Source organism: Carassius carassius, chromosome 9, assembly GCF_963082965.1.
Source record: "Carassius carassius chromosome 9, fCarCar2.1, whole genome shotgun sequence".
NCBI classification, from domain to species: Eukaryota; Metazoa; Chordata; class Actinopteri; order Cypriniformes; family Cyprinidae; genus Carassius; species Carassius carassius.
The window spans coordinates 20,195,702-20,339,575 of NC_081763.1; the positions used below are offsets into that span (position 1 = coordinate 20,195,702).

The 143,874-nt window shown below is 38.4% G+C and overlaps 8 protein-coding genes and 1 non-coding gene across 22 annotated transcripts in view; 6 read left to right on the forward strand and 3 right to left on the reverse strand.

The window, feature by feature from the left end:
• Positions 1-6,665: 6,665 nt before the first annotated feature.
• LOC132149240 (ATP-dependent Clp protease proteolytic subunit, mitochondrial-like) lies at positions 6,666-9,696 on the reverse strand. The gene is made up of 7 exons (XM_059558301.1): positions 9,559-9,696; positions 9,093-9,194; positions 8,930-9,001; positions 8,729-8,825; positions 7,632-7,819; positions 7,450-7,555; positions 6,666-7,332 (listed from the first exon to the last, which is right to left on the reverse strand). Exons 1-7 carry the CDS (start codon positions 9,568-9,570, stop codon positions 7,106-7,108), a joined length of 804 nt encoding a protein of 267 aa, XP_059414284.1. The 5' UTR covers positions 9,571-9,696; the 3' UTR covers positions 6,666-7,105.
• A 411-nt stretch (positions 9,697-10,107) lies between these two features.
• Positions 10,108-12,260, forward strand: LOC132149241 (guanine nucleotide-binding protein G(I)/G(S)/G(O) subunit gamma-5-like). Of its 2 annotated transcripts, XR_009435011.1 has the most exons (4): positions 10,108-10,323; positions 11,048-11,174; positions 11,292-11,417; positions 12,126-12,260. XR_009435011.1 is itself a non-coding variant. In XM_059558302.1 (3 exons), the coding sequence occupies exons 1-2, from the start codon at positions 10,237-10,239 to the stop codon at positions 11,171-11,173; spliced, it is 213 nt and encodes a 70-aa protein (XP_059414285.1). In that variant the 5' UTR covers positions 10,108-10,236; the 3' UTR covers position 11,174; positions 11,292-11,963. The 2 variants fall into 2 exon arrangements, 1 of the variants encoding a protein (XP_059414285.1); XM_059558302.1 differs by lacking the exon at positions 12,126-12,260 and having other exon boundaries at positions 11,292-11,963.
• Positions 12,261-13,114: 854 nt separating this feature from the next.
• LOC132149242 (histone-arginine methyltransferase CARM1) lies at positions 13,115-32,323 on the forward strand. Of its 4 annotated transcripts, none has more exons than XM_059558305.1 (16): positions 13,115-13,338; positions 20,282-20,407; positions 20,801-20,907; positions 21,121-21,225; positions 21,613-21,723; positions 22,397-22,574; positions 23,456-23,546; positions 23,711-23,792; positions 24,348-24,433; positions 24,549-24,638; positions 26,703-26,840; positions 26,928-27,017; positions 27,096-27,208; positions 27,340-27,420; positions 28,473-28,541; positions 31,434-32,323. In XM_059558305.1, exons 1-16 carry the CDS (start codon positions 13,197-13,199, stop codon positions 31,571-31,573), a joined length of 1,749 nt encoding a protein of 582 aa, XP_059414288.1. In that variant the 5' UTR covers positions 13,115-13,196; the 3' UTR covers positions 31,574-32,323. The 4 variants fall into 4 exon arrangements, with proteins under 4 accessions (XP_059414288.1, XP_059414287.1, XP_059414289.1 ...); XM_059558304.1 differs by having other exon boundaries at positions 27,096-27,193; positions 27,340-27,438; XM_059558306.1 differs by having other exon boundaries at positions 27,096-27,193.
• On the forward strand, positions 24,061-24,258 carry LOC132150843 (small nucleolar RNA SNORA74). Its single transcript, XR_009436021.1, has one exon. It is a non-coding gene; the product is annotated as a small nucleolar RNA SNORA74 (small nucleolar RNA).
• A 1,870-nt stretch (positions 32,324-34,193) lies between the features above and the next one.
• LOC132149244 (protein YIPF1-like) lies at positions 34,194-38,354 on the reverse strand. The gene is made up of 9 exons (XM_059558307.1): positions 38,060-38,354; positions 37,899-37,972; positions 37,699-37,823; positions 37,504-37,584; positions 36,607-36,694; positions 36,354-36,470; positions 35,848-36,014; positions 35,594-35,776; positions 34,194-34,948 (listed from the first exon to the last, which is right to left on the reverse strand). Exons 2-9 carry the CDS (start codon positions 37,927-37,929, stop codon positions 34,844-34,846), a joined length of 897 nt encoding a protein of 298 aa, XP_059414290.1. The 5' UTR covers positions 37,930-37,972; positions 38,060-38,354; the 3' UTR covers positions 34,194-34,843.
• A 372-nt stretch (positions 38,355-38,726) lies between these two features.
• LOC132149245 (mitochondrial import inner membrane translocase subunit Tim29-like) lies at positions 38,727-40,271 on the forward strand. Its single transcript, XM_059558308.1, has 2 exons — positions 38,727-39,096; positions 39,367-40,271. Exons 1-2 carry the CDS (start codon positions 39,000-39,002, stop codon positions 40,038-40,040), a joined length of 771 nt encoding a protein of 256 aa, XP_059414291.1. The 5' UTR covers positions 38,727-38,999; the 3' UTR covers positions 40,041-40,271.
• Positions 40,272-56,193: 15,922 nt separating this feature from the next.
• Positions 56,194-68,103, forward strand: LOC132149246 (mitochondrial adenyl nucleotide antiporter SLC25A23-like). 2 transcript variants are annotated; one of them, XM_059558309.1, is made up of 10 exons: positions 56,194-57,052; positions 61,671-61,794; positions 62,515-62,602; positions 62,808-62,919; positions 63,026-63,184; positions 63,309-63,455; positions 63,552-63,665; positions 64,856-65,023; positions 66,014-66,164; positions 66,321-68,103. In XM_059558309.1, the coding sequence occupies exons 1-10, from the start codon at positions 56,852-56,854 to the stop codon at positions 66,500-66,502; spliced, it is 1,446 nt and encodes a 481-aa protein (XP_059414292.1). In that variant the 5' UTR covers positions 56,194-56,851; the 3' UTR covers positions 66,503-68,103. The 2 variants fall into 2 exon arrangements, with proteins under 2 accessions (XP_059414292.1, XP_059414294.1); XM_059558311.1 differs by lacking the exon at positions 56,194-57,052 and having other exon boundaries at positions 61,737-61,794; positions 62,515-62,951.
• A 958-nt stretch (positions 68,104-69,061) lies between these two features.
• Positions 69,062-75,799, forward strand: LOC132149247 (BUB3-interacting and GLEBS motif-containing protein ZNF207-like). Of its 3 annotated transcripts, XR_009435012.1 has the most exons (12): positions 69,062-69,214; positions 70,041-70,167; positions 70,316-70,454; positions 70,546-70,722; positions 70,811-70,886; positions 71,022-71,092; positions 71,205-71,350; positions 73,960-74,181; positions 74,471-74,627; positions 75,118-75,302; positions 75,476-75,549; positions 75,723-75,799. XR_009435012.1 is itself a non-coding variant. In XM_059558313.1 (11 exons), exons 1-10 carry the CDS (start codon positions 69,174-69,176, stop codon positions 75,276-75,278), a joined length of 1,317 nt encoding a protein of 438 aa, XP_059414296.1. In that variant the 5' UTR covers positions 69,062-69,173; the 3' UTR covers positions 75,279-75,302; positions 75,476-75,799. The 3 variants fall into 3 exon arrangements, 2 of the variants coding, with proteins under 2 accessions (XP_059414296.1, XP_059414295.1); XM_059558313.1 differs by having other exon boundaries at positions 75,476-75,799; XM_059558312.1 differs by having other exon boundaries at positions 75,118-75,799.
• A 13,995-nt stretch (positions 75,800-89,794) lies between these two features.
• Positions 89,795-143,874, reverse strand: part of LOC132149255 (trinucleotide repeat-containing gene 6C protein-like) — a 68,106-nt gene continuing 14,026 nt past the window's right edge. For 2 of the 7 annotated variants that reach the window (XM_059558336.1, XM_059558337.1), the window contains exons 2-23: positions 136,655-136,757; positions 136,104-136,125; positions 117,413-117,706; positions 103,288-105,669; positions 102,396-102,581; positions 101,897-102,060; positions 101,728-101,805; positions 101,398-101,455; positions 101,173-101,321; positions 100,923-101,054; positions 100,640-100,783; positions 100,383-100,502; positions 100,200-100,283; positions 99,786-100,041; positions 99,184-99,348; positions 97,520-97,708; positions 96,567-96,716; positions 96,218-96,319; positions 95,521-95,736; positions 91,297-91,370; positions 91,073-91,212; positions 89,795-90,973 (exon numbers count right to left, since the gene is read on the reverse strand). In XM_059558336.1, coding sequence (XP_059414319.1) covers positions 90,595-90,973; positions 91,073-91,212; positions 91,297-91,370; positions 95,521-95,736; positions 96,218-96,319; positions 96,567-96,716; positions 97,520-97,708; positions 99,184-99,348; positions 99,786-100,041; positions 100,200-100,283; positions 100,383-100,502; positions 100,640-100,783; positions 100,923-101,054; positions 101,173-101,321; positions 101,398-101,455; positions 101,728-101,805; positions 101,897-102,060; positions 102,396-102,581; positions 103,288-105,669; positions 117,413-117,706; positions 136,104-136,125; positions 136,655-136,717 — 5,547 coding nt within the window. In that variant the 5' untranslated portion in view covers positions 136,718-136,757 and the 3' untranslated portion in view covers positions 89,795-90,594. Of the gene's footprint in view, positions 90,974-91,072; positions 91,213-91,296; positions 91,371-95,520; positions 95,737-96,217; positions 96,320-96,566; positions 96,717-97,519; positions 97,709-99,183; positions 99,349-99,785; positions 100,042-100,199; positions 100,284-100,382; positions 100,503-100,639; positions 100,784-100,922; positions 101,055-101,172; positions 101,322-101,397; positions 101,456-101,727; positions 101,806-101,896; positions 102,061-102,395; positions 102,582-103,287; positions 105,670-108,533; positions 108,699-117,412; positions 117,707-136,103; positions 136,126-136,654; positions 136,758-143,874 lie in introns of those variants that run through there. The other 5 variants (XM_059558338.1, XM_059558341.1, XM_059558340.1 and 2 more) reach the window with 5 other exon arrangements.

Here is a 143,874-nt window from a genome sequence, read left to right on the forward strand (position 1 = left end):
AAACTAGAATGTTTGTGAAATTAACTTTATCTCATGCCATTTATTTTTTCAAAAGAACCATAGAAATGTATAATGATGTTGATAGAATGTCTGATTAAATGTTTAAAAGGTGTTTAAAAGAAAATATCCTATGATTGTGTGAGTCGCTGTGTAGTGGATGACTTTACTTTTTGGATTCTACTGCAAGCTACTGTCACCGATGGGAACTGCAGTTTGACGCCGCAAGTGTTATACAAACCTATTTTTGTATGTTTGCACACGATTGTGTCACTGTGCTTGTCACACACAGAAATACACAGCTGAGTCCTCTTCTGTGAGTCCAGACAGTCTCACACACCATGTTATTTGAATTGTCTCTAGTAATTTCTACTCGGCCCTCAAAATTTTTGGCATAGTCATGTCCTTTTCCATTATACCAAACACAGTCCATTCACACTTGTGCTTTCCTGGTCTGATCCAGTGCATGAAAATCCTGATCCTCTACAGGAAAGTCTCCTGAAGACTCCAAATTCTGACCTTTCACTCTTATTGAAAAATAAAATAGAAATAAGAAAAACATACATCAGGTACAGTGAATATTAACTGTTACAATTTGAGATGGTGTAAGGTTTCACATTATGACACACACTTGCAAAGGCCAGTAAAAACAGAAGGTAAAGCAGATTCAGTGACGTGACCTCATATGATATCCAGTGGACAAGGACTGATCATATTCACATATATGTATGCCAATTGGAGGGTAATGATGTCATACAGCTTTCAAAAAATCAAGATGTCTGTTGGAGTGGCAATATTGACTATTTCAATAATGCCATTTACATCCTCAATATACGTACATTTATGAATAATAACAATGTGATGGTGTAGTTTTATATACAGTGACTGTTCATAATGATTCATGATCGGTCACTCCATAAGTGGATGCCACTTATTTAAACTGGATTGACAAAACAACAGCCACAATTAGAGACTAAATGAGAAAGAGAATTGGCCTTTACTGAGAGAGCAGCTTCTTGAACATCATTCAAAAGTAGCAAAGGAGTTTTGTATTTTTTGTCAAAGTATTCATTATAACACAATAAATGACTTTTATCTATCTATTTATTTATTTACTTATTAATGTAGACTTAAAAAATAATAATAATTTCAAAATACTAAATCTATCTGGTCTATAAATGTCCAAATGTGATGATGGGATAGGAATTTAAACTTTAATCACATTTGATTTGATAATTTACTCCTTCATCTAATTAACTTATAACATTCAAACTATTAAAGTATGAAAATATCAACATTTATAACTACTTGATGGAGAAGGAGAAGGCACATGATTAAAGGAGAAGGCATATAATTTCTTTAACATCTGTATGATAATGCAAAAATAATTAAAAAAGTGTCAGCCTACACAAAGGAGTCAAAATGAAAATTCCCTGGGGCAGGCCCAGAAACCATTTATACCCAAGAGAATACATGGCCCAAGCTGATCACAACTCACTGAAACACCCCTAAAACTAGTGAACCTTTCAAGTGTTAAACTGCCTTGTTTTGTTAGTCAAAACATTAACAGCTGTGCCATGCACCTGTCCATTACCCCCCCCCCCCCCCTTACCCCCACTCCCCTCAACATTGTATTTTGTTTTTTTAATTAGTACATATTTTCGTGACTTTTAAAATAATATACACTCTGTATAAATAGGGCACAATATACTTTATAATTTGTATAATTTTATATTTTTTTCTGTATTTAATTTTTACAGGTGTTATGGAAATTTTTTGTTTTGTTAATTTGGCATTGATTGCATTAATCTCATTTAGGTATCTTTTTAACATACAATGATCAAGGTAGTATATAGTCCATAGGGACATTGATATCTTTGTGTAACCTGTGCACGTAACTGCTTTAGGCTGAAACACTACTTCTAAAGAGGAACCATGTACCAGGAACAATTAGTTCTGAGACAGTCAATACCAGGGAGAGGTGCATGAGATGTACATGAGTTATGAGGTGATGTGCACTGGGCAACATGATTGGCTCAAAGGTCCTAGTCTGTCCTTCAATGTATCTTTTACATTCTGTAAAAAGTGGACTGTGAGTCTGTGTGTTATCTCTTTGCACACAGACTCGGACGCTGTGTGTAAACCAGATCATTCTCTGCAGAGAATTAAAGCAATACAAATACAAAACTCTGTTTGGTTTTTCATTCTCAGTCTCTACAAATTGTTATTGAATTAGAATTTCCACAACACAGGTTTTAACCAGCATTTAGAATTTTACGTAATTAAATAATGAATAAACCTAAAATAAATACATTTTAACTTTTTAAACTCAGCTTTTTTTTACCCCAGGATATGCTTTTGAATACAATGCAATGCATAATGACATTTCTTAGAGCCACTAAATGGCAAACATTGAGCCATTTAGCTTGTATACCTCAAAACAAACAAGCAAGAAGCACTTGAATTAATATCTGAATAAACTTTCTGATATTTATAAGGTTTGAAAGAATCGAAACTTTCAGGACTACTAAGACTGGCCAGCTATCCAGTGCATTGTGATTGGCCAAATACCTTAGCGTGTGACGGAAATGTTACGCCCCTTCCTATAAGTCTTTAAAAAAATTTAACAAAATTAAATGAGTTTCTGCTAGAAAACAATGGGGTGTTTAAAACTTTTGCACTGAATTTTTTATTTATCTATGGTGGCCGAGAGAGATCAACATGCTGAAACTAAAGAAAACACATGCAAATTGAATGAAGAAAATGAAAGAAAACATCTTATCTTTTCGCATATAGCGAAACGTGCTGCAAATCATCACAACACATGCATATAACGAAACGCGCTGCAAATCATCACAACACATGCATATAACAAAACACGCTGCAAATACTCCGCAACAAATGCAAATTAAGATACGCTGCAAATCCTCACAGCACATGCACATTAAGAAACAATTAATAAAGCATTGCAAATTTATTTTCATTAACCTTGAAATTATATTTAGCCGAGGATATTAAAGTTAGCCATCTTAAGTAACTTTTTACATTTAATCATGTAATTATTCAGCTTATTTAGGCTAATAATATCCAAAAGATTAAGGAATCATGGAAAAAAAACCTCACCTTTCAGTTCACCAACAACTCCACTGACCAGTAGCCACTGCACGATAAGCAAATCAAAGCCGGGTCCGACACTTTTTGAGGTCTCCTTGAAACATTTCCATTGTGGTCAGTGCTATTTGCAGTACTTTTGTTAATTGCATGTTTTGTGAGGATTTGCAGCATTTCTTAATATACGTGTGTTGTGAAGGATTTGCAGCGCGTTTCGTTATATGCATGTGTTGTGATGATTTGCAGTGCGTTTCTTAATATACATGTGTTGTGAGGATTTGCAGCGTTTCTTAATATGAATGTGTTGTGAAGGATTTGCAGCGCATTTCGTTATATGCATGTGTTGTGATGATTTGCAGCACTTGTGTTGTCAAACTGATGAAGATGGGGTTTTTTTATTTGCTGGTGTTTTTTCAATTTGCATATGTTTTCTTAAATTGCAGCGCATTGAGCTCTCTTGGCCACCGTATTTATCCCTTTTTTTGTGAATTTAAAAGTGATGGAGATTATATTTTTAAACTTTGAAGTGTTGCACATACAAATCATTATGTGCTACCTAGACATTTTTATTTAGAGAACATGCTGACATAGCCCGTTTCATTCCCTTCAATTTATTCCTTCAATTTAATTTAATTTTTTTACTTGATCTTAAAAATTCTGAATATATCTTCATGTGAAAGTGACATACAGCCAAGTATGGTGACCCACACTCCGAATTCATGCTCTGCATTTAACCCATCCTAAGTGCACACACACAGCAGTGAACACAAACACACACCACGAACACACACCTGGAGCAGTGGGAAGCCATTTATGCTGTGGCACCCGGGGAGCAGTTGGGGGTTCAGTGCCTTGCTCAAGGGCACCTCAGTCATGGTATTGCCGGCCCAAGACTCGAACCCACAACCTTAGGGTTAGGAGTCAAACTCTCTTACCACTAAGCATGAAATCTGCAGGAACCCTATAAATATGCATGAGCCAGTTATTGCAAGAGTTTCAGTTTTTTGGCCTTGTGTAATATCTTCACCTATCACTGCTTTGCCTCAGAGCCTGATAAGTGCATTATTATGAGCAAATTAAATACAATATAGAAAAATATTTCGTGATATATTAATCAAAATTACATTACTTACAAATTTACTGTAAATGTCTCGTCTTCATATAAAAAAAAAAGTATATACTTTGATATATGGCCGGGTAGACATGAAAGTTGCTGTCAAAAGGCTGGTGTGGGCAAAGTTTTTTAATGCAGGGCAGAATTGTGTGGCTCCAGACTGTTTTATGCACTGCTGAGATGAGAGCCACGCTGTTACCTCATATGAAAGAGGCTCTGGAGAGTTTCCACGGCTCTGAGCCCCAGCAAAGCCAAGACATGGGCCGTATTGTGACAAACAGGCACTGCGACTGACTGGTTGAGCTGCTAAATTTATATAGTCTGTTCAATTTATATAGTCAATACATACACAAATGGTATGACAGTTACCATTAAAAAATTAAGAAGAATAAGTGTTTTCAACACTGATAACAAAAGCAGCAAATCAGCATATTAATATGATTTCTGAAGGATCATGTGACACTGAAGGCTGGAGTAATGATGCTGAACATCCAGCTTTGCATCAGAAGAATAAATTGCGTTAAATTAGCAAAATATACTGTTTTTTTTTTTTTTTGGACAATCTCTTGGTAATGATAAGAGACTTCTTTAATTTAAATAAACTTACCGACCCCACACTTTTGTACCGATTCATTGAATTGTATATATATATATATATATATATATATATATATATATATATATATATATATATATATATATATATATATACAATTCAATGAATCGGTACAAAAGTGTGGGGTCGGTAAGTTTATTTAAATTAAAGAAGTATATATTTAAATTAGTAGGCAGCTAAACTAGTACTCCATTCTGAACTTTTTCTCTTTTGTTTTATCATGGACTATCTCAGCCCCCACTGTGGTCGTGGATGTCAAGGAATCTGATGCTTTAATGCAGGAGGAGATTTTTGGCCCCATTCTAACGATCAAGTCTCTTCAGATAGGAATCAGTTTCATCAATGACAGGGAAAAGCCTCTGGCACGCTACACTTTCTCTGATGAGTCTCAGGTAAGGAGGGAAAAAGCAAAAGTCCTTTGCATGAGTAAAGTTAGAAGTAAGTGATAAAGCAATGCATATCTCTATTTAAGGTTGTGACTGCAGTTCTTGAGAGGAGCAGCAGTGGAGGTTTCTGTTGCAATGATGGAATAGTTCACATGAGCATTTCTGCAGAGGAGTTGGTAAGGCTGAATGCATTTCTTTAATGTAACAACTGAAATGTTTTTGATTGCAACCAGGGAACAACAACAAAAAAGCCTTGTCATTCACTATGGTTGGTTTTGGTCAGAAACACAAGCTTTATCTTTGGATTTTCACTCAAATCACCACCAGAGGTCAGCATCGAGTTGCTTCTTCTGGATGCTTCTATGGCGGGAGAAAGAGGCTATTTTACTGGCAAAAGAATGTTTATTTTATCTACTATTGTTTGCATACACTACTCAACTTTTTATATTCGCATCTGATGATTTAAAAAAAAAACATTCTTTCATAAAACGGATCACCCATATTTGTTATCAAGCATTAGTATAAAGCATTATTTTACTTAAGATAATTTAGCATCTTTACTGTTACATATTTCGCTATATAGCTCATAATAGTTCAGGGTTTTCTATTTACTGAAAATATCAAGGAGCATTAGTAGTTCATGAGTGGTTTCATCTTTAAAGTTGAATCCAAAAATAAAGTCTGACACATTTGCACTCAGAAAGGGAGTTTATTTATATTACTGAAATTGCATTTGTTGATTTTGTTTTGTTTTAAAGAAACTGCTTAAAAAGATAGAATTTGGTTTATGTTTGTTTTTTTCTCAGAACCATAAAGCCATTGGTAAATAACTTAACCTACATCATGATGTTACATAAATTATTTTGACATACAGTACTGATTAATACTCTGGGGCTTGTAAAAATGTAAAAAATGTTTTTTAAAGAAATAATCTGTGCTCACAAAAGATGGATTCATTTGGTCAAAAACACAGTAAAACAGTACGGTAATATTGTGAAATATTTTCTATTTGAATATATTTTAAAATGTAATTTATTGCATAACTCGGTGTCACGTTACTTCAGAAAACATTGTCTGATTTTCTGCTAAAGAAACACTATTATTATCAATGTTTAAAACAGTTGTGCCGTTTTAGAAATCATGATATAATTTTCATGACTCTTTGATGAATAGAAAGCGCAAAAGAATAGCATTTATTTGAAATGGACATATTTTGAAACAATTTGAAAGTTTTTACTGTAACCTCTGATCAATCGAATGCAACCTTGCTGAATAAATGCAGGTATTTCTTTTTTTTTAATTCATACAGTCCCCAACGCTTTCAACTGTAGTGTACCTTTGGTAAACTATTCAGAATTCATGAGCTTGAAACATGTAGTTTCACAATCTGAATTGTGTCCTTCATGTTTAGTAAAAAAGGTCAAATGACAGGATAACCATCCTAATTTACCCAATGATTTATTTGAATATCTATCAATAAAATCTCTTGCTTTAAATCATTTCTACATTTATTATATTAATTGAGGAGCACATTTACAAATCAAAGTATATTGTGTGACATGGTAACACACTCCATCCAAATAATACAGACTTCAAACCCTGTGCTGTAAGCTTCTGTTCCCATCTAATTTGTTTACAATTAACCAAATTTTTGCTAAAGATACCTATATTTGTACATACAAATATAAATGCTAGATTGAGTATCTTTACACTTGCATCTGTAAAATCCAGATTCTAGTATTGTCTAAAAAAAGTGTACATAAGGAAGGTCACAAGGTTCAGATATGATATGTGAGCTGGTGACTGTCATCTCAAACATCTTCCAAAGCAGACACTGAAGCAGAGATGCAGTAGTGTACTCACTCCTGCTGGGAGTCTATGTTAGGGTTCAGGTTTGTATGAGGAGGGAGGGTTGCTGCCAGGCTGGCCCGGCTCAGATGCTTGAGGTTGAGGGGAACTGGAGGCACCTGAAAGGCTGGTTGGCTCTTTTTGAATAAGTTCTGGCTCATCCTGTCCAGCCTGTGGTGGATGAACCAGGACCTTATCAATGATCCCGAAATCCTGCGCTTCTATTGGGCTCATGTACCGGTCTCTCTCCATCACACTCTCTAAGTGAGGACGACAGGAGGACAGAACACAGAAACTTGATGTCAGGATGTCATGCAATATGCCGTTAAAAATGTTTTATTATGATATTAGTGAAAGATTTATAACAGAAAAATTACCTAAAGTCTTCAAAGGCTGCCCTGTGTGTTTGCTATAGATGTTGTTGATCTGTCTTTTAAGTTTAAGAATCTCCTCAGCCTGGATGGCAATGTCTGTTGCTTGCCCCTGAAATGACAAATATTGGCGTTAGAGTTGTGAAAACAGTTCCCTCTTTTTCTCTTCTTTCGTCCCCCATTCTTACACTTGCTCCTCCGGAGGGCTGGTGCACCATGATCCGGGCATTGGGCAGGGAATGTCTCATTCCTGCGGTTCCTGCGGCCAGAAGCAGGCTCCCCATACTGGCGGCCTGACCCACACACCAGGTTGAGATGGGATTTAAGATGTACTGCATAGTGTCATAGATCGCAAGTCCAGCTGTAATCACACCACCTGCAAAAATAAAAAAAATAAAAAAAGTAGACTGATGGCTTCAAACATTTCTGTATTATCAAAAACAAAAATAATGCACTGATTCACTTTTGTTTTTTGTGATAGTGTTTACACAGACACACACACACACATATATATATATATATTTTTTTTTTTTTTTTTTTAAGTTTATTGAGCCTTTAGACAATAAATTTAAAAAAGTCTATATGTGTCTTTTTTGTTATGTTGTTTTCATATTTGATACAAAAGGTCTTTGTTTCTTATAAATAGGAAATAACGAAAATATGGAGCTCATACTCAAAAATAAAAACTGTTTTTTATTCAGATGCCCAAGTTGAGCAAAAATCTGCCATTTGGTGCAATTGCTGATATGAGATGAAAGACTAATGTAAATCAGTGAAATCTTTCTAACACTATAGCAAACTAATTATATAAAAAGCATATGAATATCAGTTGACTATTTCTCCCAGTAATATATCTTAGTAAGATGACATTTACACACAGTTTTATAATTAAAGCTCTTTAGTTTTCATTGTGTGGTAAAAACATTTATTGCAATGCAATGATGGTTGCAAATATGCATGCAAATAAACATTCCTCAACGCCTGTTATATCATATTTGATGCATTCTAACATGATTTTTCGAACGTGATTATAATACAACATTTATTCTCACATTTAATTTATAAAAACCACAGAAAAGACACGTGTGCCACAACCTGAAGGGGGCATTTTTAGAAATACACTTACAGGACTTTTACCTTGTAGAAAACAGTATAACAATTAATTAAACGACAGAAGACTTGTAAAAGATTGTGTACAAGATTGTGTACAACAGTTTTTTTTTTTTTTTGCTAGATTTTTAAAAGTCTATTTAGTTTTTTATGTCAATGCAGTTATGATTCTCACCAGGACTGTTGATGTACATGTGAATAGGCTTGTTGTTGCTCTCAGACTGGAGAAAGAGCAGCTGAGCGATAACCAGAGAAGCTACAGAGTCATCGATCTGGACAAAGACAGGGACAGGAAAAACAGACAGGAAAAACCTGAAAAAGGGGCTTTCTGAAAACCATTTTAGATTCAATTGTCTTTCCTTGCATTTTAACTTACTGGACCCATAACACAAATGATTCTCTCTCGTAGCAGCCTTGAGTAGATGTCATATGCACGCTCTCCTCGGCCCTGAAACAGAAAATGACTTTTAAAGTAGCAGTCAAGTTCCTGCAATACTAGATAATCATTTTAAAGAAAAGTGCCACTAATACACTCTCACCGTCTGCTCCACGACCATAGGGATGAGAAGACTTCTCCATGGCGCACTCTGATGAATGGATCGACTGACTTTGAGTGCAGAAACACCACATTGTAAGACTCTCTGTAGAGACAAGTTTTGAGGATGACGGTCAGTCTTATGTATCCAAGGTCGTTGGATATTTCCGTGGCGGGCTTGACATCACTGTGCACTCAACAGAGCACAAATCAGCCTTATGACATTCATTTACGCGTCAGTTAAAAAACATTACGTTTTATGAAAATGAGCTAAACGTAATGCTTCAGTTTAACATAAAGCAATCCCACTGGCGAAAGAATAACGTTGGTCATGCAATAGCGTGTTTATCATGAATGTCGTCGCTGCTACTTTAAGGAGTTGTTTCACATACAGATATATATACATATATATATATATATTTATTTTTAGAATTAATATTTCATATAAACAGAAGACATTTATTACTTACGCGTAACAGCATGTTTCTGTTGAGCAACACTGACGCAAACCCTATTGACCCGGATGTGATATTCAGGAGCTTGATAGTGAAGCCAGAGATTCTCTGTTGTAGAAAGTTATGGCGAACGCTAGATGGCGCAGTTCACCGCAGACTCCTTTTGAGAAATTGATGTAATTTTAAAGTGAAAGTACTTGCTTAATAGCACGAATATTAAGTTATAAGCAGTAATATACATTAATAATGCATCTCCCCAACCTAATCCACAACAACATACATATGTTATATTCATTCATTTGTAAGTAAAACCTGAAATTGTATCACATTGTGTGGAAGAGCCAACGTACCCACAAGGAAAAACACTACTGTTTGAATGAATGTGGATAGGTTTATTGAGAGGGTTCTGTGTAAAACCTAGAAAATATGATGAGCTTACTATAAAACAATACACGTGAACCGGGTTCCTTAGGGTGGTCTTCATTTGTATGTATGTTTGTTTCTTTATTTGTTGCTTGCATCCTGTGAATTCCCATTCATCCACAGGTGAAGAAGCCCATTTGAAGAGTCCTCCTCCTGCTCTCAGTGCGCTGTCGGAGTTTAAACCAGTTTCGACTATAGAGGCGCAGTTGAGTTTCTGCCAGGACAGTCGGGGCTCGACATTGTCACAACTTTCTCGGTCAGTCAGAAGACATGTCGAACAACAGCGCAAGCGGTTTGGTGAGCCTGCAGAAGAGCGTCAAGCAGCTGAGAAAAGAAGCAGGAATCCGCAGAATTAAGGTAAGAGGAATTCAAATAAAATGGAAAGATTGGGAATCTTTGCTAACAGGGTGTGACTTGACAGACTTGTTGATCCTGTCCGAACATTTCTACTTTGTGTAATTATTGTACTGCTTATAACATTTCCTAGATTCATGTGAGAGTTTTACAACAATCCTCATACAAGTGAATTATAGTTCATAATCGTATCTGTTCGCCAGCTTTTATATTATGGCAGGTTGCAGTTACACTTCGTTTTCAGCAGGTGACAGCTTACCTTTAATCGAATGCTAACAGATTTTGGCATCCAACGTCAAGATTTCAATACATGTGTGAGGTGTATATGTTTAATAATCGCAATCTCCAAACTGGTCCTGGTGTATTTGATTTGAAACCCTCTCCAGGCAGCAGCGCCCGACTGCTGTCACACACTGGAGCTCTTTGTTGATTGTGAGTGTGTGACACACATTTGTTAGCCGGGAAAATCCAAACCTATATTAGTTACTACTGCCCCCAAAACACACTGTTTTAAAAACAACACAAGACTTTGTGTGCTTTTATTGAATTTATCATGAATCAATTGAACAATGTAACTTCTGACCGCGTGATTTCCAGAAATCTGTGATAGCCAATAGAATTTTCATTGCTCCACAAACCTCTTTTTTATCTGTTTGCAAACATATACACGTCTACCTATACATGTCTATGTCTGTTTATACTTTATTTACTCACTCCTTCCCCCTAGGTTTCTCAAGCAGCGGAAGATCTGAAGAAGTTCTGCTTGGACAATGCCCAAAAGGACCCTCTCCTCATGGGGGTGCCATCAAGCGACAACCCCTTTCGACCACCCAAATCATGTGCGCTCTTATGAGGTATCAACGATGAGCTCAGTGTTACTTTTTTCTTTGAAAATGTCCTGTTGGACAGGAATATAAACTATATAAATATAAATATAAAAATGAATCTCTGTCTTTCTCTTCTCCCTAAAGGAGTCGTAAAGAATTTGGAAAAACTTCCAACATTCCCACAAATGTTTTCACTACACAACCTTCCGATCCCTTTTACATTACAGCAGAGCTGGATCATCACCACTATTACACTAAATTGTTTAATTTGTAAGTTGCATTGTGACTTGAAGTCTTTCACGTTCAGCGGTTTGAGGATGTTACTCTAGTAGAAGGAAATTAAAGTGTTCAGTTGCTCAAAGAGTCCATTGGAAAAGTGATGGCAGATATGCAAAAATATTTGATTCTTTTTTTCTTTTTTGTTGTGTAGCTAAGTTTGAATGCTTGCCGAAACAGAAAGATTGCAAAATGCTTTCTTGTTGTAACATGTTCAGTTTAGGATGAAACACTGAATTTCTTTGTTTATTGATACAGTTAGGCTTATATACATGGACTTTTGTTGCCATGAAACTCATGTATTTAAGGTCATTGATTGTATTAACCACATATCTCTATTGAAGGAGAGAGATGTCCTGTATCTCAGGTTCTTTTTGATAAAGATTGATACTGTGTCTCTGATATAAATTCACTTTTCTAAATACTGAATGAGGTACTACTTTTTATTCTAATGTATTTTCTCCAATGTAGTGGGTAAAGGTTTCTGCATCATTTCTTAAATGTTGTGCATAAGGTTTAACACAAGTGCAGAATTATATGATATTTGCTGCCTGTATGTTGCTCTTTTACTCTGTACTGTACTTTTACCTGTACTGTATCTTTATCAGGCAACCACTGGACATTCATGCAAATGTCATTTTTACTGCTGTCCTGCATTGTTAACATCTCAGTCTGTTTACCTCATGTATGTCTTGCATTTAGGTGATCGAGGCTACAAGAGCAACATCTGATTTGTTTGCAGCAAAATACAAACCTTTCCTTACAAAACTGAATCAAGATGTCATTGAAAAATAAATTAAAACGACCGAGCTTGAAAATATTCTTACATTGTTTAAACAGGATCCCAATTTAATTTTCTATGATTTCAACAATAAGAGCAACTATTATGCTGGAAAATACTATGTAACAGGGTTATTATTGTTAATCAATGCTAAAACTATATATATATATATATATATATATTGTTAATTGAAATAAAGCCTAAAGAAAAAAATACAAATAGATGAAAAAATAAAGTTTAAGTTGAACTGGAAAAACTCAAACTTTACAATTATGAACATGAACATTAAGAACAAATTATAATAAGAACATATATATCTATTTCAAAATACTATTAAAAACTAAATATCTCCACTTTAAAGTGTAAAACTTTCACGTTTTATTTCTATCTATATTCTTATAAGGTTTTTACATATGAATTTGTTCATACATTATTCACTTGATTTATAAAACAATTCAGATTCATTTTTTAAAGGTATTATAAAAAATAAAAAAACGTATTTCTTAATATGTAAACAAAATGAAAGACGAATTTTGAACCTGGCTTTATCCAATATTCAGATTTCTGTTCTGATTTTTTTTTTTTTTTGGAAATTAATGTTGGCTACATTTAATTAGAAAACAACTTAAATATTTAAAGAGCAATTCAGAAAACTTGTCTTACTTTATGTGATTGATGTCCTAAAATGTACACCGTACGGGAAGTATATTGTGATGTCTAATATGCCTTGTTCACCTGTGGTGTCTTTTCTTCTTCACAGCCTACTGTACAATAAAGTTTTCAACCCACGCATTTAATGTATTTATTAGTAAATGTACTCAAGTTACACCTGCTTTTTCTTTGTAGCCCATATCATGTCTTTAAATTGAATGAGAGCTGAAAAAAGCAGAAGTGTCCACGTGGAGGCAGTAGTAAGTCAGGCCTATCTTGAGCACTGACTCCAGGAGATGTGAACCGCTGCCCGTCTCTGTCTCACTCTCCCCAGATCGAAGATGGCGGTGTCCGTGTTCTCAGGCGTGCGCCTGCTCTCCATCGGAGACGCCAACGGAGACATACAGAGGCATTCAGAGCAGCAGCCTCTGCGACTAGAAATCAAAATCAACCAGGACGTGGCTCTCATTAGCCTCTCGAACAGTGAGTAGACGCTGGCTTTTAAACACGTTGAATCCGGCCTCAGTGGAGCGGTGTATCCTAGCTTAGCCTGATGAGAGTGGTGTGTGTGCGGCATGTGCGTCTGCTGCGCCGTCTGATCACCGGAACACCGGCGTCTTTTCAGTTATGAGCTCAAATGTGCCCCAGTCACCCCTGCATGCTTTTTAATAGATGTACAATTTCTGGAGCCATGGGTTTGGGTTCAACACGCATGCCACACACCACGTTGATCGTAGCATGTTAGCACCCGTAAACACATCGTATTGTGTTCTAGTTAGTTAATACCCATGGAATAAGGCAAGACATTCCAGTCCAGTCATTCCACTGACTGTGTATCTACAGATAGAAATATACGTGCATGTCTTCGAATGCATGAGGTTTCTTTAAGGCTTTACTCCAGACTTTTAGCAGGACCTCGAGGAAGGGCTTTGGATAATGTGGATTGGCGCCTGTAAAGTTAGCCGCAGTCTGAACCTTCAGTCATACTATTGTGCTTCAGAAAGTGTTCTAGAAAAGTCTTTGTTTTGCACTGGGTTTTATTGGCGTAAACATTTGAATTGTCTGTTAATATGGTTTTAACCCTGTTGGTTGATGGGCTGAATGGATGCTGAGCTCAGTTGATTGATTGCGCAGTTCTGCGCCACCTCTCTACTTTCACTATGCTGTACTTTACCATCAGAAGCCCGGTTTATTTTTCTCAAAGTCCAGAAAGCATTGCTGAAGTTAAGTGGAACTACGCAGAGGTTTCTTGTGGCAGCACCGTTTGGACATTCATCTTTGTTCTGCGGGGAACAATAGCGGGTCCCCCGCCTCCTTTTCTCCAGTGTCCCGCCTGTTCATTCAGCGCTCGGGGCTTTTGTTTGGAGCTCATGCTGCCGTGTCCCGTGCATGAGATGGATGTCTTACTGAAACAGATGCGCAACCCAAATGGCATAGATTTTTTTTTGATTAGTTATTACTGCTCGAGTCCCAAATGCCACATTATTTACTATGTTTTTTCGTCGAAATCCGAAGTTTATAAAGTGTAATTCATATTAGTTTGGGAGTGATATTTTTTCTCGTTTTAATGCGAGAGCCTGCTCCTAAATATTGTGTAAACCTCAAGAGCTAGCAAAGGTGTTAAAGTTAGTTCTGCTTTTTAAAAATAAATTAACACTATGAAAATATTAAAACTATTTATACTTTGTATTAAATGAATAAAAAAATAGTACCAGTCTGTTTAAATCTACATGGAGCGGGTCGCCCCCTTATGTGTCCAGCATTGTTGACGTCATATTACTGACCTTGTTGTGAAGTTGACGAGGTTGCTAAGGATTGCAGTAATAGTAATAATAATAATAACTTTAGTCTTTACTGTATGTACTGCATGTCTACACTGCTTTACAAAAAAAAGTAAACAAGTATGTATCCGCATGTGAAATTCATCATAAAAAATGAGTATGGGTTGGCCAAATAAATTAGTACTATTAATACTGTATGTTAGCCAGTAAAAAAAACGCAACATGTTTACCTTGAAGGAAACATTGCTTTCAGTGTGGTAAGCCCATTGTCTCTTTTACTTGTTAGAAACAGTTGTTTAGTCTTTTAGGATGTTTTAGGAGTCCAATGAGCAAAACCTTCAGTTATGAACATCCATGGGCATCGGAACCCATATGTGGGTAGAACAAGACCCACCCACATTTTAAGACCAGTGAAATTGGACCCACTCACTTTTACCAGCTCTAATTCAGCACATATGTCGGTTCACTTTTCAGATCACCATCAGTCAAATCCATTCCACTTGAGAAATGCCCTAATAATACAGTGGTTCTTCTCAAACCTCTCCTGGAGTACCCCAGGAGTACCTGCAGTGCAGCACGTGTCCCTCAATTACCACAACTGATTCAACTTATCAGCTCATTAGAGGAGACTGCAAGACCTGAAGTGGGTGTGTCAGATATTGGGAGACACCCAAAACGTGCAGTGCTGGGTGTACTTCATGGAGAGGTTTGAGAACCCCTGCCCTAATAAATTAAACTTCATTCCACGTTTCAGCTACAGCCTTGACTTCCACGCTACTGCTTCCTCAAACCCATTCCACTTGGCTCATTCAGAGTCCATATGAATGAAACTCTATTCCGTGTTTTCAGTACTCGCTCCTGCACTCCCTCGACACAGCAAGGTAAACAAAGCATCTAAAAGAATATCTGCTGCTCAGGTGGGTCTGGTTGTGTGCTCGCATACTGTCATGAAATAAGCTGGGGTTTAAGCATAGAGTGTATAAAAACATGGAAGCAGTGTCCGTGAAGTCACCCGTAGTTACCTGAAGAGTGTTTTTGAAGCTCAAACTGGGCAGAGCGTCACCTCGCATCACTCCTAAACCCCTTTCACACTGCCATTCCGACAAACACACGGGTAAAGTGTTCCGGCAATTGTTCCCGGGTCCCTAGATTTTGCACTTTCACACTGCCAGTGATTACCCGGGATATGTGCGTGCTTTCACACACAACCCGTAAAGATCCCGTAACGACACGTGACATCAGGGCGTGACGTGTAATGTACGAGTCGAAAACTTTAGGCATGCTATACTTTCACTGAAGCAAGCGACCGATCTCGGCGTCAGTGCAGAAAGTGAGGAACAAACTGATCTCTGCTTCATTACAGTTTGCACATATTTTTTCGTCGCGAACGTGGATCTTCCTTCAAAACAGCCGGTAAAAGAGTTGCGCGATAACGTGCGTCATCACTTCGACACGGCATTAGATCTGGCTTTTGTTCACACAGCACTCGTCCCGGGTTGAACCCGGCAATGTTACTAGGACCCCGATCCGGGTTCAATGCCGGAATCAATCCCGGGACGTGGTTGCTTTCACACAGAGGGCGACCCGGCAATGTTCCGGCAATATGCCGGGTCCGACGTGCAGTGTGATATGGAAGCATATGGGTAGCAATATTCAATTTGGGATGTAATATGCAAAATGACAATGCAATATGTAAAATGACAATGCATTTCTGTATTTACATTTTCCAATACATTTGTGCAACGTTTGGTGCAAAATGAAAATTAAATTACATAATTTACATTTGCCATTTCATGCACCAGTTTTAATATGTAAAATGAATAATAATTTTAGTGCTTTATAAGTTGCAAAATGAAAATGTATTACAGAAATGATTAGATATGTCTAACATGTTCAAGCAAAAACTGTGGCAAAATGATCATTTAAATGCTATTTTTCTTAAATGCATTAACACTCCCAGTCAAGACACTTACGATTGCATTTTCATTCGATGTCCCGCAATGAATGTAGCAAAATTCAATGTGCACATTGAAAATGCATTCCGAGCCGATCACACCTCCGCCCCCTCCCGCCATGTCAATCACTGCGTGAACAAGGCGGGGCTTGCAGAAGGTCAAGAGACCCAAGACTCAAGAAGAGGATGGACAAGACAGTTGGTCCGTGTACGTATTGATAATTTCGGTTTATGGCTTCAATATTTCATTCACACTTGTGGGCGGCGCTGAAACGCTGCTTTCATCTGATTGGTCGAATCGCTCCACCTTCAGCTCAGTCTTTTCATTCTTTCAGGCAGAATAAGAGTCAGTGCGAGTGTGACACTGTACATAATGTCTGAAACCACCGGTCACTGTTAATTAGCATAATATTTGAATCAGATGTAGCTGGGCACATAATTCGTGCTGTTGAGACCTGCAAATTATTTCTAGGTTGTAGTATTGTATGAATATTGTCCCACTGATAAATACAGTGCAAATAGTTTTCTCTCTTTGGATAAAAGTGAAGTGGAAATAAAAATCAATAATAGACTGAACAGTTCCATGTCTGTAACATTTACCAGTCATCTTTTAAGTCATAAGCCACTAGGTATGTGTGTGTGTGACATTAATAAATAATTGTAAAAATTAATATAGTTACATTTCTAAATAAAAATAGAAAAATTAGCTCTATGCTGCTCAGTGCTCCTGTAGCCTACCCCAGAACGCCCTCTCACGGCTGTAGACGGTAATGTTTTCTCTTGGTTCTGAATAAATGCGACCTATAGTCCAGTGCAACTTGTATATGTTTTTTTCCTCGTCATGGTGTATTTTTGGACTGATGCAACTTATACCGAAAAATACGGGTAACATTATTATTATTATTTATTATGAGACTAATTGACACAGACTAGAACTTTAATGTTTCACCAAATTCAGCTCAGATCTTCAGACTCGTCTGACTCGTGTTGCTGTATAACTGGCCAGACTTACCTTCCCAAAAAATCCTATTTAATTTTATTTCATAAATTTAACTATATTTATTTCCACTTCACTGTTATCCAAGGAGACAGAACTATTTGCACTGTTTTTATCAGTGGGACAATATTTATACAATACTATAACCTAGAAATAATTTAATTTAACTGGCCAGACTTACCTTCCCAAAAAATCCCATTTAATTTTATTTCATAAATTTAACTATATTTATTTCCACTTCACTGTTATCCAAGGAGACAGAACTATTTGCACTGTATTTATCAGTGGGACAATATTCATACAATACTACAACCTAGAAATAATTTGCAGGTCTCAGCAGCACGAATTATATGCCCAGCTACATCTGATTCAAATATTATGCTAATTAACAGTGAGTGTATTTTCCGACATTACAGTGCTTCACTCACACTGACTGTTATTCTGCCTGAAAGAATGAAAAGACCGAGCTGAAGGTGGAGCGATTCGACCAATCAGATGAAAGCAGCGTTTAAAAGTGAAAGTGACGTGACATTCAGCCAAGTATGGTGACCCATACTCAGAATTCGTGCTCTGCATTTAACCCATCCGAAGTGCACACACACAGAGCATTGAACACACACACACTGTGAACACACACCCGGAGCAGTGGGCAGCCATTTATGCTGCGGCACCCGAGGAGCAGTTGGGGGTTCGATGCCTTGCTCAAGGGCACCTAAGTCGTGGTATTGAGGGTGGAGAGAGCACTGTACATGCACTCCCCACACCTACAATTCCTGCCGGCCCGAGACTCGAACTCACAACCCTTCGATTGGGAGTCCGACTCTCTAACCATTAGGCCACGACTTTCAGCGCCGCCCACAAGTGCGAATGAAATATTGAAGCCATAAACCAAAATTATCAAAACGTACACGGGCCAACTGTCTTGTCCATGTTCTCTCACTTTAATCCTCTTCTTGAGTCTTGAGTCTCTTGACCTTCTGCAAGCCCCGGCTTGTTCACGCAGTGATTGACATGGCGGGAGGGGGCGGACACGTGATCGGCTCGGAATGCATTTTCAATGTGCACATTGAATTTTGCTACATTCATTGTGGGACATTGAATGAAAATGCAATCGTAAGTGTCTTGACTGTGAGTGTTAATGCATTTAAGAAAAATAGCATTTAAATGATCATTTTGCCACAGTTTTTGCTTGAACATGTTAGACATATCTAATCATTTCTGTAATACATTTTGATTTTAATTTTGCAACTTATAAAGCGTTAAAATTAGTATTCATTTTACATATTAAAACTGGTGTATAAAATGGCAAATGAAAATTATGTAATTTAATTTTCATTTTGCACCAAACGTTAAAATGTAAACACAGAAATGCATTGTCATTTTACATATTGCATTGTCATTTTGCATATTACATCCCAAATTGAATATTGCTACCCATATGCTTCCATAGTGTGAAAGGGGCTCTAGATAATTGAAAGCGGGCAAAAAGGCGGGAGCTGGTTGCTGAAGCCACGCCCACCTAGCAGGAGGGCGGTGACAGCAGCTGCAATCTTCCTGTCACTCTAGTGGCCACGCCCTTAATTATGCAGAACTTTAAGGCTTAATATAATGTAAACGGGTGAGTTATAAAAAAAAAAAATTCACCCCCCTAACAGTTGTCATGAAGGGCTAAATTAGCTATATAGATCAAAATTATTTATTGAACCAGGCTGTAAACATGTTTTTTTTCTGCTGTAAAGTTTAACATGGGGAGTCTATGGGCTTGACTCCCTTTTGCAGCCTGCCTCTAAAGTGAAGTGATGTGACATACAGCCAAGTATGGTGACCCATACTCATTCGTGCTCTGCATTTAACCCATCCAAAGTGCACACACACACCGTGAACACACACCCGGAGCAGTGGCCAGCCATTTATGCTGCGATGCCCGGGCAGCAGTTGGGGGTTCAGTGCCTTGCTCAAGGACACCTAAATGTTGGACTACCAACATTTTTTTTTTTTTTTTTCGACAGCCATTCAAGCGTCACTCTAAAGCTCAGATTTCCATGGCCTTATTCCCCTGCCCTCTGTTTAAGAGGTGTTTTCTTGAGCTGCTGTAGAGACTGTACTTTTTTTCAGATCAATTATATAAATGAATACGAGCCTAATCTGTCTATGGAAAGCTTGACCTAATCCTACAACAGCTGGGCAAATAAATGACACAATCCCTCATCCTGGCATCACAGCTTACTTTTGCAGTGGTTAGAAGGCCAAGTTAATGTCTTTGAACCGGTCTGGTTTAGTTTGATTTGCTTGATCTTTGTTTAGGTGGTAGTAACCTTTTAAGGACCGAGCATAATTTGTTAATTTCTTCTGTCCCATTGTAATGCAATAGTTCACATAAAAATGACAATTTTGTTATCACTAACAGTACCTCATGTCGTTCCAAACCTGTATGCTTTTTTGTTTTTCTGTTGTGCACAAATGTTTACAAAGAGAGTGTATTTTTTGTACATAAAATGCAAGTCAACGGGGTCCAGTGTTGTTTTGGAAACGACTTATTTCCATTGTATGGACAAAAACTGTTGAAACATTATTCAAAAGTAATTAATTTAGTTTTTTATTTTCATGAAAATTGTAAACAATGAGATAATATCAGAACACTGATCTGTTTCGGGTAAGGCATATTTACCTCCATGCATTTGCTTTCCTCCACAGATGAAGAGACGTGTGTCTTTAAGTGTTCAGTATCACGAGAGACAGAATGCAGTCGGGTTGGGAAGCAGTCCTTCATCATTACTCTGGGCTGTAACAGTGTCCTCCTGCAGTTTGCATCTCCAGCAGGTAAAACTCACCACCTTTTACAAGTACATCAGGCTTTTACGGTAATTTAGCAGTTCATTGAGAGACAAGCGAAGCATATTTTGACTCCATTAGGACTCTTTTCAGTTTCACACTTCCCACTTTTCAGTTGACTCTTAGGAAAATGAAGTGAAACAAGTTTTAGTTTTAGAATTTTAATCAAAGATAAACCTAACTTTTTCCCATTTTTTCGCCACTGCTAAAGCCTTGTTAGCTGGCATGCCATTAACCACAAACAAACATTCAGATAAGCACAGCTGCAGTCCCTCATTGTGTACAAACTTTTAAATGAAATGATTGTGGGCAAACCTGAATGAAGAGATGGTGCTGTGAAGCTTTCTCTCTTGATGTAATCCGTGGTGTTGTGTTTGGCAGATTTCTCGTCGTTCTATAACCTCCTGAAGAACTGTCGTGGACATGGGGGTGAACACTCGGTCTTCAGTGAGAGGACGGAGGAGTCCTCAGCTGTACAGTATTTCCAGGTGTGTTTGGCTTCTAATTAACATGAATAGACAAAACACATTGTCATTTGTGCAGTTGAACCAAATTTATTCCTGGTTTACAACCTCAAGAGGTATTTTTAAATAAGTTTTAAAATGTATCCAGGCTAGCATTTATTTCTGATGGAGAAATTTGATTTGTAGCAGCAATAGAAGTGTAATATGAATGTCCTCCCGTTTTTTCTTCTTCTTCAGTTTTATGGCTACCTCTCTCAGCAACAAAATATGATGCAGGATTATGTGCGAACTGGAACATATCAACGGGCCATCCTTCAGAATCATACTGACTTCAAAGATAAAGTACTGTTATTTTCTTCTGTTGATACATCTGTTACTGTATAGATTGTAGGTTGCATGCTTGTAGACAGCATAGAGTTGAGTAGTTTCAGAATGGCTTTCACTGTGCTTATTGTAGCATTTCTTGTTCTCCATAAAAAAAAAAAACTCATTAGTCAGGGATTTTGGCTATTGTGTCCTTGACTTTTAGCTTTGATGTTGTCCAGACCAAAATGAACAGTTGACTTATTACAACTAGGTGAAAATGGATGTTTGAGTCCACTTCATTTAAAACGGCTATTCCTTGTGAATGTTTCTCTAAATTAAACCTGTAGTTTGGACCAGGTTGTGTCAAATCATGTCCGATTCTTGTTCTCATTCTTCCCTGTCCTTCCTTTTTCTGTGGTTCAGGTGGTTCTGGATGTAGGTTGTGGCTCTGGGATTCTGTCATTTTTCGCAGCTCAGGCTGGTGCCCGTAAAGTTTATGCTGTGGAGGCCAGTACCATGGCTCAACATGCAGAGGTATGACATATTCCTCGATCACTAACATGCACTATTGCTGAGAGATCTTGGATCAAAAAGATTGAAAATGTTTTTGAAAGACATCTCTTCTGCTCACCAAGGCTGCATTTATTTGATCAAACAAACAGGTAAACTGCAAAATTGTTAAATTTTATTACAATTTAAATGTCTTGGATATTTTGAAATGTAATTTCTGTGATGACAGCTGATTTTTCAGCATGATTACTGCAGGCTTCAGTGTCACACGATCCTTCAGAAATCATTCTAATATGATCATTTGTAGCTTTTCTTATAATCATCAATGTTGAAAACCGTTATGCTGCCTAATATTGATCAAACTTTTGAATGCTAGTGTATATTTCACATGTGTAGTCCCATTTAATCATTTATAAATATGCAGGTAATTGAGTGATGTGGGATATCTGTACCAAAAATGGATGATTATGTAATTGAAAGTTTTATTATATCATATTAAAATATCGTAATCTTTTCTGGAGAATTTTTTATTCCTCTCCTTTAAAAGGACATGAATGCTTGACAGTCAAGATTTAGTATTGATACCAAGAAGCTGGTTTTGTACCAAATTCAGAATTTCATAAAAAGATGGCTTTTGGCATTAGCTAATTGGAAGTCATGCTAAATAGTAGTAATGCTAATAATTGTGTGTCCACAGGTTCTTGTGAACAGTAACAGGCTGTCAGAACGTGTTCTGGTGATTCCTGGTAAAGTGGAGGAAGTGTCCCTACCCGAGCAAGTGGACATAATTATCTCTGAACCCATGGGCTACATGCTGTTCAACGAAAGGATGCTGGAGAGCTATCTGCATGCCAAGAAGTTCCTCAAGCCCAACGGTAAAAAGTTTGTTTCAATAAAAATAACTAAACAAAGGCAGGTTGACATACAGTGCCTTCCATTAAAATTGGCACCCTAGGTAAATATGAGCAAAGATGGCTATGAAAATAAATCTGCATTGTTTATCTTTTTGGACATTCATTCAGAAAATTAACAAAATTCTAACCTTTACTTGAAGTAAAACAATTGAAAGTGAATGGAAACTCATATTATGAAATAAATGGTTTTCTCTAATACACGTTGACCACAATTATTGGCACCCCTAGAAATTCTTCAGAGTAAAATATCTCTGAAGTATATTCCCATTCATAATAAAAACAAAATGTGCACACCATGGTGACTAGGAGCATGAGATTGTCCATCCTTGACTTCCATCTTTAATGTCGTGGGCCTGTTTGTCTGCTGGAGGTCCTGGTCATCTTGTTCAGTAACATGGCATCATGAATTCTATCAAATACCAACAGATATATAAACCTGTCTGCCTCAGTTAGAAATCTTACAGTGGGCTGTGGTTAGATCTTCCATGAGGACAATGATCCAAAACAAACATTAAAATCAACACAAAAATGTGTCACTGAGCACAAAATGAAGCTTCTGCCATAGCCGTCCCAGTCCTCTGACCTGAACCCTATAGAAAATAAGTGTGGTGAACTGAAGAGAAGCACCAACATGGAGATGGCTCTGGAGAGATTCTGGATGAAGGAATGGTCCCTGATCTCTTGTCAGGTGTTTTCCAAACTCATCAGGCAGTACAGGAGAAATTGAAGAGCTGTTATCTTGGGAAAAGGGCGTTGCAATAATTGGGTGCTAATAATTGTGAGAAAAACATTTCAGCATTGTATCAATATTTGTACAGAACACACCTCTGTTCTCTTTACAGGCAAAATGTTTCCCACCATTGGAGACGTGCACCTCGCCCCTTTCACAGATGAGCAGCTTTACATGGAGCAGTTTACAAAGGCCAATTTCTGGTGTGTTTTCTCAAATGAGAATAAGGACATTGGGTGGGGGGAGAGTACAGATGCAGGTGTCAAATAATAGTCATCTGCTACCGCCTTAAATTACTGTCTGTTTATTCACACTTTGAGACTAAGGCATAACTCTGGATCATTCTTTTGTGTTTTTCTTTTTTCAGGTACCAGCCATCTTTCCATGGGGTGGATCTGTCTGCGCTGAGAGGAGCTGCAGTAGATGAATACTTCAGACAGCCGATTGTGGTGAGAAATGGGAGGGAATGACTGGTTGAATTGGCTGTGTGCATGTTCATTCATAAATACTAACTCTAAAATAGCTTTTTAGAGTTAGCCACAGCTTGGAAAGTTCACTGAAGTATGTGTGTAGTCCGTCAGAGCTACTTTTTCCACTTGAGAAGTTAATTAAGTTGTGGATTATGTGCTTAATTTTCAGTCCACAGATTTCCAGACATCATAATTGTAGTTTACAGTCTGTCTCTGTGTGTGTGTGTGTGTGTGTGTTGGGTTTATGTCCAGCAGTAGTCAGCTGTTTAGGCATATCCATTGCCTGTAATGGTGTTACACTGCTGGGACAGTGACCTGCTGTGGTCTGGCTCCAGAGGGTGCTGTTGTAGCACCCTTCAGAGTTCAGGCCGAGGCGGGAGAGCCCTCTGAGCTAGGACTGAGTCTGATTAACTGTGGCTCATTCCTTGACAAGAGGCCTCACAGCATGTCAGTTTGTTTTATTCAAACTGCTTCCTCCTCCTCCTCCACATGCAGATACCTGCCTTTTCTAATTTATTCTGTCATTTCTTTCAGGACACTTTTGATATCAGGATCCTGATGGCCAAATCTGTGAAATATACAGTGAACTTTTTAGATGCTAAAGAAGAGGATCTTTACAAGTATGAGATCACTAAATGTATAATTGTATTGTTTAAATTCTTTTGATATATGGGAAAAGTACAAATAGAAGTCTGTCAGTTTGTCACGTTTTTATATATCCTTTTCTTGTTCCAGGATAGAAATCCCCTTCAAATTCCACATGATGCATTCAGGGCTTGTTCATGGGCTGGCTTTCTGGTTTGATGTCGCATTCATTGGATCAGTGTAAGTTCCAACATATTCTATTCACAGTGTTTTCACACTTGAGTCCTCTCTCACAGAACCAAATTCAGACCATTTAAAATGGATGTGAAGTGATAGAAACTGGTTTTCTATGCTTTGTGATTCTGATGAAATGCCGATTTATATAGGGCGCTTTCCCGCCACCTGCCGTTGGCTATTGCGATGCGAATAAGGCTTCAGTTTTTGAGGAGAAAGGTTTTTCCCCCAACAACATCATGTTCCCTTCTCAGGAAAACGAGGTTATGCCAGTAACCTGAGGTTTTTTGTGCTTTCACTCTGTCACTGGTGTGCTTGGATCAGATCGATCTTGGGTTTTTATATATATATATATATATATATATGTATGTTGAGCCATTTGAATGCCTTATGGTTAGAGTCAGACTTGTAACCCGAAGGTTGTGGGTTCGAGTCTCGGGTCTGGCAGGAATTGTCAGTGGGGGGAGTGAATAACCAGGGCCCTCCTCCACCTTCAGTAACAAAACTGAGTAGGGCTGGGAATTGAAAATCAGATACTTGTTGTCAAATTAACATTTCTGCCTATCGATTCCTATGCGCTGTTTTTTTTTGTTTTTTTTCATCTGTGAGGACCAGACCTACTGATCTGCCAGGACCTTGCTCATTAATCTAAGTGCTCCAAAGTTTGGCTACATTTGCAATCAGAAGCCAAAAAAAAAGCTAAGTATAATATCTGTGATAGCTTAACATGTTGCAAGAGAGGTGTCACCACCAACACGAGAAAGCACTTTAATTTAATAGATCATTAAAGATCGCGAACACAATACGATCTCACCAGTGTGATTTGAACATTTAAATTTGCGTTCACGCTTACATTGAGAATAAAAAGAGAGCAGCTGTCTGTCATGAATAAAACCGCTTTTCAGTCTTTTCAGATAATTTTTCTGTAACAAACATGCAAATCACAGAAGAATTTGATAAGTTTATATTTCAGATATAAACTGTATACGATGTGTATGGTAGCGTTTTAAAATAGAATAAATCACCTTTTGAAGATAATTTGACACTTCAAATGAAGACAATGTTGCTTCTATTTTGCACACAGACAGCTCCTAAAGAGTAGTTTTTATGTAGCCTGTTGATTTGTGTTCATTGTATTCAGCTCCAATAAATGGTTTGCAAAAAAAGAGACACAGGGTAAATGTTTGATATCATTATTTAATCACTTTGGAATGGAAAAGAAACAGAATTGAAATCGGAATTGATCAAATTCAAATGAACCCGACCCCAAGTGAGGCCATTTAGCAAGGCTCCAAACCCCCAACTGCTCCTAGGGGGCACCACAGCAATATGGCTGCCCACTGCTCCGTGTGTGTGTGTGTGTGTGTGTGTGTGTGCGCGCACTTGGATGGGTTAAATGCAGAGCACAAATTCTGAGTATGGGACACCATACTTGGCCACACTTCACTTTTATATTATTATTATTATTATTATTATTATCATCAAATTCAGACCACGTTAAATTGACCAAAACATGAAACAAGTGAAAGAAATCAGGTTCTCTTTGCATTCACACTGGTGTGCTCGGATCTGATTGTGGTCCATTTCAGTCTATATTTTGAAAATAATGTATTTCAATATTTTTTTTTTTTTTTTGTCAATAATAATTTTGTCGCAATGCAAATTATAAGATGACTGTCAGTTTGTTTTGGGAGTTCGTTTTTTTTTTTTTTTTAGTTTGTTTAGTGTGGTGATGTGTAACTTTTGTCCCTCATTTTTGTGGACCACTGAAATAAACCAAGTTACCATCATTTTTTTTTATGCATATTTTGTCAGATTTTAAAAATACTTTGTGATTCTTAAATGATGACTCCTAAAGAATTGGTATGTCTGGACTATAAGCATATATCAGTTCAAATGTAGTCATTCCTCGAGTAGATGTGTGATCATTTATATTCATTTCCTTTTGATTATAACGGTTTTCAATATATGGGAATATGGTCACGATTTAAAAAACGTGGATATAAGTGAACTATTTTGCAATCTGAAAATTTTGACCGATATGCTCTTGTGTGATGTCTCTCTGAACAGGATGACAGTGTGGCTCTCTACGGCCCCCACAGAACCCCTCACTCACTGGTACCAGGTGCGCTGTCTGCTGCAGTCACCTCTCTTTGCCAAGGCAGGGGACACGATGTCAGGCACTGCACTTTTAATCGCCAACAAGAGGTGAGCAACCACAATGCTTTGTGTTTAACACTCAGGCAGTTTCGCATTTTGTCATGTGGTCTCATTTGTTTCCACTTCCTCTCACAGACAAAGCTATGACATTAGTATTGTTGCTCAAGTAGACCAGACGGGCTCCAAGTCCAGTAATCTACTTGATCTCAAGAACCCATTCTTCCGGTGAGAGGATACATTGCTTTGAAAACCAATAAAGAATGTCTGAATGGCGTGTTGATTATGCTATGCTGTGTTCTGCAGGTACACGGGCACAACACCCACCCCACCTCCAGGTTCACACTATTCCTCTCCCTCAGAGAATATGTGGAACACTGGGGGAACCTACAGCATGAGCCAAGGCATGGCTGTGTCGGGTACTTCAGCAGGAAGACTCTTATAAAATCATTCCTCTTTTTAGATATATATCAGCTGACGTTCCTCCCATCCGGCTGCTTTTGCAATACTGGAGTGATGTCACTAATACTGAACTCTCTGTGTTTGCCAGGGATGCCTACAGCCTATGATCTCAGCACCGTCATTGGCGGCAGTGGGACTACAGTGTCCCACAACAATCTCATCCCCATTGGTACAGACACGCATGCACGTATGGATATTTACACACACACTCACACATACACACACACATATGAGGAGTGGTGGGTTTTTTTTTTTTAACTGTTGTTCACCCATAAATGAGAATTGTATCATCATTTAATCGCTCATGTATTTCCAAATCTCTTTCATGTAAAGTGATTGGGTCTTCATATGGAAGATTGGTATGGATTACTTGTTTCATATGGACTACTTTTAAGAAGTCTTTTTGTACTTTGAAAAGCCACACAACCAACTTTGATGATTCAACGAATAGACAAAATTATGCGAGAATAATATCTTCATCTGTGTTTCAAAGATGAATGGAAATCATACAAATTTAGAACATCAGGAGGGCGAGTAAATGACTGAAGTTTCATTTTTTTGGGTGCACTATCCCTTTTAGCACTGAAGGTTAAGCTAAAAAAATAAAAAATAAATATTATAATTTCAAAGGGGCCACATCATGAATGATCAAATTTTGATCTTTTAAGATAAGAGCTTGATGTTATAATGACAAAATACTGTAACTTGCAGAACTCCTCACCTCCCCAGTCCAAATAGAAATATTAAAGCTAAGCTCCTAAAATGGCCCATTCTGTATTTTCTGACATCAGAAAACACAATCCTCCATGTGTACTCATCAGTGATTATTATTGGGTGACCAGAAATCTCATAGTGTGGTAGAGTATCACTTAATGTGAATGTGAAAAGGGTAATTGAATATAGAAGCATTGAGGGTGCAGCAGCCAAAAATTGTGTTTTGGTGCAAAAAACTATTTCTAATTGTATCTCAGGGACAAAAAGTGCATGATATGGCCCCTTTAAATCTATACTACTTTATTATTTTAATATCTCTTCTAATATCCTTTATAGTATAATTAATAATTGTCTATTGTTATTGAAATGTTTTCTACACAAGTACTACAGTTTTAGATTATATCACAACCTTTCTCCTTTAAGATTTGTCATATTCATGTTTTATATGTATATCAGATTTTGTTCTGGTGTAAATTGAAAATATTTGTCTTTTTGTTTCCCCTCCAGTGAACACAGGGATTGTGAATCACACTCACTCCAGAATGGGTTCGATAATGAGCACCGGAATCGTCCAGGGTGAGTGTCTCTGCTCTTAGTGTTTTCACCTGGACTCTTACAGATAAATGGATATTCCTCCCACAAACTAAGATTCTCTCATATTTCCTCACCGGCATGTTGTATCAAATTGAAAAATAAGGCCTATGTTCATCTTCAAAATAGAATGAAGATATTTTTCATATTCTCTCATAATTTTTGTCCAGACATTGACAGTCTACACTTTACAAAATTTTCATTCATAAAAAAATTACTTGGACAAAGTAACTTCATAAAATAATTATTCATATATAAACCGTAATCATTCATACATTCATATAATCAACCACGCCACGTTTTGATTTTAAACCGTGCCGTGCTCCTGTTTATTCAATGCCTTTTGTGAAATGTATTTGTGGAAGTCAGTTTTCATATTTTGGCAGGCTGCCACAAATAAATCATTGTATGGGAAACACTGAACATTTGTGATCTTACATTGACGCACTATTTTCCTATTTAATAACTTAAAGTTGCTTTGACAAAATCGGTGTTGTTAAAAGCACTATATATATATATATATAAGGTGACTTGACTTTTAAAGTGTGAAGGTGTTTAATATGGTGTTGCACTGAGCATTTGTGTTTGGTGTGATTCACCTTTACAGAACTGGTAGTGTGTGCCGAGTGCCTGCAGATTGATACCGTGTGAACCGTCTCATTGAATTCATTGTCAAACCATGAGTGTTGTTTTTTTGAGGTGATGTGTTAAGTAAAAAATAAAATAAAAGATTCCACCTCAAACCTTTTTCGCTCTCTTCCAGTCTCTCCATTTAGTTGTTTTAAAAGAGTCTTACATAAAGCTGTTTAGGGTGAAGTGAACCTGAAACCAGGCTAACTATACAAATTTTTTGACTACTGAGTAGTGTTGCATGGTGCACCGATACTTCAAAAGTATCGCGATTATCAGAAATTAAAAACGTCACGAATCCTAAATTTATTAGTATCGATACTTCAAAGAATGACTGCGTTCCAGATTTGTAAGATAAGTATTTTATGTTGGTGTGTGCAACGCACGCTTCCAGTGCCTCCCTATGGACGTCTGTTTTTTCTCCTCACGCAAGCAGCAAAAAAGCACTACAGCGAGATGGCTGCATTAGTGGCTTTACTAAACTGATTTGGCTTTACTAAAATGTGTGCATAATCGCATTAAATAGTTTAAATAATTTGTTCAGATGAACAAAGCACGAGGTTTTCTTGCATAATTAACATTTTAATTGTTTGGTCAGACAGTTCATATATAATATTCACATTAATTGGGGATTAAACGTGGAGTTATATTCTGTATGCTAAATATGAAAACGAGCATATCTGCACAGCACCTATAACTGCGCTTTGTATCTGCTGATTGCTGATCGAGATTTACATGCTTGGCTCACTGACCCTGTATACTCATTCATTTCGTTCATAAACGAGATGTATCAGTTCATTCGACTAGTTCACGAATAAGATCTCTCGTTCAGTGAAGGGCGGATTCGTTCACTACATTCAACAAATCACATGCTCTGTCACATCTTGAGTAACTCTTTGACAGGATGAAACAGTTCACAGAGCTGTTCACCGAGCTGCGCATGCGCAGCTAATAGCGCCGCACTCGCGCGCTGCTGTGGAGGGAGGAACTTCAGCGAACGAGAAATATGAGTCAGTGGGTTACCTGAACGAGAACGATTCGTTCACCTAAAAGATTCGTTCACGGACGAACCATCACTAGTGCAATTTCATATAGCCTATATTAAATATTTGGAATACATATTTTCATATTTTATTAGGTTCTTTGATAAGGTTACAATACGAAGGTCTAAGCAGCAACGTATCTTCCGTGTTGTCCCCGATGCGCGGGTCGGGGCGGGTAAAGAAATGTTACTTTATTTGCGGGCTAGGGCGGGCCAAATAATTTCATAAAAGCGGGGCATCACCAGGCTGCATGTGCTAGCACAAGTGATACTGTGGCCGCCGGTCCATGACTGGTAGAAAAAGATGATGCTCACTAAACTCACTGGCTGAGTTTTCTCCTCTGAAAGAAAAGGTTGCACAATTAACAGAATAAGTTACAATATCTGAGATATTGCTGCTAAATTTTATTAGCTTTTTTTTTTTTACTTGAATGCCATTACTTAAATTTATATTATTTATCTTTTGACATTTAATCTTCTGAGTTCAGAAACATTGTTTAATATAATCGCTGTTCATATTTTTATTCAAAGTTCAGAATCAAGATAATTTTATTACTCTTATGTTTCTTATGATAACTGAGATAATGCTGCTAAATTTATTCTTTCTTTACCTTGAATGTCATTGCTCTAATTTATTTTTTATATTTTGATATTTCATATTTTGTTCACATGTTTAATATATATGCTGTTTATATGTTCATTTATTAGTGTGTTATAATGATTAGAATGTTGTCCCTGTTTTAAAATAAAGCACAGGAATGATATTTGAGTGTATTTTTCCTTTCAGGAAAAGTATTGAGTATCGAAGTATCAAAGTATCGAAATCGCAATTCTTGACTAGGTATCGGTATCGAAACAATAATTTTGGTATCGTGACAACACTACTACTGAGTAGTTGATTAATTCTTTGAACATCACTAATGGTGATTGTTCTTTGATTTGATCTCTTAAGCACAAAGTATTCTTTATTTGTCAGACAAACACTTAGCATACACACACAGCTTTTCAAATTATACTCAATTTGATCACGTGTAAACACTGGCACATGCTCAATAGAATGTTTCCACCTTGTGGATAAACTTAAAAACAACATAAATAAGAAAACGGCTGAAAAACCCACAAAGCATACTTTTTTAACTTTAACATCGTAGTAACCACATGTTCATAAATACAAAGGATGTAATGTTGCTCTTATCTCCTCTCAGGGGCTACAACTGCCCAGCAGGGTCCCAGCAGCAGCGGTCCTTATTACCCAGTCACCAACCAGTTCACCATGGGTGGCCCGGCTATCTCCATGGCATCTCCTATGGCCATCCCCAGCAACACCATGCACTATGGGAGCTAAGGCCAAAGGATGGCCTCTGCATGTCCAATTACCCTCCACCTCACCCCACCCCTGCAAACTGACAGCAGCCAAATTCAGAATACCAAATACAGTGCACCAGTCTCTGACCATCACTTTATTCTTGCTCTCTCTATATATAGATATACATGTATACGTATATATATATATATTCTGAACTGTTTCTTTCACTGGTGTTTTATTTTACATATCCGTCCCGCGGCCCTATAATGTCAGCGCGTGCAGGCATTCAGCCAGTTCAAAACATCTGAGGTGTATCATTGTTACTCTTTCCTCCCACCCCAAACACACACCGCACCTGCTCCACAGTCTGCCACTAGGAGGCAGCACTTGTCTGTAAGCATGCTGAAAAAGCACAAACCAGAGACTCGAGACTCAACGTAAAGGACTCGTTCGCAAGAACACTGACAATAGGAGGTTTTTTTTTTTTTTTTTAATAAATGCTTCACAGATGTGCACACATCTCCCTTATTTCATGAACTCCCACTTTTTTTAGAAGCATAAATGCCATCGTTGACTATTGAAATGAATTCAAGATCTATTGCAGGATTTCGCCACTGTTCCTAACAACTCCAGCTCAATTGTTCCTACACTTTACGTTTCCAGTAATATCGACCGGCTGTCACAACTCGATTCACTGGTGGGCTTTTGATGGCCATCTCAACTCACCTACACTCTCATCACTCTCCTGAAGCAACGGACACTTTCTGTAGATGCTCACCAAGTTCATTACAATTACTAGCACAGTACCGCTGGACCCTGCCTGTACACAGCCATAGTGTAGATAGAGATCATCTTACTTTTCATTCCATTTATGACTGTGGGTTTTAATGTAGTGCAGTCCCAGATTTTTGTGTTGCTTGGTGTTCCTTGAGGTGAATTCTTAGCGTGGATTATCAAAGACTGCTGCTGTCGACCTCTGACTCCAACACGACGCAAATCTGACTTATAAATTGGCGCATTCATTTTTAGTCAATTATAAGGACACAAAGGTTTTAGAAGTAAAAATACCAGCACCAAAACCTTCCATTACCAGCCAAGTAGGACAGTAGAGTGCTGGGAAGGACAGTCGGCACTGGGGGGGGGGGGGGAGGAAGACAGATGGATGAAAGACAAACAGTGAGGTCCGTGGACACACACTGACCGCTGCAGCACGGATTACAGTATCCTAGTTTACATCCCCCGAGTCCTGATCTTGTCAAATTTTGTGTGTCGTGAGACTTGAGGAAATGAGGAGATCAAGTGATGCCTGACAAGCTATAACCTTCCTCCTCTTTTCCTCCCCTCTCTCCCTCCTTCCTCTCCTGTACCGGGGATATTATATGACGAAAGCCCCATCCAAGACTTTGAAGTCGTGTGCACCGCTTCCAGTCATTTTAGGGTTTTTTTCAGTTTGATTTAGAACTTTAATGAGATCATGAGATGAAAACAACCATGTCTGCTAGTTTGTAGAATTAAAGTTTTGTTTTGTTTTCTTTCAGAAAAAAAAAGGAACAGAAAAAAAGCTAATTAAATGTTGATGGAGAATTCCCAAAGTGTGGCTGCTTAAAGTAGCATTATTTTTTTATTTATGAAGTTGGGGGAAAAAAGTATAAAATGATGATGGTTCGAGAAGTTAAATGATCTGAGGCGTGTTTCCCAAAAGTCTTGTTACCTAACTATGGTCACAAGATCCATTGAACTCTTTTGGTAACAACAGAATTTGCGACAATAGTTGCTTTTGTGAAACGCACCCCTGGATGGGTTATAGATGATAAAACAGATGTATCTTAAACAGAAGAAAAGAAAATCCAGTAACACTTTGCTATGGAGTTCCATTTGTTTATATGTTTTTGGTATCGTGAAATAATTCATTTTTACAGCATTTATTATGGTTAATGTAGGTTTATAAATATAGTATTGTTCATTACTTCTTGATTTATAATATACTAGTTTATACATCTTAATGTACTAGAAATGTGGAAATGAACATTAACCAAGATAAAGGCTGCAAATATATTAGCATTATTGTAATGTTACTCGTTGTTTGAAACCCATATGACTTTCTATCTTTCGGACTTTGATGAAACAAAAAGGAGAAATCTTGCTGCTTAAGCTGCTCTTTTCTATATAATTACAGCGGCCAGTGCACAATTTCAATAATTAGGTTTTCTAAAATAAAGCTGTTGTATTGTTTCAGAATACTACTTGTAGTCATAGGAACTCATTTTAAGGTACTGTTATATCCTTTCTGTTTGTCAGCCACCGGGCACTGTCCACTTTTGTTTTATGAAAAAGCTCAAATTGGACTGGTGGAAGAAAGAAAGTCATACAGGATTTAAATGAGGGTTGAGAATGAGATCATTAATTTTTGGTGAATTATCCTTTTTAATTATTTTTGAAAAACAAATTATTTTACACAGATCATTTAAAAAATATACCTTTGTTTTGTGGAACACAAAAGATATTTAGATAAATTTCTTAAGCGTTTACATCCATACAGTGGACGTCACTGGGCACCAACGTAGTTTGATTACCGACACTTTTCAGAGTAAGTTTCACAGAACAAAGTTATACAGGTTTGGACTGATATCAAGTGAGGGTGAGTAAATGATGACAAAAGTTTATTTTTGGTTGAACTTTTATATTAATTGAGTGCAAAGCATACCTTCTCAGAAATGTGTGGCCCAAGTAGGAGTGGTGTTGCATCTGTCCCCACTCATACCAAACAAGCTCAAAATAACACGTTTGACCCTGACAAGAATTATTTTAATCCACAGTGTCAAACTGTCCAGGAAAGCAACATTAAATACTTAATACAGGTACTTTCTCTCAATTTACAGAATAATGAGAGAGAAAGTAGCCTAAGAGGAAAGCAGTGAGGGGTTATAAGGCAAACCTCAAAGCAGTTCACAGTAATACAAGACCACTCTTATAAATTACTCCATTTTATTTGAAAAAAACAAAAATAGGCAAAACCTCTTAAAGTATAGGTAATAAATGGACATAAGTGACCATAACACGAGGAAAATAATAAGTTGGTCACTTTACATACTAAAGTAAAATAGTATAAATTAAAGTCTTCAGTAAATCATTGTGATCTGAGGAAGGTTATTTATCTGCTAAGTTCGATACAAACTGGAAACACTTTCAATGTGTTTGCTGGGAATGCTTGTGTGCATCACTAATCTGAACGTCTCTGTTGCTCATTTATCGTAATAATTATTTCCATGTCCCTCAAATATAAAGACTCCTAGGTTCCCATTCAGTTGGTCATTGATGCTTTCCCACGGTAAGTGTTGTGTGATTTGCGGCTGGGGTAGTCTGTTGTCCGGAGTGCGATGATCCCGTGTATGTTGGTGTTTGGAAGAAATAGAGCTAAAAGGAGAGATGGAAATGTATTAAAAACTTACGCTGCGTGTTTGTTGTAATGGATGGTGTAATTTTACTGGAAGAAATGACCAATCAAACAGTGTGTGTGTGTGTGTGTGTGTGTGTGTGTGTGTGTGTGGTTGGAAAGGGAAGGTAATGCTTATGCTCTTCATCTCAGTCTTTGCAGGATACACAATCATTCAAATCTTTGGGGTATTTTATATTTATTAAAAAATACAGTAATACTGTGAATTATTACAATTTAAAATATCTGTTTTCTATTATTAAATACTTTAAAATGTAATTAATCATTACTCCAGTTTTCAGTGTCGCATGATCCTTCAGAAATCACTAATATGCTGATTTGCTGCCCTTCTTAGAGATATTTTTTATTATCAAATGTTAAAAACAGTTGTGCTTAATATTTTTGTGGAAACTGATTTGAAATTTTTTAATACGAAGTTCAAAAGAACAATATTTAAAATAGAAATCTTTTGTAACATTGTAAATGTCTTTGCCTTTACTTATGGTCCATTGAATGCATTCTTCTTGAATAAATGTATTTAAACTGTGTATAATATACATTATTTATATATACAAACAGATATAGTTGATAATGCTTGGAATAGACCTTTGAAGAGTTTCTCTCACCTTAAAGCCAACAGCCAGAAGGGCATGGAGTAACACTATTACTGCCATGGTAGAGAAAGCCGTTAGTTTTGTGTCATCACGAACAGCCGGCCAGAATGTCATTATCAACACTGAGCCAGAGATCACCAAGGCAATGACGATCAATAGCCACTCGAGCCAGTAAACGGGAATCATCCATAATATCTAAAACAGAGACTGAGTATGATTTATCAGGTCTAACACCAAGTGTCTTTAGAACATAATCTGAAACTTACCGATGTAGGAATATAAATGAACAGAGAGTAACCGTAGACACACACGGTCTCTAAAAACGTGTAACCGCTGATTCGTCTCTCAACACTTTGACGCCACGTCAGGAAGCCCCAAACTCCCAGAGGCACCAGCCATGCATAGAGGAACACAGTGATGGCTGCAATCGAGACTAAAACCAAACAAAAGCTTTATTTAGTATATTCATAAGGGATTGACATAAACAGCACTATCTGCTAAATGTTCTTTTTAGTTATATATATTTTTTTTTAAGACTCAAATCTTGAATCTATGAGTTGTGGGTTTAAACAGTGGTTGACCTTTAGATTTACTGAAACTCAAATCTGATTAGTTCTTTATATAATATTATTTAGTTAAATTAGTTTATAACTAAAACAAACACAATCAAACGTTTGTTCTTTTATACCTGTAAAGTATATTATTAGGTCCAATTACTCAAAGTAATAAAAGAATAGTTTTCCACAAATTCCCATGCCTACTGCCATCTCACCTCTGTTGAACTGAGGTCTGTAGTGATAGCCTGGGTCTCCCATATTGATCAGAAATGTGTAGAGGTCTCCACTGATGGCCACGGAGAACACTAGAGTCACACAGATCCAGAAAGGACCTGTCGAGAGGAGGGAAAACAACAACTAAAATGTCTGACAGTTTCATGATAATGCACATTCATTCAAATATTAAGAAATTGTTTGGCTGGGTTGTTAAGAGGTGCTCTGCAAGATTAGAAATAATATCTACATTACCATAGAGATCAGGGTTATTTCGAATGTGGTGTTTGACGAAATTCCGTCCTGGCAAAGGTATGACTGAGCCCTTTATCCTATCCAGCACCTAAAATAATAAAGATAACAGTATGTACGATTACTAGGGCACTAGAGTTGTTGATGCTTTGATTTGAATGTAGTCCCAAGCAGGTGAATGACCAAGCAACCAGAATCTCCCTTTGAAATATTAGTAATTAGTTCAAAATTACCAAGATTTGACAAACACTAAAAGTGTCATTTTTTTTGTCAATTTTGTCAAAAATACTGGTTAACCTGCTTTATTTTCCTTGATATTTTGTGACGTTTCTCATTTAGACTCATGAACATGAATGCAAAATGTTCTGCTATGTTTACATCATTTGCAGGTCAAAAACGGTATTTATTTTGTTGTGTCTTATTCTCAACTACTCCCTTAGGCTATTTACATTTATGTATTTGGCAGATGCTTTTATCTTAAGAAATTCACACTAAGTTGGCAGCGTACATTTTTTTCACTTCCTGCATGGTAATTTCACTGAGAATTGAACCCGTGATCATCACATTGCAAGCGACAAGCCTATGCTTCTACTGTTTAAAGATTAGGAAAGCACACCGAATAAATGTTTTTAAAAACTTCTTTCGTTTAAAATGTTTAAATGCTTTAAAAATTGGTTAAAATATCTATATTTTTTAAATTATTATATAATTACTTTATGTAATTAATTATATATTTTTGGTAATGTGTGGGATAATTAATGTTAAAAGTTTACGGTTTTTACTTGTGTGTCTTATACCGAATACAATTAGGGTCAGTTTGACCCACATAGTGATTGTACCAAGATTTGTTACATAATACAAGGGGTTCAAAGAATACCATAAGTAAGGAAACAAATGTACCTGCATTGTGTCTACATTAAAGAATGACTGATAGTATTCAAACGTCCAAAAGCCACCAGTTTGTTTTTCACCTCCAAGCAACTGTGTGGAAATAGAGCAAGAAAAAAAGGTTTATAACATGACCTGTAAACTAAGATGCACAAGAACTAAGCAGTTATTTGTGACCTTAACTGCCTGTTTGGTTTTGCAGCTCACCTCTGAGTTCTCTTGCTGATTGTCTTCATCTTCTGACAGATCCACTTTGACCTCTCCAGAGGAGGTGATGCTCAGGGTTGAGGCTCCAGGATTTGAAGACAGGAGATCTGCGGCTTCCTCAAACTCTGGAAACGTGCAGAATGAACATTAAAGCAGAAGGACATAGCAAGAAGGTGCATATAAGACAGATAAACACTTACCCTGAAACGTTAAATCGTGTGGACTAGCCATGACTGGAGATCACAGGATTCTTAGGGAGTGCTCATGAGAATATCTGCGCGGAAACAAGACAATAAACACAATATAACCATACGACAGCCGTCACCAACAAAATCAAATTTGGACTAATTATTTTGCTCACCTGGCTGCTACAATATGGTAACGTTAATCCTTCAGTAACTGACGCCAATCCTGACTCCTTCTGGCAACTTCAAGAATCAAGCTTGATTCGAGCTAGCAGGAACAAAAACAGTTGTTTCGTCAGCCTGGGTGGTATTTAGAGCCTTTTGACTAACTGAGAAAAATCATTAGCCGATTAAATAATAGCTAGAATGGATTTGATGCCGTCTTACTACGCAGGGATTTATCGTTTTTGTCCACATGTTCCACGTCACTTGCAGAGTTCCGGTGCGTCAAAACACAACCACGTGACCGGAACTAAAACGGAAATGTTTTTACCTGTTTTACCTCTTTTTTAGTATACTGGTGGCTTAAAGTTAAGAATCAGCATGGCAGGTTGTATTAGATCTTAGGCAAAAGTGTTTTTTTTAATTATTATTATTATTACTCGTTTTTTTATATATATAAAAAGCCCATTAGTCTACTTTGATAAAACAATTTCCCGACTGTCATATAATAGTTTCACATATTCGATAGTCATATTTATCTATAGGTATGTACATGTAATTGTCAAAAGCGTTGTGAAATAAATTCATGTCGCATAAGGATATTTTCTTGCCAAATTCTACATTCGGATCCAAATATTTGACACAAATAATTCTAGATCATTCTTTTTGGTTTAACATAAAGACTTTAAAAATATTATCTGTTTGCAATTCCTTTCATTTCTTAGTGACATGGCTCGTAATAGTGCACGGTGGAATCGAAAAGACTATATTTTGTTTCCCCGCCGGGACAATAACATTGCACGTACATTGTTTTTCGTCATTTTGGCTCATCAGTTTCACCAGCCTCCGTTGCCCCGTTGAGCCAGTGTTGGAAACCATAGAAAACTGTGGGCTGGCAGCTCCTCCTTTGCTGTGAACTGTGAACTGTCACACTTCGAGAGTTCATCTGCTAACATGGCCGCCTCGTGGCTGCTGAAGAGATGTTGCTCCACAGCAGCTACAGAAACAACCAAGGGCACAAGGTGGCAAAGACTGATAAACAGTCGCGCAGGTAAGACCAAGCCACGGTTATATTTTATGCTTCAGACATACGTTTAAAATAACGTTCGTATTACGATTTGGAGGTCAGTCACGTGTGTCAAGTGTACATTTAGTTATAATCTGTGGGCAGGCGTGTTCATTTTTTATCTGCGACAATACATCTGTATTACTTTGTTATTGTGATTTTATAATATTATTTCATATTGCTTAATTTTTATCTTTCATACAATATGTGGCAATTGGAAAATTGTATTGAACGTTAATCAAGATCTGCTTTTAGGTGTATGGTGCCGTAGTCTTTTAAGTGATTATAAGGAGGCTTGTCGTGAGGCAGTGCTGGGGGCCCGGGAGCGACCCCTTAAAGCCTCGCTCTACTTGGGGCTTCTGGGAGGAGTGTACGCTTGCCATTACACCAACCCTGATGATGCCTCCTTTGAGTCCAGCCTGCGAGAAACCTCCAACCGTCTGGCACTCCTGTCTCCATGGATACGCAATGGCACCTCAGATGGACACATCCAGACCCTTGTGAAACTGCGAAACGAGGGCAGGCTGCGCTATGCCAGTCTGGGCATCGCATCTCTGACTTATTACACAGACTACGACTCCGAGTCCAGCCTGTATGAGGCACGCTGCTCGGCGATCTCTGTGCCCTGGGCAGAACTGCCAAAGCGTGTGCTGGATGTGGGCTTCACAGGACGCTGGTGGGTGCTTGATCATAAAATGAAGGATTTTGATATAAATGAGGAGGAGTTCAAACATCTTCCACCTGCTTTGGTGGCAGCAGTCCCATCCTCACCCCAGATAACAGAAAGAAATGAAAGAATGCATCAGGAATCATGGAAAGCCGTGGTGATGGAAGACGAGAGCGATGAATTAGATGGTGTACAAAAAGCCATGGACACGCCTGTTAAAGGAATAGAGAGAAACACAATAAACAAAGAACAGACTTCTTGATCAGTGTTCGATTTAATGCTGTATCTTGCATAAAGATGAACCTTCAGAAGCATGCTTACTAGAATCAGCTGTTGATAAGAAATGAAAAGTACAGGACACATTAACGGGAATCATTATTATATTATGTTTATGGAAGTAAGCAATATAATACTGTAGACTGGTATTTGTCCTACAACATATTGTGCACGTAAGTGTGATTGGTTGCAAATGCATTAAATCAACTGCGGTGTATGTTGACCTTGTTTTATTTGACATCATGGCACTACATTATACACTGATCAAAAAATAACTTTTAGACAAAATTAAGAACACTACAAATTCTATACAATAATTCTCCATCTGTGAGAAAGAATAGCAAGTTTTTTATATATATAATTTACAACAATTGTGCAATGCATCACAAAAATAAGTGATAATATGAATAAAATAATATTTCTAATAAATGGTTTTCTTCTGAAACTTCTATCAAAGAATCCTGAAGAAACGATTTACAGTTTCCACAAAAATATTAAGCACAACTGTTTTCAAACACTGATAATAAGAAATGTTTCTTGAGCAGCAAATCATCACATTAGAATGATTTCTAATAGATTAGGAATAGATTACATTTTAAATATATATTTAAATGGCTATTTTGAATTGTAATATTATTTCCTCTTTTTACAGTATTTTATTCATAATTTTTGGTGAATTAAATGCCTTTGTGAGAGCTGTTTCTTGCTAAATAACCAATTATATTTTTTGCTGCCTTTCAAAAAGAGTTCATTTAAAATAGAGTTGAGTTAATTATGTCCATTAATCCCATTACCTTTGACCTTCTATTTCGCTGGCCGACTTTGATTCATTTTCAGGGGAAATCCTTTTTTACATTAATCTCTCTACTCTTCCACTCTCTGGCTTGTCTTCCTCCATTAGTCTTTCGCTCGCTCCCCCATGCCGTCCTTTTTAAGATGGTTGGTATTGATTTGCTGGCTGACGGAGCTGCATTCAGCTCTTTTTTTCTGATGGGTATCTCAGCTCCTTGAGAGGATTGTTCATCCTGATCCTGCGGTTCTTCTGCAATAAAACATGTGAACGCTGTGCTGACCCGTTCATGTCAAGCTAGACCAAATCATATTCTCAGTAAAAGGCCAAATAATGAAAGTAAAGGATAGTACGCACTTAATGATGAAAAGCACTTAAGATGCGCTAATGAAAGTGTAGGAGCCCATTCAATGACATTTCTAATAACGTAATAGTGGCAGACTGCATGGGCTTATCTGTGTGTAACTCAACCCCGCTACAGTCAATGTTGAAATAATAACGCCATTACGGTGCATTTACAAACAGCCTGAAAGAAATATTACATGTCACTTGAGACGTATATTAATGAGAGAAGACCTATGGCTTGCTTCAGGCAAAGGCTGAACCATCTGAAATCCTAATGATCTCCTTTTAACTTCTCTACTGTTATAAATGACTCTAACTGTTGTATATTGAAATGGTCGCTTAGCATTATCACACCACTCTTATCCAATCATTAAAGATTTTTAGCCGGTAGGAGGATGTTGCTTTAGCCTCGGCAGTGGTATCTGATGTGCCTCGAACCTCGTAATGTACTGAAGCACTCTGTCTGTCCATCAGGGTGTCCACAGGGACCCAGACATTGACTGATTGCTAAAATGGAGGAGCTTTTCGAACAGTTTACAGCTCTCTGCAAGACACTCCCAGCTCAGACACACCACCGCTGAGTCCCGGTGCTTTTAAAGGGCTGTCCCTGGCCTGTCTTATTGCCTTCAAGCTCACTGATCTGAGATAACTAGGCAGTGGGAAGCAATGGAGTGGAAGCCCACCATGTTTTTCAGGTAGTGTCAATGCTGTCTTGCTGGCTTTTTACTTGGCTAAATGATGAAAGAGATGGAAAACTGGTACTCAATCATTTTTGAATTTGATTCGCCCTTTATATTTCAAAGATCCTTGGGTCCCTATTGTCACAAACAACCTTTTTTTCCACAACCCCATGAAACTCACTCTCATATTGTTCTATGACTTTCTTTGTTTTTAAGAAACGAAAAAGGAGATATTCTGAAGAATGTTTTTAGTCATACAAATGTCGAAAACTATAGAAGCCATGGGTTATGAATATTTTTCTTTCTTGTTTTCTTGTGATCACAACTTAATTATCTTGTGCTCCCGTTCTCATAATAACAAGAAAACTTGTGTTATGTTGAAACAAGAAAGAAAAATATTCATAATCCATGGCCTTCCATACCAGGACTTCCATACTAAAACAGCACTGGATCCCATTGGAATTATATATATATATATATATATATATATATATATATATATATATAGAACATTTTGTAACAGTCCACTTAAATTTGTAAAATTTCAGTTAAATTAATCATTTTTGTTGCCATAATTAAATGGGCAGTACATCAATAGTACCCAGCATGTTTTGCATGGACTGCGTTAAGAGAAAATGTTGAAATTAAAGCATAATTTCATGTTTTCAATACAGAGGAAGACCTGTTAGAGTTTAATGCTGTTATGATGGAGATTTACAAGAGTTTCAATAGTTTTTGAGTTTTGTTGTTACCACTGTGCTGAGGGTTATGTTCACTCAATTAGCAATAACTATATGCTAAGTAGTATGTTGGGTGAATAGACAATGGCAGAATTTTCATTTTTAGGTGAACTGCCCCTTGTACTGTTTCAGTCTCCTCCTCGTTCACCCTTCGATCGACATGATCCTCCCCCACCCTCCACAACCTGTCCTGTATTGACTATCGACTGTCACTCTATCCATCTTCAGCTGCCGATGTCAGATGGATACGGTGGCCGAGGCAGATCGGTGGTGAGTTTGGAAGGGGGAGCTTGGGGTCAGCGACTCAGCGAGGACATGTTGGGAGAGGGGTGTGGGTCATGCATAGGGGTGAGGGAGTCTAGCCACGGCGCTGACCCCAATGACCACGACTCCTCCACCCTCTCCCATTATTTCTGATCAATATGTCACTATGAAGGCAGAGAATATGGAGAGCGTGAGGGGGAGGAAAATGTTAAAGGCATGTTGACTCGGCCAGAAACTAGATCCGTTAATGCAGTGTCTGAAAGTAGTGTGTCTGTGGGAAAAATACTTGGTGAAGTTCTTTTTCTGATACCACATGTACATCGCTCAGGTGTCTATGTGATGGCAACGTCTCATAGACTTGCCTGAAATGGTAAAATGTAAGTTTTAATAAGCATTTTTAAGACCAGTTACTGAAAAAAGTGGTCTTAAATATGGATAATATGTTACAATAATCAAAATACACAACACTGAATAAACATTGAGATTGACACCAAGCTGCGTAAACTATTTTTAGGGTAGTGGCTCACAGAAAGCAAAGGGTTAAGTGTCTGGCACACAGCGAGGAAAGCATGAATGTGTGTGCATGTGTTTATTAAATGTGGAGGAGAGAGAGGGAGTGATGAGAGAGAAAAAGAGGGGAAGGGGGTAAGTATAAAAATATAAATGTGTTTGGAGTGTAAAAATGTTTGAAAATGGGAGGGAATACAGACAGAACAAGCACCCAAAAGAGGGTGAGAGGAAAGAGAGTGCGCAAGAGAGTAGGGTGGGGATGAAGGGGGAGGGAAGGAAACGAAGAGTAAGGGAGAGAGAGAGAGAGGGAGAGAGGGAGAGGGGGAGGGGGAGGAGAAGGAAGCGCATTCACAATTTTCATTCAAACTGACACAGCCTGTGTGTCCCGGTTTGCACTCCCCACTCGCTCTTGCTCTCTCTCTTCACACACACACACACACACACATACAGAGAACAAGAAACATCAGACCGTCTGCATTTAAGTTAATAGCGGCTAGAGGACAGCTTCAAGAAGAGTGAGAGACCGGGACGAGAAAACCCGAGGAGACTGGCGGAAGGGGTCAGAATAGAAAGAGGAGGTATGGAATTCACAAAGAGATGTCAGGGTGGAAGGTGAGTAGGGAGAGGACGAAGAGTTTTAAAATAGAAGAGAGAATAGAAGGGAGGTGGAGGAATGCAGGGGTGGAATGGCCGAGCTCGACGTATGGAGGGGGGCACAGATCGACTGGAGCCAGACTGGGTGTATGCATCTGAGAGAGTCACTGTGGTAAGTGTGTTTTTCTTCTCGAACCCCTGCAACCTCCTCCTTCTTCTAAATGAAGAGCCAGTGCTATACTGTGACTGTTTGAGTGCACGCAAGATGACTTTTCCATTAGAATGCATTGTCATGCTATTAGAATGTTATTCAAATTTGACTTGACAAGTGTTGCTTATGCATTCAGACATCACTGCAGGACATTTTAATGTGATGTTATCCATCAAGGCATGCATTAGAGTTGTGTTTGTATGCTAGTTAAGGCTACTGGTTAATGTTCGAGGCTTATATGTTTACATTTTTCTTTTGTAAGAAACAGAAATGTCTTTTTTTAACTGCTAACTTTGGCTAATTGTTGGTTGTAAAGATTAGTATAGAGAGTGTGTCACTATATGTTGGCAGAATGGTCTCCTAACGGTTTGTGTGTGTGTTTGTGTATGCATGCGAGGTGATATCAATCCCTATGGAAGTGAATGGCAATTGGATTAAACTATTGATTTAGTCTGGAGCAGGTAGACATACACCCAGTTGGCCAGACGAGGGGGAAGGGCAATCCACATTACTGCAGATATCTTCATCAATAATCCTCTTGCACCCAAAACTAAACCAAGAGCAGTGACCGGCACAATAATAGCATGTCAAGTGCTCGGATGTGCTATAAAAGATCAGCTTTTGCACAGATAAGCACATGCAGGTGAACTTCATAGGCATGTCATAATGTGCTACTTCTGCTAACTTTTTTCTTTAAAAGAAATGTGTGGTCAGTGACTTTTTTATATGTCTTGATGTCATTTTTTATTTTAAGAGGACTTTTATATTGTTGGAAAAGACTGGATTCTTGTAAAAACGCTTTAATAATTTTGTCAGCTATGCTAGAGTTTTCCAGTTATGTGTTTACAACAAGTTTTGAAAGTTTCCCAGCGAACTTGCTTCATCCACAAAACTGGCTGTGACGCCTATGAACTCATTCACCAGAGGGTCATGAGTTCAAGTCCCAAGTGGGGGATGGGGGGCGGGGGGGTATCATAGTAGCCTTATTTTTTCTTGCAGACCCTTCCCCCCTTCTTTTCCGCAACTCACACGACTGTCATTTCGACGGCTGGACAAACACATACATCAGGCCTGTTACTTTTGCCTGCTCTTAGTCAGAAGTTCGACCTTCACCTCATGGGCCAGCAGCTGGTCTCGTTTTGTACAGATATGGGCCTTTGCCGTTTTTGATGACAAATAGTTGTTATGTAAAGTATAACTCACTCCAACAGTCTTTTCAAACCTGCTGTCATGTTTGAAATTGCATACACGACACACCGTCTGTTTGCATGTGCGTACGTGAGTGCATTCCAAACACATCGAATCGACAAACGCACGGGGTGCATTTCAGACAGCCCCTCTTTCATAGGAAATGAGACCCTTTGACCTTTGCTATTCAGTCTGTCTGGAAAAGCTGAGCCTGGAATCGATCAACACCCCCATGCCCAGACATGCACTCACCACCTCCACTCTTCTACCCGCTCCCTCGATTCCTCCTTCCCCCTTCCATTTTTCTCTTTCTCTCCAATCGGCAGCCCCCTGTTCCCGCTCACTCTCAGGTCCCGCTCCCCTCCCCCCATGATCAGATAATAGACCCCACAGAACTCATGCTAAACTGTGCCAGCTTCCCTGTGCATACGACCAGATCTCCACAGGCCCTAGTGCTCACACAAAACTTCCCCTCAGAGAGTGAGTGCACAGTAACCTATAGCCTAAAAATATTTAAAATATGCTAAATATAGGTTGGAAACAGCATGGCTGTTTTTTTTAATCCTTCAAATGCCAGATATTTTGCAACACACTTCCAGGGGTAATATTTTTTATTTATGTGCATTAATATGGTTAACATAATGAAAATATTATCCTATACACACACACACACACACACACACACATATATGTCTATATATATGTCTATATATATATATATATATATATACACATACAAATTGTGTTTGTGTGCATGCATATGTATACATAATATTTACATTTGTGTACATATAGATATATTTTAAACATTCTTTTGTGTTTTGTTATATTCTGTGTATATTTTTGCTGTATGGGATGCATGGTTGAATTGTTGATGTGCATTAATGTGGCTAACATAATAGAAATATTGTATAAAATATATTATAAAAATATACATTTAGCTTAAACATATTTAAATGGCCAAAATATAGGAGGAAATGTATTAAACTAAAACATATTGAATACATTTGTATCGATACAGTTGTGTAAATATATTTTATACATAATTAGTTTTTTATGCAGTATGTGTCTGCAATATATATATTTGCTTTATGACATGGGTGATTGATTTATTGATAGTAATGTGGTTAACATAATGAAAACTAGTTGGGGTGAAAATGTTAACAAATATCATGTGAGCTTCATAAATATGTTTGTGTCAGATGTTGGTGTGCATGTCCAAAACCACACAGTTCCAGCAGTTTCTGAAGTGTGTTTCAGTCTCTGGCGAGTCACAGTGAACATTCAACGCTGTCGGTGAGTTTGCAAGTGAGAGAAACCATCGAGTGTTGAGTGTACCCTGCCTCTCGAATGTACTCTGACCACACGGACCTTCAGAGTGCCAGCAACTACATGTGTGAGTCCATTTTGTTGCTGAGCTGGCCAAGATGGCTGCTGTAGTGTCTCTGAAGCTGTCCCAGCTGATCAGTCAAGCAAGAGACTGTATTCTGCATCTACTGTCTGTCACAGCTCTGGTCCTGATTCACATTCATTGCTGTCGGTGGGTTTTATCTCTTCGACTCGCCGGACAATGAATGAGAACTATGGCCCCTCCTGCACTAAACTGAAAACTATGGGTTGTGAAAATAAGGACTGTTAATCTTGTTCATTATTAGACGTGTCACTCAACACACTCACATCATAGAAGGTCAATAAACAGGATGTGATATGATAATTGGGAATCTGTTCTTGTCTTTTACTGTGGGTTGCGTGATTTAATTTACTAATCATCCACTCACTTTCATGTTGTTCCAAACTTGTACGGAACACAAAGAAGATATTATTCCATATTACCGTATTCAAAATATCTTCTCTCAAAGAAAGTTGGGTTTGGAATAACATGAGGGTGAAAAACATGACAGAATTGTCATTTTTGGGGTGAATTATCCCGTTAAAAAAATCTTTATTCATAGTGCCAGTGGTCTGAAAACCACAAAGGAAGTCAAAGGGAAACCCTAGAACCAGCAAACCAGCTCACTGACCACTGTGACCTGTGCAGACAAAGACAGAGTCAATATAACTCAAAGCACAATGTTCTTCCTCAGGCACAGTCTGCATGTAGCTAAAAATGTCCTGGGCGAATCTAAGAGGTGGATCACCAGGGAAACTGTCATGACTCTACAGAGGATATACAAGTGTATTGAACTCCTCAAAAGACAAAGCTTTGAATTGAGACTAAATAAAGGAGCTCTTGAGGAACCGTGTGCTATTATTAGGTTCTTTGTGCGCCAAGAGAGCACAGTCTTTAATAAATGAACCCATATGTTTTGGGGTTTTGTGACAGAACTGTTCCCACTCTGTGAACAAGAGCTTCACTTTACCTCCCAGCAGCAAGCCATTAAAGAACTACAGCTATGAGCAAGAATCACAATCTTCAACCAATTACCACCACAATGCTCCTATACCCTAACAATAATAGGTTTATGCAGCATGCTGCTGTGTAACATCAGAACATAACGATATATAGCTGTGAGTCTTCGACCGAGTGCATTTGTGGTGGCCAGTGGGGTCGGCAGCCAATTAGAGTGTGACTCCTGTAATTGGGTTGGCTGGATTGGTCTAAAGACAGGGTAAGTGAGACTGATTGGAGCAGTCAGCTGTCTGATCTGATTGAAGACTCCACAGTAATCAGCAGTGCAGAACTCTCCACTGCGCTCAAAAGACTGTTCTCTGCCAGTCAGAAATATATGAAACTTAGACTGCTTAGTTTACCACAAGGATATGTATTGTTGTTCCCTCTGAAATTCATTTGTTTGTTTGTTGCAAATAGCATTTATCTGACTTAAAGACATTTCTGTCAGACAAGAATGCAGTATGTATATTTCATTTCCTTAGTCTTTTTATTTCTGTATGCTCCATTTTTAATAATTATTCAGGCAACTTCTTTTTTTGTATTCCCTGTAATCTTAATTATCTTCTGTAAGCACTTCTGAGTGTTTCAATCTGCTCCCTACTTTAGTAGTCAGCACACTAGCAAGGTGCTCAGCCATTTTTAGAGTCGGCATGAAAGTACATATATTTTACCCATTTTGACTGCTAGCTCACATTCAATAGATGCTATGCCCAAATCTCAAAATCCAATCAGCATCTGTGTGATAGAATCCCTAATGTGCATGAAAGGTATTAAAATGGTTTTAAAAAGTGTTAAGAAGTATTAAAATAAATATTTATTTGCTTTATTTCCTTAGTTTTTTATGTATATAATGCAATTTATTAGTTAGTCCATGCCATAACATATGTACTGTACATGATCTTTTTTGCCTAATTAAAAGAAGGGTTTCTTAATGGCTCTGTCATTTTTACAACAAGCATGCATGTGTGCTATGCAAAAATGTTTTCAATAAATACCAGCAATGTAAAACCTCATCATCAATGTTTAGTAAATCTGTGCCCTTGCTAAGACCAAATTCATTTTAACTGTATACTCATTCATGATAGAGGGAACAGAATGAGACACACCCATACATTTAAAATAAACCTCTTTTCTCTTCCAAGCACAGAACTCATTATCTTCCTTTATCTTCGTGTTGTGTACACTCTCCACTATATATAATTTCAGTTCTTTCTGGCAGCCTCCACGTCCTGTGTAACCTCTGCTACACACACACTCGATTTCAATGCTGCTATATCCTGTGAGCATAAGACACTTGGAAGAGAGGTGAAGGGAGGTCAGAATCACATGCATCCATATCTCAGATAGCGTCGAAAAGCACTCCTGTCACATCCAAACAATAGGGAGAATATAAATACCATCAAAGCTTATTGTGATAAAAATGTTTAAACTTATAGAAAACATCACAAAGTCTATTAACTTTGCTGAACAAAGATATAATCTGAGTTCTACAGTCGCAACACAATGATAGCACAAAGTCTATAGACTCTATGATATGTGACTGGGTTTCAACTGCTGACAGGGGCAATGGAGGTACAGGGTTCAAGGAATTTGAGCCTCCAGTGAATTCTAGATGCAAATCCTCCCTGCAGCCCCATATGGAAACATATGTCAACAACAAGATACTGTCTAAAATTGGGTCCATCATTTAGACTTAGCACATGGTGAGAGTAAAGCCAGAAAACAATAAACATTTATAAGATGGTTTCTTATGTGACTGACCACCACATGAAAGCGCAAGTGAGAGCGAGAGAGAGGACAAAAAGCGGATCACTCTTTAAACTGTGCAAACACAAAAACAGTTTTTGAAAAGGCGATTGGAAACATTTCAAGAGACTGTGCTGCTCTGACACAAAGCTTTTGCAATTTTGAGCAACACACTGAGGCACAATTGTACGCAGTCGGATGATAGATATATATTCATTATCATGGCAACAGAGTCGTGGAGAAGAGAGAGAGAAATTGAGACTATGATCTAGGCAGGCCTGCAGGGCTGTTACTTCTGTCTGCGCTGATGATGAACAGTCACTCGGTCATCTCCAGTCTGCACACGCACCAGAGTCCTGCATCACAACACGGTGTGGGCATCCGTCTCAGGCGTGCAATCATAATTCATCCCACTGGCAGCTTGCAGGGGTCATCGCAACATAAAACGCTGCATGTGAGTGCCGCACAAAGGAAACATTTTGTGATGGCTGGAAGATGTGCATTAGAAACGAATTCCTTCAGAAGGGCTGCTCTCTCTTCACTTCTGAGAGAACACCAATTTGTCTTGCGGTCAAAAGATAAGAACTGCTCATTACTTTAAATACAGGTGTATGGGCAGAGCAAGTAGAAATATAGAGGGTTTTTAATCACAGAGATAAGATAGGATCCTTCATATAAATAAATAGATAGCTTTAATGAAAATCATGATCTTAATCACTAAAATCCTCTAAATTGTGAAGCAGTTCCAAAATTTGTGCAAATACAGTGCACTTCATTTAGTGAAGTGGTGCAGTAGCAATGAAAAAATATAGGCTAAAAGATGCAGTCTGTATATAACTAATCTTTTTGACTGGTGTATTGTCATATAAAGTTTTATATAAAACTTTCAAATGCAACAATTTCACTTTTTGGGTTAAATTTTGGTGAATTCACACCATTTCATTTGTATGAAAACAGAAGGTCCATGCCTAAACATCAGTAGGCTGTAAACAGATTGTACAAAACACATGAATAAGATATGAATTCAGCATCAATTTGCCACAACTTAAAATAGTTACGAATTGAGTTGAGAGCCTATGATAACTAATAAACAATTTAAGTGTTGTATACTGAAAGATATACAACACGTGTAAATGAAAAGTATTTTAGTCAGGGTAGACACTGTATGTAATTTTTCAGCAATGACAATAATGTTTTTAGGGACTATAACTCAGTTTGATCAATAGTTTGTGCTGGGTGTACCTTAGTATCAATTGAACAAAATGTTGGAAATATATCATACCACAAAAATTTCAAGGGACAAAAACAGAACAAAATAGACATGACATGGGACTCTTATATTTTATATTTTCTATAAGCCAAGGGATTTGCCTTTTAAAAACTGTATACAACAACATAATCAGAAGCTCAGTCTTTGATATAGCTTGCTATATGTCACATTACCTCAGTCCTTCTTTATCTCAGTTTCAGTGGAGCTAAGTATGATTAACCAGTCTTGAAGAACTCCTGTAGGTGTTTACCTATAGACAATTAGTCTCAAACTCACAAACGCTTCTGTCAGGAGCTTCACTGTTTGCGCATCACCTTTCCCTATCATTACAGGGGAAATTAAAGCCTCTGTGGCATGTATAGTGGAGGAGAAAAGCCCTGAATGCTGAAAAGCAAGTATTTATCTCCTTGAGAGAAAATTACATGTTTGCCGCTTTCTCTCTTGGAAAAAGCCTGAGTATTTAGGGTTTGAATCTCAGTACATTTTATTTCCAGTCTCTATTGTACTTCATAAGGTGCAGTGTGATCATGATAATAATTTGTTAGATTTTCAGATGAAGATGCTCAAAGGGGTTAAAAATAGAAAAATAAAAGTTTTGGGGCTTGAACAAAATACTGATTTTATGATAATATTAGAAATCTGCAATAAAAAGCTATAAAAGTTCTTAATTTCTCATAAAGTGCATACTGAATCATGCCATTCCAGCTCATTACAATACATTTCTAAGCATTGCATTCTAATGATATGTCTTCAGGCGGGATTCAATAAAAAGAGAGAGGGCAAGACTTCATGCACTAAACAGATGTAATACTGCTATCTCAGCCACCCACATCTAAATCTTATGGGGCTGTGGTTTGACTGATTCATAGTAAGCTCTCTTAGTCTTCATAGCGCTTTTGCTTTGATAATGCTGTAGCTAATTTGGGCTTGAGTCAAACTCTGAGAAACATATCTGCAACCCCAACAATGTGATCAAGACATGCACTATAAAGAAGAGGCTTGTGACAATGTACAAAACATTTACTTTGTAAATATGAAACATCACTGAAGATTCACCCTGAAAAAGACTTCCTTGGCACAGACACATAGACCCATGTTTGGAAAGGAAATATAATTGTTACTGTGGTACTGTTATAAATCTGGGTTTCTATATGTCTCTTTTTCTCACCCATTTTCTGGAAAGAGAAAATAATTAGTTAGTGAAGAGGATATTCATCTTACTGACAATGATTTGGCCATATCAGCATTAAACAGCACATCCACCAGGCACAAGCCAATTTGATTGTGAGCTTAGTCAACCCTGACAACACCCTGCCAACCACGGTCTGTTTGTGTTGGTTATGCTATCACAAAGACTCAGTTTCTAAACCTAAGAAATGTCACAAAGATTCAGAGCTGATGATACCACTTATTCGCATCATAGCTCAATATGATCTATTACATTAACACAATGCTATTCATAATGAAAAACACTCAGCCACTTTATAAATGTGATGTCTCTCTGTCAGGTTTGATTTATAGTTGGCTATAGATTAAACATTTTCAAAGACTTGAAGTGAATTAGCTATTGATCCCTTACTGGGCAGGCTCACATATAGGGCTGTGATTTGTGAAGTGTGACGTTTTAGCTGGTTATTTAAATGGAATTATTGTATCCTATTAAGGTTAATAAGGGAATGATGTAGATGAGTTTGCTCAGATTTTGACCAACGTGCATGATATGCAGACTATGACAGCATTTTGTTCTTCCTGTTTTTATGTAGCTCATAGTTGGATGCCTCACTAAAAGAGAGTTTAAACTGGCTGCTGTCCAAATTAACAGACTGGAGACACGGCACTACTACCTGACAGCCAAGGTACCACCTGTTTGTCACGGCCAGCACACAAACTCCCACCCCTTTCATCCTCTCATTCTTTTTCTTTTCCTCTCTATCTCTCCCCGAGCTTTGCGTTCTGGATGGGCATCTTGGAGTATCTGTGCCTGCCTGAGGCACTGGACTGTGCTAGATGTGGGTCAGAGCTGTAAATCCTGTGTGGTCTTGTACCATACAGCCATCGCAACTTCAGGAGACTCAGCAAAGCCTTATGCCAAGCATTGCTGATGGATCGCAGGAGCAGCATGCAAAATAATAAAGTCAATAATAAAGGTCATAAGTCAATTTAATGGTTTGTCTGGTACTTGGCCCTCCCTTTCATAAAAGAAATCCACAGCGAACACATCCAAGTGAGGAAATTCCAGTTCATTACTGCCACCTCCTGGGCAGAGTCTAAAAAGTCATTTTTAGACACTTCACTGAGATCGTAATGCATAATGTCTGAGATTCGCACTTTTACCTGATGATAAACATAAGATCAAGTGGCTTCCTCAATCGCTGCTGGACAGCAAAACGTGTAATCCAGAAGCTCTGGATCTCTATTTGAGCTTTTAAAGGTGCACTTGGCATAATCAAACGTGAGGGCTGTGAGAACAGAGAGTGTTGACAGCCTGCAGTTGTAACAGTTCTCACCCACTCACACTGAGGAGCTTTGAGGGCCGAGGGCTGTTAAATGAGGAGGGAGATAATGAGAGAGAGGCAGCAGCATTGTAATCAGCAGGCCTCAATTTCCTCGCTGATGCTCCAGATTAGCCCAGCCTCACAGGCTCCCTTAGGCATGTTTCATCTTCTCTCGCCCCTCAGAGAACACTTTGGATGAAAGGCAGAACTTCTCCATCCAGTCTGCTGATGAACCTCATGCTGAGGCCACTGCGCAACACGCTGTTAATAATCAAGATGGTTTCTTTTTTTCAAACTCAATTCATTATATTTTCCATTGCTCTCTGGTCCATTAGCCACGCTTTATGCTCTAAAATAATTATGTAGCATGTTCCCTGTGTTTTATGTCTTCAAATACACACCATTAATTTCAACTTCAACAGTTTCCACAGCCTTAGTGAAAGCAAATGAAAATCAGGTTTTGTTATTACTGTTTGTGTCCTTGGAGGAGCTGTGTATGATCAATCACAAGTCAACAGGCATCTTCTACCAAAAATACTGCCAATTAACAGAGATCCTTGATCAGCATGAGGTGTATACTACATCGTTCAAAGGTTTGAGGTCAGTTACTTTTTTATACAATGCTTTTCATTATAAAAATATTTTACTGACCTTATTCTTGCCAGTGCTGCATTCATCTGAAAAAAATAAAATACAGTAAAGACAGAAATATTGAGAGATTTTTTTTTTCAATGGCTTGCCTAATATGTTTTCAAATATAATTTATTCCAGTGATGGCAAAGCTAAATTTTCAGCTAAAGTTTCACATGACCATTCAGAAATCATTCTAACATGCTGATTCAGTTCTCATAAAAGAGTTCATATTATCATCAATGTTGAAAAATGTGCTGCTTGATCTTAAAATATTGATGTAAAATATCTTTTATATTTAGTTGTTTTTTTTTTTTTGATAAGCTTGTTATTGACATTACACTTGATATTTATTCATGGAAAATGCTTAAGCTTTTTTTCTACCTCCAAAAATGCTTAAGCTTTTTTTCTTCCTCCAAAGGTTTTATTATTATTATTATTATTATTATTGAGACTGTGATAATGATGTCACAATAACAAAGCTTCTGAGCTTTTACTGCGATCAAGGAAACTGAACTTTTGGATCCCACCTGTGGCCTTTTCTGTAGGAACTATCCAGCAATGAAATGCACATACATATTTAAACTGTTACATATTAACAATATTTAAGAAATATAAATAATGTAAATGGATTACTTGTACCAGGAAATCTGTACCATAGCCCTGGAGCATATTAGTAAACATTAACTACTGAACTACTTTAGTTTGCTAAAAAGGTATTTAATTGGAAGCAGATTCATTTTATAACTATCATGATAAGATGAATAAATTGACTATGAATGATTAACACACATTTATGAATGTTTGTTCAGTCTGTGTGTGTCTCTGCTCACAGGTGGTGATATTCAGTGCCAGTGGAGGTTGCCCTGGATACATGCTAAAAGAGACAGACAAAATAATCTCTATTATAGCACTATGGGACACTTCATGTTTCATATACCTCAGTCTAATAATGTGACCTGAAGTGTGGAGAGCTCTGTCTGGTTGACAGTGGCACAGTACACCTTAGATGGCAATGATGGTGTAACCATGACCAATCTGAAAATACTGGAGAGGAGATTGAAGTCCCTCATGAGGTTTTATGTGGGAGTGTGACTGAGAGAAATGATTTTTCATAGCCAGAAGGCTTCTGTGTGAACTGTGCCAATGACCATCTGGGATTGTCTACCTTTGTACTTTCTCCTTTTAACACCAATTGAATAAATATTTGTAAATGAGAGCTTAGTATAGCTCAGAAATACACAGCATAAAAACATATTTTTCAAATCAAAGCATTGCTGCTGGTGATAGGTTCATTGCTCCTGCCAAAGATCTGGAGTTAAGTTCTGCATTTTTTTTCTGACCATGAGTAGGCTGTTTTTTTTTTTTGGAGTTGTCTATTGTAGTCTAGTGGCCTGAACTATACTGTAATACAATGCTGCAATACAAGCAGAGCTATTGATTGCCATTCACACTTCACTGTTAATTATGACAGAAAAAGACCCTTTTCTCTAGGCCTATTATGTTGGATGTGATAAATAATTGAATACAGTAGTAAAACTAGATCATGCATAAATCTTTATTTTGATGCATTTTACTTTTTTATTTACCATTATCAATGGTAAAAAAAAAAATTATTAACACAAATTCTATAACATCAATGCATGTCATTAAATTCCTTTTTTATAATCAATCGCTTTCTTTCTTTGAGGTTGACCTTAAAATCATGAGATCTTTATCGTCATAACGTTCCCTCTAATCTTGCACTATCCTGCAAGTGTTGACTCAGTAGTTTCCATTCATCTCACAGCATCACCCTACAGAGGGTGTAGGTCTACGTCATACGCAGATAGGTGAGAACGGGTTGGTTGTGCATTTAAATTGTTAGAAACCGTTAGCCTGATTGAAAACAATCAATAAGAATATGTAATTGTTCTGCGTATTAAAAAGTTAAATTTTTTAGTGATGCCACTCAAAAAAACGATAGTATAGTCTTTGTCATTTGGGACACAACTGAGACTTGAACAAATGTCTGGAGTGGAGGTGGGAACAGTTAAATTCTTTAAGGCATATAGGTATAATATTTTCGCGTTTTAACAGTGTTTACAATACAATGTTTTATAAAATCACAAAAGTAATAAAGATTGCAAGTCAATGATAGGCGCGCATTCACAAGGCGCTCCCTAGATCTCTTTCATCTGAGGAGTCACTATAGCAACACGCTGCTGAAGAACTTTCCCTTAGGAAAAAAGGTACAGTTGGTAGCCTATTGCAATTATTTATGACTTTATTGCAGTTCAAACATCAGAAACATACCACAAACATCTAAGTTGGCCGTGCCCAAAATGTGCGAAGGGCGCCACAAGACGAACCCAGAAAAACAGACCGACGCCAAAGCCAGTGAATAATTTGCACAATCCAATAAAATGAATCGTATCGTAAACCTCGTGCAAGCAGCAAAGCGTTCAGCTGCCGAGATCTCCGTCGCGCTGCGATGCGGTAACCGATGCAGGCGGCGCGCTTGCCCTATATATGATCCGAGCCCAGAACAGCACGTTTTTATAGGAGAGAGTTGATGGACCTGGGTTTGAGAGAACCGAAGGAACAGACAAGGGGATTATTATTCTAGCCAGAGGGGCAGAGGTTTAATACTTCCCGGATTAACTCTGCCGTAATCGGCACGGGCTTCAGTGGAGCAGCGCACCGCCGGCTGACACTGCGCGCCGCTGAAACGCGTCTTAAATCATACACTTCTGCAGGACTCTGACAGGTGAACAGAGGAGGAAGCAGTTTTCTTGTTATTTACCTCAATCTACAAACCCTCAAACTGGTCTTTGCTGAAGAAGTAGGCTACCTGTATTTGGGAGGTAGGATGTAGTTCCTCTTTACATAATATTTGTGCTCTGGCTGCTCTGATTCTCGAGAACAAATCTGCACCATATATTCACCGAGAGCTGTTTCATATGGGCGAAGCGAGAAGTCGGGTCCCCTCGTGTTGGATATGGGCTCGCTGTCAAGATAACGGTGTGTCCGATCCAGAGCGGGAGAAACGATGGGCCGAGCTCTTCGATCAGCTGGATCTAAATAAAGACGGGAGGATCGATGCGAATGAGCTGCACACCGGATTAAGCGCCTCTGGGCTCGTTCGCAGTGAGGTGGACGAGGTGGGTCGGTCGGGAAGTTAGTACTTGTTCACCCTAAACATATTCGTTTCTTTGAGTTTGATCTGTAAGGATACACATACAATATCAGGTCGTAACTTAGTACGTCATAAATTTAATTAACTGGGTGTTTTATTTTATTTTTATTTTTTTTGCCATGCTTACTTTTTGCAAGAGTGAATCTTAGAACACTGCTGTGTCTGTGACATGGACAAATTAATCCCGTGTAATGTTTTTAAGAGTTAAACGTCTTTTTCCACAATGCAATATTGACAAACCTCCAGTTTAATTCCGTTGTTTGGGTAGGGAAGACTGGAAAGGGTTGTAACGCAGGGTGCGATGTGACGCCATCGGTCTTAACCAACTGAAGACCGAATCAGTTCTGAACATATAACTTATGAAATCACGAATTAGGCCTATATCATGGTCAATTATTTAATATATTCAATTAATTAATCACATTAATTTAATATATTTAAAAAAAAAAGTTTGAAAAGAAGCAGCTTTATCTTAAGGAGGGAGGGGAGAGATACACCAACGATCTTCTCAGCTGCTCTCTCTATGCATTGAAGTGACTTGCGGCAGGACGCGTTGCAGGCGCCATACCACACAGTGATGCAGCTTGTCAGGATGCTCTCGATGGTGCCTCTGTAGAAGGTGCACATGATGGGGGTCGGGACTCTGGCTCTTCTCAGTTTGCGGAGGAAGTAGAGACGCTGCTGTGCTGTCTTGGTCAGTGCTGCTGTGTTTTCAGTGCAGAAGAGGTCCTCTGTGATGTGCACACCCAGGAACTGAGTGCTGCTCACTCTCTCCACAGATGGTCAGAGGAACATGCTGAGTGTGTACTCTCCTGAAGTCAACAACAATCTCCTTCGTCTTCTCCACAGAGAGACTGCACCACCCAGCCAGGCAGCTCACCTCGCTCCTGTAGTTTGTCTCATCTCTGTTGCTAATGAGACCCACTATAGTTGTGATGATGAAATACTTTTCCTCTGCATGTTCAAGTTCAAGAATTATAGCTGCCTGGATGCAAGGAGTTGAAATTGTAAAAAAAAGTTTTTAGAGTTTAACATTGGATATTGAACCATATTTAGGATATATAACAACAATTATTTGTAGTAGTAAATTTGATTAACATAGTAAGCTTGATTACTAAAACTGTTACCTAAACTGTTCCACAAACATCCATGTTTTCTATTAGTATCACAGCCCCACTATTGGTTGTGTGGTAGGTCTAACACAGCATATTTTGTATTTAACATTAATTTACACTGTTTAGGCATAGGTTGAACATTTATTTCAAAATACTATGAAGCATATAACTATGCATATGGAATCATCATATTAAAGTTTGAGGTATATACCGCAAAATAACACTGAGGTACAGCTGTTAGAACAAAATGTGTTACAACACTCCCCAGACCCCCTTGCTATTTTAGAAAGTGATGTCACAGGTGGTGCAATCATAAACAGCAGAAATAAATCTGCACCACTGGTTTAAGCTGCTTGAGTGGAGGACTGTAAGTGCTATTGATGGACTGCAAGTATACTTGATCTACAGTGTATTTACTGTTATACTTTTGTATAGTCCCCTGATCTGAACCCGAGCGGTGTTCTGTTATTGGATTTCTGTGCTAACCACGGTTTGTCCATAACGAACACCATGTTCAAGCATTAGGGTGTCCATCAGTGCACGTGGCACCAGGACACCCTAGGCCGGAGGTCGATGATCGACTTTGTAGTTGTGTCATCAGACCTTCGGCCATATGTCTTGGACACCTGGGTGAAGAGAGGGGCGGAGCCATCAACTGATCACCACCTGGTTGTGAGTTGGATCCGATGGCGGGGGAGGAAGCTGGACAGACTCGGCAGACCCAAACGTACTGTGAGGGTCTGTTGGGAACGTTTGGCCGAGCCCCCTGTCAGAGAGATCTTCAACTCCCACCTCCGGCAGAGCTTCAACCGGATCCCAAGGGAGTCTGGAGATATTGAGTCCGAGTGGACCATGTTCTCCACCTCCATTGTCGCTGCGGCTGCTCGGAGCTGTGGCCGTAAGGTCTCCGGTGCCGGTCGAGGTGGCAATCCCCGAACCCGGTGGTGGACACCGGAAGTAAGGGATGCCGTCAAGCTGAAGAAGGAGTCCTATCGGACCTGGATGGCTTGTGGGACTCCGGAGCAGCTGACATGTACCGGCAGGCCAAGCGGACTGCAGCCCGGGTAGTCGTGGAGGCAAAAAATCGGGCCTGGGAGGAGTTCGGTGAGGCCATGAAGAAAGACTATCGGTTGGCCTCGAAGAGATTCTGGCAAACCGTTCGACGCCTCAGGAGGGGGAAGCAGTGCCCTACCAACACTGTTTACAGTTGAGATGGGCACCTGTTGACCTCAACTGGGGATATCGTCGGGCGGTGGAAGGAATACTTCGCGGATCTCCTCAATCCCACTGACTTGTCTTCCAATGAGGAGGCAGTGGCTGGGGACACGGAGGAGGACTCGTCCATCACCCGGGCTGAAGTCACTGAGGTAGTTAAAAAGCTCCTCGGTGGCAAGGCACCAGGGGTGGATGAGATCCGCCCTGAGTACCTCAAGTCTCTGGATGTTGTGGGGCTGTCTTGGCTGACACGCCTCTGCAACATCGCATGGCGGTTGGGGACAGTACCTCTGGACTGGCAGACCAGGGTGGTGGTCCCTCTTTTCCAGAAGGGGGACCGGAGAGTGTGTTCCAACTATAGGGAGATCACACTTCTCAGCCTCCCCGGGAAAGTCTATGCCAGGGTACTGGAGAGGACAATTTGGTCGATAGTGGAACCTCGGATTCAGAAGGAACAGTGTGGTTTTTGTCCCGGTCGTGGAACACTGGAGCAGCTCTATACCCTTTCCAGGGTGCTGGAGGGTTCATGGGAGTTTGCCCAACCAGTCCACATGTGTTTTGTGGATTTGGAGAAGGCATTCGACCGTGTCCCTTGGGCATCCTGTGGAGAGTGCTCTGGGAGTATGGGGTCGGCGGCCCCCTGCTTAGGGCTGTTTGGTCCCTGTACGATCGGAGCAAGAGCTTGGTTCGCATTGCCGGCAGTAAGTCAGACCTGTTCCCGGTGCATGTTGGACTCTGGCAGGGCTGCCCTTTGTCACCGGTTCTGTTCATAATTTTTATGGACAGGAATTCTAGGCGCAGCCAAGGGCCGGAGAGTGTCCGGTTTGGGGACCATACGATTTCATCGCTGCTTTTTGCGGATGATGTTGTCGTGTTGGCCTCCTCAGACCAGGACCTTCAGCGTGCACTGGGACGGTTTGCAGCCGAGTGTGAAGCGGCTGGGATGAGAATCAGCACCTCCAAGTCCGAGGCAATGGTTCTCAGTCGGAAAAGGGAGGATTGCCCACTTCAGGTTGGTGGAGAGTTCCTGCCTCAAGTGGAGGAGTTCAGGTATCTTGGGGTCTTGTTCACAAGTGAGGGAAGGATGGAACGGGAGATTGACAGACGGATCGGTGCAGCTTCTGCAGTAATGCCGTCGCTGTACCAGTCTGTCGTGGTGAAGAAGGAGCTGAGCTGTAAGGCAAAGCTCTCGATTTTCCGGTCAATCTACGTTCCTACTCTCACCTATGGTCATGAGCTGTGGGTCATGACTGAAAGGACAAGATCCCGGATACAGGCGACCGAAAAGAGCTTTCTCCGTAGGGTGGCTGGGCGCTCCCATAGAGATAGGGTGAGAAGCTTGGTCACTCGGGAGGAGCTCAGAGTAGAGCCGTTGCTCCTCCACATCGAGAGGAGCCAGCTGAGGTGGCTCGGGTATCTATTTCGGATGCCTCCTGGACGCCTTCCCAGGGAGGTGTTCCAGGCATGTCCCACCGGGAGGAGGCCCCGGGGAAGACCTAGGACAGCCTGGAGGGACTGTGTCTCCTGGCTGGCCAGGGAATGCCTCGGGGCTCCCCCGGAAGAGCTGGAGGAAGTGGCTAGGGAGAGGGAAGTCTGGGCGTCTCTGCTTAGACTGTTGCCCCCGCGACCCGGCCCCGTATAAGCGGAAGATGATGGATGGATGGACTTTTGTATAGTCTACTCTGTATAGTTGTATTTGTTTCCACAGAAACCTAGGTCTCATATGATGATTAAGACCTTATCACACACACACACATACACACACACACACACACACACACACACACACAGTTTAGCAACATTTACATTTTTCAGTCACGACTTACAAGACTATTACTTCAGCAGGTAGCTATGGATGCTGAGATGAAACCATGAAAGTGCCATTATGAACGTAACATGGAGATATTCAAATTTCTTTGGGGAGAGTGACACTATGTGCCAGTGGTACGTGTGTGCTGTTGGGTTGTGTGACTGTTAGTCCTGTGCTGTGATGAAAGAGGAGAGATTAGCTCTAGTTCACAATGTATTCGCGACTGGATTCGCCAGACTGCTGACAGGGCTTTGCACACAGAAACCTTGCATCCATAAGCTTGGAGCAATGCCTTCTCTCTCTCCTTTTTGTTTTCTGTTTGTTTTTCTTTGTTCCTCACTCTACATAGGCATGGGTACAGTTAAATAAAGTTCACATATAAATCCTCCAACCCCCACATTCATGCTCTCAAACTTGCACTTTTCTCTTCCTCCACCTCTTAGATCATACGTGTTAGTGACACCAATCATGATGGCCAGCTGGACATTAAGGAGTTCACACAGTATCTGCGCACACACGAGAAAGAGCTTAGACTCATGTTCCGCAGCCTGGATCACAACAACGATGGTCTGTATGATCTTTTCATGCATTATAATCTTACCACACAACATCACTGTAACTGTGCCCTCATAATACTTCCCTCAAAATACACTTTTGCACTTTGCATGATTGCTTTTAAAGTGTTTGAGAGATAAATCAGAACCTTTGTGCTTCTCGTCTTGTAGTATATGCCATTATACCGTTCATAAGTTTGGGGTCAGGAAGTTTTCTTTTGTTAGATAAATTATTTTTATTATTATTTTTAGCAAGGATGCATTGAAGTGATCAAAAAGGACAGTAGAGAAATTTGTAATTTTATAATGTTACAAAAGACTTCTATTTAAGAATAAATGTTGTCCTTCTGAACTAAAAAAAAAAGTATCATGGTTTCCACAAAAATATTAAGCAGCACAACTGCTTTCAACACTGATGATAACAAGAAATGTTTCTTTAGCAGCAAAACAGCATATTAGAATGATTTCTGAAGGATCATGTGACACTGAAGACTGGAGTAATGATGCTGAAATTTCAGCTTCGCCATCACAGGAATAGATTACATTTTAAATATTAAAATAGAAAACAGTTGTTTTAAATTGTACTTATATTTTACAAAATTTTCATTCAGTAAATTGCAGGTTTGGTGAGCACAAGAGACTTCTGTCAAAAACATTTAAAAACTTTTTGAACGATAGTGCATCTTTTGCTGCCAATGTACAAAATAAGCATTCAAATGTTTTATGACCTCAGGTCACATAGATGTTGCAGAAATCCAGCTCTCCTTGCGCAGCCTCGGATTGAACGTATCTACAGAGCAGGCCTCCAGAATCCTGCAGAGGTTAGAGCACTTCAGCTTTTCACAAAACACTGTTTTTATTTTTTGTAGTACTTCATGTCTCACACACATTTAACTCCCACTCTTGCTGTGCTTTCAAAGGAGTTTGAGATGTTGCTGTGAAGAACCCACATGTTGAGTCACACATACTTTCAATAGCCATAGAAAAAGCTTGTTTTAACTATTTTATATTCCCTTTGTGTGTCAGCATAGACAGAGACGGTACTATGACCATTGACTGGAACGAGTGGCGGGACCACTTCCTGTTTAACCCCTTGCACAATATGGAGGACATCGCCCACTACTGGAAACATTCTCTGGTTCACTTCCAGCTCTTTTCAGAACTTAGATTGTAGGCCTGGCATTCACAGATATTTTAGAATGTAAAATGAGCTGTTCATTAAACCTTTGATGTATGTGTTTCAGATGTTTGACATTGGGGAGCAGCTGACTGTGCCGGATGAGTTCTCGGAGAAAGAGCGGCGTTCAGGTGTGGTGTGGAGACAGCTAGTGGCCGGGGCAATGGCAGGAGCCGTCTCGCGAACGGGAACTGCTCCTCTCGACCGTCTTAAAGTTTTTCTTCAGGTTCAGTCAACTCTTAAAAGTGTTTGATTAAAGCTTTATTGTCTCTATCAATCATTGTTGTATCAAACAAACAGAAGTAAATAAATCTTACGTTGCCAGTGTAATCTGAGTGGGTTTCTAATAGGTCCATGGCTCCAGTGGTGTGAGTTTGTTGGGTGGTTTGCGGGGAATGGTGCAGGAAGGGGGATTGAGGTCCCTTTGGAGAGGCAATGGCACCAATGTCCTCAAAATTGCCCCAGAATCAGCTATCAAATTCATGGCTTATGAGCAGGTGAATAAACCAGAATCCAGTAGCTACTCTGTTTTTCTCAAGGCCTGAGTGGCAGACTGTCTAATGTAAGTTAACAATAATAAATGTCTTGTGTAGATCAAATGGCTGATCAGAGGCAGTAAGGAGGGTGGCTCTCTAAGAGTTCAGGAACGCTTCATTGCTGGTTCACTGGCAGGAGCTACAGCTCAGACCATCATCTACCCCATGGAGGTGAGAGAGGAGGTGGAGGAGACATGAAGAGATTAGAATTTCCTGAGGGAATCCTTGGCCAATTAGCCTTCCGGGTTAGCCTACAAATTTACGTCATGACTAAATAGCTCTATAAAGATAAGACCTGAAGAATTCAGTGGCTTTACGTCTGTACTTATCGTCTTTTTTTATCGTAAGCACTTCTACAGATAGTAGCTGGTTATAAACAGAAAGATCTGTCCCAGTCTTCAAAAAAAAAAACTTCAGAATAAGCTGTCAAGCTGATGTCTCTTAATTATAATTTTATTTACAATTATGGATTGACATTAGAACCTGTTTTCAACACTGATAATAAGAAATGTTTCTGAAGGAACGTGACTCTGTAAACAGGAGTAATGACAATTCAGCTTTGCCATCACATTAATAAATTACATTTTAAAACAGAAACGGTTTATTTGAAATGGTATTATTATTTAAAATGTTTAATGTTTTAAAAATAACTTAATAAATAAAAATCAAACAGACTCCAAACTTATGGAATGGTAGGGTAAATTAAAATACAGTATAATGGATATGTCCAAGTGCATTGTGTTTCTTCTATGTTGATTACTGCAGAAAATAATTAAAACTTCTGGTTGGCATTTTGACAAGTAAAAAATGGGTTAAGACACTTACAATGGTGAGGCAATAAATGATAAAATAAACACTTTTTTAACTGCAATACATAAATATTATGCATGATGTAGTAATATTGATATCTGGATGATTTGGATTATCAAATGAAATCCTGTATTGTACCTGGAATGTTCCTTTTTCTGGCTGTAAAAGTATCTGTTATCTCAAGTAATGTTCATAGCTGCTAACAAATACCAGACAATTATGTAACAGGGGAAGTTGTTGTTTAACAAAAGTTGTTCCTAATTGCTGTTTGCCTTTTAACACGTTAATGCACAAAAAAATAGTAAAAAATGAGCTGGGCCTGGTTGACAAGTACACATACAGATTGTCTTTTATATTCCTGGTAGATTTAAATGCATTTCTGGCTTCTAATGGTGTATTTAATGAGGAAGATCAGCATCACATTTCGGAAGCCAAGTCCTCCATTTATTTGTGCTAGAAGGAGCTGCTGCGGCTTGAAGTTACCAGTGACCTCCAGATTTATATTGCTCTATACTCTCTATATTTTTATTCTATTCCTAATTGCTTCCCAGGTGTTGAAGACACGTCTGACCCTCCGGAAGACAGGACAATATGCTGGCATGGCAGACTGTGCCAAACAGATACTGCGTAAAGAAGGAGTGCGCGCGTTCTACAAAGGCTATGTACCCAACACACTTGGAATCATCCCGTATGCTGGCATTGATCTGGCTGTCTATGAGGTATGGCTGTGTGCGTGTATTTTAACACATATAAGTGTTTGCGAATCCCTGCTGTCACAGTCAAGCTCTGGGAATTCATCATCCTCAGTTGCAGTGGTTTGTTAAATGATATGTTATGTATTTATGTTGTTGTGTTCTATGTTCTCCTCCTACAACTCACAGATCTTTTAAAATCTGTTAACCCCATGTCATTCTTTCCCATATAGCAAAAAAACTAAACAAAACAGCAACAACAGCAAAAAACATTTGGCCAAGGATGCATTAAGTTGATTAAAAGTGAAAATTAAAACATTTTTAATGTTACAAAGGATTTATATTTTAAATAATTGCTGTTTTTGAATTCTCAACTCATTAATGAATCCTGAAAAAAGTACAATGGTTTCCACTTAAATATTAAGCAGCACTAGTCTAGTCACTAGTTAAAGGATCATGTGACACTGAAGTCAATGCAAGGAAATTAATTAAAACATACTAAAGTAATATACATATACAAAAATAGAAAAAGTAATAATAGTAATAACAGTTCACAATATGTTTTGTTTTATTTTTTTATGTCAAATTAATGCAGCCTTGGTGAGCATAAGAGACTTATTTTGAAAACATAAAAAAATCTTTCTGACCCCAATCTTTTGAAAGATAGTTTATTGTGCATAGCATGACTGCTTTCAAATTGAATATATATTTGTATAGATCTTCAAATGCCAAAATATATTGAATACATCTAATTTTAAAATGCATTTTGAGTAAATGCAAAATGCTTTTTTTTTTATGTATGTTTTGGACAGTGTAAATAATTTTTTAGGATTAAAATATTTTCTTTATAATTGCCAAAACTCCTCCACAACTCAAATGTGTCAAAAATAAATGTATGCTAATATCTTTTACATCTATATTAACAATATATTTTTGGAAATGTTTTGTATATTTTTACAAATATTTAAAAATATATCTAAAATATATATTGCTCTTTTCTGTGGGTTATTTCAACAGACTCTAAAGAATGCTTGGCTACAGCGGTACTGCATGGGCTCGGCTGATCCTGGCGTCCTGGTGCTTCTTGGATGTGGCACTGTGTCCAGCACCTGTGGGCAGCTGGCTAGTTACCCGCTGGCTTTAATCCGCACACGCATGCAGGCTCAGGGTGAGCGAGACCAAACAGATTCACAGAATCCCATTGCATCTCATTCTGCTTGTTTTGTGATTCTTTATGAAAAACAATATGTTCACAACAATGAAAACATTGGGAATGCAAATGAAACGATAACCTCACACCTCCTCCTCCCTTTCTTCTTGAAAGCCTCAGCAGATGGTGCTCCTCAGCTCACGATGGTTGGCCAGTTCAAGCACATTGTGTCCCATGAAGGCGTTCCTGGACTTTACCGTGGCATTGCCCCCAATTTCCTCAAAGTCATTCCTGCTGTTAGCATCTCTTATGTGGTTTATGAGCATATGAAGAAAGCACTGGGAGTGGGATCTTAAACTAAGACAGAATCAGAATGAAAAAAGAAAGAAAATTGCTCCGGCTTTAAAAAGAGGACGATGAAACTTCTGGACCTCATAAGGAGAGTGTTAGGGAGGCACAGAGGACCCCTAGAGAACAGAATAAGTAAGACATAGTCAATGAATGTCCTAAAAACCTCTAAATCGTATGCAATCACATTCCCATGGCAATTTATACTTTAATAGGATGGACAGATAGCTTTGGGCTGAGTATATACAGAGTGTTTCTCTGTGACTGGCAGCTCTCTGGTTTATTGTACACTGTTTACCTGCTGTTTCACATAAATAACTTCTTATCTGCAAAGGTGGACACCACTGAATAGTACTTATTTTTACAAGGAATGTGATGTAATTCCCGTGGTGATAAATGTGGGGTGATTGTGTAATCAAAGATACCTAAAGACAGGGAGTGCTGGTGACATTGGGCCTATTGGAGTATTTGCAGGAAGATTAACATATATATATATTTATTTTAAATGAAAATTAAAGTTTCCCTTCTAAAACTGACCAAAATGTCGAAGAAGGTGTATTAATGCACACATGGGAATGGCATACTTTAAATAGCGTCTTCTGACTGATGTTTCATAACAATTACAAATGATTTATAACTGGTCAAGAATGTTTCAGCAGGGATTTACAATGTTGTACAGCTCATATATTTTTGTAAAGGTCAGTGAGAGGTAAGCATGTTATTTGCTACACTTTAATGATCAAAGGATTTGTACTGTTAATTTGATTGTAGAATTTATATCTTAAACTGACTTGAGATGTTATTATATGACATCTATGCTGCTTTGCTACCTTTTTACAGTTTGAGCCTTTTCTGATATTTCAGTCTTCGTTATTAAAGTGTAGAATGAAATACAGGATTTAGTGTTAAAATAGTAAATTATATAAATAACTGCCTTGAACAACTTGCAAATGGGGCATCGACAAGGGTATTAGATGAAAAGGGGAGTTTATTATTAAATTTGGATACTTTGTGTTTATTAAGGAATTTGCTGTGGTGAATGCTAAATAATGTGTCTGAAAGTAATTTCTAAATCTATACACAAAGGGCGTTTGACCCACAATGTAGTGCATGAAAGTAAGTGATCTAAGTAGTTTCGCAATTTGCATGTTTTACGTGTTTCAAAATCTCTAATCAATATCAGAAATATGCAAAGCACTGTTATATTTAAAGTTGACAAGAAATGTGTTTAACATGAATCATAACTGCTGCTACCTGACTCTGTTTATCTGAAACACATTATTCATATGTTTTTAATCAGTTGAACTGGGGTGTATTTCCCAAAAGCAACTATGGTCGCAAGTTCCGGCATTACCAATATCTTTCAGTGGAACTAACTACCATAGTAAGCTAACGATACTTTTGGGAAACGCACCCCTGTTTAGATGCATCTGATGCAGATTTTGCTGAATCTGAATATAAAAATGCCTGCCTTTAATTTTGAGTATGAAATATGGTTTTGGTTATAAATACTGTTTGCATGAATTTATTTGAGAAATGGCTTAGAAAGTAATTCATATTTTATATATATATATATATATACATATATATATATATATATACATATATATATATATATACATATATATATATATATACATATATAATAAATAACCTCTGGAGATTGTATTTAGGAATTGATGTAGTTGTTTTATTTATTTGTATTTTTATTTTTCGCTTGAATGCATTGCATTGAGAGTAGTGTGCCTTGAAATGCTGTATTCATTTGCTAAAATGTGCATACTGTTTTTATTGAGCCAATCTGGCAATGATTTCCTGCTGCTTTTATGTATGATACAGAAAAAATTATAATAATAAGGTTATTAAATACCAAATAAACTTTCATTTACTGTCAATTACTGTCATTTATCTTTACTTTTTACTTGATTTTTATTAAACCTTTAAACACGCTGAGCTTTATAAAGTTAAAATCCCATTAAAAAGGATTAATGTGTTAATGTGCAGTCATGCAGAATTATGAATGAATGAATGAATAAATTAAGTCAAGTATTAAGAAAAGCTTATTTTGTTTATTTATTTTAGTACTGTCAAATGATTAATCGCATCCAAAATAAGTTTTTGTTTACATAATATGTGTGTGTACTTTGTATATTTGTTATGTATAAAGACACACACATACAGTGTATATTATGAAAATATTTACATGTACAAGTATAATTATATTATACAAATTCATATTATATATAAATATATTTAATGTATAAAACAATCTGAAATATATACATGCATCTGTGTATATTTATATATGCATAATAAATATACACAAAACACACACACACACACACACACACACACACACACACACACACACATATATATATATATATATATATATATATATATATATATATATATATATATATATAGGACGCAATTTATCGCGAATAATCTTTTGACGGCATTATTTATTTTCTTTTTTAACTTTTGTTGTCATTCGAACGCCAACCGGTTTCCAAAGTTGTGCACCTCCTGTCCAGTTGGAGGCGGTATTCCTCGTGAGGTGCTGTTGTCAATGCATGGAAGAAGCTGTCGTCATGTCCTATTTTCTCCATTTTAGTTTGGCTAATGTTTTGGTAGGCGTCAGTTTGCTGTTCGCGGAATAGGCTGACAAAATAAATAATGGGGAGAAAAAAGAAGAAGCAGATGAAGCCCTGGTGTTGGTATCCTTCTTTAAAAGCTATCTTACCGTTGTTTAATATTTTTCGAATTGTTTATTAGTAGGGGTTTTCCCACTTCCTGTTTACGAATGGCTAACGCATTGTTCCTCTGATATCAAGGCCTGCGTCCGCACGCATCATTGGCGCTTTCGAATTGGCGTTCTGTCTGAACGTTCTCGAAGAGAAGACCTACCAGTTAATTCACCGTCTTAATGCATCAGATTAACGTTACAATTATTTTATTGTCTCTCTCTATATATGTAGATTAGTTTCACACTTCCGCTAACAAAAATAGACCGTTATGTTGATAATATTCAACAATGAAATATCCAGTAACTAAGTAAGACATTTCCCACTGCAGTAACTCACCTCCTCAGCTTTTTTTTCTTTTTTTTGAAGAGCCAGGATATGCCATTGTATAAAAAAAAAAAAAACTGGAAATGTTTTTTTCTAACTACAAATTAATAATTTTAAAATAAATTCACGTAAAATAAAAACGTTTTGTGAAATTGTGATGATTAATAAAAATTTTTTTGAATATACAAATTTTGCTCTAAAACGTTTTTTAGAAGGTAGAAGTTGTAGGATAAAAAAAATCTTATTCATACTCCTTGTCCAGCAAGTCATTAAAACTTGGAAAAGTCATGGGGCCTTTGAATATGTTTGTAGTCAAAGGCAGGCCTCGGTGAAAACCACTTTACCAGGATATAATAGTGAAAGCATCCTTATGCTGAGAGTGTTGTCAATGTCAAACAGTTAAGTCCCTTCTGCTTGATGTTTTGTTGTTAGTATTTTTTTCTTGTTTATATGACTTTAACAGCAGACTCAGGTACTGTAACAGGGATTTTGATGATGAAAAGATTCTCATTCAGCATCAGAAGGCCAAGCACTTTAAGTGTCACATATGTCACAAGAAGTTATACACTGGTCCTGGTCTGGCCATCCACTGTATGCAGGTATAAATTATACACTTAACATATACATATAAACTCACACACATAGATGTATGTATGTATGCATGTATATATGTATGTGTATATGTATATATATATATATATATGTGTATGTTTAATTTGCTGTATGTTTGTGAATGATTTATTAAAGGTTCACAAAGAAACCATTGATGGTGTCCCTAATGCAATACCGGGAAGGACTGACATAGAGCTGGAGATCTATGGAATGGAGGGTATTCCAGATAAAGACGTGGAGGAGAGGAGACGTATGCTTGAACAAAAAACACAGGGTAGAACATTTAAATTCCAGTTTACTCATCTGTTCTTTTTGTAGCCCAAATAAACCCATAATAACTATATTTTCCTTTTTTTTGGAAACAGATAATCAGAAGAAAAAACAGCAAGATGACTCAGATGAAGATGACGAGGATGAAGAGGCTGGTCCCTCCTTCCAGCAGCCAGCAACAACCGTTCAGCCACAGGGACCCTATGTCCCTATGACCCAACCAGGAATGGCCCCTGTCCCAGCGCCAGGGATGCCACTTGGAAGCTACTCCGGTGTGTTTTGTAATAATACAAAGCACCTCATTTAAGATGTTATGCATAGTAAATGTATTATGTGTTTCTTAAATGATTTCTCTCAAAGGAATGCCCCCAATGATGCCTGGTGTCCATCCGATGATGCCAGGGATGCCTCCTGTCATGCCCAGAATGCCTCCAGGGTAAGAGTCAATAGAATTAGAATGATTTTATTGGTGATTTTTGTGTGTGTGTGTGTGTGTGTGTGTGTGTGTGATTAATCCATGCTTCATGCATTACCAGTTGAAAAATTCCTTCCTGTTATTTTGAACTAATAGCATGATGCCAATGAGTGGGATGATGCCACCTACACATGGGATGCCCCCAATGATGCCTGGCATGCCACCAGGTACAGGAACATTTCAGTTTATCTTTTTATGTATATGACACACATTATGTTTTTTAATGTATTATTTATTTTCTTTTATATTGGTTTGTCATTAAATCTTTGTTCTGCTCAGGATTGCCTCCTCACATGGGTCATCACCCTGGCATACCCCACATGGCTCAGGCCCCTCCTACTACCACCCGGCCAGCTGTGCCTGCCACCACAGTGTCCACGCCACAGCCGAGTGTCTCCAAGCCACTGTTTCCCAGCGCAGGACAGGTATGATGCCTTTTTTCCCTGCATTGAAAAACTAAAGAACCTTTTTGCTGCTTAGAAATTGCTAATAAGTAAATAACAAAGAAATGGCAAGTAACACATTCTATTAACTGCGAAATTTTAAAGTAGAAAGACTGAAAAAGTATTGTCTTGTAAAATGTTACTTTTGTTTTAAAAAACATATGGCATATGAAAGGCATATGAATAAATTTAAATGGTTTATATTTCTCATTACATCACTTTCGGGGACTGATTCAACTCTGGCAATGCAGTATTTTTCTTTGGTATGAGAGTTTTGTTCACCATCAATTATTTGGTTAGGAAAATAGAGCAGTGAAGACCTAAAATAATCTGAAAAACAGGAAAAAAACCAAACATGTAAATGCTTGAATACGACTGTCTCCTCAAACAGATTCAAAATACCTGAATGCAGAAGTTCCATTATGTGTATGTTTACCAGAGCCCTTTTATAAGATCTCTGTTTACACAAGTTTTTCTTGTTATGAACATGCAATTTTATTTATATATGAAATGGTCAGTGGGGGGAGAATATTTACTAAATATTTGCTGAAATAAGGCTCTTCTGACATATATGTCAGCTTTCTTTTTATAGTATGTCATTAAGTCAAAAGCAGCAGTTACACTCTCAGTAGCTCTGGGGGTATTCCAGAAAGCAGGTTATGTGACATTCAGGTACGTGTAAGGGTAAGTAAGAAGATGAACTCAACTTTCGGTTCCAGAAATGGAGGTAACTTTCAAGGTATGCAAGTAGCCTTAGCAGCTTATTTTCTATACATATACTTCTCTGGAGCAGATTCTATTTCAGGCTCAGTTTACTTCAGCGCTTTCAGAGCATGCGTGATCTATTGATGAGACTCCAGTAGGCCTAGCAGATGTGCATAGTATTAAAGGGAAACTCCACCCCAAAATGAAAATTGTCATTAATCACCATGTCGTTCCAAACCTGCAAAAGCTTTGTTCATCTTCGGAACACATAGTAAGATATTTTGGATGAAAACCGGGAGGCCTGTGACTGTCCCATAGACTGCCAAGTAAAATACACTTTCAAGAAAATTCTGAAACACATCATCAGAATAGTCCATCTTCCATCAGTGGTTCAAACGTAACGTTATGAAGCGTCAAGAATAATTTTGCTGCGTATACTCTTTGTGTATTTAGCTTTGATTTAAAAGAAAACAGCGCATCCTTGTGGAGTGGCTGATACAGAAAAGCATATGAAGCATATGTTGATGAAATAAATAAAAATACATGTAATATGTCTTATTACTTAATTAGCATTATACAAACAATGTAAATCTTATTCTCAAAGATAAAAATTTTAATTATCGTATTACCACCAATTAGGTGGTGATTAAGTATGCAAATGACCATTGAATAAAATAAGAAGCAGCATGGCAAGCTTTTTCTTAGCGTCAATTTTCATGGTGACTCTTCGATTCTTCGCCTCTGTTGAGAATGTCTTGCGTGTTAACCGTGAACATACTCTTGAGTTGATTAAACTTACTCCTGGATGCCTTTTTGGAACCAGCATACGTTGAGTAAGCAAGGTTTGGGTTAATCAACCAAGAGTTCAGGGTTCAGTTAACTTTGCTTTCTAGAAAACACCTTGTGACATTATAGTGGTGCTGTCTCCAGTTCTGAATCTTGTGACTGGGGCACTGTAAATGAGAAAGTGTTAAGTGTAAATGTTAAGTGTGTTGTTGTTAGTTTTGGTGAGCAGCAGACATGTCCAGAAACAGCTGAGGGTCTTTATTGTGTGCTCTCTCTCCATCCTGCAGATGGGGACTCGAGCTCCAAGCACAAGCTCAGGCTCCTCCAGTCTGGACAATTTGTCAGCATCCTCTAAACCACTGTCCCAAGTATGCAGTAGCTTGCTGACTCTGTGAAAGAGCTGCTTCATAAAACTATTGATGGCATGTAACAGCAGATTGATGTCAGACTGCCTCCAAGAATAATTGACTTTGCTCTAGAGGAAGTCTGTAGTGCTTTAGAAGAGTTGAAAGAGATTGATTTCAATTGAGACAGAGAATTGATAAACTGCTTAATTCTCTCTTTTAAACTCAAGACTTTCTCTCTTTTCTGGTGTTTAGTTATTTTAAAATCCACCTTCATAGTACTTTTAACTGTATGTAGGCCCCAAAAAGTATTTGGAGACTTGATTTTGATCCACCTAAAGCCTAACAAACCTAGTTTTGTTAGGGATGCACTGATATTAAAATTCAGACTGAATGTTATGGCTGATATTAATTCTAAGCTGTTAAAAAAAAACAACCTAGGAACGGAAATCAGTCCTTTAATTCTACAAATTGACATCACACTTTTAGACTGTACTCTATGAAATTATCAGTGTCTTTAAATATCAGAAAGCTTTGGTAATAAACATTATTTGCAGTTCAGTATTTAATATTGGACAGTAACTGATTTATATCATGCATCTGAAATGTTTGCCTGAAAAGTGTGCTTGTTCTTTATTTTTAGATAAAGTAGATAACAAAACCTTAAATCCAGTTATATTGGCCAAAATGCACCTAAATGCAGAATTGGCTGAATCACTGAATGCATCTGATTTGCCCTTTGGTCTCATTCTGCAGGTCCAACAGGCTGGTTCTGGTGTAGCGGTGAGCTCCTCTGCACCACCTTCTGCTGCTCCCAAACCAACATTCCCAGCTTACACCCAGTCCTCCGCCACTGCTGCGGCCAACACCAGCAGCACTGTGGCCAAACCGGGCACCCCAGTCACAAGTAAGCCTGCCACCCTCACCACCACCAGTGCAACCAGTAAGTTGATCCACCCTGATGAAGATGTATCACTGGTAAGTGGACTTGTTTCTGTGCTTTAACCTTTGCTTTGGAATCGTGCATGCTTTCAGTTGATAAAATACCTGTTTCCACTCCAAACCTGAGACTTTTCTTCTGCTGAACATATATTTGAATAATGCTTTTGTCCATACATTGAAAGTCATTGGCACCAGAACAACACTAGGCCACATGGACTTACTTTCTTCACAAAATCTTTTGTGTTCCACAGAAGACAGAAAGCAAGCAAAAAAGCCCATATTTATGTCTAACCAGTTGGTGCATTTTGCGTTATGTGTTTTACAGGAGGAGTTGCGAGCACAGCTGCCTCGCTACCAGTGTAAAATCCCTAGTGCAGGACAGGCCCATGTGACTTCCCCACCAGCTGCACCAATGGGAGGTGTGTTGCCCCCTCAGCAGGGCATTCCTGCACAACAGCCGGGTGTTAGGCATCCCATGCAAGGTATTTCAAAATAAGAGAATGTCTTGTTACACTACTGTTTAAAGGTTTGGGGGAAGTGAGATATTTAACACTTTAATTCAGCAAGGATGCAATTAAATTGAGTAAAAGTGAGAGTAAATACATTGAAAGTGTTAAAAAGGATTTTTATTTCAAAGAAATTCGGTTTTTTTGATCTTTCTATTCATCAAAAAATCCTGAACAAATAAAGTTTTCAACATAAGAAATGTTTCTTTAGCAGCAAATCAAGATATCAGAAGGATTTTCTGAAGAATCGTGTGGCACTGAAAACTGGAGTAATGACCGCTGAAAATTTTAAAGCATTTTAGAGTATTTTAAAATAGAAAACGCACTTCTAAATAAATAATTCAACTGTCTTACCAACTAACCAGCTTTTGAATGGTAGTGTATATTGGCGAAGAATAACAGTGCAGGATAAAACCAGATCTGAAAACTTTGAATCATTGTTTCACATCTATTTCCTCTCGTGTAGGGCCATATGGTGCTCCGCCGCAGGGAGTTCCTGGGTACGTCCCAGGAGGAATGCCTCCTTACGGTCAAGCCCCACCCATGGTCCCTCCCTTCCAGGCCGCTCCCCCTCGGCCTGCCATTGGCCTGAGACCTTCTGTAATGTCTCCTGGAGGCCGATACTGAAGCGTCACCACTGGTCTTCATTAGGTTTGCTGATTCAACCATTTTACCATCTAGTGGCGTGCTTTACAATCCAGATCAGTAACCGTAACCCTGCTTGCAATGAGGAGATGTGTAGCGCATGGGACATTTAATTATTATTTGGACCTACCCTTTGTTGCAGATCATACAGTCTGGCTTTTCTCTCATGTTTTGTTTAGGTTTTTAGAAGTGTAGTAAATATGGTTCGTATTAATTTGAAGCGACTGGAGTTTCGTACAGCACCTTTATCAAGGCAAGTCACTGTAAATATACTACTGTACTAAAAGTGTGAAGCCTTCGCAGCACCCATATGTGCTGTTGGGCGTCCCGTCCCCAGCGTTGCTTGGTGAGGGCTTCAGATATCGGTCACTGTTGGATTGATTTTTCTAAGTCTGCTTGTCTACATTTACAGTGTTCTCTCTGTAGGGCCAATAACAAAAGGATTGCTGTGAATGCTATCTGTACTGTTCCACTATGACTTGTAATAAACTATTGAAATCTAACGGCTGTTTTTTCATCAGCAAGTAAAGGACAACCTCACAAGGTTTGTACTACAAACTCTCCACACGATGGCTGTTGTTTGTATGAAAGCTGTGTTTGCAGTGTGCTGGAATGTGTTTGTGGGTGAGAGGAAAACTGAAGCATCTGCATCCACGTTTGATGTTCCTACTGGTCCTTTCATATTCTAGTTTGGATTTAAAGGGGTCAAATAATGAGGAATCAAGTTTTCTTCGATATTTTAAGATGAATTAGTTTGTACCATGTCAACTTGATGTAACTGTTAAGGTCTTTGCACACTGAGTCTGAAATTTTCGCAAATTGAAAAATAAATGCGACCATGTTGTATCAATCATGTTTACACACTGCCTCCGAAACCTTTGTCCATCATAAAAAAAATTTGGATCAGGTTATATTTTCTGCATATTCGCATCTGTAGCATGCATTTTGATAGGAAAGGATGGTGAATATGGAAAAACGCATAGACCTCGACAACTCAAAATCATCCTCAGTCCAAAAAGACGGCCATGATAACGTCTCACAACTTCTGACATCAGTGAACAACAGACAAACTAACAATAGAAAACTGGCTGAAGGTCCCTGATTATTTTAGTTTGTGCTGCAACAGAAAGTGACAAGGTGATAAATAAAAAACCAAAACATTACAACTATTTTTGATGGGAAAAAATAGTGTGAATGTATGATGACCCCTTTAAATTTTCAGCTGCTTATGCAAGGACAAATGGCTGCTAGACGAAAAGAAAAACGACCATTCAAAAAGCAGTCTTCCTGAAAATCACAGTATTCTGAGAGAGATTGAAATAATGCTTGTGAACCTGAGAATCATTTACGTCAGGGCTACGGCTCAATACTTGTGGTTTTCAGGAAGAGGCAGGTAAGAAAGTGACTGTAGTTCACTGTGGTTGTTGTCCTAAACTGAGGATTTCTCTTCTCCTTGTAGCATTGCCATGGGACTGGCTGAGGCAGAGTCTCAGTGTTGCCCTGCACAGGCTGAGGCAAGTCTCACATTTTCTCTCTTTACTCTGTGTATTAAGGGAGCCTCGCAGCCATCTGGCTGTTGGGTACAAATGTCCCCAAACTTAGAGCAAGTTTGGTGATGGCCCCCGGGTTTATTCATATTCGGGGAGTTCTCTTAACTAACTCATAGTTTTAGCTAACGTAAAAAAATACACACACGCTTCAAAAAAGTTTGAGGTCAGTAAGATTTGTAATGTTTATTCGGCAAAGATGCATTAAATTGATTAAAAGCGACAGTAAATACAATTATGTTCCAAGATTTTTTTTCCCCTGTTTAATCAATTCTGGGAGAAAAGTTACACTTTTCACAAAATTAAGTAGGACAACTCTTTTCAATATTCATAATAATAATAATAAAAAATGTTTCTTGAGCAGCAAATCCGCATTTCAGAATGATTTGTGAAAGATCATGTGACACTGATGTAATGATGAAGAAAATTCAGCTTGACATCACTGGGATAAATTAAATTTAAAATGTATTCAAATAAAAAGTTACTTTAAATTGCAATTATATTTCAACATTTTTACTGTACTTTGATGAACTAAATACAATCTCAGTGAGTATAAGACTTCTTTTAAAAACATAAAAAAAAAAATCTTGCCAGCCTCAATCTTTTGAATGGAAGTGTATACACAAGTAATATGTTGAGTTGTTTTTAACCACATCTGTGGGAGACTATGATTCTGACTCATCTCTCAGTTTGTAAGAAACAAATGGGAAATGGATACGCATGAATTAAAATGAAAGTTTGTCAGTTATTCAAACTTAGCCTTTAGAAAAAGCAACTTGCTCATAAGCATGACACATTAGCATTATACTTGGTGTGCTAACCAAATGTATTTGTGCAGCTACATGGAGTGGATGTCTGTAAACTGCACCACAAGAATTATGTTCATAAAACACAAGCACTGCATATTACAAACTGAAAGATGAGGTTAAAGCCTCAAGATTCTTTCCCTGAGCATTGTTGAAAATCCAGAATATTAATTCAAATCTGTGGTAAGATTTATATATATATATATATATATATATATATATATATATATATATATATATATATATATATAATGTATGTGTGTGTGTGTGTGTGTGTATGCTGTTAATACATCATAGAAGTTTCATAATAAGAAATAATATAGTTGAGCAGTAGCACTGAGGAGTAATGTCTAATTTGTTTAACAAGCTCTTCTTTTGGTTTTGGAAAAGGTTGGCATGTTTCTTGGAACTGATGGTGTGTTTGATGATGGATTTCTGTCCACAGTTTGGCGTTGAAATCAATCAACTAGGTTTCATTTAGCATCTAGCCAAATGTATGAATCAGGTTGTGTTTTTTTTTAAATTACTGTCTGTGAGTAGTTTGTGGTTGTTTCTTTTATCTGCCCAGTTGCTACTGTTCATTTACTCTTGATTTATTTATTTTTTACAAAAATGTAATTCAGGACCCTCTTTAGAGGTCAGACTGAGTAGGTATAATTACTCAGGATTTGTACATCTCTGTTTACCTGGTGTTGATGGGTAGAGATTTGGTAAAATACAAGTCATTGCTTTCATGTTCACTGTCAAATAGTTCTTTGCCCGAGTAAGTCGACTGGTAAGTTTACGACTTGTATGTGAATCAGCAGTCCTTGTTCTCTAAATCATTAATCCTTTTACTTTTTACAGGAAAAACTTTGTGTTTTGTTTCAGAGTTTGAAATAAAATGAGCTTATGATCTGTCCATTGTTTTTGTATTTCTTTGCAGTAGAGTGCAGAGTTTCCTTTTCCTTTTGTGCGGTCTAAAAATAATAAAAGCTGAGATAAAACCAATGACTTGGATTCGTTGTATATTTGGTCATACACGTATATTAGTTCAAAGAAAAAATTGAAAGAGAAGTTCCATAAGTGCTTTAAATATTGTCATTTAAATGTCAGGGCTACAAATAAATCCAGAGAACGAAATCATTAGGGAAACTTCACTCACTAAGCATTAAAACACAAAAACAGACATATGTCTGCTGAACTTCCTGTGCATTGGGTGGAGCTCTGTGGAGATGAAAAGAGAGCTGTGATAGTAGTGAGTGTGTGCAGCACAAGCAATGATTTGAGGAGACGTGTAACTTGTCTTGGATATTTAAAAACATTTCATAAACTCACCATGAGAGCCTGTCTATTCCTTTGGATTTTATGGGATCAGACTTTAGGTATGTCACTCTGAACAATGTTTTGTGTGTGTGTTTGTGCTGTAGCTCTTTTCAATAAAGCTCTTGATAGAAGCTCAGTTCATTTTACTAGAAAAAAAATGTCAGAACCTGAGTAAGTCACAAATCATTGTGTCCGGTATCTTAATTCAATTTTGTTTTAAAGGGATAGTTCACCCAAAAATGAAAATTTGATGTTTATCTGCTTACCCCCAGGGCATCCACGATGTAGGTGACTTTGTTTCTTCAGCAGAAAACAAACAGATTTTTTAAAAAAAATTTTTCACTCAAACCATTGCAGTCTGTCAGTCTTATAATGTAAGTGGATGGGAATCACGGCTAAAACGTACAATAAATCAAAAACAAAAAAACATATGACCAAATGATGTGTGAAGACACAAAACCGTTGGTCTGTACAGGAAACTTTGTTTTTTATTATTATTTAAAAAAAATTCTCTCTTATTCAGTTCTAGTTCTACTGAAGAAACAAAGTCACCTACATCTTGTATGTCCTGGGGGTCAGCAGATAAACATCACATTTACATTTTTATGTGAACTATCTTTTGCTATCGTAACTAACTTTTTAAAATATTTTATCAAGACTTTTCAGCATCTGAAGATTTGCATTACATCCAAAGGCTTGAGGGTGAATCGGTGGACATAGATTGTGTTGCAGAAGCAAGTAAACCCCGCCCAGCGCTTCTGCACCTGAGACGAAGGTTTGCTCCTTCAGAGAGTCTGTTGAACATCTCCGAAGATAACGTCGTGAGAGCAGATCCAGAGATTGAGGGACGAATCAGTATCTCTGGACAGCTTAAGTTATTCACTGTTACTCTGACTCTTTCTCATTTAACAGCCACAGACACGGGGCTTTATTTCTGCGATTTCTCAGGAAATCCATCAGATCCGCTCCCGGCGAACACAGCTCTCTTTCTGCTTGTAAAAGCGCCAGGTTGGTGGATGCGTTGATTTCAGACACATGTAGGTCTAAAAGGCGTAAATGACCTATATCACATTTAATTTTTTAATTAAAAATCAAGAAAGATTAGAAATCATACAATAAACGCAATGCGATAAATACTGCGATCCATTACCATTAGACCAGCTTCAATGTTAAAGACCAGAATAAATGCTTTAATAAGAGAAGCACACGTTCCGTAATATTATCAATAAAACTACACTGACACCAAGAGGTGAGACCAAAACCAATTCAACAATAAACTAAGGCCTAGTCCACACGGACACGGGTATTTTTATAACCGGAGTTCTTCCTCCTGCGTTAAAAAAAAAATCCCGTCCACATGAAAACGCAAAAACATGCTATCAAGCGCTGTCAAGAGCATGCCACACCAGCAGGCGGCGATATAACCCAAATTGTAAAGTCACCTTGGCCAATCAGAAGCAGTCAGCGGCGCACAATCTGACGTCAAACACAGCGGATAACGGCGCACACTCTGACGTTGAAAGGCAAAAACCCCGGTTATACTGTCCACACGACAACACTGCAACCGGCGTTTCTGAAAATGCTCACCCTGGCTGTAGTTTTCAAAAATGTTCGGTTTCGGTGCCCTGAAACTGCGTTTTCGTGTGGACGAAAGGCCGAACCGCGTAAAAAAAGTCACGGTTATTAAAATACCCATGTCCGTGTGGACAGGGCCTAACTCGAACCCAATAACATCACTGTTTGCCTTCTGTAGATCTGCTTACGGTGGCCGAGAGAGCTCAACACGCTGCAACTTAAGATAACACATGCAAATTGAAAAAACATCAGCAAATGCAAATCCTCACAACACATGCATACAACGAAACGCCTGCTAATACTTTACAACACATGCAAATTAAGAAACGCTGCAAATCCTCACAGCACATGCACATTAAGAAACAATTAATGAAGCATTGCAAATTTATTTTCATTAACCTTGAAATTATATTTAGCTGAGGATATAAAAAGTTAGCCATCTTAATTAACGTTTTACATTTAATCATGTAATTATTCAGCTTATTTAGGCTAATAATATCCAAAAGATAAAGGAATCATGGTGTTTAAAAAAACACCATGAAAAAAAAACCTCACCTTTCAGTTCACCAACAACTCCACTGACCAGTAGCCACTGCACGATAAGCAAATCAAAGCCGGGTCCGACACTTTTTGAGGTCTCCTTGAAACATTTCCATTGTGGTCAGTGCTATTTGCAGCGTGTTTCGTTATATGCATGTGTTGTGAGGATTTGCAGCATTTTCTTAATATACATGTGTTGTGAAGGATTTGCAGAGCGTTTCGTTATATGCATGTGTTGTGATGATTTGCAGTGTTTCTTAGTATGCATGTGTTGTGAAGGATTTGCAGAGCGTTTCGTTATATGCATGTGTTGTGATGATTTGCAGTGTTTCTTAGTATGCATGTGTTGTAAAGGATTTGCAGCACTTGTGTTGTCAAACTGATGAAGATGTTTTTTTTATTTAATGGTGTTTTTTCAATTTGCATGTGTTATGCAAACTGCAGCGCGTTGAGCTCTCTCGGCCACCGTAGCTTATACCTGAATTCAGTTTGTTTCAAAATAGATGCACTCTGCACTGTTATTAAACTGACTTGAGCTGAATGACACTATTGTGTTAGAGCCAGGTGCGGACTGGCCATCTGGAGCACCGGGACTTTTTCCCGGTGGGCTGCTAGCCAATGTGGGCCGGCCCACCCGGTACACAAATATATATATATATATATATATATTTTTTTTTTTTTTTAATTGACGGAAATCATAATATTACATCTCTTTTCTACGCAAATGGATGAGTGAGTCGATCGCGCAGCCAACAAGCGCGTTTTCGTCTAATTTAGAGAGAGACAGATTCATCTGGTACAGCGAATTTCTCTGAGCAGCAGGCCACTGTATACATTCACTTAAAACATAACCGACTGTGTTTACGAGAATACTTGCAGAGACAATTATTTTGAAATAATTGTGTGTGTATTTGTTCATTCAGAAGTTACGATACCCAAAAGATGAATTAATTCTTTGTACGCGCATTGTCTGAAATGCTGCTCACAGCGCGTGCTTTGAACGAGTGCGCGCAAGCTTCGAACGCGCGCAAATTGTTTAAAAAAGTTGAATCAGCAAGATTTAGAAACAAGTGAAAACGATCAACTACGATACATTTCACCCCTCCAAGCGAGTGAACAACGCGAATTTTAAATCGCTATTCACGATAGCCCGTCGGAAAGAGCAGTGATACATTTTGGAGCCCGACTGCAAAACACAATAGCCCCTGGACGTCGGGCTAGCGATTTTGCGAGCCCTGCACCTCAGATCTATCCAGTTTGTGAACCACTGGTTTCCACAATGTTTTCGTTAAACAAAATAAATGATTATTTTAAAAGATTTACTCAAGAAAACGTAAAAAGAAAAGATTTTACACGAATCGGATCATGAACTTATTTTACCGCATATTCATGCATCTGTTAACTGAATGCAAAGTGTGAGTTCTAGGAGAATGTTTGTCTCGTGATGAACATGTATCGCTCACTAGGAGTCGCTAAATGAACAGCTGCAGCACGCAGGTTATCTTTTTTTTTTTTTTTTCAATGGAGGATCAGTTGCCCTATTGGTTAAAATCCCCAAACAGTATACTTAAATATCAAATAAATAAATTACATCAAAACAGGGGCGTTTGCGTTTTGATGTGGTGGGCTGCTGTGGGCCAGAAAGTCCAGGGCCACTTTTTGGTCCCAGTCCGCCCCTGGTTAGAGCTGTCTTATTATGACCCCTTTAAGATTCTAGCTTAATATGTTTAGCTATAGTGATGGAACAATAAGCTCAGATCTGACTCTGAGGACATAATCTGTTTGTTTCAGGTGAGTCGTGCTCCTGTAGGAGGTATTCTCTGCTCATATATTCCATCACAGGAGGAGTGAGTCTGCTCTTACTCTCAGCCATCACTGTCTTTGGGACACATTATGTAAGGTTCACCAACAGCATAGCTTATCACTTCATTTAACATATAACAAGCAATATATAATGTCATTCTTAATGTGAAAACACCCCTCTTACTTGTCCCCAGAAAAAGCCACAAGCTCAACCAGAGCGTCAAAGCACAGCTCCAATTTATGAAGACATGTCAAGTGTGAAAGGAAAAGGAAGCAGTCCTCGGATTTGTCCACCAGACCCTGAAACATCTGCTCCAATGTGGAAGACTATGCTGGAAAACCTCTATGGATCCCCTAATCGGACAAATGTGGAACAGCATCAGGAAAAGGAATTGTCATAAAATTCAGCTTCGTTGTAAATTAAGCTATGCAGTGTATTCATTTGAAGGGTCATGCTAAAGTTTACAAGGAGTAGGGGCTTTTTCTCTTTTTCTATATTTATATTTTTAAATTTTTATTGAGATCTATATATGAAGTAGCTTTCCATTGATGTATGGTTTGTTAGGATTGGACAATATTTGGCAGAGTTACCACTATTTGAATATCTGGAATCTGAGGGTGCAAAAAAAATCTAAATATTGAGAAAATCACCTTTAAAGTTGTCCAAATGAAGTTTTTAGCAATGCATATTACTAATCAAAAATGAAGTTTTGATATATTTACGGTAGAAAATTTACAAAATATCTTCATGGAATAAGATCTTTACTTAATGTCCTAATGATTTCTGGCATAAAAGAAAAATAAATTTTGACCCATACAAATGTATTTTTGGCTATTGCTACAAATACACCTCAGCGACTTAACCAAATGCTCCAGGGTCACACACCTCTCCTGCCTTGTTCTTTTCAGAAACTAAGAAACAAAAGAATTGCAACACCATAAATTATGAAAGCAGAATTAACATACAGTTTCATGTTACAATATTAACATCGTAACGTTATAATTTTATATGCTGAGTCTGGTAATCTCAGCCTGGTCTGTTCTCTGAAAAGTAGACAGTAGTAACATTTGTGGACTTGAACTTGAACTGTGTATTTGAAACAGCATAGCTACCTTCTGATGTTCATTCATGTTTATTCCATGCTTAAATTAGTAGTAAATATTACGTAATAATATTAATCACAAATGTTACATTTTAAAAAGTACAAATGTTCTGTCACCTCAGTTAATAAATGCATAATAACTAACAATTACACTACAATTAAAGAATGTTAATAATATTAATAAACTAAAGTATTTAGATACAATTTTAAAAATGATAAAAAAAGTTCTATTTTACACAAAATGATCAAACTGGGTTGTAGTTCTTCCTTAAAACAGCATTTTCCCAATTCTTCTTTGATCATTTAAAAGTAATTTAAGTAAAGCAGAGTGATACTTTCTGATAATTTATCATGGGCATTTTTTGTGTGTGATCCAAATTGCTACACAAGTCAGTTCGCACTACTAAAAACATTTTTCATTCTATCAGAAGAATACAATGACAGGTTATTAAGCATCCTACATTAACCATATTCATCCTATAGCCCATAACACTGCAGGATACTGCCTCCCATCGGACCAAACCAAATGACCAAAGCAAATGAACTGCAGCCAAGAACAAAAATGCAATTTATTAATTGTTTGAAAGAAGCTCCATAGTTCAAAACATTTTTTTTTTCGGTGCATGTCAACAATCACATTCTATGAGGAGAAAAAGAGAGAGAGAAAACGAAAACATTAAAAGCCGCAGACTTCTTAAAATCTCAGTACAGACATATTCCTTAACATTTAAAATCAAAAGGCAAAAGCAACCCAGTATCTCCATCCACACTTATCCCAGTAACACACACTCTCTCTCACACACACACACACTGAAAGTCATGGGCTACAAAAAAAAATACAAATAAAAACCCCACAGTGCTTCAGAATGAGACTTTCATTGGTTTAGGAATACACAGCATGGTGATGTACTGTACGTAAGAAACATGAAAAATGGGAAATAAGATGGGGTCGGTGGGGGACGGAGACAACAGAGCAAATGAGCACAATAAAAGGACACAGAAAGAATACCTCTAATCCCAATGAGAGATGGGTCACAGAGGCACCCCCACCCCTTGTGCATAGATCATGATCCATATAAACCAGCTTTTTTTCTCTTTCAAATCGATCAAGCTGATACAGGAATCGTAACCCCTGCCCCCAACCCCACTTTTTAATTTCCCATTATGCAAAACCCACCACAAGAGACAGAATGACAAATAGGAAAGAAATAGTAATGCACAATGGTCCTGATTTCAACAGGAAGGGACCTCATGTTAAGAAAATACAATAAAGATTCAAACATACAGCATTTGTATGTTCTTTCACCATCTTTTGAACAATCAAGATCATTGATCATTTTGTTTAAAATGTAAAGCAATTTCAATATAGAGATTTATATATAAAGCACTCCATTTTTTAAAAGTTCATTAAGAGTTCATTATTTGGTAAATATGTAACTGCTACGGATTTAGAAACAAATGCATTTTCTTCTTCTGAAATCCATAACCTTCTTCAGTGCTTATGTTTTTTTTTTCTCCTGTTATCCACTTTCTCTAAAAATGAATATTAAATGGCGTGGAGTTGGTACTCTGGAACCCTTGCCTTCCTGAGACATGATCCACTTTTTTGTGTGTGTAAGATAGTGAACATTTGTCTTCTTTCTTTTTTTTTTTTTTGCTTCCAAAAAATAAAAAATAAATAAAAAATACAGGCTTTGATAATCTATGAAAGTAACATTGCCAACATAAATAAAAAACAAAAACATGACAACACTGATCAATCCCAGAGTTCTGCAAGTAGCACAATAATCTTCATTCTGTAAAGTGTTCTGGTTATTCATTTGATGGAAGTATATGTCCTTTAGGATTTTTCTCTTCTCATGACAATCCCATTAAAGAATTTATTTTCCTTGAACTTCAGAAAATCTTGAAATGCTTGTAAACTGTTGGTGGCCTTGCACAAATAAGATACTGAACAAAAACTAGAACAGATATAAACATTATCAACCCAAAAAAAAAAAAAAAAAAAGGAAAGGAAAGGAAACCAGAAATGTAGGCACCACTGAAATGAGTCTTGTGAGAAACTCTTCTCCAGATGTCTATCCAGCTCATCATGATGTAACATCGGGAGTTACAAGTCCCTCTAAATCAATCTATGGCCACAATTCTTCTTCTTCAAAAAAAAATCCCCACATTTCATATATCATTTTTTTTCTGATTATACATCTGAAAAACAAAATGGTGCAATACTCAAAATAATAATTTTCTTAATCATGGATTATTCCAAAATAAAAGCCACTATAAGGTAGATAATAGTACAGATAAAACAACAACAACAAAAAAAAACATGTTTGTTATTTTTCTCAATAAGTCCTTGAGTAAACATTAACACATGAATTGTCACCTTGTCCCCTTAGTACTTTAATATCATGTACGATTAGCTGAATGAGGGGAAGCAGACACTCACTGCAACTCTAATAACAAAGCTAATAACAAATACCATAACAATACTCATCCGAATATATTTTTGACTAGCCAACCAAAGAAAGACAAAAAAAGAAAAAAAAACCCTTAGATGCTGAAATTGAAGCAAAGGCGTAAACAAAGCCACTGTAATCACTAGCATACATTGGTTTGAACGCACTCACACAGGCAAATGAACGCATTCATCCGTCATACAGTACACGCAATCTTGTGCAAACACTCACATACAACCCATGTCACTGCGTTTTTTTTCTTCAGTTTGAACTGATGTTTATCAAAAAGCTTGGAAGTGTATGAATGACAAAACTATTACAAAAAAATGTTTCACATTACATTATTGGCGCTTCTTCTGATTCAAGTATTTGTGTTTTTTCATTTGTATAATTTTGATATGTTTATGCTTTTTATCATCTAGGTAAAATTATGGAGAGAAGGAAACAGGGTTACTCGGGGCCTGAAAACCAAAGTCAAGGTAAATAAACAAAAAGGTAACCAGTTATATACATACACAGGATTTCAGTTGTACATGTATAACAACCAGCATGTGCATATTCTAGCCAGGACCCTAAGAAAGAGGATTCGTGTTTCTTAGAGCTTCTCTCCACCCAGGCCTAGTCCTATAGATAAGTATATGCCCACAGTGGAGGACTGGGCACTTGTTGGCTAGCTAGCTTGTCTGCCAGGCAATCCTCTGGATTTTACACACGGTTTGGACGTTTGTTTTTTATGGTCTCGAGTACAGATTAGACAAAAGGCAGTTAAAAATATATATCTTCAAAAACAGGCAATAGTGATTGTTACTAGTGTCACTCGAGTGTAAAAAAAAAAAAAAAAACCAACACAAAAAGACTTCTAGAAAGGCCTTTTCCCCTTTTAAGACTTGGTATCAACTGTCATGTGCCCCAGGCCTCCTGATACAATAGGTCCATATATGGACCTGGACCTGTTTTAAAAAATGAAAAAAAAAATAATAATAATAATAATCTGCACCATTCCCCTGCTATCGGGTCAGGACAGAATTTAATACCATCAGTACAGCAACCCCAGAGTCATCTGTCTGCCACATCAGGGCATCCAAGGCTTGCAGAGAGAAGCACTTCAGTCAAGAGTGTACTACAGAATTAAAGTTTCCTTTTTTTCAACAATATTAATATAAATCAGACAAAAACCTTTTTTGGTTTAAAAAAGAAAACATGTACCCAAATGTGAACCATATACAGTGCACCTAACCGTTCTGGATTCCCTGTTTAATTGTCAGCAGTCCTCCTAGATATATATATTTGAGACCCGGGAAAAGGTGCTACCTGTCTTGTCTTGGTGCCAACCTGCATTCTGCCTCTCCATCTCCATGTGCTCTTTACACAACCAAACATTAAAACAAATGCCAAGAAATAAGAAGTTCCACTCTGACAGACTCACGTCTAGGTTAAATCTATGATTGAGAATAGTTACATTAGGTTCTCCGAGTCCACTTGCCCACCCATTTAGCATCTTTAAAGCCACATCGGATAATGCAATAACACCCTCCTTGTAAAAATACGATAAAACAGTTTGGGGCTCTCTGAGGCTGCCCTGAGACTGCATGTACATAATGTAAGAGATCATTCAGAGAGTAAACAGTGAGGGCCTGGTCACTGTTTCTTACTTTAGGGGCCACACTGTAAGGAAGCTGCCTTCTCACAATCACCTGGTGAGCTGAAGAGTGGGCTTGGAGAGAACTACAGATTGAAGGCCGTGAACTGCACCTCTCGGTCGGTCTTTGCATAGAAGTGGAGAACCGAGTCTCCGTTATCATTTGCTTTTATTACTGTGAGAAGTGGCGACCAGGTAAAGTAGTGTACTCTGCCTGCCCTTTGTGGTAAGCACCAGTGTGAGTGTGTGGCCCATCGGAGTGGAGGAAAGTGCAGAGGAGAGGCAGAAGACAAACTGAGCACCATCGACCTTACTCTTCGTTTTTGCCACTACGTGCGCTCCATCCTTAAAACAACCCTCGCTACGAGTGATTCGGTATCAATCGCCGCCACCGTTAACGCTGAGGTGTGCCTCTTAATCAGAGTGTTTCTGCATATGCGCAGCAAGAGGGGCTGGTGAGAGCAGCTACCATAGAGACCACTGCATTGACACACACAAATCAAAAAACAATAAAGCGTAAAATAACGACATAACATCAACAACAGCAACGTCGATAACAACAGCAATGTTGACAAAAAAAAACAAAAAAAACTGGCAATTCCAGAAGGAAAAAATCCAAATCGATCATATAAAAAGTACATAAAACGCACCTGTCCACTTCCAGCTAAAGTGATCTTTGCATGAGAGGGAGAAAGAGAGTCTGTGAGAGTGAAGTTGAGACTAGGTCGAGTGCTGGCGCAGTAGTAGTACGTACTGATTGGCCAGGTCTGAAGGAGCCACTGCTCCGGCCCAGGCGTTCTGGCATCTGGTGCGCCGGCCTGGCACAGCGGGTCAAAAGTCAGAGTGTGGGCACCCGAGGCACCACAGCAGATAGGCACTCAATGGCCACACTTATCATACAGGTAGGCAGGGCCTCCAGGGCAGGGGGCCCCGTAGAATCCATTAGAAACATTACAACACATCTAGCATCTCCAGACAAAAAGGCTAATGATTTTGGAGTACTGTAACAGTGATATTTACTCTGATATATATCATCTTAAAGAAAACAAAAACACATGAATGCTTCAGTCTTGGTGCGGCATTGTTGTTTTTTTTTCCTCATCAGACATCCCTTCATTTTGCTACCATTTTCGAAATGTCGGACTTCAAAGTCAAAAGACCATGGAAAGACGAAGAAGAAAGGAAATGGCAAAATCCGTTTAGAGTTCAAAAAGGAGCATGGAGGAGACGTTCGGTAGATTGCTTTTTGTCAGTTTCACAAGTCCATGTGTAATTTGTTGGCATTGAAGTCGGAGCTTGGCGCTCTTGCTAAGTGCTATGAAGAAACCAACGCCTTCTTTGTTCCATACTTTTTGTACCAAATACTACAACAACGAGAAAAAAAAAATGCATTTTGTCTACGGGGTTAGAAGAAACACCTCTTATTTGGTTTGAAGCCCCTGTAGTCACACTTGTCCTTGAGTGTGTAGAGGAAGTGCTTGTGAATGTTTCATCACCATGGGCTTACACACTGAGAGAGTCCTCTTCTGTTCAGTGCCACACTTGGTGGACATGGCAGGAGACAAGTCTTTGATCCCCCCACCGTCCACGGACGAGCTCCTACCATTTCACCGGCAAAAAAGCACTATGTAAAGATGGACGGAAGAGTCTGTGGCATATATTGCACTTCAGACGAACGAAAATGAGGGCTTATGTTTTTTTTTAGAGACCGAGGTTGTTTAGGAAAATAAAGCGTGAACAGAAAGTAGTCCATTTGAAAGTGTTTCCTATACATTTTTTCGTGAGCAGTGGTTAATATATACCTCAGCTGTCCACATGTCCTCTCAGTTTAAGAATAAAAGCCTCAAATGTGCAGAAGCGTCAGATATCTGTCCGTCCTTTCAAGAGTTATGAGGACAGATGGCAACCGAGGGAAACAGGAAGTACGAATGCAAGTATGCTGTGGCTGAGATAGAAACCATGACAGTCCTGGCTCAGAAATGAGAAAATGTGCAATTCTTAAGAGGAGTTTCTTCCGAGTACAAATGGAGTGGGACTGATCAGCAGTTAAGGCTAAAGTTTAGTGCTGTTAATTAATCCAAAGATCCACAAACTGAAAAAAAGCCATGGATCCAGTCTAAAAGATAGGAGTAGGGGAAGTCGGTTTGGAATGATGCACGTTTCTTCAGGGAGTGAGCGATATGCTGTGATTGGGCTGAGAGGATGTGCTCGTGCCAGAGAAATTGTAAAAAAATGGCAGCTTGTCTCATCAGTTCGTAGTAAAATACACTTTCACACTGGTATCAGTTATTAGAGAAAAGTCTCAGTAAAGGTTCTCTTTTAGTCCTTGTTCTTCGTAAGAAGTCTATAGAATACTGTAACCCAAGCCTAATGATCAAAATAACACAAATAAGAAGAGGAAGAAGGTCAGCAGCCTCTAAGCAAGTGTGGCCTCAGCCTCCTGACGTTGATTATCGCCAAATGATTTGCTTGGTTTTTGCTCGTTAAGTTTCATATTTTCCTGCGGTTAGGGGGTTTGACATGGTCACATGGACTCTCCGCTCAGCAGGTCTCCAGGGAGCAGCGTATTGATTGGGGTGGGGCTGCCCACCACTCGGCCGTCCTCAGCACTGGGTGGCCCCCACAGGCTGGAGTACTGTGGTACACCCCCCCACAGCAGCTCGTTGCTCGCCTTTCCACCGGACCCCATCCCGCTCGCTCCTCCTCCTCCAAGACCGCTGCTGTTCCAGTGGCCGATGGGGTGTGTGGCCACCGTCCCTCCGCCCCCCAGCCGTGTTTGATTGGTGCCGGGGTTGGCCTGCCAGCTGGTGGTGGGCGTGAGGGACTGACCCTGTGCAAAGAAGCGGTTTACCTCCTCTTCTCCAGCAAACTCTGCCAGTATAGTGGTGTTTCCCAGAACACACCTGAAAAGCAGATATTTAGAGAAAGGAAACGGATAACTGTGATGATATAGCGAAGATTTATTCTAGAAGACGACGACAATAGTAAAACATTCAACGTACATGTGTAGGGACTTCTGGGCTTTGGCAGCCTCCTCTTTAGAACTGTAGCGCACCACAGCATTGCCCTGCGTCAGGTTGAGATGGAATGTGATGAGCGGGCCGTGTTGCATGCACAGTGTTCGCAGTGTTGAACCATCAATCTAAATGTCACAGAACAGAAAGAGGGTCATATAACACCGCACACAATTAACCAAGAAATTTGAAGTCAGTGAACACTAGGATACCTGCGGTGTGAGGTTTCTCAGAACCAACCAGCTAGTGCTCCTGCTGGAGCTGTCTGTGCTCCACGTGGTACCTACTTAGAGAAAGAAAGAATTCTTTAATGCTGTGATTTACTTTTATAAGGCAGTCCATTATATGTTATAACATTATTGCAACATAGTCTAAGCATTTAAGTACCATGAGCACTACTGTTCAAAAATATATTTATTAAAGAAACTAATAATTGCATGTAATGAATTAAACCTTGCTAATCATCGGGAAGAAGGAGGCGGGAACCGGCGGACAACCAAACAACATTTTAATAAAGCAAAATAAACACAAAACAGCGCACCAGCCCCTCACGGACGACTGGTGCGCGCAAATAAAAACCAAAACACAACTAAAAGCCCAGGCCTGGTCCTCTCTCGTCCTTCACTGTCGTCGCTCCAGTTTTATATCCTTCCATCTCCTACGTGGGACTCGAGACCGGCGGTGGGCCGCAGGTGCCACTGATTTGCCCAATCATTGCCGGCCTCACTCGTGTTCCCACGTCCCTCGGCCCCGCCCCACTCGCCACATAGCATTAATAAGTTTGCATGAAATTGATTAAAAGTGACAGTTAAGACATTTGTAATGCTACAAAAGATTTTTATTAAAAATACAAATTATTTTGAACTATTCAGCAAATAATTTAACACTGGAGCGAAAATGTAATTTTCCAATCACAGGAATAAATTGCATTTTTAAATATATTGAAATAAAATGTTATTTTAAACTACAATAACTTTTTGCAATGCTACTGTCTTTTACTGTATTTTTGATTAAAAAAAATGCAGCCTTGCTGAGCATGAAAAACTGGACCCAAAACTTTTCAGGTATTATAAATTGTTTAATATGTGTAAGGTCACCTCTTTAAACATTTGTTTTTATTAAAATATTAACAATTTTAATATTGGTTCATCCTTTTCTGCCATGATGCTTGACAACCTCTACGATTGTATGGAAAAAAACTAAGTTAACTTTTGAATATTTCAACATCACATTTGTATACAAAATAGTCTGGCAAAAAGTTGCGCTTCAGTTAAATGTCATGAAAGTGTTATCAAGCAACAGCATTGGAATGTTTACTAACAAGCGACATATGCGAGACCACAAAACAGTAAGTTCGCTCAGAATTCTAATCCTTACCCCCACATTTTGACTAGCGTTTACACCAACATAAAAGAATCAAATGACAATTCAACTTCTGTTTCAATACACCCACACCTTTGCCTGAGAATAGCTGCACAAACACACATCCACCTGGGATTAACACTAGAGCCAGCGGGTACATTTTACCCACGTACATAACTACTGTTTTGATACTGCTAAAGAACATATTATTTGACCTTATTATGCCACCGTCTTCACAAAGAAGTGTCTAGAGTCATGAAATGATTATGGCTAGTAAATCAACTATATTTTTGTCCTGTTGTTTTATGGTCTTTTAAATGTAGGCAACACTAATCACTTTTCATTACGTTCAATAACCTAAACAAGCCTGTACTGACAATGAGAATAAGAAGGAAATAAATACATATTTGGGTAGTGTAATATTATAATACAATACAGTGTTTCCCACAGACTTAGATTCTATTTGCGGTGGTGTGGTTTGGGGACCGGGGAAGGGGGGGGGGGGGGGTTAAATTAAATATATATATATATATATATATATGTATGTATATATCATAAATATATCATATATTTTTAGTGACAAGTACACATTTCTATTGCCAACACTTAGTGTCAGATACCTTAAAGGGATAGTTCACCCAAAAATGAAAAATCTATCATCGTTTACTCACCTTCAAGTTGTTCCAAACCTGTATGAGTTTCTTTGTTCTGCTGAACACAAAGGAAGATATTTGGAAGAATGACAGAATCAAACAGATCTCGGCCCCCATTGACTTCCATAGTAGGAAAAAATATATACTATGGTAGTCAATGGAGACCGAGATCTGTTTGGTTACAAACATTCTTCCAAATATCTTCCTTTGTGTTCAGCAGAACAAAGTAACTCATACAGGTTTGGAACAACTTGAGGGTGAGTAAACGATGATAGAATTTTCATTTTTGGGTGAACTATCCCTTTAAAGACATTGCTATGCCATTGCTACACTTTTTATGCTATTACTGCTCCACAGACTTCTTGTTGCAAATTTTGCTCACACACACACACACACACAAACCTGGACCTGGAGATGGACACGCACACACACATACACACACTCACACTCACAAAATTACTGACACACTCAAACACAGGCTCACACACTCAAAAAGACTCACACACACACTCACACCAAACTGGACCTGGAGGTGGACACACACAGACTCTGACACACACACACACACACACACACACACACACACACACAAACCTGGAGATTGAGGTGGACAAAAAGCAACACACACCAACCTGAACCTGGAGATAATAATAATATAATGTCTAGTCTGGTGGCTGTGATATATATAAACCTACCAACGTCCGTTGCCATGATTTTTGGAATTACTGATCGCGAGAGGAAAAAAATGACGTTTTAGTCGCATAACATCGGTTAATGGAAACGCCGTCATTTCGCAATAGTTGTTTATCGATATTTAGGAAAAAAAATACAAAAGTTTTGCGCGAATCTGTAATGGAAACGCGACAGCGCTTAACATAGACTAACTTCTCAGAGTTATGTTGAGCAACAGTGTTCATTACTAACCATTCAACCCCGGATTGATTCTGGAATCTTCACTGGGGGAATAAGCATTAAACACCGGCAACAATCCGTCCTCTAACTAATGCATGCTCATGTTTTGATTCAGATCGTGTTCGAAGAGGAGGGGCTAGTCGTGCGTGCCTCCGTTGTCAGTTTGTGAGAGGGAGGGAGCAAGCAGGGTGCAGCTCTACAATAAAATACAATTGTACCCATATTAAATAGTTTAAAAATCTGAATCAATCCGTGGCGGTCAGCGTTGATATTGTGGCGGGCCGCCACAAATTAATGAATGTATGGGAAACCCTACAATGTCATTCATCAATATATAGACCAATTTCAGTGTTTGCAAAGAGTGATGATGTTTTTTTGTGTGTCAGAATTGACAAACTCACAATTGTTGACTTGAATAAAGTCCGAACTAGGAGATATAAACTTGCATTTGCAAGAAAAAAAAGTCTAAATTGTGAGATAAAACAGGTAAATGTTGTGTAAAATGTTATAGGTTTTTAAATAGTATAACGTCTGCATTTACCTTACCTATAAAAATTATTACCTATAAAAATTATTTGCATTCTGATTCTGACCTCCAAAGGCACAACAATCAATTTTTTCTTATTCCATAGATTTGACCCGTTTCCTTCCACTTGTTCCCAGTGTTTTTCTGCCACCACTTTGCATGCGCATCTGCAAGTGACCGTAACTGTGACATCTACTCCAAAGTGGTCTATTAAGAGAGCCCATATTATTTAAATTAGTAAAATAGAAAAGAGCAAAAATTTACCAAATAGGATGTATGATGCGATGACAAATTCAAGTGCACAGATTCACCTAATTATTAATTTGATTAGTTACATAATTTATAATTTGAAAAAGAGAACAATACCAATAAGCTTCAGGTAATAAAAAAATTAAAATAAATACATCATAGATCAGATTTTTTTTTTCAGGAAACGGGCAGACTAGAATAAGTGATAAGTGAACAATAAATGATAGAAATGGCAAAACAACTATTAAATAACTTATCCAAAGTCTGAACATTTATAGGTAGGCCAAAACATCTAAATATGATATCTGGATCGCTGTCAGATGCTGAGCCGACCCAGCCACCATCAGACTCTCCATCACTCATGGCATTTAGAGCTTCTAATACCTCTTTCATAAACTGCACTCTTTTACTCATTGTGTCTTTATTTATGAAAAAGTTAATGGCTAATTCAGTGAGTGAAAGGCATTGCCTAGCAATGTACAATGTTAAAAACATAATGACAAATGACAGGGTGAAAATACAAATACAGAAATTTGACCCCTTGGCGCTTATAGGTATAAATGTCCTGCTTTTTGATCTGATTTTGTCTAAACAATTTTAACATCAAGGGATTGTAAATTACACGATTTTTGTAAAAGTCAATGAAAATCTGTTATGTACATTTGAAAAATGTAAAACAGTTTTTTTTACCCTGTGGCAGTTCTAGCGTTAAACTGCTCCTTTTATGCACACACCTGGAGAGTAGGAGCTGCTCCAGCCAGCCACCAGGCCCAGGGTGTTTCCGCCCCACGTGGATGAGGGCTTGGTGTTGGTCAAACCTGGGGGCGGCCGTGTGGGAGCTGTTGTGTTCCGGGGTCCTTGTGGGACTTTCCAAAGCTCATGAGAGAGAGAAGCCTGGGTGTGCGAGATGGGCCCCGGAGACCAAGTGGACTTCATGTCAGACAGCTTCCCTGTAGATCAGAGATGTAAATGTGTGAAGTCCGAAAGAGTATGCTAACTGACATCTTACTTCCTGCTTCAAATTCTGTGCACCTCAGAAATAGACAAACTAAGTGGTGAAAGGTGTTCTCACAGCAGTCACAGTCACTGAGGTGCCACCGCAAACAGGCCCATGTGTTATATTGTAAGAGTTCATGTCTAACAAAATAAAAGAGTGCCTTCTCAGCACTTCCACCTCACAAAAATCACAGATAGCCGGTGACCATGCTGCACAAAGGGACAGTGTGACTAACACCACTGAGGGGATGTACAGATGAATGTAGGCAGGACAGAACTCTCTACGGGGGAAAGGGCCACACTTGAGTTGGATGCACTAGATACACAGGAATGCGACCACCGTTTTAGGGCCCCATGCTAGGTTGAACAGTAAGTGGTAAGAAAAGAGTTTGATGAGCAGGACTGAGGGCAGGAAGGGGATTCTGGGAGTTGTACCTGTGCTGGCTGCCTCATGGGAGGACAGACTGAAAGAGCTAGTGACTGGCCAATCGCTGGAGGGAGGCAGAGCCTCACCCATTGAGGAAGTTGGGGTGGAACCTACGATATGTCCCGAACAAAGCAGGCAATAATTCAAAGTTGAAATCAGAAAAATAATGTACGTAGAAAATATAAAAAGAAAATACCAACGCAATCTTAGTGGTTTTGTTATGTGAAAAACATTTAGACATTTAACATAAAAACAGCACTGCAATACCTTTAACTAGACATGGTGTTATGGGATTTATTCAGGCTTTGTGCTTTCAGTGACAGATACTTCACTGATAGATTGTTGTTGTTTGTTTACCTCCACTCCTGTCTCTTAGCAGGTAGCGGTTCACATCCTGAATGTTGGTATTGATGGTGGGCCCACTGGGAACACTCCCTGGGGTAACATTGGGGTCCGTCTCGGGGTCAATATTCTGCAGTCCTTTCCAGGGCACTCCTGGACAAAACTCTGAGGGATTTCATACCAATCAGATCAAGCATGACACAATATATTATTTGGTACACTTAATTTGAGATTGTCTTTGCATTATAAAACATTTATCCAATCTAGGGATTCCAGAACAGCTGTAACTGTTATATTACAAAATATTTACAAATATTTACTTAAAGCCCCATTGAGATTTTTTTTTTGTTTAATAATTTAACAAGATATTTGTTATGTTCACGGTTCTCTGATGTCAGTTAATGATCACATGGCATGCACGTAAACTGATACATTTCAGCTCTTTTTTAGTTTCATTTGGATTGTTTTTATATTAAAATTATTTGTTTAAATTAACAATTTGTATGATTTCAAAATGTATTTTAAATCCTGCAAAACCCTGATTCAATCAATTGCATTTATTAAAAACAAATATGTAAAATAAGAGAAAAATAAAAAATATTGCATTATTTTCTTTATTTAAATGATCAAATAAAATATATATTCAAAAAATAAAATATTTCAGTAATTTATGGTTTTCCAACGTTGTTAGCTTATCAAACAGTGGATTATGTCCATAGTTAATGTGGTGAATTACACCTGTAGTTACTCTGCTAGACAACCAAAATGTCACTTAAAAATCATTTTGAAAAATCTATTTATTTTTTCCAGATGCTACTTGGTTTAATGTTGTTTAGATCTAGTGTAATGTCATTCGGTGGTTTAGAAGTGTGACCTAACTGTCCAAAAGTATCCAACTAATTTGAAATCTGCTTAATCCTTCATAATCTTACAAATCCAGAGAGATATTAGAGAGGCCAGTTAGTCACCTGGAGGCCAACTGACATTTGTCCCATTGGAGAGCTTGTCATTTGTGTTCTTTCCCTGACCCCAGCTATCATGAGGTACCAGGGGGCTGTTGGGAGACTCAGAGCTGGGAAGCAGATTGTAGGGATTGTAGGAGTCATCCAGCGTGGGTTTACTTGGGGGACCCAGACTGGGGCCTGCAGAGATGGCACCTGTGTAATATTGGTGATATGGAATATCATTAGTCTGATATTAACTACTATGCCACTTGCCACATATAAGTGTTAATTTTGTCTGCTGTTTTTAATTCAGCCTTAGTCCTGTGTCAAATGTAACTTTTAGTTTTTATCACATTTAGTCAATTTATTCTGTTTTAGTTTTAGTCGACATACCGGTTTCACAGACCAGGTTTAAGACTAGCCCCAGATTAAAATTTAAATCTGAGCTGTTTCAACTCAAAGAAACATGTACTTACTGATCTTAAAACATATCAGTGCCTTTGTTTTGTCTTAAGATGCACACCAGTAATTTTTTCTAAGGCTTTTTTATAAAAATTACTTAAATGTCCTAACTGAACTATGGCCTAATCCTGGTTTAGGCTAAACCCTGTCTATGAAACCGGGCCTAAATGTCTGAGAATTTTAGTCTAGTTTTAGTCAGTGGAAACTTAAGTTTTGTCATATTTTCGTCTTACTGTACATATATATATAGCTCAATTTTAATTGCAATGATTGTTGTCATATGGGAAATGTATTTTTACATTTCATCAGATGTTGCTCTTTCACCAATATGCACAAATCAGTAAAATAACGACTCGTATGCATGGTTTATTTTACCTGATCTAGTGTACAGATTTATAACAGGATATATAGACGCTAAATAAACACCAAAGACTTTAGATATACACTCGCCCTGTTTACATTATGAAATTATTATGAAATCTGGTGTAACAAAAACCTACTCTCAAATATTATAACAGAGAAATTCCCGATAGTAATTCCAAATTGCATTAATGTTATTCTCTTAAAACAATGGCAAAAAGACTCATTGCCGCACAGAAGTTGCATAAGTAATATTACAATCAGCAACCACTATAACAAACAATGCAGTTGAAATCCATGACAGAACACTGAATGGATCTTGACTTTCATTTAAGCAGAATACCTCAAATGGCTATCGCTGAACTCCAGCTTACTTGTACAGTACTGTATGTGAGTGTTTTCAGATCACAGTGCCTCCGCAGAGAGAGTGTGTGTGAATGGTTGCCAGATTGCATTAAGCAAAAAGCCGGAAAGAGTACATATCCGCTTAACAGAAAAGGTCTGATTGGGGTATTTGAGCTCTTGATATCTGGCAACCGCAAACATGAACACCCGCGTAATAAGAGTCTTTTACAGCAGTCTGAAATGTTTTGGCTCCAAAGTTTTCAACAAAAATAAAAAGGTTTTGGTAAAGTTTTTGTTCTTTTAACTACATTTTAGTCTAGTCATTTTTCGTCAATAAAATATTGCATGCTCATTTAGTCTCAGTTATCATTTAACCTTATTATATTCATGTTTTCGTCAGGGTAAACAAAAACTATAATTTTGTTAATTTAACAAAATTAACACTACCAGATATTCACAATATTCATACTGATATCTATAATAATAATAATAATAATAATAATGATGATGATGATGTGTACCATGCTTGCTGAAGTTGGACTCCATAGGAGAGGAGCAGCCAGAGAGGTTTTCCATGGAGTTTGGGTGTGTCCACTGTGACAGGCGTGACTGAGGCTGAGGAGAGTCCTTCATGGACAGGCCACCCACTTCCATGCAGTTTACATTCATGTTATGGTTCAATCCAGCTACAGATAAGCACACATGCAAGAATCAGCGGGGTTGAATTTAGGGTGAACTGGATTGAGAGAGAAAATAGCTTCCCAAAGATTCCCATGCTTTTTTGAATCATTTGTTACTAAATAAGGGCTTTTAAAAATCTGTATTATTCAGACATATTTTCCAATGCATCATTGGACTCATTGAAAATAAAAGATTTGCTCACAAATTGAGAATCACTATGCCATAAATAAAAGAGCAATATCTAGCCGGTTATATATTTTAGAGTGGACTAGAAAAAAATAGAAAAAATTCACTACAGAAATGTACATGGCTTTTTTCAAGACTTTCAAAATTCTGTGCCAATTCAGGTTTACTAGGACTGTGGGAACAGTGTATATAAGAATATTTGGATCTTCACTAGTCTGAACAGAAAGAATACAATAACAGAGTGCTGGTAACTCACAAATAGTGTAGGGTGAAAAGGAGTTTGGAGAAGACTGCGGCTCTTTGGTCTGAAGGTCGGAAACAGAGAGGCTGGAGGCCTGGGGGTGGGCTGGAAACAGGTCCAGAGCTGATTTGCCTGCGCTGGGATGCAGGCCCGGGTGTGAGGTGGGTGGCTGCTGCTGCTGCTGCTGCTGTTGTTTCATCAGCAGAGCCTGAGCCAGCTGCCGCTGGTGCTGCTGGATCTGTTGCTGCATGTTATTGATTGTACGTGCAACCTGCGAGAAGACATGCTTGTGAACACAGATCACCTTTATAGAAGTTCGAGATTAAAAAGTCATATTAGAATTGAAAAACAAACAAAAAAATCAGTATTGAGGGTTGTGAGATTTTAATGGTTTTGGGGTGACACTAGCTGTGGGAAGGAACCACTCACTTGCTGCTCTTGCTGTCGGATGGGGCCAGAAACACTGCGCTGTGCCTGCAACATCTGCTGCTGAATTTGTAAACGCTGGTACGCCTGAAAGATCAAAATGAAAAATTAAGCTGTCTGACAAAAAAAAAAAAAAACATATTCTTTAATTACAGATCAATAAATCGTCGAAAGACTGGCATTTACCAGTTGCAGCTGATAAAGTTGGTTCAACAGGGTCATATGCTGAGGGTTTATTGGTGAGGTTAAAAGTGCAGGGTTGAGACCAATGTTTTTTGCTGCAAACTGTAAAAGCTGTGCTTGAACCTGTCAGGGAACAAAACAGTCAGACTTTATCATGATTTCATCACTCCCACATATACTCAAGTGGTGAAAAACTGTGTGTCCAAACAAAGTCAGTGTCACAATAAGGTGCTAAACTACATGCATCTATGTCTGCATACCTGAGGGCTGAAAAACTGAGGCACTTGAGCACGTAGACTAGGCTGGGACGAGTTGAGATGTGGCACTGACGGCTGGGGGGGAGGCTGCTGCTGCAGGGCCCGGGCTTGTGCTGCTCCGCTACTACCAAACACTCCACTCTGCATCTACACAAACACACAGAACTACTCATTCTAAATCGGTTTAACATCGGCAATAAAGATATTAGTATCTTCACAGCCAGGTGGACGATGATAAACACAATGCTGAAATACAAAATAGATCCATAGATCCTCACAGACCCACCTGTCTGTTGTTCAAGTTTTGCATTGCAACTCCAAGGCTCTGGCCAGAGAGTGCAGCACTACCCAATGGGAGCTTCAGGCTCGGAGAAGGCATAAACGGTGAGGTTTGGGCATCATCTGCTAGCCCAGCATCCTAATGAGCAAATGACAAAATAAATAAATAGGTAAGACAAACAAAATCCAGCACAATGTGAAGTCTTCTAGATGCAATAATTGCACTGTGCTGATTTTGAATTGTGGAAAGCACGTACCTTGTCCAAGAAGGGGGGACGATCTGAGGAGGATTCTTTGGAGATGACTGAAGGCCTGCAGCCCATTGGTTTATTGACTAGGCCGTTGTTATAATCAGAGATTCCCATCCCCCGTTTATCTAGTTCGGTCTTCTTCTCTAACAGGGCACCTACCACACAAATTATATTTGAATACAATATTCTAGCACAGAAGCTCTGATTAAATTTAGCAGATATAACTCCTACTCATGGCCTGATCCAAGTTCATGTTGTTGCTCTTGAGAGCCTCTTCTGCAGGGTCTCTCTGCAAAGGACAACACAAACACACAGTAAACACCATCTAGTAACCATTTGCATTAACACTTATTACAAATATTAATAAATTTGCAACTGGATATAATAATACAAAAAAAAAAAAAAAAAAAAAAAAATATATATATATATATATATATATATATATATATATATAAGGATAATGTACAATTAACCAGCCAGTATCGTTAAAGTAATCCCAGGGACAACAGTCAAATATACAGAGTGAGAAATCCTATTTTGTGAAAGACAAGCAGTACTCACAGGGAAGCCCATGTCAGTCAGCTGCTTGATAAGACGATTCATTATCCAAGTATCATCCTGTTTGTTTGGGACTTTTCCCTTTAAAGAAAAACAGATGAGCTGTATTTGCAGCATGTAATGACACGTACAATCAACTTATGTGATGTTGGTTTTTTTTGTTGTTTTTTACCTTTGGTGGGCCCTTTTTGGGTGGGTTACCCCAGGAGTTGCAGGAGGAGTTGCTCTCTTGAGATGCAGTGCTATTCCACATGTCACCCTCATCCTGCTCCCACTGCCCTGCAGACAGGCCCATGTCCTCTCCACCACCCCAGCCATCTTGCATAGATTTGGGGGCTGGAGGAACAAAAAGACAAATTATTGAATGTGTCCACAGTAGGAGCACAGATTAACATTTGCTACTGCTTAGGTTTACAAACAATAGAAATATCTAATTTGTGTTTACGGAGATACCAAAACATATATAATCCTGTAGTGCATTATTTACAACAACAGGGGGCCATGCTGTTACACATTTCAAAGCTCTTATAACTTCCACTTGACCAACATTAATTTCCAACTCAATTCAACTGGAACTGAATAATTGCATGGGATTTTTTTAAACCACATCAAATCATTTAAAGCAACTTTTTATTCAAATTAATAAATAAATGTACATTCATAAAACTAACCAGGTTTGCAGGGGGCTGATCCAGGAGGTCCACTGCCTCGACCATAGACCTCCGGGCCATTATCACCCCAGCCACCTGAGGGTTTACCCCATGCTGAAGTGCCATTGTCCACACTTGCTGCAGGGGTGGCTGGCTCTCCCCATGAGGGCTCAGGTTTTGAATGGACATTTGTCATCTCGCCCCATCCTGCAAAGAAATATGGCTAAACTCAGGACAAGTGCACCTTTGGTTTTCTCTGTATCATAAACCATATACTAAATTATCTTGAGGCTGGCACTGTGTAGTATATACAGTCTGGTCCAAAAGTTAGATATTTTATTTTTTCCCTCTATAAACTATATTATTAGCATAAAAAAATTTGAATTACGGAAATTAACATGAATTTCACAGTTTATTTATTTTGAGACATTTATTCTAATTTAAACTTTTATTTGTTTAATTATCTTCAAAAACAAATGTAACTTTGTAGGCTCCTATGTCATAAACTGGTATATCATGCTGCAATATTAAATGTCTATTTGGTTCTTGGCACAAGGGAGATCTGAGGATGCCATGCTAAATACAGCTTTGGCAGAGGGAGTGCAAAGCTACACACAAACAGCAGAGGGTGTCAGGTTTGTTCCAAGTATCCTGCTGAGGCCTAGTGATACTCCCCCCAGATGGCGACCCATCTCTAATTACACACTTCCTCCTGGCTCAAATGCCATACTGAACTACACTAGTAGACAGAATGTAAACACTATTCTGTTGACTGATTTATTTGAACATTTCTCTCTTTTTTTCTGCTAGCATGTTCTCTTAGCATGAACAGTCAGTTTTTTCTCCTTCACTTGTATGTCAAAATAATCAAACAAACATAGAGTGATATGTTTTAACCAGGTAAAGGTCTTACCTGGATTCATGAGGGTTGTTCTATTGTGAGATGGCCCTGTTGGATGTGGGCCAGCGTTATCAGGAGAAATGTGATTATTGTTTGAATTTGACCCTCCATGACTGTGAGTCTGCATGGGAGGCTGGTTATGGTGGGGATGAGGATGATGGTTGTTGGGTACATTGTTGGCATTGCCAGGTCCTGGTTTGCCTTGTATCACAGGGTTATTCCTGTCCCAGAGATTGACTGTCTTATTGTAACTGCTTGGGTCACCCCAAGCTGAGGTACCATCATCAATCTCCATTTTACGGCGGATGGAGTGTGGAGAGGGCTCATCCCATCCAGTGGGCTCTCCAATATGGTCAGGTTTAACACCTCCACCATTTCCTCCACCCCATCCGGAGCCACTCTGTTTTACAGAGCTAGGACCTCCCCAAGAACCCATGCTTCCACTGCCACTATTGCTATTGGTGCCCTCCTGAGGCTTGTTATTCCATCCTTGTGATGGCATACTGGGTTGTTGTGCATCTCCCCAGTTTCCTCCTGTGCCTGGGGCAGGCTTGCCCCATCCTCTGGAACCCTCATTCCAGCCAGTACCCTCTCCATCCCAGGTCGAGCTGGAGGGAATATTTTTCTTTTCATCTCCAGGTTCACCCCATTCCCCACCAGACCTGTTTTCTCCACCAGGTCCCTTGTTCCATCCATGAGAATGGTTGGGCCCCTCAGTCCAGCCCTGTGGTTTGGCTTTAGCATGACTGTCTTCCCAGGTAGGAGACTTCTCCTCTGAACCCCAAGTCTGACCACTTTTCTTCAGGTTGCCACTTGAACCTCCAGCTGGGGTACAGCTCCAACTTCCAGGACTACTTGAAGGTTTCTTGTTGCTGGTAGGATCTGCCCAACCAGAGCTAGCCTGGGGTGATGGCATGGCTGTGCCCCATCCAGGCCCAGCTCCAGTACTGGGGCAGGGGCCCTCATTCTTGCCCCCAGAGTCTGGTCTGGATGTAGTGCCAGAGTTGGGGTTGGCACTGCCAGATGTTGGTGTTGGTCCTACATTGGCTGCATTTGAGGATGAGCCCCAGGCTTCAGTTCCAATGTCATTTTTACAGTTGGAGCGTGCAGCTTCTTTGGTCTCCCAAGCAGTGTGCTGACGCACTGGTGTTTGTCCCCAGCCAGTGTTACACAGAACCCGAGGGTCCATATCCTGGGCAGGCAGAATAGGGGAAGCCTCATCTCTTGATGAACAGACCCTCCTACGAGGATGGCATTCCATGCTGTCACTGCTTCCCTCACTGGCTGGGGCTTTGGCCCCACGGACCCAAGAATTGAGATGCTGTTCTTGGGTGGGAGAGCTTGAAGAATCCCATCCTTTGGGCTCATTGTTGGAATGCTTACCCCAGTCTCCAGTTGAGGCAGCTTGTCCCCAGTCAGAAGTGCCTGAGGTCCCTCCTTGTCCCCAGCTGCTCCCTGAGTCCCAACCAGAGTCTTTTGAGCCACTACCAGACTTGGCATCTCCATTACCCCAAGCAGGTTCTTCATCCCCATTGACCTGTGAGGCTCCTCCTGGATTTTGAACAAATGAGCTCATGCATGAAGGCCCAACCCCCCAGTTAGCCAGGCTGTGGCCAGGGCTTCTGGGCTCTTGCTTAGTGTGATTTGGTCCATCAGTGTTAAGGTTCTGAGGTTCGGAGCTGAAAGACACATTCGTGGATGGGGTGGAGTGTGGCTCTGAGGAGTCACTGGGCACAATGCTACCCCACGTGGTGCTGCCATTGCCACTGCCACCATTACCTGCAGAATTTCCATTGGCACCACCTATACTGCCACTGCTGCTAGGGCCCTGACTGGGCAGAGTGCCTGGTGGGCTACAGATATTAGGAGGAGGGTTGCTTTCTCCAGAGCTGCCGCCACCTACGCCATTCCCTTCATGTCCCAGAACTGGCCAGGCAGAGGGGTTAGCATTGGGGTTTAAGTTCAAGTTAAAGTTGGAGGAGCCCCAACCCCTGGTTCCCCCTGATGGGCTGGAGACTTCATTCTTCCCTTCTCCTCCACCGGCAAGAGATGGGCCTGGGCCCCAGCCTCTGCTGGCCCCACCCTGACTAGAGAGTAGACCTCCTGAGTGGCTTGCATTGGCTTTGCTGGGGTGATTGGTGGAGAAATGGCCTTGCTGGCCAGCTCCTGTGGCCATGCTCATGCTGCTGATGTCACTGATACTTTCAGTGTCCAAGGGGCATCCTGCAGGGGCGTGGCTTTCTTTGCATGAAATGGAAGGCCACGCCTCCGTATCGCACTCGTCAATAATCAGTGGATCCCAGCTGCTGCAGCTATTGGTAGAGGCTGTAGTGGCACTGCGACTGGGGGATATATTCTCATACTGGGCAGCCAGGCTACTCTGTGGGGGCAGCTCTACAGGTAGAAAGAGAGAAAGAAAGAGAAATTATTGAAATACCTTGCCTGTAAACTATATTATTATATATTCATTCATTCAGCTAATCATTCAAAACCATTTAGTTTTTATGCTCGTGGTAATAAAATACATATGTAGTTAACCAATCTGCAAGAGATCTTAATTTGATGATAAATAGTTTTGGCATTTAAGAAAATATAAAAAAAACTGGCATGGAATTAAATTTATATAAATATTTACAAATACAAAGTTCTCAAAAAAAAATTACATATCACTTGGAAATTTTTTTATTTCCATATAAATGACCATTTACTGCAGCATCTGGCTAGATCGATCAAAACACTTTGGTTTGCTTCAAGAAAAAAATCTGCATTACATCAGCATGGTAGCTATGGTCATAACTTGTATAATTAAAAATGTATAATATAATAAAAATGCACCAATAACTGCATGTGTAACTGCATCACATACAACCCGAATTCCGGAAAAGTTGGGACGTTTTTTAAATTTTAATAAAATGAAAACTAAAGGAATTTCAAATCACATGAGCCAATATTTTATTCACAATAGAACATAGATAACGTAGCAAATGTTTAAACTGAGAAATTTTACACTTTTATCCACTTAATTAGCTCATTTAAAATTTAATGCCTGCTACAGGTCTCAAAAAAGTTGGCACGGGGGCAACAAATGGCTAAAAAAGCAAGCAGTTTTGAAAAGATTCAGCTGGGAGAACATCTAGTGATTAATTAAGTTAATTGATATCAGGTCTGTAACATGATTAGCTATAAAAGCTTTGTCTTAGAGAAGCAGAGTTTCTCAGAAGTAAAGATGGGCAGAGGCTCTCCAATCTGTGAAAGACTGCATAAAAAAATTGTGGAAAACTTTAAAAACAATGTTCCTCAAAGTCAAATTGCAAAGGCTTTGCAAATCTCATCATCTACAGTGCATAACATCATCAAAAGATTCAGAGAAACTGGAGAAATCTCTGTGCGTAAGGGACAAGGCCGGAGACCTTTATTGGATGCCCGTGGTCTTCAGGCTCTCAGACGACACTGCATCACTCATCGGCATGATTGTGTCAATGACATTACTAAATGGGCCCAGGAATACTTTCAGAAACCACTGTCGGTAAACACAATCCGCCGTGCCATCAGCAGATGCCAACTAAAGCTCTATCATGCAAAAAGGAAGCCATATGTGAACATGGTCCAGAAGCGCCGTTGTGTCCTGTGGGCCAAGGCTCATTTAAAATGGACTATTTCAAAGTGGAATAGTGTTTTATGGTCAGACGAGTACAAATTTGACATTCTTGTTGGAAATCACGGACGCCGTGTCCTCCGGGCTAAAGAGGAGGGAGACCTTCCAGCATGTTATCAGCGTTCAGTTCAAAAGCCAGCATCTCTGATGGTATGGGGGTGCATAAGTGCATACGGTATGGGCAGCTTGCATGTTTTGGAAGGCTCTGTGAATGCTGAAAGGTATATAAAGGTTTTAGAGCAACATATGCTTCCCTCCAAACAACGTCTATTTCAGGGAAGGCCTTGTTTATTTCAGCAGGACAATGCAAAACCACATACTGCAGCTATAACAACAGCATGGCTTCGTCGTAGAAGAGTCCGGGTGCTAACCTGGCCTGCCTGCAGTCCAGATCTTTCACCTATAGAGAACATTTGGCGCATCATTAAACGAAAAATACGTCAAAGACGACCACGAACTCTTCAGCAGCTGGAAATCTATATAAGGCAAGAATGGGACCAAATTCCAACAGCAAAACTCCAGCAACTCATAGCCTCAATGCCCAGATGTCTTCAAACTGTTTTGAAAAGAAAAGGAGATGCTACACCATGGTAAACATGCCCCGTCCCAACTATTTTGAGACCTGTAGCAGAAATTAAAATTGAAATGAGCTCATTTTGTGCATAAAATTGTAAACTTTCTCAGTTTAAACATTTGCTATGTTATCTATGTTCTATTGTGAATAAAATATTGGCTCATGTGATTTGAAAGTCTTTTAGTTTTCATTTTATTAAAATTTAAAAAACGTCCCAACTTTTCCGGAATTCGGGTTGTATAATTGCTAGCCTGGAGTCCTTGTTATTCACTGCTGTTACCGCAAAGTCTTGGTTCTCCCAACCACAACCATCTCCCTCTGCTGGACTAGATTATAACTGCAGACTCTGCCTTCAAAGAAATGTGTTTATTCTAAATATGACAGATTGATAAAAATACTGAAAGCAGTGCTAATGCCTACATATGGATACCAGGATCCTGTTGTGTTAATTAGTTGGCAAATGCTGCCCAGCCTCATGGCACTTGCTCAACAATGTTGTTGTTGTTTTTGTGTGTCTTTACATGCACAGACATGGCTCAGACTGTGTCAGATCTGAGCAAAGTGGCAGTCCTCATGCACACCAGTCTATCTGTCTCCAACCATGCAAAAAAAAACAAAAAAAAAAAACCTTTCAACTAAAGATAAGAAAAAAGGAGGGAATCTATGAAAGAGAGGATGGTGTTTCGAACACAAACACTGTCTTTCTGTACAGTCACTGCGTAGTAAAGGACGCCATTTTATCAAATGTGAACAGAAGCCAAAAAGCTTAGTGTTGCCATCAATATCTTACAGTGTCTCACTGAAGAAAGCTTATCAGATAAGCCTCTGTCCTGCATTAGTCTCTAACAAGCAATGCAATAGCTTTAGGGATTTGCGCTTTGTTTGCTTTGTTTATGTTTGCTACACTTCCAGATCAAACAGCAGCAGTGCAGAAGAGAGCAAAGCAAAGGAAAAAAACCTGTTATCAATGCGTGGAGGATCGTACTATAAGGTTGGTGGGGGTGGGGTCGCAGAGAAGTGGAAAAGTACCTGAAGAGAGATGTCGCCCGACCATCCTGAGAGAAGCACTAGGCTGCGTGCAGAACACTGGCCATCCCTGTTACAATATGTCTGCTGCTCGCAAGGCTTCTAAAGCTCATATTTGAAATGCTGCCAAGGAGCTGTAGCTCAGTACATGTGCGACCGCCCCGTTCATCCCACACAGCTTTGGCAGGATCCGATCTCTGTTCCCTCACCCGGGCTTTATTTATATCTACCTCGATTCCTGATTCGTAGAGGAGCCTCTCTAGTGAGGGAGGGGAAACAGGGTTGCATGGGAGTTGAAGGTTAAAGCCAAGAGCACTCCGTTGCGCCATTAGGAAAGAGGAAAAACAAAACAAAAAGGAGGGATTCCTTTTCTTGTGTGCCACTTTTCTCTTTCATGCTTTCAAACGGTCAAAAAACATTTAGCCGAGACCATTCAGGCTGCAATTAGCACCCCTACTCACAATAGAGTGAGCTGAATAGATGCACAACAGCAAGCCTGCCTCAGAGCATAGGCTGCAGTGCAAGGACGGTGTATACACAGAAACTCACAGAGAAGCACACACACAGCTCCCTGTCATACTGGCTGATTTTAAGCATACAGTTTTCTTGTAATATTAAAAGTACAGTAGGTGTGTGAAGTTGTAGCTCTGCATACCAGATGTAAGTCCCAAGTTTAGAGGAAAACAACACACAGTGGCTGAATGGGAAACAGGATAAACACACCAAATGAGGCTCACAAGGTGGGCAGGTGGCCAAGGGCTAAATATCTGTGTAGAGTATGCCCGCGCTTTAATGATGCAGAGACGACTGGAAGGCATGCATGTTGGGAGGAAAGAAGGGATGGCTCCAGTTGAGAAAGAAAAAAACGAAAACGAGATGAACAATTACAAAAGCAAACTAGCTCTTGGCATCAAGGAAGGCATTGTTTACAAATGATCCCAGCACCTCCCATACACACAATACACCAAAGTCTGAAGAGAACAGACTCTTATTATATTCCAACCGAAAGCCAGCTTTATCCAGCTAAATATGAAATTATGTAATCAAAGCCTCATTATTGATTATTCCCATGCCTGCAAATGACCCTTTTATGAAAACCCCAAACAAATGCTGGCTTTCGTTTTCACTACTTAAACATTTATTAGTTGGATTTGTTTTTGTCTTTCTGTAGTAACTTTTACTAAGAGTCAGAGTGCGAGAGTACAGTACAGGCAGCACAAAGGAGTTTACCATCCCTTCTTGGAGATGAATTAGTCCAGATAAATGTTGGACCAATTTCTGCCTAGGGCTGGACAATATGGCCAAAATTGATATCACAATATATTTCTTAATTTTGGTTGATACAATATAATTCCGATATCAATATAAACACTATTAAAAAAGCCTCGTAAAAACTGCCAAGAATGCCCACAACAGATGACTGTGTATATAAACTTATGAACATATAACACAAAAATGATGTGCACATCCCAAACATCCAAATAGGACGCAGGTGCAAGACAACTATATAATATAATCAAATAAAGAAGTGAAGTCTGCACACTGAAAACTACTGCTCCAGAGGAATTTAATTAAGCTCAAGCAACGTTTCGACCTTCAGGTCTTCATCAGGCACAGTATCAATGTAAAATGAAGTCAACTTTAAATAGACACAGGTGATCACCTTAATTAGGCACATCCAAGCAATCATGTGACAAATACAAGTCATGTGACACATACAAGTCATGTCTATTTTGTGACAAAAACAAATCATGCTACAAAGACATTTTGAATCTCTATAAAAATGGCTTAATATCAAAATCCTCATTCAACCCTAAAGGTGACAATGTATTTAAAGTATAAATCCAGAAACATTCCCTCTGTAATAATTTCTTATCATAATCTCCTCCTCTTAAGGGTTTTGTTACCTTTTCTATACCGATATACTGTAAAACGCTGACGTTATGGCCTGCTTGTCTAAAATGAGACGCTATAGGACTGCGCATATCTCCAGTTCGAATGTTACTGCAATGTTCACTAATACGAGTGCGTAATTGTCTGAATGTTTTACCCACGTATGCAAGACCAAAATGTATAGATCAACTTCTATTTTTCTCACAAGATTTAAAAATAACAATAGGTGACCTTGAGTTAGCATTAAACATTTCAACGCATTTTACTAGATTTTCAGAGATAAATCTCAAGTATCTCGACCCCTGCTTCTTTTCCTTACCATTGCAATCCACCTCACTGTTTAAACTAAAAAAAGTTTCCTGTATGAACGGAAGCATAAACTATATCCAAAAGAACAGCACCATATGCTGCATGTGTTTGTACATGCATTAATGTACAAACAAACAGCAGTGGTACTGTGGGGCGAAGAACAGGGGGCTTTGCTGTCGTTGCTATTTGTCAGTTGTAAAGACGCTTGTTGGGAGAATACGGGGAGGGGCCAACATGCATGAGGGTCTTATGCAACATCCATGAGTCTTGATGTATTACACCACACTACCGCTCATTCACAGCAGGAATAGGCAGCCACCGGGTGACCACCAGCACCGGACAGCAGGGGGGCGACTACAGTACAACAGATGATAGCAAAACTAAAACTAATCAAGACCAGGTCAAAAAAAAAAAAACCACTCACATAAATAGAGGTTATTGTTATAGTTTGATGACAAATCCTATTTTCTGGATCTCAGTGCTGTATGTGTGTGTGTCCTCTGTAAACCAAAGAAATTTAAAATTAGCTGATCTGGCTTAAAGCAAAACTAGTCTGCCTGAATCTTTTTTCAACACTTACTTTGGGAAAGGAGAGAAGCTTCATGCCATTGTGCTTTGGAGAGTCCTCATTAGTATTCCCTGAGCTGGGCTCTCTCAGCCCGGTCAACTTTACTTCCTGGTCACAACTATATTGGCATTGATAGGATGCATGTGAGTGTGTGTGGGTGTGACAGGAAAAGAGAAAGAGCTAAAGTTTTTGTAGCTGGGACCAGTGCCAGAGCTCAGGTCTATTTGGCAGCTTGGGGGAAGAGAACACCGGACACACTGAGGCAAACAGGCCCATAATGAGCTGATAATCCTCCTGCAACAGCAGGCCTGTAAGTTGTAATGCACTCCACAGAGCAGCCAGCCATACTAAGCAATGTAAACCTCAAAACAACATGCAGAAACGCATACACTTGACCTTAAAGGTGAACTGTGTAATTTATGTGTCTCTAGCATCAACAAACGGTACTGGAAAATAACGACTGGAGACTGCTGTATTCAGATATGCTGACTCGCCGTTTGGGGGGGGGTGTTGTCTGTGGGAGTAATAAAAATAAAGATAATTGAATCATAAAATTACTATTGCTTTGCATTATTAAGTGCAGTTACTAATAATATTACACGTTTATTTCTTGGTAATGCACATTTGACAGTAAAGCACTGAGATTAAGTTTGGAAGCATACAATGTATTTATTCTAATCTTATTAAATGTACCATTTTTCTATAGTATTATACTGAACTGACCAAAATCTACAGTGATTATAAAAGGAGTGCTCTTTATATTTATCTGATTCAGTCGCAAATTCACTCTGTTGACTTTTCTTATTTGATAGACAAGATAAGTGCAAAACTCTGACAAAATTGGATTTCTTAATGATTTTATATTTTATAATATCAAAATGAATGATGCATAAGCCAATAAGTGCTCCTCTGCTGCCATTTACTGGTGATAGTGGCAATGTGGTGTAAACAAGTAAACGTGTTATTTTATTAGTATATTTTGGACCTCCCATTAAAAATTATATTTAAACAGGATCATTTATAGAGCTTTAAAGCCCTTTAGTTGCTTGAAATACTTGAAATTCATTGAAAAGTGCTTGAATTTCTCTCTCAAAAGGTTATACAAACCCTGAAATTAATGCCACAACACCACAGTTATAGTTAGCGTAACTACTTCTGGTTTTCTCTGTCAGCGCTGTTTGATCTGTTTATAACAGAGAATTCTATGCAGAATTTGAATGCTTCTCACTAAATCTCATAGCAAACATTCATTCTGTGGTGAATTAAAACACTTCTCACTGGATTTTGCAGCACTATGCAGTGAAAGTGTCGCAAGATCAACATTGGTTCCCAAGTAAACCTGTTCTGAGCTTGGACCAGTTTGCTTGCACTAGGCTCAATTATTGTTCAGAGCTTATAAACAGTCTGCTCTGACCTGTTTATTGATCTGAATTGTCACTGAAATTTCCAACTTTGGTAGATTCTAATTCTCCATTCAAGTAGATAGAACATGCGCTTGCATGGCTTGAAACACCTGTTTGTGCTTATAAATATGGCCACTAAGAAAATTAACTTGACTTTGATTGTAACCAATTAAACTTTTGTTTTGACATTCTAAGATTCAATCTTTACATAGAAGAATGATATAGAATGGCACATAGAAAATAACACCCATCATCATTCAAGTTGTAATCCGATATATACACAGACATATGGACATATCAGGCCACGCAAAAGTAAAAAAAAAGCATTGTCTTCTACAGGTTCTGAAGATAGGAGGCAAAGTGTTTCTGTCCCTTGGGATGTTTTACACTAGATATCCATGTAATGACTGTAGGAAAGATGGAGGGAGCAAAAGAGACAAGCTAAATGAATACAGCCTCTATGCCGTTGCTGGCTTAAAGCAGAGCTGTGGGCCATTCGGCTGCATTCCAGTGGCTTCCTGTAAAAACACACTGACACAGAAAGCTGGGAGCTCTTATTACTTGTTGGGCTCACAATGTGCATTAAGTAACATCCAGTGGAACCACAGCTCAGAGCACGTGCCAGCTCAAAACATACCCAAAAGCAAACTCAACCAGGAGAGAAAGAGAGATACACACACGCACAGAGAGAGAGAGACAGAGAGAGACAGAGAGAGAGAGAGAGAGAGAGAGAGAGAGAGAGAGAGAGAGAGAAGGAAGCATGAAAATAAATGCTTTATAAAGTTTATGTAGATTTTTAAAAACATGCATTTTGGGACTGCCATACATGCAATGCTGTCTAAACATAAATAAGCCATCATGAATAATAATGCTTGCTAAGCTACGCTATGATTATTGCTCACTAACCCTTGTGGGTGAGAATCACAAGGATTTTAAAGACTCCTTTCAAGTTAAAATTATGCTCAACATTTCCACTTCAGTTACGGCTCCATTATTAGCTATCAGTTTTTCGAAGAAAAATTATTTGAGAAAAAGAAATGCAACTGCCAAATAATGAAGAAATGACATCAATCAAAAAACTTTAAAACTTAAAATATGAATAAAACCATTGCAAATTGTGTATATATACAGACTTTTTAATTACTTTAGTCTTTTAAGGGGTTTTGTATTAAATAAGAATATTAAACAAAGAGAAAAAGTAGTAAATGTATAAAATTATTTTCATAAAATAAACGTTCACATTGCTATGTAAAACTATCAGAATGTAACTATACTGATTTAAGTCTCAAAGTGTTTGATTTAATCAAAAGAACGGACTCAAAAGGAATTGGACTATATTAGTCAAGGAACTGTTTTGATTCGCTAAAATAAATAAGTTAATGGGAGTCAATCATTCAGGAACTGGAATACACTAGTTGCACTATATTATTTTTATTCACTTAAAAAGAGCCCACAAGACTCCTTCGTTCGGAATCAAACTGTAAGATTGTATGATTTTGTGTCTATGAATTTAACGAACAGAATTCATCCATGTCTTCTGTTGCCACCTTTTTCCAGTTCTGTCTCTGGATCTAAAAAAATTTTTTTTTCCAATTTGAACAAGAACGTTTGAAAGTGAGAAGAGGAAACCAACGAGAGGCTCAAGAGGGTGAAAAACACGGCAGGTAAATTCCACTGGTTTCATCAACAGAGACGGGAGAAACCAAAAAGGTTTGTTATATTTAATGTATCTAAAAAAACTATTGCCTGATGATCAAGCATGTGTACTTCATTCCTTTTTCTGTAACAAACCCCTTTATGTTAAACGTCGAATTGTTTAAATTCATGAGAGATTAAATTCAAGTCTTTTTTTCTTGGACCATCATTTTCAGTCGAATTGCAGAGGTCCTGAAAAAGAAGGGCCAACACTGCAAATACTGACTCTTTGCATAAATGTCATGTAATTGTCGATAAAAGCCTTTGAAACGTATGAAGTGCTTGTAATTATATTTCAGTACATCACTGAAACAACTGAAACAAAGATCTAAAAGCAGTTTAGCAGCAAACTTTTTGAAAACTAATATTTATGTAATTCTCAAAACTTTTGGCCACGACTGTACAATGAGATTGAGTTCATAATAAGTAGCACCTGTTGTGATTATTGGACTTCTCTTTTTTTATTATTCTTCTGGGAAGTGCTATTGAATGATTCACTGAAGAAGGCTTGTTGCCAAAACATCTGATTGCTCTGATGTAGTGTTGTCACGGTACCAAAATTTAAGTATTCGGTACCAATACCAGTGAAAATCCACAGTTCTCTGTACCAATTTTGGTACCAAAGCAAAACACAAAAACATGCTAGTAAAATTTTTTGACTATACATTAATTTAATCCAAACTGTGTTCATATTTAATTTGAAAGGGCTTTTGAATTTTAAAGCCAAGAATAACGGCTAAGTTAGCTAAAGAAATTAAATAAAATAGCCCAGAAATGACATTAAAATTAAAATATTTAATAGTACTCATAACAGAAGCGGTGTTTCCATCAGCCTTGCAGTCTATTTGTTGCAGCATATATATGCAGATTAATTCTCTGCCAGCAGGAGGAGCTTGTAGAGCGCGCGAGAGAGGTTTCTCCGGTAACTACTGTAATAGAATAAGAGCTGAACCAGCACTCACAATCGCTGCTCAGGTATTACAGGCAAGATGAAATGAAAACGACATTCATCATTTTCTGAAGACATTCGGTTTTCTATAGGAATACAGTGATACACCCGCACCGGGTTTTGACTGTGACACGTGCAGTGCTCATGTTTATTCAAGTCAAAGCCTTTTGTTTGTGGCGGTAAGTTTTGATATTTCCCAATGTATGGGGAAACCTACCTAATTGAACTCTTTCATTTGATCTAGGCATCTGTCTTTAAAGTGTTTTGTTAGTTTAGTGTGTTTCCTCCTTTTGATGTCATCATGTCTCAATGCTTTTATGAAGAGAGCATCTGCGCAACTCTCAGATGCATCAAGAACCGAGTTGACCGGGTACTCGGTACCACCGGTACTAAAACTGGTACCGTAACATTTTTTTTTTTTTTTTTTTTACTGAAGTACTGGGTCTTTTGGCAACACTACTCTTACATAAAATAAAAAGAAACTATAATTTACTAAGAAGATCCAGCAAGTGTGGATCGTTAATCTGAAAGTGCCTATGATTCCTAAAAATATGATCCAGGAAGACAGTAGAAATTGACAGGCCTTTGGTCTCGCTACTAACTAGGACTCCAGAGATGAGAAGAACACATGATTTCTTCAGACCACAAATAAGAGCCTATCAATACTCTGGGAGGAGATAAGAACAGTCCAGGATTCAGCCCATTTATGTGCCATGCCAATCAAACGAGACTTCTGAATCACGCCCATTTACTGTAAGCTGTGAATCACCCCTGCCCACAGAGCTGATCGTCTGCCATCTCTCCCTTTTCCTTTCAAACTCATTCTTTTGCTTTGCCACTGCAATTGAGAAGCCACAGAGAGACAGCAGAAGACTGCCAAGTCCACGTCCAAACTACAACACTCTTGGCACACCCACATATGCCTCCAAACACAGGAAGTTGCAAAACACAACTCAGCAAGACCGTTTCTCTCCATCTAGCTTTCTTGGGCTGCAAAAAATGAGAATAAGAAAAAACAGCATCCATAACTACCTACTGCACGAGCACACATGAATAAGCTCAAACAACACTATATTACAAAACGACCCTGATTAAATGTCAACAGACGATTTCAACAAGACCTTGTTTGTGTGAAGAACAAATTAAGCCATTTTCTACCTATTGAAGCACATCTATTGTGCCATACTCATAAGGGGATGTTCACGCAAAAGTAATTTTTCATTCCACTGCTACTTTTCCATTGTTTTTCTATGCAAACATACGTGAGATCAATGTGTCTGACGTGCTCTGCGTCTTGACATGCAGTTCAGCCGAAATAAGTTCAACTTTACACAAAAATGCCTCTCATATGTGTTCTGTATGAAAGGCCCCTCACAACACAGCTTGACGCAGGACAGTGGAATGGAGGAAGAAATGGTTCTTTAGTTTTTTATTTTTTGTTTTTTTTTATAATTAAAATTCCCAATACGATTCAAATTCCAATTCACAATTTCAATAACAGTCTGATTTGGTTTGGGTACATGAAGAGAAATTATAAAAAAAAAAAAATCATACTTAATCTTACTATTCATTTTTATATTCATATAAATAGCATTTAGTCTATTCAAAATAGTAAGCAAAAAGCAATAGAGGAAGTAATATAAAAGGTAGCATGCAAATGCAAACGCAAGGGCATTAATCTTTTATAAAATAAAATGCCAAGGAAAATAAACATTTGTGATGTCAGCATGAACCAGAAATTGCGACCAACTTTTTTTCTACCCTATTTTGACATACATCGGATTGAAACAGCTTCTTGAACAAGGAAAAAACAGTAGGTTGTTGACCCCAGTGAATAAAAGATGGACACAAGAAAGAAGCTTTACATTATCGTATCACACTTAATGCTGCATGAGTAGGGGCTGATAGCCTGTACAAACCAGCATCCAAACACAATCAGCTCTTCTACTAAATAACATAATGACAAAACAGACCACATGATCACCAACCATGGGCGTTAAGTGTTTTCTGTACTGCACTCTGATTTAGGTGGCTGCCCTGTGTACATCATGGAGGAGAGGCTGACCTGGGTGGGTCTGGCAGGAGAAGAGCTGAGACGTAGGGTTGGCGGACACTGGCTGAACTAGAGCCGTACTTCCGGCGGGCAGAGGATGGCCCCGCTTCAGTAGCTGCTTGTGTTCGTGTTGACGGAAACGAGGGGGCACCTCTCGGGGCGGGTAGCGAGGGGCTGGCGGCTGCTGCTGCTGTTGGTTACTGGAGGGTGCGTGCTTGCCATTTCCATCAGTGCTGCTGCTGGCTGAGGGCACGGACGGGTTGGTGGGGGGAGGAGGGGTGGGGCTGGGCTTGGCAGAGTCTGGCACTGTGGACACAGAGATGAAAGAATGAGAGAAAGAGAGAGAAGGGGGAGAGGGAAGGATAAAGTTAATTTTAGCACATGCCATAATGAAAGCAAACAGGAAGTGCCTTTAGAGGGACAGCTATGAGAGGATTTGGGAAGGATGAGCGGAATGCGAGACCATCGTGGATGTCGGTACGCCCGTGTCTACCCATCACAGCCAGTCTAGACACAGAGGGGCTCTCGGGGAGGGAGATGAAAGGAAATTAAAGTGTCGTTTATATCTTTATGTAGCCGTGTTGTGGAGGAGGTAGAAACGGTTACACAATTAGCCATCAGAGAGCCTGATCCAGTCAGATCTCCACCTGAGGCAGAGGCAAAGATGAAGTAGAGGGAGCGCAAACATATGCGTGAATGAGTACTGGACTTACTCTGCTGGGGGATAAACCACCGTCTGGTGGTGTAGCAGAAACTTGGAGAAAAAAAAACTTTTAATCTACTAATTGTGTTTCTAGGCTTTTATTGATTTTAGTAGCTTCAGAATTTTTAGATCGAGTGACAGTGTGAGAAATGGCAAAATGCATACAAAGGATAGGTGTGATGCATTTAAATTACTCACAGGAGCCCCTCATTGAACAGACCACAAAATTTATAAAAAAAACAAAAACAAAAAAAACACACATCTCAGCAAATGGTAAATACATAGTTTGTAGATACAAAGGTACAAGACTGTAGTTAATGACAGCTTTACGAATGACAAATCAAATGATGGTACATACAGCTACTGATATATAGTCATTAATTATATATTAATAACACATAAAATTACAAAAGCATTCATGTACATTCAAAAAACAACTTTTTACTAAAAAGTACTTTTTACTTTTGCTGTTTATCATACTAAACTGAAAAATACACTGAATTTGATGATTGAAATTATTTTTGCAGCTTGTTTCCTTAAAACATCAAGATTTCATAATTGTATCATATTCAACCAATATAAATGATTTAGATGAAGTAGCATCGTAGGAACTGGGAACAGGATTTCCACGACCTATTATGCTTTGCAATAGGGATAGGGAGACTGGATAGGGAGAGTAAATTTAGTAAATAAAATGTTATTTTATGCATTTTAAGCAAGATGAGAAAGGGGGTTACAGTTTTTAGGTGATTATCATTGTCCAACAAGAATTTAGGTTACTTCAATAAAAAAAATAAAAATAAAAAAAGCAGTTAACATGGGAACTCAACAGATGCAACCAGTTCAAGCTACTGGCTGCCAACACCTAACGTAATTTGTGTAAAGTTATATTTAGCTTGCTAGTATGTGTAATTGTTACATGACATTTTTTTAAATCACTCCGGTGAACTACAACCTCCAAAATCCACTACTTCATTCCTATTGTCTGAAAATAAACATACACTATAGATTATGTACTGGAGAGGCCCAATGTGTCACAGCCCTTGCGCTAAATGAAAACATGAATCCTGAGCTAGCGTGAACATGTCCGTTCAATTCCTCGCTTTCTCTGTTCCTCACCCGCATGTCCCTCCCGCCAGTCGTGGGCCCTCGCTCTCTTTCATGCCATGTTTGCAGCACAAACGTTCTCCAGTGGCGCAGTCGCAGTGCTAAGCTGGAATCAGTGACGCCATTTCCCCGTCCTCCTCCGCTTTTCTTGCATCTTAGTCGACTCATTGTAATAACCGATTATGAACGTGTCACAGGGAGCATATGGACTCCTAAGCGCATGGATAATTTCTCTTGATTGCACTGGAAGTACCTGCATACTCGGTCTTTCACACTTTTACTCCAGGGCCGTGAAAAATGACTGCAGTCAGGGCCTTTTGATGAAAGCTATTCTAGAAGTTTCTGTGGAAATAGTCAGCGTCCATCCAATCACAACACAGGACTGGCGAGGGGAGATTTGAGACTGGGGGGGGGGGGGTGCATTGAGCTCTCGAATGGGAGATGAGAAAAAGAGTCTGTGTGTGAGCATCTAAATCCTGAACACAAATCCTCAACCAGTTGTGCAGTTATGAGATTCATATGTCCTGAAACGCTTTAATTACCAACCCATTTTTCTAAGGCTTATTTTACAGCTTTGTTGCTCTGATACACACTCTCATGGGTAAATGCATTAATTCCACTCGCCAGAGCCCTGCTACAGAGACCTGGCCAGGGAAAGAAAAATACTAGGTTCCATACAAGTTAAGATCTAGCAAAAAGTATTTGTGGCATAATGCTGATTACCACAAAATGTACTTTGATAATAATAAAGGAAAGAATTATATACTGCAAACAAATAATATAATAAACTATTAATAATAATAATTAACTTTTATTTTCTATTATTTTTCAATGTTATTTTTGTAAAAAAAAATTACTTTTAATTTGCAAAAAAGCTAGAAATAGTTGGAAACAGCTGTTTATGTAATTTAATGTAAAATCCTGGCACTTACAATGCATGTACACAATAAACAGTAAAACTTCTTATACATGATAATCAATTAGATATAAGACAACTTATACATGAATTGCAGTGATGAATAACTAATTTACAGCCGGCCCTGAATAGTATGAGAATGATTATACTCTTGTAGAAGTTTTGACACCCCTCTTTGTGCAAGTGCACATCGTAAGTGTCTTACGGTTACAAAACAAAAAGAAAAATGGTTGATATACATTACCTTACTGATGCTGGAAAATTATTTTAAATCACCATTGTTTTACAGTACACATCTGCAACAGTTAACAAATGAAAAATCAGACATAAAAGCTTTTTTTCAGTATCCACATTTTATTATTATTATTTTTTTAAAATCAAACATACATTCCTGGGATGTTCTTGGGATGCGGTCTCAACAAAAACTCAGCCACTGTTCTAGAGCAGGAAGAAAAGACTGACAAAGGAAAACGCAAACATCAGCTTATTTTGTAGAGGTTGCATTAGAAATTAAACTTGTCTGTTTGCGAAACGCACACCGAATTCCCAGTGAATTAAGAAGCATTTCATTACAAAGATTAAAAAAAAAAGCGTATTATACATCGGCTCGAGGGAGTATGTGACATCAGATCTCTCTTACTTTCACAAGGACATCTTCATTTACTTACTGATGAGAAATTAAATCCTGCATTAAACGGTCAATTCTTCGACTACACAGGACAGATGAAAGCACTGAAGGTACGAGAATGGTGTAAACCGTCCTGGAAAGGATGAAATTACAGGACCTGAGCCCAATCTAAGTACAGAGGAGACACCATAAATGTAATTACAGCACACTGACTGTGCCTCCAACTACAGACACACACTCCGCACATGCTGCTAAAGAGTAATGATAGGCTTTCCAAGATGAGCTGTGACTCAGAAGTCAGAGGTCAGAAATCGCTGAGTGGGTTTATTTTGATCAATAGCACTTTCCAGTCCTGTTTTCAGACTGTGGTTGAGCTGTGAGACGAGACAAATGCATTGTAATGTGGAGATGTGAATCAGACCTCACAGAGGGAACAGGTTTTTGAGGTCAATATAATTGAACGTCGCTCGCTCTCAATGGCACGTTAGCGGCCTTCGGTGGAGGAGAGTACAGGCAGAGTTTGTACTACCAGATCATTATCTGTCACTCTGACAGACTCGGTTGTAAATGTTTTGCCATGATCTATTTTAAACTGTCCTTGTTTTCTAGAAAATTATATAGAGTTTATAAAACACCGGCAGAAACGAAAGTTAAGCAACTAAAATCATGTACAACTGGTAAGCGTGCGTTTGGAGAAAACAGAAAGTTCTATTCATTCAGTCATTAGAGAGAAAAAAAACACAACATAGTTAAGAACATTTATTAATAAAAGTCATTATAAAACATACAAGTATATAAAAAAATACAAGTTATGATATTATTAATTTGCATGATTTTTGCAGGTCTAGAATTGAAAATTGAAAATTTTCTTTGAAAACTTTGAAAATTATCAAGGTGAGCAAATGACTTAAAATAAGAAATAACATGATTTCTAAATATTTGAGCTTATTTTAATGCTTGTTTTGCCTTAAAATCATTTTAAGTCATCTTGAGGCCCCCTTCGAAGCTTGAAAGGCCCCCTAGTGGGCCCTGGCCCCTAGATGAAAACCACTCATCTAATCACATATTCAAACTTTTATGACTTTTCCAGGCCTGAAAATCACACTTGGACAATTCTCTGATAGCTCCAGCTTTTCCAGGAATGAGGAAACCCCATTCTGTGGCAGGACATTTGCTTTTTTTTTTTTTCTGCTTTTGAAATGTAAAGCAAATAAACAAAAAATTGTTATCAGTCACTCTCACTTAATTCTCACCGTAAATATTAAATATTTTTTTATGTAGGGACTTTTTTTTTTAAATTGGTCTAAATGACAAAGCATTTCGTTTTTTAGTACAGTAAATGAAGGAGTATTTTCTGTTAATGCAGCCCCAGTGTACAGAGGGTATGTGTGCGTGTCCTCTAGAGCCAGACACACGAGCGATTCTCCTTTAGGCGACACTTATTACACAGACACCTTGTGATGCCGTGTCCATCCCCAGGTCCCAGACTATGCTCGTTGCTTTGGAGATACACACCTTGCAGTTATTTTTTTTTCTCTCTGCCTCTCCCAGATCTCATCACAGCAGAGCATCTGTCACTTCCTCACAACACAAACAGAACTCACGCTGCTACAGAACTCACAAAATGTAATAATCTGACAGGTCAAAATACAGGTATGAGTGAGCAAATGTTAAAAGATAATATAGTTTTAAGGGAGGCAGTTTATGTGCAAGTTAGCCAAGGAAATGATGGGTAATGCTCTTCATGATAATTGCTACGTAAGGAGCTATGTAATTTGAAAGGCTATGGGGAAATCACATTTTCTGCTTTGTCAGTGAGAGAAGATGCAATAACCGAACACATCCTTCTGTGTGTTTAGAGAAACAATATAACAAATTATATAATAACTCAATTAGATTTATCAGACTTGAGGCATGATCGGCCGATTTTTTTTTTGAATAATTAAATACTTTACAAATGATAAATGGTACACTACCATTCAAAAGATTGGGGTCAATAAGATGTTTTTAAAGATATTAATAATTTATTAATTAAATGGGTCATATGATGTTGCTGAAAAGAACATTATTTGTGTATTTGGTGTGATGAAAGTTGTTTATGTGGTTTAAGGTTCAAAAAACATTATTTTCCACATACTGTACATTATTGTTTCTCCGTGTGACGGAAATGTTTTGCCCCTTAACATGTTGTGATGCTGTGTGTCCCGGTGCGATGAGACAAAACTAATAAAAACCATTACAAACGAGGCATTTGTTGCATCCAATGGGGACATAATTACTGATTATAATGACTTTATACTGTCTTTTTACCCGTCGCGCCACGTAAACATAAAACCATGTCTGCATTTGTGATCAGAAAAACAACAAACAACAAGCGCTACTCTATACTGCTCAAAATTTTGCATTTGGATCATCAGTTGCAAATTCTTTAGATATGTAAATGTACTACCAGACTGTGAGTCAGAAAAGCTGACATTGTAGTCTTCTCTCCCAGGATCGGGAAACAGTCCTCCATAAAAAGCGCTGATATATATGATATTTGGCTGATATATAACGCCAAAAAATATGGCTAGATTTAGTCACGTCTTAAGCCATCACAAAGTAGCCTATATGAGGAAACTGAGTTTTCCGCTTGGGTGTCAGATATACCACGATACAACTGAATCTTAACAAGTGAGCCATGTAAAATTGGCTTGCGGTCCGCATGTGGTCTTTGTTCTGGCTAGGTCTGCCTTAGCACAAGAGAATAATCTTTTGTTTTACAGTATCAAACCCTAGATGTCAAACAAAATAGCCAGCTCATGGTCAGTGAGTTCAATACCCTGCAGCAGTGAGATTAGCTCTAATACGATCTACACCACCCAGAGTGACGTGCAACCTGACCCTGCCAATGAACACGTTTCAAAGGCTTCATGAATCAGTTGAAGCAATTGCAGGGAAATCACCATAACGCTCGCCTATCATGCTAATCTTATTGTTTTTCATGTTTAACCTTGCAGGAACGAGAAGAGACTGGAGATCTTAATTAGCAGTGTTTAAATATGCAGCTGTATTTAAGTCCTGTGCTTTCTCATGGAGAGATGAAAAGACCCGAATGAGAGGAAGACTGGGAGCTGCTCTACATGAAAACTGGAGCGACTGGGGACGTACCTCATGGGACGAGCACAGAGCAGACAGAAATCCTTACCATAGTCACCCTCAATTAACTGCACTTCACATGAACACCCCCCTCCCCCTCAGCACATGCACTAAGAGCAGACTGATGTATCACTGTCACTGTACAAAAGCATTAATATCGCCTGAATCAATTGAATCGTTCAAAAATCATTCTTTTCCATTGACAATAAGGTTCAATATGTTCAGTTATGCAACTTTATATTTACTAGCATGATAACAGCACAGATGATTTCAAAATGTTGTTGTGGTTTCAGCGAAAAACACTTTGTATTGCACACTAGCAAACTAAAGCAATTCTCAAAGTACTTTTCCTACAACTTTCCTTTTCATCTCTCTAAACTGGAACAATGGGAAGGTCCAATTCATTTTAGTGACATTGTTTATTCAGATTAATTAGTTAATTTTTAATGAATTGGTTCACAAAAAAATTGAGTCATTACAATCCATAGGGACTTCTGAAACTGAAAAACTTTTTTTTATTAAATAACAGGAGCAATAGTGAACAATAGTGTGCAAACTTTTTTTCCTACCTCATGACATGGTTGTCAGCATTAAAAGGTATAACTGCTGATTTTTGCAGTGCAAATTTAGTTTGAGATGAAAATAACAGTAGGCTACGTTTTCGCCAGTTATTTTATCTATTTTATCTAGTTTATTTGATGTTTTTCTTACAGATTTCTGCTCATTCGAAATCGAATACAGATGAATTAAAACTGTATTATGCTACATTTGTTTGAATGCATTATTGACAATTGTGTGTGAAGTGTTGTAGTACTTGTTTAAATCATCCTTTCAGCTGAAAATATCTTTACCTAGAAGGAACAAACATGTCCATTGCCGTCATCATAGACTTCACATTCTTTCTGATTTGAGTGATCCTTCTCTATTAAGCTAGCTAAATAGGTTTAATAGAGTGAATTCTTGATAAATATGCAGTTATATTACAGTTAGTTGGCATGAACGGCACTCTCGATGGAACGGTGATGGAGCGCTCATGCTCTGACTTTAAAAAAATCCACTCCAGTCAAAATCACACAGCTCCACTCCACGCTCCGCACACCTCACGTTTTAGCCCTGATTTCCATCCACTTACATTATAAGACTGTTAGACTGTATCGGTTTTAGCTTAAAATCTCTGTTTGTGTTCTGCTGAAGAAACAAGCACCTACATTTTGGAGGCCCTCTGGGTAAGCAGATAAACATCAAATTTTCATTTCTGGGTAACTATCAATTTAATAACTCCTGTAACAATAAATAAAGTGCCACATTTTATTTGCTTTGCTTCAATGGATGAACAACTTTTTAAAAACAAAGAAGGAAGAACTCTCAGAAAACATACAAATAAAGAAAATTGTAGATGTTCAATTACTATGTGGAGCACTGGGATTGCTAGATGAGGGTTTAATTAACTCATTTATGTGAAATACACAAATGCAACCAAACCATTTTTCACTTGTTTTGCCTGCAGCTCGTAATTAGTATTTGTAATTAGCAATTGCACACATTCAGACTGATTTCGCCAGCATGGGTCACACATCTTTATTCAGCAATCATGCATTAAATTGAAGTGGCAGTAAAGACATTTATAATGTTACAAAATGTTATTTTTATTTCAAATGAATGCAAAGAATCCTTAAAATTCTATCACAGTTTCCACAAAATCAGCATATTATAATGGTTTCTAAAGGATCTTGACACTGAAGACTGGAGTAATGGCTGCTGAAATTGGGCAATGGTAATGGCAGCATTGTTATCAAAGGAATAATTAACATTTTAAAATATATTAAAATAGAAAACCGTTATTTTAAATTGTAGTAATATTCCACAATATAACTTTTTTTTACTGTATATTTGATCAAATAAACAAAAGCATTTATTTTATTTGTTATTCTTTTTTTCTTTCGTGCCAGAAAAATACTGTTCTAACTTTCTTTGACAGTTATAATAATGAATAAATATTTTCCTTTAAATGGGTGAAATGTAGTTGGTTAAAAACAAAAAGCATTTAGTAACTTAAGAGTATCTAGCTACTTCATAAAGAGGTTCATAAAGGCTGTAGTTTCAATACTTCAAATTATGATTAGCTTTGTCTCAAAGTAACTTTCCCAACATTGCATCATAGCAATGAGGCCACTAATTTCACTAAGGAATCTGCTATCTCTGGACTGAGGACACGTCTTAAACCAAAGCAATTTGCACAAGCCTCTAATCTAGGATGAAGCACCACTAACTGCTAAACACTGAGGAACCGCACAGTAACCGACCGCGTCTTACACACTGGAATTAGTGAAGAAGAGCAGGTACAGCCTGTGGAGCAGATACTGGAGCTCAGCTCACTTGACCTGTGCTACCGGTACATATGTGTCTGCGTTCTTTCACTCCACATTCCACCAAACTGTTTGACATTCAGAGAGGAACATTATGAATACAGACAGCTCTATTATAAGCCATTCTGTGCTTTCCCCACCATCCCTTTGTTCTACTATTACTGCTATAGTGGGTCTTCCACACAGAAAGTGATCAGCCACACTTTGAAACTCACACTCAAGGACAGCATGCTTATAAGAAGAGTCATTTTTAAAGGGAGATCAAGCTTGTGCGAACACACACACACGGCAGGAAAAAAGACAAGATGGCGGAAGGCTGCACTGCCTGAGGCAGGCTATAAATACTGACCCAGTCAGAGAACGTCTCGGTCTCTCCACACACACAGACACACACACACACACCACATCCAGGATTCAAACACATACAGACACACACATAAACACACACTCCAAATCAGAAAACCACTAAAACCACTTTCGACCAGGAACAGTAGCATCAGTCTCACACTGAGTCCTAACCAGTCACAATATGATTAAATAATAGCAGCATGTGATACAATGTTCTCGCTTGGTTTCCATTTCTGTCCTGTCACACTTGGTAGCCCAGCCCACAGTCAAATCTCACTGGCCTAAAACCCAGTTCTACAAAGCTGTTTACTAAACAACAAATGTTCAATACTTTTTACACAGTGCTAAGTTAAACTGACATTTGACAAAAAAGACATGCACCTGAAGATACAATTACATTTTGATGGAAAGACTAAACAAAAAGGCCTAAATTTGTCTGGTTAGCTGCTTGATCCGCGACTCTCCTTGTAGTAATTGTAGTAAAAGTACATTTTCAATCAAATAAATGTAATGAGGCAGAGTAAACTATGCTATCCATTCACGCACACATGCATGCAACAGTGCAAACACCTAAATAAAAGAAAGCAGGAAGGCATCAGCAAATTGGTGAAGATTTGCATCACCATTTGTGGGATGTTGTAAAAATAGTTACCTTTGTACAAATTCTACCACAGTGTCTTTGGTGCTCTATGCAAATCAGCGGAGCTTCTTTTTAGAGTCTGATGCTTCTCAGAGAAACCCTGACTCTCCTGCGACGCTGCTGACTAACAACGCATGTGAACGTCTGCTGTTACAGAGAAGACTTTGTTGAAAAGTTGAAATGACAGTTTACAGGACATTTACATGCTCAGCACGTGTGTTTATTTGATTTGCACAAAAGAAAAAACACACAATCAAAAACCCTTTCTATGAGAAACCAAACATGAAGAGGGGGTCCAAGCAAACCACAGAAAACTGTGTGTCATACAGGTGATGTTCAAATTTGACAGAATTAAAGAGCATGGTAGTTTTACTACCGATGAAAATAGATGGATTTATAATACACGCCATTTCCTATCTCTGGGATCCTTTGTAAAGGTCTCATTTGGGGATCTTTGCCTTATAGAATCGAATCAAAGAGTGAAAGTCTAAGAAACCGAGAAGCCCATTTCATCCCACTGACTCCATAAGGGCATCTCAGTGAAATAAAGCTTCATTATTAGACTGCAGTTTACCAAATAATGCAAAGTGTTTGTGTAAATGAGAAAAGGATACGTAATCTGTTACTAAAGCAGTGAAAAACTCTAAGAGGATGCTGAAATATTAACATAATACACCTATATCAGATACAGATAAACAAGATCATGTTACTACATAACAACAAATAAATGTCAAATCAAATATTTTCATATCAGGTTTTGAGAACATATTACACCATCCAAAGCCATTTGATTCAGAGACTTGATTCAAGTAGTTACCACTGAAGCAACGTCCATAAAATATAAGCTCAATGCTTTCAATCGTAAGGTGCACTTGTTCCTGTTCGTGTCGTCAATCTAGCGAACTGCGTGTCTTTCAAGTCTGAGGAGGAGGGACCTGGTGAAAAAAACCCTCTCCAATATTTTGAATTTGGGCTGCAATACCTAGTTCAACCACTCGGTGTCAATCCTACATACAGAACCTTTAAATATATTACAAATAAGATGAATCACAATGCCTCTGCAATAACAGAAAGGCACAAGACTGTTTCAAATGGGACGCCAGCTATAGCACCAGCCTCCTGCCAGGGGAGGATTTTAGTGACAAAGTGAATTTCTAAAACGCAAGCTCAGATCTTGAAAAGCATCATCCAAAAGGCATGCTTCACTAGGCCATGAGTCATCCTTCTGCTCACTGCCCTGCATGCACACAGTGGGTAGTGCCTGGCCTTTCAGATGGGCTGTCTGTGCAGCAGCCTGTATTCTGCCCATACAGTGGATGCCAAGGTCTCAGGGGATCAAACTACTAATAACGAATGGAGGAAATCAAGGACGGACAGCCAGAATGAGTCATTAGCAGTAATTAACGATGGCCTAACTTGGCAAATATGGCATAGGAAAGTGCTGTAATGAGCAGGTCCTTAAAGCAGAGCAGGTGTTAACTGACAAACAACCTGTGTTGATGTTCAGCGTGACGTAGGCCTGCTGGGTAATGGACCCCTCTAGAACTGCCCCTGATTGCCTGATTATATTATATTAGCATCCACATCAATGGACAACAAAGTTTTTCTGTTGACACGCTGGAGGTATGTTGTCTGCCACTTAAATAAGGTGGATTCGTATTGGCTGTCAGTGTTTTAATCTTACAAAAAAAAGATTCTAAAGTTATACCAACTATATTGTTCCTCTGTGTCACATTATTAATAAAACTTTACAGTTATCATATACCAGTGTGAACAGGCTGCAGTACAAACAAGGATGTCTGAACAATAAAAAGAGTTGCTGCTAATGCTTTCCTGAGGTTTAGAAGGGAGTCAAAAATCAATAAAACTGCAATACAATACAATGCCATTTAAACAGTGGCACAGCAGTCTCAGCTAAATATTGTGAAGAATAACTGACTAAATATAGGTATATAAAAAAACATATAAGATATTTTGCAACCCTCAATAACAACCAGATATTGTTTCTCAGTATGCAAGTTATCAATAGACCCCATGATCCAAGTGTTGTTAACACCATGCCCTACTAGTTGGAAGAACATATTTCATTTAGCATTGACCATGAAACCCATGTGTAAAAATGTTAATGGCTCTACTGAAAAGTACAATATAGACAGACTAGACTGAGGCTGAGCTGGTTTCTTGCTACTGCACGACTCTAATAAAACTCTTTTTAGAACATTTCAAGATTTGATGACATGCAGAGTGCAAACCTTCATAAATCCAGCAAGTAGTATACACAAACCACTATTTCCCAAGTAAACAGCACCCACTCAATCACATTCATCAAATTACAATGCAAATGTAAAAAGAAATTAAAAATCAATACTTTTCAGTGCATCACAAAATCATAATTGGATTCAAACTGAAACTGTCCTGTCAAGTTGGTCAGACCACATTATACATTTGTGCTTTAGTTTAGACAACCAGTTTCTTTATTACTGCAAAGTAGGGCACATATTATGCTTAAGACAATCAAAAGTATAAAATAAGTGTGCAAGACAAAATACCTGTGGCTGAAGTGAAAAAAATGGTGCCTGAACTGAAGTGAAAAAAAGGAGCAGATAAAAAGCTGAAAAATCTGGTTTAGCACATCAAAAACCAGCAGCAAACCTGATTAGTCCATGAGGTGTGTATGAGATTGAGATAAGACAAGACAATGAGTTAGAAAGTGAAAGAGAAAGAAATAGCTTGGGAGAAAAGGGAGAGGTGAAGGGGGTGGTTGTTTTTTTTTCAGTTGCCTGAATATCTGCCGAGGCCTTTGAGTTTCTCTGTGGCCAAAACCAAGAGACTTGAGCTGACAGGAAACTTAAGCAGGTTCTCACTCTTTATTTCACACAGCTCCATCACACTCTTCTTCCACTGACACAGACACCTACGGCAGTTTTACATCAAACCTTTTCTTCTGTTACTTCTCTGTTCATTCCACAAAAATACGTCAGTTTGGCAAGAGCACCTCCCTGTGAATTTCTCCAGGTTGTTTGTGTGCATGTGCCCCTGTGTGGGGCCTCCTGGGCCTCTCTTGAAAAGAAAATGACGGCTCTGCACTCATCTAGTGCTCACTATGTATCGAAGAAAAATGCTGCTTCCTCCAGGAGTCTCTCCAAAGCTTCAAGCCTCAAAGCTTACCTTCACCTTTCCCTAATAATACAAACACTCTTTAGGTGACATCCTACCGAATGTAAAACATCCATCTAACACTCAGAGAGCAGCGCATATTCAGTATAGTTTTTATTAGGAGGAGGCATGGTCAAAATGGTCAACTAGTAGGCAATAAGTGAGGTCAACTACTTTTTTTGTCTTTTTATGTTGCTTTAATGTTTTTAGTGGCAATGCTTTAACAGAATTTGCAGTGCAGAGCAAGCTATAGCCTAAATCACAATTTGCTATATAAGCTATAGTGTTTGTGCATTTATACTAACTTCACAGACCACGCTTGAGCAAGCTAAAAGACTAAAAGAAGTTGTGTTGAGCCTTCAAACTTCATAGCTTTAACAAATTTCACGACAATAATTATCAGTCTTCAAATCACCTTAACACGTAGGTCTCTGCATTTATAATGACTGATGACTCTGGTTGCATAATTCAGTCATTATGTTTGCTGAATACCTGTCAGTTACCCCACTGTACAATTGAGATTAGCATCTATACATCTTAAAAACAACATATCTGGCATCTGATAGACATGCTCTTAACAAGTCTAGATAAACAGAAATTCCTGAAAAGGGATAGTTAATCCTAAAATTAAAATTTTGTCAATATTTTAAATTGACATTTTGAAGAATGTTGTAAACCAAGTTATTTCCATTGTATGTACAATTTTTTTTGACATTTCTCAAAATATCTTTTATGTTCTACAGAAGTAGAAAAAAAAGGTCATACAGATCTGAAACCCTAAACTCCATTAAAGAGTAAATGATGACAGAATATTCATTTTTTGGGTGCACTATCCCTTTAAGATCAACTAATTGTTCAAACAGTCCACTAACTTCCATAAATCCAACTTTAAATCAACAAAACCCATAATAACAAGGAACATCATTTGGCAGAGCTCTCCGATAACTCACTGTGTCTATTTGTTTGGATCACATTTGTCAGATCACAAAGACAATATCTTGTGTTTAGAAGTAGGGCTGGGACAACGCGTCGAGGTCATCGATGACGTCGACGCAAAAAATACGTCGGCGCAAAATATGCGCATCGATTCGTCGACCTGTTTTTATTTCTCTAAAAAACGTTTGCAAAACGTTTACCTTATGTGCGCTGAATATACGCGATGGCCGGATCAACATTCTGTCCAACGTTATATAACCAATCCAGGGGTTTTTCTGCATTGATCTTTTTTTTTGGCGGCTGTCAAAGCCTTATTTGATCGGTGAGTGACAGTGACAGGGTGCGTACGAGAGAGAGCCCCGGCTGCGCGCGCACTCACAGTCTTCAAACAACACGAGCGCTTCTTGCTCTCTCTCTCCCTCTTTCTCTCGCTCCATCGTGCATATTGACCAAAATCATTAAACACGATAGAAAAAGGGCGAAACACCAAAGTTTCACGCGCGCTCGCGCACTCGCACTCTTCAAACTTCACGAGAGCTGTCTTGCTCTCTCTCTCTCTCTCTCTCTCTCTCTCTCCCTCCCTCCCTCGTGCATGTTAACCAAAATCATTAGAAACGATAGACAGCCATGACAGGCTGCTGGCTCCCACTGTTAATTTGTTTTTTTTGTTTTTTTTGGAAAAGCACTCTCTGTATTAGCTTAAAGCCCTCAAGTTTACATTTACATACTGTATTCTTTCAATTGCTCTAAACAAGTATTTTGGGTGACCTTTTTATTGAATGCTAGACATCAAGTTGTTGTTATTTTCATCTGAAAGAACTTCTTTTTTCAGTAAGCTAGGCCCTATGTGTTCAGTAAGCTTGTTTCAGTAAGCTATGTGTTTTCAAGGTCTTTTATTTTGTAATTTTAAGAGCAATAAAGATATATTGCAATGTTAAGGAATTCATGTTTTTTTCATTAAGATATGTAAATCAACATGTATAAATTGTTAGTAGTCAATTAATGGGGAGATCAAAATCAAATCGGTCTGAAAAAATTAATCGTTAGTTTAATCGATGCATCGAAAAAATAATCGCTAGATTAATCGTTTAATGGGCTTCTTCGGGTCAAAAAAGACCGAAACCATGTACGTTTTAAATTGTTTAATTTTTTTGCTTCATCGGAGGGGGATGAAACTTGGTGACTTTTGTTGTATTACCTATGTGAACACACAAAAAAATCAAGGAGATGATTCTGATATGTTAAAGGGTCGTAAAAAAAAAAGTCACACTTAGCTTCCTACGGGTCAAAAATGACCCACATAGGAAATGAATGGGAAATACAAGAAAATAGGAAAACTCAGAGAAACTTTTGGTGGTACTAACTACAGATCAGCCACTGTGCAGAAAAAAAGTGTACAGCAATGAAGGGGTGACACTCTAAAACATCAAGAGTGCAAATAAGACACCCTCCCCCCCACACACACACACCCACACACACAAACACACACACACACACAGAGAAATTAACTGGTAAGACTGAAACAGCAAATTTTGCTATATTTTACTATATAATCATAATAACTCCAAAACTATAGCAAGGAGAGTCAAAAGGTAGGTATCGTTTGAAAGAACTCTTTTTAAATTTTTCAAAAATATAAATTAGATTACATTTAGACATTGTCCTGCAGAGAAATTGCGGATAAAAGACAAAATATATATATAATTTGTATTATGATTTTGCATATCTTTCTTATTTGTCATGGAATAACTCAGGAAGGAAATAAGGTAGGAGGAAAATTCTTTTTTAGTGAAGTCCCCCTACATGTTAGCTGCATCTGGATAAAAAATAATAATAATTTGGATAAAGGAATCAAAAGTTACAGCATTTGGAACAGAGATAGCCTTTTTGTACAGTCTTTGACGCCCCCTCATGGGCAATTGTTTCTCCATGAAGAATATCTAGTCATAAAAGCAATAGATTATGTTAATTTTAGGCTCATTGTAATTGTAATAATATGCTGTAAAAAATGAAGTGCCATTTTCAATGATCTGTGAATGTTTCATGAGCTGTATGATGTTTTTGACACATTGCAGTACATTATTTTATAGATTATGAAAAAAAAAGAAATTGTATTTATCACCAAATAACTCAGCAATACTTAAGATTTTTTCAAAGTGGATACATTCACTGTAAAGGTCATACCCTAAGCTTTCAAATGACATCAACTTTGTGTTAATCAAGGCAATATTTTTGAAAAATATGGTAATGAATATTTTCGCAGCTAGGTGGCGCCTGCTGGCGGTACACTCGGTTTTAGAGGGATTACTCAGCACTCGTTAAGAGTTAATAAATGTGATTAGATGCATTAAAAAGCTGAGATCCTAAGCTTTAAAATGATATATAGATTGTGTTGTTCCATTCAGTGGTTGCTTAGTAATTCGATTTTTTTTCTTTCCAAATGGGAATAAAAAAAATAAATAAAAAAAAAGCTATGGCAGCCTATAGGCGGTTACAGGACATTACACACATTTATTATATTTTAAAGCCACTGGATGGCGCTCTTCTCACTTGAATTTTTTTTTATTTTAGGCCTGCACTCTATTTTGATGTGCAATGGTGCATTTATTGAAAAAAAATTAAAATTAAAATAAAATAAAAATATATATATTAATTCTAATGGAAAAAATTGCTCATAAAAAATATATAATTAATGCAAAGTATCATAAAAATCTTTAAAAATTCTAAATAATATACAAAAAATATTATTGAACAAAAATATATTTGATTGGTTTTCCTGGGAAAAAAAAAGTTACATTTTTAAGGCTTCGGTCTTTTTTGACCCGGAGGAAGCTAAGTGTAACCCATTTACGAAGAAGCCCAGAGGGTTAAAAAATAATCGTTTATCCCAGCCCTATTTAGAAGGCTTAGATATATAAAGGTCAACATTGCTCCAGGAGGGTTACGCTACACTATCACCATCGACAAATCCTTTTCCACAAACAAGCACTTTGATCTATCTTACTTTTCATTACGCAGAAGAAATCTAGCACACGTCGAGCCACCCAGCAAATTCAAGAACAGGCAGAAGGAAGAGACATATCTTTATCAGCTGAAGATAATGTGTGCTTAGGAACCGTGGCCCAAGAGAGGATAAAGAAAGATGTGAAAAAGCAAAACCAGATTAGATCTGATTAGCAGAACTCTGCAAATGCCCCTAGTAAACGCCGATGAAAGAAATGAAAGATTCTCAGCGTTGACTCACGCAGTGATAAAGAAATTTGGGGGATGAAAGTGTGAAAGAAGGACAGAGACGACTCAGTTCCCTGGAGTATTTTGCAATGGAAAGTCCCTGTGAGCACTAAACCAGAATTTCTTCCTGCATCAAGTCTGATGTTTGAGAGTTCCAGCATTAGCAGACGCTCTAATGAGATTTATGACTGTCTATCCCTCACATGACATAAGCCCCTCTCCCATCTGCCCCACGACAGCCCTCAGAAAGCCCTTTATGCTGTCTTAAATTTACTGCCTCATACCTCACCTCTTTCAAATATGGGTTCATAACCTGTCCTATGAGGCGAGGAGTGCTGAACCATACACGTCAGCACATACTTTCCTCTCTTGTTCCCGCGGTCTCTCTTCCAGTGCTGTCACTCTCACTTCTCCTTTAATTTGGATCATGTCTTAGACATGCTGTTTAACAATGATTTAACCGAGACTAACCCACGACTGATACAATTGAATTATTGAGTGTTTCTTCAACTACAAGAACTTATTTCATAGTGGTTCTTTTTTTCTTTTTCTTTTTGTAAAACTTTTCTCCGTTTAACTGTCTACTTTGCAAATGCTTTCAATGTATAGATTTTATAGTTTTATAATTGTCCCAGACTTTATATATATATATATGTATATATATATAAAAAAAAAATATTAAGGTTAAACCTAGAGACATATATAGACATTTTAATATTTACGGTGTAAAAATCATTTAATTCTTTATACAAACTACGACTATACTTTGGTTGTAAATCATAATAATAAAAAGTTGAAAAACATAAGTGTAAATATTTTAAGAAATGATTTAATTGTGTGCATTCAGGATGAAGAAAAAGAGTTATGAAATCAAACCATTTTAAATCGGGATTTTCGCTTAAAATATTTAAAAAAAGTTATTTCCACCGCAGAATTCTTATCGAACACAACTCATAATCTGGGGTATGAATGCAATGACGAAATGTTTAGATTGCTATTGAACACTATTATTAGTTAGTGTGAATTTAATAACACTTTTATAATTTTGGCAGTTTTCCATAAAAATAACAATAATAATACTAATAAAAACTGTGAACAATGTATGCAAAATATTTTATATGCAGCATCACGACTGTGAAGAAGTCGTTACAAATAAGTAACATTACATCAAGGAATATAATCCTGATTTACTGCAGGGCCAGTTACAACTGCTCAATATCCAACAGCAGTTAGCAAACATGTCCGACTGGTCTCTACCAACTGTTACACTGTCTTGTGCCAATTCATTCGGATCGCCCACATACAGTAAATAACTGCACAAACCCTGATCAAATGTACTCTTTTCACCTTCTCTAAACTCACATTATAAAGATGCACTAGCCAGTTAGCATTTTATATTTCTGGAGCACAATCTGCCACTCTAGTGGTGTTTGAGAAGATGCATATGGTACAAACATATGTATATGGAGAAGATCTTAAAAGAAATGTTTACTTCATGCTTTAGGGCAGCATTGCAAAGAAAATCATAACTGACCTTTGGTTTTCTGTTCAGCAGCCTGTAAGGAAAGAACAAAGGTGGACACAAATGAACACTTACACAGGTCCAGCGTACAAAAGCTTCATAAAGAAATGAGTAGAAATGACTAGAGGACCATAAATCTCAGAAAACATTTGATCGATTATAATAGATTGATTAACTATTTCAGTATTATGCTAAATAGAGATCTAGAAGAATATGTGGTGCTAAATCAACCCAAAGAGCAGCAGGATGTGGCCTGTGCAACCTCGGTGAAAGTTGCACTATTTAAAGCAAGATGAGAACACTGGCTTTGTAACTCCATGACGAGGTCTAAGAAATGAGCACTAGAATAACTGTCTGTGTTTGAACAGAGCTTCAAAGACAGATGCTTAACAGATGGTTGTGAGCTCTAGGTGTCCCGTTTGGTACCTGAGGTTTACATTAGTGAAGATGTTTCAGAAGCTTATGACAGACTCCGTAAGGTGTCCGCTAAGTGGCTTTTATAAGAAGGATGCAAAGCAAAAGATTCTATGTGAAACCTTGTGGGTTACAGGAAATAAACTGACCTTTTTCTGAGCAGCTTCTTTCTTTTTCTTTTCCTCTTGCTTTTTCTTTTTCTTTTCTTCCATCAAATGGTTCTCCTCTTGTGTGACGTGTGTTGTGCCAAGGCTGTGGAAAATAGATCAGCTGTGTTATCTAGTCCCAATCTTTAAAACAAATACAGACAATTGATAGAGTAACTCTAAAACACATTTGTTTGAATACTCAATTCTGATTGGCTGGCAGGTATGCATTAAAACCGTTTAATGCACAGGTAGTTCCAAGTCCGTTTAATCACCGTTCCACATTAATGTGCTGCTTTCAGTATTGACACACATAAACACATCACTCACATCGAGAGAGAGGGAGATCAGAGATCGCAATGCACAGACACACAAACATCCAGAAGCACAGAAACGCTTTATTAATAAAATAGTTTCAATACTGGATCGCTACATATTTCTCAGCAACGAGGAGGTAAAAATCACTGTTTTAAGTAACTAGCAGAGCTTCATCGTTTGTAGAGAGAGATGCACAGATGCAGGTAACTCGCACACACAACTGTCATCTCTCTCTCTCTCAATCGGTTGATCAGTAATTCCAACAAATGATGCAATTCATTTATTCAAATAAATGTGGTCTTACCGCACAATTTTACCTTCCGATCAAATACTGCACTGCAAACATCTTTAACAATTTTAACTTGTCAGTGCTGGCAGGATGATGCATGGCTAGCTGTGCATTATACGATTTTAAAGGTCCCATTCTTCGTGATCCCATGTTTTAAACTTTAGTTAGTGTGTAATGTTGTTGTTAGAGTATAAATAATATCTGTAAAATTCAAAAGCTCAAAGTTCAATGCCTAGCGAGATATTTTATTTAACAGAATTCGCCTACATCGAACGACCCGTTTGGACTACATCCCTCTAGTTCCTGCAGTAATGATGTCACTAAAACAGTTTTTTGACTAACCTCCACCCACATGAATACACAAAAAGGGGGCGTGGTCTTGTTGCGCTCCGACGGAGAAGAGGAAGAGCTGCGTTTGTGTTTGGCGCCATGTCGTCGAAACGCTGTTATTTTCATCTTGGCATCCAATCACCTTTGTTTGGGCTTCCCAGGGACGCTGTACTTGGAGATCAATGGTTACAATTTTTGTTTAACTCGGTTCCCAAAAATTATAATCCACATGTAAAACTATGTGCAGCACATTTTGCTGAGGACAACTTCCTCAATCTCAATCAGTTTAATGCCGGATTCGCACAAAGATTATTCCTGAAAGATGGAGCAGTTCCCTCTTTGTCTGGAGAAGGCGTTGTTTATGGACCACAACTGGTAAGTGTATTTTATTATTTAAGTTGGTGCGTTTAACGGTTTCTGTAACTTATTACACAAAGGGCAACACTGTTTAGCTTTGTTAACTAGATGTTAGGGCTGTGCAAAAAAATCGAATGCGATTTTCATGCGCATTTCGTCAGTAAAAACACTCCTGTGATTATAAGTACATCTCCAGCACATGCTCCTGCACTCTTGCTTCTCAAAACTAGCCCAATCGTGTTTCCAGGAGGGCAGCGTGCCCTAAACTGATGTCGAATCTCAACACAGGAACCGCTGGCCCAATCAGAACTTGTTACGTATTTCTGAAGGAGGGACTTTATAGAACAAGGAAGTCATCAGCCCGTTTTTATGAGTGTGAAAACAGCGGCATACAGATAAGTGAATTGTGTGAAAAATACTGTGTTTTTTTAAACGTGAAACATGAACACATGTTATATTGCACACTGTAAACACAATCAAAACTTCAAAAAAGCGCGAAAAACGGGACCTTTAATGCACTCCACGGTGTGCATTTCTTATTGTGCTCTACTCATAATAAATAATTTTAGGATGTTTAGCAAAAAATATGTTTTCTAATTCATATGACATCACATTACCACCCATCAAACCAAGGACAGTTCAAGGAAATCACCAAACGAATCAGAATAAAATCTAATAGATAACCAAATTCTTATAAATATAGCAAAATACATAGAAATAATTAAATATAACATAAAATATACAGAAAACATACAGTAAACACTGATAACATGTCAGATTGCCCAAATGAAACTGGCATTACTCCAGACTTCAGTTACACATGAACATTCTACTAACATTTAAAAAAAAAAAAAAAAAAAAAAAAAAAAAAAAACAATTTGCTCCTTAAAATGTTTTTAAAATATGTATGTCTTTGATGAATATAGGACTTTATCATAGTGAATATAGCAGTTTAAAATACAAACATTTGCAATATTCTAAATGTCACTTTCAACCAGTTTAATGCATCCTTGCTGAATAAAAGTAAATGTGTATTAAAGGGATAGTTCACTTTCAAATAAAATTTTGATATGTTTTAGCTTACCTCAAGGACATCCAAGATGTAGGTTTCTTTGTTTCCTCAGTATTTCCCATTTTGATATTTTTAGGTCCAACCGTTCTTGTCTGTGACTCACATAATGGATGTCTATGGTCATCACCTCAAAGAGCATGCAAAGAGGAGTCAAAATTAAACAATTCCCCATCGTAAGTACACATTGATGACCTACTACAAGAAACGAGCGGTTTGTGTAAGAAAACGAACAGTATTTATATATTTTTTACCTTTTGTACACAACCACGTCCAACTGATCTGAGTTCGCGAGTGCTTCCTGATATGACGTGCGTGCGCGCTCTGGCTTTAGTCTGCGCAAGCGCGGAAAGCGCCGGATGTGATGTCTCGCGCATGCACATCACTCATTGTTTACCACACGCTACGCTTTCAATCTGCACTGTCTGAAATATAATGCAGTAATTGTAATAAATTAATGTTTATAATGCACCCTATAATCGTTGCGTTTATAATAAAAATACAACACATTACTCACTCTATTGACAGCGTGCCATTGGGTCCCTCTGGCATTGGACGTCGCCTCCAGTTTATATGTGGCAAACTAAACACAACGTGCAAAACGCTGCGTCTCAACAGCGGAGAAAAATCAGGATCTTCAGTCAGGCAGGCGTGTGATGTGATACTGTCAATGTCCTCTCGTCATCTTGTAGTTGTTCCATTCGTGACATATGCTCTCTACTTCTGTTGGCATCTCACAACACTTGCTACTAAAACACCACCAATTTTGAAGAGATCTCTGTCTCTGAGGCTTGAAGACGTGCTGCTGCAGCGGATCGCTCCTGAGTACTTGGTCTGTGTATTCTGTTTCAAATAAATATGGTTGTGAAAAAAATTCAACGTTGTCTATGGATATATTGAAATCGTCTTCCATTGCAATTTCCTGTACGTCTAAATATGTTTAGATCTTCACAGTGAAAGGTAATACTTCCGAAATCTGTGTAAACCATAGGCAGTAAGTGTAAACAATGAGTGATGTACACACGCGAGAGATCGCTTCCGGCGCTTTCCGCGCTTGCGCAGACTAAAGCCAGAGCGCGCGCGCACGTCACATCGGGAACCACTCGCGAACTCAGATCAGTTGGACGTGGTTGTGTACAAGAGGTAAAAACGATATTAATACTGTTCCTTTTCTTACACAATCCGCTCGTTTCGTGTCTTAGGTCATCAATGTGTACTTATGATGGGGAATTGTTTAATTTTGACTCCTCTTTGCATGCTCTTTGAGGTGGTGACCATAGACATCCATTATGTGAGTCACAGACAAGAACGGTTGGACCTAAAAATATCAAAATGGGAAATACTGAGGAAACAGAGAAACCTACATCTTGAATGTCCTTGAGGTAAGCTAAAACATACCAAAATTTAATTTGAAAATGAACTATCCCTTTAACATAAAAAAAATTAATAACACCAAACTTTGAAACAATAGTGCAAGTAGTGTTGCACGGTGCACCGATACTTCAAAAGTATCGCGATTCTCGGAAATTAAAAACGTCACGATTCCTAAATTTATTAGTATCGATACTTCAAAGAATGACTGCGTTCCAGATTTGTAAGAGACGTATTTTATGTTGGTGTGTGCAACACGCAAGCAAAAAAGCACTACAGCGAGATGGCTGCATTAGTGGCTTTACTAAACTGATTTGGCTTTACTAAAATGTGTGCATAATCGCATTAAATAGTTTAAATAATTTGTTCAGATGAACAAAGCACGTGGTTTTCTTGCAAAATTAACATTTTAATTGTTTGGTCAGACAGTTCATATATAATATTCACATTAATCGGGGATTAAACGTGGAGTTCTGTTCTGTATGCTAAATATGAAAATGAGCGTATCTCCACAGCACCTATAACTGCGCTTTGTATCTGCTGATTGCTGATCGAGATTTACATGCTTGGCTCACTGACCCTGTATACTCATTCATTTCGTTCATAAACGAGATGTATCAGTTCATTAAACTCATTCACGAATGAGAAGATCTCTCGATCTCGTTCAGTGAAGGGCGGATTCGTTCACTACATTCAACAAATCACATGCTCCGTCACATCTTGAGTAACGCCGCCTTCACACTGGCAGTTGAAATCAGCTCCAATACGGCTACGAAACGACTGGAAGTCATTCATTTCATATGGAGATTCGCAAGCCGCATGCGAATGGCTACGAACCGGGTCTGAACGAGTGCAGTGCGAAAAAAAATCGTGTCCGTTGGTCATCCGGATGTGTTCAAAAAATTTAACTCTTGTGAAAGGCTACAGACGGTTCCCATCCGACAATTCCAGCGGAAGTTGGCATTGCTATGGTACTGATAAACAAACCTGAATTTTGAATTTTGAATAATGATTTTATAACGATAAGTTGTCATGTCATTTTTTTATTTTCATGATTTTCTAACATTATAAGGGCAGTTAATACAATTAAAATGAATAATAAATATTGTGGCCCCCGCTCTCGGACACACTCGGTCTCTCTCGCTCGAGTGCAGGGTTGTTTGCAGCCCTATATACCACTACATCAGATTTAGCTGACCTGACATGCACGTTCAGATACAGACAATATCAATCGCTCTAATCTCTCCGCCATTTTTGTTCTACTCACTTCCGAAGCTTTCCGATGCTTTTCAGCGGTGTAGTACGACGTCCACTGGGTGAGTATTGCGTATTACGGAGCGGATTTCAACTGCCAGTGTGAAGGCGGCCTGACAGGATGAAACCTTTCACAGAGCTGTTCACGAGCTGCGCATGCGCTGCTAATAGAACTGCTGTGGAGGGAGGAACGAGAAATATAAGTCAGTGGGTTACCTGAACGAGAACGATTCATTCACCTAAAAGATTCGTTCATGGACGAACGATCACTAGGGCAATTTCATATAGCCTATATTAAATATTTGGAATATATATTTTCATATTTTATTAGGTTCTTTGATAAGGTTACAATACGAAGGTCTAAGTAGCAACGTATCTTCCGTAATGTCCCCGATGCGCGGGTCGGGGTGGGTAAAGAAATTATACTTTATTTGCGGGCTTTGGCGGGCCAAATCATTTCATAAAAGCGGAACCCACGGGTTGGAAAAAAACTGGACCCGTGCATCACTAGGCTAAGTCCACAACTGGCAGAAAAAGATGACGCTCACTAAAGCTCACTGGCTGAGTTTTCTCCTCTGAAAGAAAAGGTTGCACAACTGACAGAATAAGTTATAATATCTGAGATATTGCTGCTAAATTTTATTTGCTTTTTTTTTTACTTGAATGCCATTGTTTAAATTGATATTATTTATCTTTTAACATTTAATCTTCTGAGTTCAGAAACATTGTTTAATATAATCATTGTTCATATTTTTATACAAAAGTTCAGAATCAAGATAAATTTATTACTCTTGTTTTTTATGATAACTGAGATAATGCTGCTAAATTTATTCTTTCTTTACCTTGAATGTCATTGCTCTAATTTATTTTTAATATTTTGATATTTCATATTTTGTTCAAATGTTTAACATTTATGATGTTCATATGTTCATTTATTAGTGTGTATAAGTATATGATTAGAATGTTGTCCCTGTTTTAAAATAAAGCATAGCAATGATATTTGAGAGTGTATTTTCCCCTTTCAGGAAAAGTATCGAAATTGCAATTCTTGACTAGGTATCATATCGAAACGATAATTTTGGTATCGTGACAACACTAAGGCCATCCTTAAAAATATTCTTGTTTGCCGTAACCCGAACGACCCTGTCAATTTAGCACCGAATCAATTTTTTTTTTTTTTGCTTTTAGTCCGACCGACTTGCCTATTGTAAATTTGCGTTAAGACCGACCAATTATTTTTTTACTCTTCAAACAACTAATACAAACGCAATAAAATACTATTAATTATATTTAAGTATTGTAAATATATAAATTGCCTTGGCCTACATACAAATGAAGGCTATCTTCTTTAATTAAAAAAAAATCCCTTGACATCATCTGTGTTCACACGGATGTCACACTGTGGCCTGTGCGTTCGCTGCGTCTCATACTCTCACTCACTGTCAGAGTCAACGGTTCGCGCTTGGTAATGATGGCTGCGGCTGCAGTAAACTAAATGTTCGCGGTCACTGTTCAAAGTCATACGGGTTCGGGCACCATAATACATCTAAAAAAATTCATTAAAACAGCTCGACACCGCTTTAACTTGGCACAAAGTTCTGGAAAAACTGTGCCCAGATATTTTCCCATCCCTTCTCCTCTCTAGTCTAAAACCGTGACCGTGACTGTCACTTTATGTTCGAAAATCTATTGCACGAATCAAGCAAGAATCAACCAACACAAGTTTCGAAAACGAAAATAAGAAAATGATTTTAACGACCTTTTCTCGGAACGCATCCAGGTTTTTTTTTTTTTTTTGAACAGGCGTCACACAGCAACTGCAGCTTCGGACAAACACGCATAACAGCAAATAATACTTCTGCACAATGTTTCTCTTTTTACAACAGAAATGTGAATTCAGCCGGTATTCAGTCTCAAACAGTTTCGGGCTTGAATCGCCTAGGGCTGTCAAAATAGCTGAAAAAACTAAATTCGAATTTTTTACTTAAATATGATCAAAATTCGAATTGTATTCTAATTTAAAAAATTCGAATTGTATTCGAATTGTTTTCAAAATTCGAATTGTATTCGAATTTTAAATGCATAATTTCAGTTAGAGTGAAGAAAAGCTTTTTGCTTCTCTTCTGAGGCTCAAGATAGCGCATCGAGCAAAATATTTATGTTTATGCATGTTTATTCAAAGCATTAGAATACATGACTGTGAAAAAAACATAATATTTAAAATAATGTTTATGA

Excerpts from the sequence above, each read along its gene's own strand:
- LOC132149247 (XM_059558312.1), top strand. The coding sequence starts at position 69,174 with ATGGGGAGAAAAAAGAAGAAGCAGATGAAGCCCTGGTGTTG. Across the intron at positions 74,182-74,470 it reads CTGATGAAGATGTATCACTG|GAGGAGTTGCGAGCACAGCT; the intron begins GTAAGTGGACTT and ends TGTGTTTTACAG. Across the intron at positions 74,628-75,117 it reads TGTTAGGCATCCCATGCAAG|GGCCATATGGTGCTCCGCCG; the intron begins GTATTTCAAAAT and ends CCTCTCGTGTAG.
- LOC132149242 (XM_059558303.1), top strand. The coding sequence starts at position 13,197 with ATGGCGGTGTCCGTGTTCTCAGGCGTGCGCCTGCTCTCCATCGGAGAC. Across the intron at positions 26,841-26,927 it reads CTTTTAATCGCCAACAAGAG|ACAAAGCTATGACATTAGTA; the intron begins GTGAGCAACCAC and ends TTCCTCTCACAG. Across the intron at positions 27,439-28,472 it reads TGGTACAGACACGCATGCAC|TGAACACAGGGATTGTGAAT; the intron begins GTATGGATATTT and ends TTTCCCCTCCAG.
- LOC132149241 (XM_059558302.1), top strand. The coding sequence starts at position 10,237 with ATGTCGAACAACAGCGCAAGCGGTTTGGTGAGCCTGCAGAAGAGCGTC. Across the intron at positions 10,324-11,047 it reads CAGGAATCCGCAGAATTAAG|GTTTCTCAAGCAGCGGAAGA; the intron begins GTAAGAGGAATT and ends CCTTCCCCCTAG.
- LOC132149244 (XM_059558307.1), bottom strand. The coding sequence starts at position 37,929 with ATGGCTAGTCCACACGATTTAACGTTTCAGG. Across the intron at positions 37,585-37,698 it reads ATCAGCAAGAGAACTCAGAG|TTGCTTGGAGGTGAAAAACA; the intron begins GTGAGCTGCAAA and ends ATTTCCACACAG. Across the intron at positions 36,471-36,606 it reads AAATAACCCTGATCTCTATG|GTCCTTTCTGGATCTGTGTG; the intron begins GTAATGTAGATA and ends TCCTCTCGACAG.
- LOC132149240 (XM_059558301.1), bottom strand. Across the intron at positions 7,820-8,728 it reads CATGTACATCAACAGTCCTG|GTGGTGTGATTACAGCTGGA; the intron begins GTGAGAATCATA and ends TTATTTTTGCAG. Across the intron at positions 7,556-7,631 it reads AGCCCTCCGGAGGAGCAAGT|GGGCAAGCAACAGACATTGC; the intron begins GTAAGAATGGGG and ends TTGTCATTTCAG.
- LOC132149246 (XM_059558309.1), top strand. The coding sequence starts at position 56,852 with ATGGGCGAAGCGAGAAGTCGGGTCCCCTCGTGTTGGATATGGGCTCGC. Across the intron at positions 57,053-61,670 it reads TTCGCAGTGAGGTGGACGAG|ATCATACGTGTTAGTGACAC; the intron begins GTGGGTCGGTCG and ends TCCACCTCTTAG. Across the intron at positions 63,666-64,855 it reads CCATCATCTACCCCATGGAG|GTGTTGAAGACACGTCTGAC; the intron begins GTGAGAGAGGAG and ends ATTGCTTCCCAG.
- LOC132149245 (XM_059558308.1), top strand. The coding sequence starts at position 39,000 with ATGGCCGCCTCGTGGCTGCTGAAGAGATGTTGCTCCACAGCAGCTACA. Across the intron at positions 39,097-39,366 it reads ACTGATAAACAGTCGCGCAG|GTGTATGGTGCCGTAGTCTT; the intron begins GTAAGACCAAGC and ends ATCTGCTTTTAG.